Genomic DNA, 142408 nt, shown 5'->3' with positions numbered 1-142408 from the left:
CATGTAAAGGCTCTTATTTCTCTAGGATATATTCCAAGGAGTGTGATTGCTAGGTCATATGGTAGTTCTATTTCTAGTGTTTTAAGGAAGCACCAAGTCAATTTCCAAACTGGTTGTATCATTTTATATTCCCATCAGCAGTGTATAAGTGTTCCAGTTTCTCCACAACCTAACATTTATTAATTTGTGTTTTTTGCATTAATGCCAGCCTTGTTGGAGATGGAATTTCCTTGTAGTTTTTATTTGCATTTCTTCATGTATCTGTTAGCTACCTAAATGTCTTCTTTAGTGAAGTGCCTGTTCATATACTTTGCCCATTTTTTAATTGGGTAATTTGTCTTTTTGTTGTTGAGTTTTTGCAGTAACATGTAGATTTTAGAGATGAGGCACTGACTAGAAATGTCATAGCTAAAAATTTTTCCCCATCTGTAGGTAATCTTTTTACTCTTTTGGTGAAGTCTTTGGATGAGCATAGGTGTTTGACTTTTAGGAGCTTCCAGTTATCTAATTTCTTTTCTAGTATTTGTACATTCCTAGTAATGTTTCATGTACTGTTTGTGCCATGCATTAGGGCTCCTAGCATTGTCCCTATTTTTTCTTCATGATCTTTATCATTTTAGATTTTATGTTTAGGCCTTTGATACATTTTGAGTTGTTTTTTGTGCATGGTGTGAGGAATGGGTCTTGTTTCATTTTTTTTTTTGCAGATGGAGATACAGTTATCCAGCACCATTTGTTAAAGAGACTGTCTTTTCCCCATTTAACAGATTTTGGGCCTTTGTCAAATATCAGCTGCTCACATGTGGATGGATTTATGTCTGGATTCTCAGTTCTGTTCCATTGGTCTATGTGTCTGTTCTTGTACCAGTACCAGGCTGTTTTGACCACTGTGGTGGTATAATACATTCTAAAATCAGGTAGCATGAGGCCTCCCACGTTGTTCTTCTTTTTCAGTAATGCTTCACTTATCTGGGGCCTTTTTCCCTTCCATATGAAGTTGGTGATTTCTTCCTCCATTTCATTAAAAAATGTCACTGGGGCGGGGCCAAGATGGCTGACTAGGTAGAAGCTACCTCGGCTCCCTCTTGCAATAAAGACTCAGAAAAACAAGTGAATCGATCCCATACATGACAATCTACGAACCCTGACCATCAAACACAGATCTAAAGAGTTGACCTGAGTGACAGAGACTGAGAATGAACAACCACGGGGAAGCAACGACTGCTTTCGGGGCCTGGAGCCAGCGTCCCAGTCAGAAAACCTTGGCACTGGGCGATGGACTGGGCGCAGGGGAGCTGAGCATGCACCCTGAGATGGCGCAAACACGGGACGCAGCCCTAGCCCCCAGAAGTGACCTCGGGGGAAGTCCGGCCAGTGCACACAGGCAGCACAGCAACACAGCTGATGGGAGGAGAAGTCACCGGGAGGCAGTGACTGATTCTGGAGCCTGGAGTGCGGCGTCCCAGCCGGGGAGCCTTGGCACTGGGCTTTGGGCTGGGAGCGGAGGAACTGACCAAGGCTTCTGAGACAGCACAAGCACAGGACGTGGGCCTGACCCTCGGGGGCAAACTCGACCCAGCCAATGCACACACGCTACACACCCCTCGGGAATCTCAGATAAAACAGTCATCACCAAACAAGATAAGTAACTTTGTCTATATTCCGGGGTGCTACTCTCTTCTATTGATCTGATCCCTTCCCTCCCCTTTCCAGGCGGCTTCATTAACATTGGAATTTCCTGAGCCAGAGAGTGAAGTGCTCCACGGTTTTTCTTTCTTTTTTTTTTTTTTCTTTTCCTAACCCATTCTCCTGGCCTGAGAGAAGCAGCTACAAAAAACCCAGGGACCAAGAATCCTTCCCTAATTGAACTAAAAATACAGAACCAGCTCCAGCCAAGCATATGAGATCTACTGTCTTCAGCTTTCATCCCTACAGGGAACAAGGTGGCTATTATAATGCAAAGGCAATTCTGATAGGGATCTGACTGTAATTGTTTTAGCTGAATACTGGAAAGAAATGTTTCCCAGGTCTGATATCTCTGCATATTCAACAGAGCCCTCGCTGACCCACAATGGGGAACTGAGAGCTGAAGCTCCACCCAGACCACCTAGCTTCCTGCCTTAGGGGTCTAAGGATGGTGACACCTACCAATCCATAGAGGTACATGCATTGGGGGCCTAAGGTACAGCTGCAGAGCCCACCCATCAAAGTGCTTTAGGAAAAGAGACACACCTACCCCACTGGCATTTGGAGGAAGCCTGTCAGTATCCTGCCCCCCTGGAGTGTGACCCCCTGCTGCTACTAGAATCTGGTGCACACAACTATCACCACTACTCCTCTAGGTGGCAGTCTGCACCACACACTTGATGACCCAAAATCAGATTCGATTCAAGACTAGTGAACAGACTCTTAGGCTTATATATCTGGTAACAGCCCAAACCAGCTGGTAATAGGACATAAGTGAGTCAAGGGCTAAAACAATCAAGACAGTGCAATCTAGTAGCCCATCTACGTATATGGAAAGAAAACAAAACAAGATAAGATTCAGTGAGCAAATACAAAATAAATCATTACAATATCTTATAGGTGGCTCTGAGACAGCAGTCGATATCAAACCACATAAAGAAGCAGACCATGATTGCTTCTACAACTCCCCAAACTAAAGAATCAAAATCTTTCCCAAATGAAGATACAATCCTGGAATTGCCAGATGCAGAATATAAAAAACTAATTTACAGAATGCTTCAAGACATCAGGGATGACCTCAGAAATGAAATAAGGCAATCTACAGAAAAAGCCAAGGAACACACTGATAAAGCAGTGGAAGAAATAAAAAAGATTATTCAAGAACATAGTGGAAAAATTAATAAGCTGCAAGAACCCATAGAGAGACAGCATTCAGAAATCCAAAAGATTAACAGCAAAATTACAGAATTAGACAACTCAATAGGAAGTCAGAGGAGCAGATGTGAGCAATTGGAATGCAGAGTGGGGGACCTGGAGGACAAGGGATTTGACATGAATACAGCTGGAAAAAAATCAGATAAAAGAATTAAAAAAAAAAAAATGAAGAAACCCTAAGAATCATGTGGAACTCTATCAAGAAGAATAACTTGCGTGTGATTGGAGTCCCAGAACAGGGAGGGAGAATAGAAAATACAGAGACAATAGTTGAAGATCTCTTGGCAGAAAACTTCCCTGACATCATGAAAGATGAAAGGATATCTATCCAAGATGCTCATCGAACCCCATATAAGATTGATCCAAAAAGAAAATCACCAAGACAGATTATCATCAAACTTGCCAAAACCAAAGATAAAGAGAAAATTTTAAAAGCAGCCAGGGATAAAAGAAAGGTCTCCTACAAAGGAGAATCAATAAGAAAAAGTTCAGACTACACACCAGAAACCATGCAGTCAAGAAGGCAATGGGATGACATATATAGAGCACTGAAGGAAAAGAACTGCCAGCCAAGGATCATATATCCAGCAAAACTCTCTCTCAAATATGAAGGTGAAATTAAAAACATTTACAGATAAACACAAGCTTAGAGAATTTGCAAAAACCAAACCAAAGCTACAAGAAATACTAAAGGAAATTATTTGGTCAGAAAATCAATAATATCAGATACCAGCATAACACAAGGTCACAGAACAGAACATCCTGATATCAACTCAAATAAGGAAATCATAAAAACAAATTAAGATTAATTTTAAAAAGAAAAAAATGCTCAAAACAGGGAATCATTGAAGTCAATATGTAAAAGATCACAATAATCAAAAAGAGGGACTAAATACAGGAGGCATACAACTGCCATATGGAGAGGGAAACAAGGCGATATAGGACAATACAAGTTAGGTTTTTACTTAGAAAAATAGAGGTAAATATTAAGGTAACCACAAAGAGCTATAACAACTCCATAACTCAAAATAAAAACCAAGAAAAACGTAACGACTCAGCAAACATAAAGTCAAATACTATGAAAATGAGGAACACACAATTTATAAAGAAAAACGTCTCAGCACAAAAAAGTAAGTGGAAAAATGAAATTGTCAACAACACACATCAAAATGACATCAAAATGACAGCACTAAACACACACTTATCTGTAATTACGCTGAATGTAAACGGACTAAATGCACCAATAAAGCGACAGAGAGTCACGGACTGGATAAAGAAACACGATCCGTCTATATGCTGCCTACAAGAGACACACCTTAGACTTAGAGACACAAACAAACTAAAACTCAAAGGATGGAAAAAAACATATCAAGCAAACAACAATCAAAAAAGAGCAGGAGTAGCAATATTAATTTCTGACAAAATAGACTTTAAAGTCAAATCCACCACAAAGGATAAAGAAGGACACTACATAATGATTAAAGGAACAATAGACCAGGAAGATATAACCATATTAAATATTTATACACCCAATGACAGGGCTGCAAGATACATAAAACAAACTTTAACAGAACTGAAAAGTGAGATAGACACCTCCACAATTATAGTAGGAGACTTCAACACACCACTTTCGGAGAAGGTCAGGACTTCCAGTAAGAAGCTCAATAGAGACATGGAAGACCTAAATGCTACAATCAACCAACTTGATCTCATAGACTTATACAGAACACTCCACCCAACAGCTGCAAAGTATACTTTTTTTTTCTAGTGCACATGGAACGTTCTCTAGAATAGACCACATATTAGGTCATAAAAGAAACCTTTGCAGAACCCAAAACATCGAAATATTACAAAGCATCTTCTCAGACCACAAGGCCATAAAAGTGGAAATCAATAACAGAAAAATTAGGAAAAAGAAATCAAATACTTGGAAACTGAACAATACCCTGCTCAAAAAAGACTGGGTTATAGAAGACATTAAGGAGGCAGCAAAGCAATTCATAGAATGCAATGAGAATGAAAACACTTCCTATCAACACTTCTGGGACACAACAAAAGCAGTGCTCAGAGGTCAATTTATGTTGATAAATGCACAGATACATAAAGAAGACAGAGCCAAAATCAGAGAACTGTCCCTACAACTTGAACAAATAGAAAGTGAGCAACAAAAGAATCCATCAGGCACCAGAAGACAACAAATAATAAAAATTAGAGCTGAACTAAATGAATTAGAGAACAGAAAAACAATTGAAAGAATTAACAAAGCCAAAAGCTGGTTCTTTGAAAAAATTAAGAAAATTGATAAACCATTGGCCAGACTGACTAAAGAAATACAGGAAAGGAAACAAATAACCCAAATACGAGAGGAGATGGGCCATATCACAACAGACCCAACTGAAATTAAAAGAATCATATCAGATTATAAAGAAAAATTGTACTCTAACAAATTTGCAAACCTAGAAGAAATGGATGAATTCCTAGAAAAACACTACCTATCTAAACTAACAGAATCAGAAGTAGAACTAAATAGACCCATAACAAAAAAAGAGATTGAAAAGGTAATCAAAAAAACTCCCAACAAAAAAAAAGCCCTGGCCCGGATGGCTTCACTGCAGAGTTCTACCAAACTTTCAGAGAAGAGTTAACACCACTACTACTAAAGGTATTTCAAAGCATAGACAATGATGGAATACTACCTAACTCATTCTATGAAGCCACCATATCCCTGATACCAAAACCAGGTAAAGACACCACAAAAAAAAGAAAATTACAGACCTATATCCCTCATAAACATAGATGCAAAAATCGTCAACAAAATTCTAGCCAATAGAATTCAACAACATATCAAAAAAATAATCCACCACGACCAAGTGGGATTTATACCAGATATGCAAGGCTGGTTTAATATTAGAAAAACCATTAATGTAATCCACCATATAAATAAAACAAAAGACAAAAACCACATGATCTTACCAATTGATGCAGAAAAGGCATTTGACAAAGTCCAACACCCATTCATGATAAAAACTCTCAGCAAAATAGGAATTGAAGGAAAATTCCTCAACATAATAAAGGGCATCTATACAAAGCCAACAGCCAACATCACTCTAAAAGGAGAGAGCCTGAAAGCATTTCCCTTGAGAACAGGAACCAGGCAAGGATGCCCTTTATCACCACTCTTATTCAACATTGTGCTAGAGGTCCTAGCCAGAGCAATTAGGTTAGACAAAGAAATAAAGGGAATCCGGATTGGCAAGGAGGAAGTAAAGTTTTCTGTATTTGCAGATGACATGATCTTCTATACAGAAAACCCTAAGGAACCCTCCAGAAAACTACTGAAACTAATAGAAGAGTTTGGCAGAGTCTCAGGTTATAAGATAAACATACAAAAATCACTTGGATTCCTCTACATCAACAAAAAGAACATCGAAGAGGAAATCACCAACTCTATACCATTCACAGTAGCCCCCAAGAAGATGAAATACTTAGGAATAAATCTTACCAAAGATGTAAAAGACCTATACAAAGAAAACTACAAAGTACTAGTGCAAGAAACTAAAAAGGACCTACAGAAGTGGAAAAACATACCTTGCTCATGCATAGGAAGACTTCACATAGTAAAAATGTCTATTCTACCAAAAGCCATCTATACACACAATGCACTTCCGATCCAAATTCCAATGACATTTTTTAATGTGATGGAGAAACAAATCACCAACTTCATATGGAAGGGAAAGAAGCCTCGGATAAGTAAAGCACTACTGAAAAAGAAGAAGAAAGTGGGAGGCCTCACTCTACCTGATTTTAGAACCTATTATACAGCCACAGTAGTCAAAACAGCCTGGTACTGGTACAACAACAGGCACATAGACCAATGGAACAGAATTGAGAGCCCAGATATAAATCCATCCACGTATGAGCAGCTGATATTTGACAAAGGCCCAGTATCAGTTAATTGGGGAAAAGAGTCTTTAACAAATGGTACTGGCATAACTGGATATCCATTTACAAAAAAACGAAACCGGACCCATACTTCATGCCATGCACAAAAACTAACTCCAAGTGGATCAAAGACCTAAACATAAAGACTAAAATGATAAAGACCATGGAAGAAAAAATAGGGACAACATTAGGAGCCCTAATTCAAGGCATAAACAGAATACAAAATATTACCAAAAATGATGAAGAGAAACCAGATAACTGGGAGCTCCTAAAAATCAAACACCTATGCTCATCTAAAGACTTCACCAAAAGAGTAAAAAGACCATCTACAGTTTCGGAAAGAATTTTCAGCTATGACATCTCCAACCAGCGCCTGATCTCTAAAATCTATAGGATTCTGTTAAAACTCAACCACAAAAACACAAACAACCCAATCAAAAAGTGGGCAAAGGATATGAACACGCACTTCACTAAAGAAGATATTCAGGCAGCTAACAGATACATGAGAAAATGCTCTTGATCATTAGCCATTAGAGAAATGCAAATTAAAACTACGATGAGATTCTATCTCGCTCCAAGAAGGCTGGCATTAATCCAAATAACACAAAATAATAAATGTCGGAGAGGCGCGGAGAGATTGGAACTCTTATACACTGCTGGTGGGAATGTCAAATGGTAAAACCACTTTGGAAATCTATCTGGCGTTTTCTTAAAAAGTTAGAAATAGAACTACCATACAACCCAGAAATCCCACTCCTTGGAATATACCCTAGAGAAATAAGAGCCTTTACATGAACAGATATATGCACACCCATGTTTATTGCAGCTCTGTTTACAATAGCAAAAAGCTGGAAGCAACCAAGGTGTCCATCGATGGATGAATGGTTAAATAAATTATGGTATATTCACACAATGGAATACTATGCATCGATAAAGAACAGTGACGAATCTGTGAAACATTTCATAACATGGAGGAACCTGGAAGGCATTATGCTGAGCGAAATCAGTCAGAGGCAAAAGGACAAATATTGTATAAGACCACTATTATAAGATCTTGAGAAATAGTATAAACTGAGAAGAACACATACTTCTGTGGTTACGATGGGGGGAGGGAGGGAGGGTGGGGGAGGGTTATTTACTGATTAGTTAGTAGATAAGAACTACTTTAGGTGAAGGGAAGAACAGCACTCAATACAGGGAAGGTCAGCTCAACTGGACTGGACCAAAAGCAAAGAAGTTTCCAGGATAAACTGAATGCTTCAAAGGTCAGCGGAGCAAGGGCAGGGGTTTGGGGGCTATGGCTTAAGTGGACTTCTAAGTCAATTGGGAAAATAATTCTATTATGAAAACATTCTGCATCCCACTCTGAAGTGTGGTGTCTGGGGTCTTAAATGCTGACAAGCGGCCATCTAAGATGCATCAATTGGTCTCAACCCACGTGGATCAAAGGAGAATGAAGAATACCAAGGTCACAGGATAACTATGAGCCCAAGAGACAGAAAGGGCCACATGAACCAGAGACCTACATCATCCTGAGACCAGAACTAGATGGTGCCCGGCCACAACCGTTGTCTGCCCTGACAGGGAGCACAGCAGAGAACCCCTGAGGGAGCAGGAGAACAGTGGGATGCAGATCCCAAATTCTCATAAAAAGACCAGACTTAACGGCCTGACTGAGACTAGAAGAATCCAGGCGGTCACGGTCCCGAAACCTTCTGTTGGCCCAGGACAGGAACCATTCCCGAAGATAACTCATCAGACATGGAAGGGACTGGACAATGGGTTGGAGAGAGATGCTGATGAAGAGTGAGCTACTTGTATCAGGTGGACACTTGAGACTGTGATGGCATCTCCTGTCTGGAGGGGAGATAGGAGGGTAAAGATGGTTAGAAACTGGCAAAACCATCAGGAAAGGAGAGACTGGGAGGAGGGAGCGGGCTGACTCATTATGGGGAGAGTAAGTGGGAGTATGTAGTAAGGTATATATAAGCTTATATGTGACAGACTGACTTGATTTGTAAACTTTCACTTAAAGGACAATAAAAATTATTTTAAAAAATTGATGCAGGATATTTAAAAAAATGTCACTGGTATTTGGATCGGGATTGCATTGTATCTATAGAGTGCTCTGGGCAGAGTAGACATTTTTACAATATCAAGTCTTCCTATCCACGGGCAAGGTATGTTTTTCCACTTATGTAAGTCTCTTTTGGTTTCTTGTAGTAGTGTCTTATAGTTTTCTTTGTACAGGTGTTTTACATCTCTAGTTAGATTTATTCCTAAGTATTTTGTCTTCTTAGGCGCTATTTTAAATGGTATTGATTTGGTGACTTCTTCTTCGACGCTCTCTTTGTTGGTATAGAGGAATCCGACTGATTTATGTATGTTTATCTTGTATCCTGATACTCTGCTAAACTCTTCTAGTCATTTCAGTAGTTTTCTTGAGGATTCTTTAGGTTTTTCTGTGTATAAGATCATGGCATGTGCAAACAGAGATACTTTTACTTCTTCTTTGCCAATTTGGATGCCTTTTATTTCTTTACCTAGCCTAATAGCTCTGGCTAGGATCTCTAGCACAATGTTGAGTAAGAGTGGTGATAAAGGGCATCCTTGTCTGGTTCCTGTTCTCAAGGGGAATACTTTCAGTCTCTCTCTGATTAGGATGATGTTGGCTGTTGACTTTGTATAAATGCCCTTTATAATGTTTAGGGGTTTTCCTTCTATTCCTATTTTGCTGAGAGTCTTTATCATGAATGGGTGTTGGACTTTGTTGAATGCCTTTTCTGCAGCAATTAATAAGATCACGTGATTCTTGTCTTTTGTTTTATTTATGTGATGGACTACATTGATTGTTTTTCTAATGTTGAACCATCCCTGCATAAAAAAAAATTTTTTTTTGTATGAATCCCACTTGGTAATGTTGAATTATATTTTTGATATGTTGTTGAATTCTACTAGCTAGAATTTTGTTGAGATTTTTGTGTTCATGAGGGATACCGGTCTGTAATTTTCTTTTTTGTGTGTGTAGTCTTTACCTGGTTTGGTATCAGGGTTATGCTGGCTTCATAGAACGAGTTTGGGAGTATTCCATCCTTTTCTATGCTCTGAAATACTATGTTCTTCTCTGAAAATTTGGTAGAATTCTCCAGTGAAGCCATCAGGGCCAGGGCTCTTCTTTGTTTTTTAATTACTTTTTCAATCTCTTCTTTCATTATGGGTTATTTAGTTGTTCTGCCTCAGTTTGTGTTAGTTTAGGTAGGCAGTGTTTCTAGAAATTTCCTCTAGGTTTTCAAATTTGTTAGAGTACAACTTTTCATAGTACTCTGTTATGATTCTTTTAATTTCAGTTGCGTCTGTTGTGATACCGCCCATCTCATGTCTTATTCACGTTATTTGCGTCCTCTCCTGTTTTTCTTTGGTCAGTCTGCCCAAAGGTTTACCGATTTTGTTAATCTTTTCAAAGAACCAGCTTTTGGTCTTGTTAACTCTTTCAATTGTTTTCCTGTTTTTTATTTCATTTAATTCTGCTCTAATTTTTACTATTTGCTTTCTTCTGGTGCCTGGAGGGTTCTTTTGTTGATCTGTTTCTGTTTGTTCAAGTTGTAGGGATAGTTCTTTTATTTTGGCCCTTTTTCTTTTTATATGTGTGCATATATTGATATAAATTGACCTCTGAGCACTGATTTAGCTATGTCCCAAAGGTTCTGATAGGAAGTGTTTTCATTCTTGTTGGCTTCTACGAATTTCTTTATTCCGTCCTTAATTTGTTCTATAATCGATCGTTTTTGAGCAAGGTATTGTTCAGTTTCCAAGTGTTTGATTTCTTTTCCCTGATTTTTCTTTTATTGACTTCTAGTTTTATGGCTTTCTGGTCAGAGAAGATGCTTTGTAATATTTTGATGTTTTGGATTCTGTTAAGGCTTGCTTTATGGTCTAATATGTGGTCTATTCCAGAGAATGTTCCATGTACGTTGGAAAAGAAATTTTACTTGGACGCTGTTGGGTGGAGTATCCTGTGTATGTCTGTGAGGTCCAGTGGGTTAATTGTGGCACTTAGCTCTTCCATGTCTTTACTGAACTTCTTTCTGGATGTTCTGTCTGTCACTGAAAGTGGTGTGGTGAAGTCTCCCACTATTATTGTGGAGCTATCTATTTCACTTTTCAATGCTGTTATAGTTTGTTTTATGTATCTTGAAGCCCTGTCGTTGGGTGCATAAATATTTAATATGGTAATGTCCTCCTGGTATATTGTCCCTTTGATTGTTATGTAGTGTCCTTCCTTACCCTTTGTGGTAGATTCAAGCTGAATTCTGTTTTGTCAGAAATCAGTATAGCCACTCCTGCTCTTTTTTGGTTGTTGTCTCCTTGATATATTTTTTTCCATCCTTTGAGTTTTAGTTTGTTTGTGTCTTTAAGTCTAAGGTGTGTCTCTTATAGGCAGTATAAAGACAGATCATTTTTTTTTAATCCATTCTGCAACTCTCTGTCTCTTTATTGGTGCATTTAATCCATTTACATTCACCGTGATTATGGATAGGTATGAGTTTAGTGCTGTCATTTTGATGCCTTTTTGTGTGTGTTGTTGACAGTTTCATTTTTCCACTTATTTATTTGTGCTGAGTAGTTTTTCTTTGTACGTCGTATGTTCCTCTTTTTCACTGTAGTTTTGTTTTTGCTGAGTCTTTATGTCTTTCTTGTTTTTTATTTTGATGTGCAGGATTGTTAGTCTTCTTTTTGGTTACCTTAATATTTACCCTTATTTTTCTAAGTTTAAACGTGACTTGTATCTCCTTATATCACCTTGATTTCCTCTCCATATGGATTATCTATGACTACTTAATTTTGTCCCTCTTTATTGATTTAATGTTGTCATCTTTTACATCATGACATCACTGATTTCCTGTTTTGAGTGTTTTTTTATTTGATTTATTTCTGTGATTTCCCTATCTGGGTTGATATCTGGTTGCTCTGTTTTGTGTTCTAGTGTTGGGTTAATATCTGATATTATTGATTTTCTAACCAGAGAATTCCCTTTAATATTTCTTGTAGTTTTGGTTTGGTTTTTGCAAATTCCCTAAGCTTCTGTTTATCTGGAAATGTCTTAATTTCACCTTCATATTTGAGAGACAGTTTTGCTGGATACATGATTTTGGCTTGCGATTTTCCTCCTTTAATGCTTTATATGTGTCATCCCATTGCCTTCTTGCCTGCATGGTTTCTGCCGAGTAGTCTGAACTTATTCTTATTGATTCTCCTTTGTAGGTGACTTTTTGCTTATCCCTGGCCACTCTTAAATTTTTCTGTTTATCTTTGGTTTTGGCAAGTTTGAGTATAATACATCTTGGTGACTTTCTTTTGAAGTCTACCTTGTATGGGGTTCGATGAGCATCGTGGATAAATATCCTTTCATCTTTCATGATGTCAGGGAAGTTTTCTGCCAACAGATCTTCAACAATTCTCTCTGTATTTTCTGTTATCCCTCCCTGTTCTGGTAGTCCAATCACTCACAAGTTATTCTTTTTGATAGAGTTCCACATGATTCTTAAGGTTTCATTTTTTATCTGAGTTTTCTTCTAATACCAAGTGTTTTATCTTTAATCTCGCTAATTCTGCCTTCCGCTTCCTCAATTCTGCTTGTCTGACTTTCTATTGAGTTGTCTAATTCTGTAATTTTATTGTTAATCTTCTGAATTTCTGATTGTATGGATTCTTGCAGCTTATTCAATTTTTCATTATGTTCTTGAATAACCTTTCTAATTTCTTCAACTGCTTTATCTGTGTGTTCCTTGGCTTGTTCTGCGTTTTGCCTGATCTCATTCTTGATGTCATTCCTGATGTCTTGAAGAGTGCTGCATACTAATCTCTTGTATTTTACATCTAGTAATTCCAGGAATACTTCTGCATCCGGGAGAGTCCTTGATTCTTTGTTTTGGGCATTTGTTGAAGCAATCATAGTCTTCTTCTTTATGTGATTTCATATCAAGTGTTGTCTCTGAGCCATCTCTAAGTTATTGTATTAATTTATTTTATGTTTCCTCTCTTGCTTTGTTTTGTTTTGATATACCCAAAAAGGCTACTAGAGTGAGCTAACTTGATTATTGGTGCCTTTAAAGCACTAATGTCCTGTTACCAGATGGCTAGCATTGTTACCAGGTATATGAGCCTACGAGTCCATTCACTATTCTTGTATAGATTCAGCTCAGGTGTCCTGATAGTTGGTGACCTAGTGTGTGGTGTAGGCTCTCACCTACTATCTGGCTTCAGGAATTTTTAAGCATAATTCTCAGAGCTCTGAGCTGATTACAGTAAGCTGCAAGTAGAGTGCTTACAGCTAGCAATGCAGTTCCACTTTTGCATCTCTCAGGGTTCCTACATTACCCAGAAGAAAAGAATGGAGTGGGTAGGTATTTCCTGGCAGAGTGGACAGTACAAAAGTCCTGTGGTCAGAGTTGAGACTGCCCCCCAAAGTTGACTGGGTCATGAAGTTTGGGATTATGAGGCTGAAAGAGATTGATCCATCCCCTCAACGTGCCCTGGTCTGCTCTTCAGACACGATTCTTGGTCAATCGTCTTTGAATTAGTGTCAATTCCTTCATACACAGTCGAAATTTCATACTAAAACTAATTATCTGATTACCAAATATTTTAGGGATAATAATTTACAAAAGTGAAAAAGGGCATCTACTGAGACCGATGCCTTAAACAGAGTAGATTAAAAGAACACAGATTGTAAAAGAACAAAGAGCTTCTTCAATGTAAGAGCGAGCATAGAGATAGGAAGAGGGAGGGCTGAGAAAAGTGGAACCTCATGGAGAAGATATTTTCAAGAAGGATAAGATGCCAATAGAAATATAAGAAGAAATGAACTCATAACATATGATTATGAGGCCACCGGAGACCCCTGAGAGTTAAGTTTCAATGAACAGCTGAGTTCCGAAGCCAGAGTCTGGAGACACAAGAAAGGACTAGGTGCTGAAGAAACAAAGGCCATGGGTAAAAGCTACTTATGGAATCCTGGGTGGTGTGCATGGTTAAGCGCTCGACTCCTAACTGAAAGTTTGGCAGCAAACTCACCCAGAGGCGTCTTGGAAGACAAGCATGGTGATCTGCTTCCAAAAGGTCACCAGAATTGACTTGAAGGTAGCAACAACAACAGCTACTTACTAGTCATGAATAGGTGAGGGAGCAATGTCTAGCATAGATATTTTTAAGACAGAATAGACTTGTCCACGTTTGGAAACTAGAGAAACAAGACTGTCAATAAGAAAAATATGTTCATTTCTATAATTCCTGGTGTGTTTAGTTTTGGAAATACAATTTTCAAAAATTTAGTTCCTTTAGTCTTGGCCGTGTAATCAGACTATGCTGCCCCCATGTGGTGATAAGCTGTCTAGGCACTTCCTTCTTAACAGTTATTGCTGTAGAGTTGTTCTGACTTATGTATGCAGGGTAGAACAGCTCCATAGGCTTTTCAAGGCTGTCAAATTAATGTTTTATGGTTTGAGCGTTATAAGGTCTCTGTCAATGGCTCTTGTAGCATGAAAATAGCCAAAGATGATATGTAAACAAATAGGCATGGCTGTGTTCCAATAAAATGTGACTTGCATGCAACCCATAGGTTGCTAACCCCTGATCTAAACCTGTGGTTCTCGATATTTGAGCTGCACATTAAAAAGCAGCTTTTAAAAGTATATGGATGTCCGGGCTCCACCTCAAAAAAAAAAAAAAAAAAAAACCCAGGAGGTGGGGCCAAGTGGCAGCTTAATCACATGCACCATAATGTCCCCCTGCATCAAAGACCAAAAAAAAAAAAAGTGAAACAGAAGCAGATAACAATCTGGGAACCCTGAACATCAAAAAAGAAAGTCTAAGGACTGAACTGAACACCGAGTGGAAGGAATAAGGAAAGCAGTGAAACAAGGGTAACACAGAATGGAGGAGCTCAGCCTGTTGTCCTGACCCACCATGGCTAGCTTTGGACAAAGCCAACAGTGGCCTTGGTGAAGAAAACAGGAAGGCAACTTCACGACTTTCCCAAAAGAGAGAGAGGACCTCTAGCGACACACACAGAAAGAAGCAGAGACAGGGAGTTTGCCAGATCCAGAACTGGAGGTACTCAGGAGAGACCCTTGACCTCAGGGGTGAGTGAGTCCATGAGGCAGTGGACTCACAGAGTATAGGCAGGAGCTCTCCCACCCAAACGGTCTCTGGGCTGCCCCCACCTCTTGCACTGGAGAGAGGACAGGTCCCGCTCACTGGTTTCAGCAGACCCTGGCACCCACATATCCTAGCCAAAGGATCACACTCCCCTACAACCCATCCTCCTGATCAGAGGTGGCAGAGACTCCCATACCTTGACTGCCTTGCCTGACTGGGGGACCATAACATGAGCCTGTCCTCTTCCTCCCACCCCACCCAACCTTATCCACTACTCCCCCTTGCCCACATGAAGAGTGAGACTAGGCACAACCCTGTGCATGTGCTACTCCGCCCACCAAAGGCATGGTGGAGGGCAGAGGCAGTGGGACAGGGAGAGAGCTCACCTACTTTTTCCTCCTCCTTACCCCAATTTAGTGCAAGGTGGCACCTCTGTGCTTGCATCTGCCAGGTGTGACTCCACCCCTTAATCTGCCCAGCGAGGGGTTGAAGAGCCTTGACTATGTGTGCTCCCCCCATAACCCCTTCCTTGCTCCCCCTGACTGACGTGAGGGTGCACCACTGTGCTTGCGTCTACCGGGCGCAACTCTCTTCCTTAACTCGCCCAGCCAGGGGCAGGGGAACAATGACTGTGCACACATCCCACCCAAAGTCCTTTCCTCCCTTCTTGTATGGATGAGAAGATAATCATACAATGAGCACAATGAACTCTATACAGGATAGATGCAATAGAAAAACAACAAGACATATCAAACTTTCCAAAACCAAAGACAAAGAAAAAATCCTGAAAGCAGCTTGGGAAAAACAAAAGATCATCTACAAATGGGCATTGATAAGACTAAATTCTGATTACTTGGCAGAAACCATGCAGGCAAGAAGGCAATAGGATAATATATAAAACCTTGAAAGAAAAAAAAAAAAAACTGCCAACCAAGAATTATATATCCAACAAAATTATCCCTCAAATATGATGGTGAAATTAGGACATTTCCCAACAAAGTAAAAGATCTTGTAAAATCCAAACCAACTTTTCAAGAAATATTATACAGAATCCTTCAGATAGAAAACTAACAACACACCAGACAACAACCTGAGATTAAAACACATGACAACATCTGTCTCAGTTGTCTAGTGTTGCTATAACAGAATTACCACAAGTGGATGGCTTTGACAAAAAGAAGTTTATTCTCTCACAGTCTAGGAGGCTGGAAGTCTGAATTCAGGGTGTTAGCTCCAGGGGAAAGCTCGCTGTCTCTGTTGGCTCTGGGGCAAGGCCCTTGTCATCAATCTTCCCCTGGTCTAGGAGCTTCTCAGTGCTGGGACCCCAGGTCCAAAGGATGTATTCTGCTCCCACCTCTGTTTTCTTGGTGGTAGGAGGCCCCCTCCCATCTCTGTACTGGCTTCTCTCTTTTATATCTCAAAAGAGATTGACTCAAGAAACAACCTAATCTTTTGGATTGAGTCCTGCCTCGTTAACATAACTGCCTCTAATTCTGCCTCATTAACATTATAAAGGTAGGATATACAACACGAAGAAAAACCACATCAGATGACAAAATGGTGGACAATCACACAATACAGGGAATCAGGGCCTAATCAAGTTGACACACACTTCTGGGGGGACACAGTTCAATCCATAACAATGTCAGACAGATATCTACCCAGATAAAGAATACTCAAAAATAAAGCTAAAAGACGGAAAATAGGGAACGAGAGACATTAATCTGTAAGTGATGACCGCTTCAAAACATAAAGGGGGAATAAAATGTGTAGGTTTAGTAATTCCATATGGAGAGGAAGTCAAGGCAATATCAAGAAATAAATTACTACATTAAACGTAGGAAGATAAAGGTAAATTTCAGGGTAGCCGCAAAGAAAGTCAACAAACCTACTCGTCAAAATATAAAAAAAGAAAATCATAAAGATTCTGTATGCACAAAACCAAAAATGACAAAGGAAATGAAAAGACAAGCCACAATTAAAAAAAAAAAAAAACTCAACATGGAAAATTAAGCAAAACGAAGAAACTGTCAACACCACAAAGAAAATTTAAAAAGCATAAGAAAATGACAGCTATAAATTCATATCTATTAATAATCACACTGAATATAAATGGCCTAAACGCACCAGTAAAGCGACAGAGAGTGGTAGAATGCATTTAAAAAATGACCCATTAATATGCTGTCTGCAAAAGACACACCTTAGACACAAAGATATAAATAAACTAAAACTGAAAGGATGGAAAAAGATATATCAAGCAAATAATCAAAAGAGCAGGAGTGGCAATATTAATCTCTGTGTATAAAGTTTTGAATGTGGGGATGGTGCAGGACTGGGCAGTATTTCATTCTATCATTCATAGGGTCGCTATGAGTCAGACCCGACCAGATAGCACCTAACAACACAACATAAAATGAACAATAACACACGTAGGGAATGTGCTTCTTAGAGCAATCAAGTACTTGAGATCAAATGGGCAATACCTGCCCCAAAACAAAGCTGAGGAGGTAGAGAGGGACAAAAAAACTGGACAAATGGACCCGGGGAACCCAGGGTGGGACGGGAAACGGGGAGAGTGCTGACATAGTGTGGGATTGCAACCAATGCCAAGAAACAATTTGTGTATAAATTTTTGAATGAGAAATTATTTTGTTCTGTAAACTTTTGCCTAAATCACAATTTTAAAAAAGTAATAAAAAACCTAAACCCATTGTCATGGAGTTGATTCTGATTCACAGTCATGACCCTATAGGGCAGAGTAGAAGTGCCCCATAGGGTTTCCAAGAAGCTGCCAGAGGATTCGAATTGCTGACCTTTTGGTTAGCAGCTGAGCTCCTAACCACTGTACCACCAGGGTTCCAGACCCCACCTTAGGCCTATTAAATAAAAACATTTGGGTGTGGGGCCAGGTCTTTGGTACTTTATAAAATTCCACCTGGGAGTCTATTTTGTAGCCAATGTTGAAAACTACTAATTCAAACCAATACACTTGTAAGTATTGCAAATAATAATTGTTAATATTTATTGAGTGCTTATTATGTACCAGGTGCTGAGCTAAGAGCTTTGCATATATTATCTATTTTAAGTCTCAGAACAACTTTATGTATTGGGTACCATTATTATGCCCATTTTATACATAAAGAAACTGAATTTTGGTGAGATTAAGCAATTTGCTTGACATCATGTAGCTACTATGTGGAGGAACAGGAATTCAAGCCCAGGCATCTGCCTCTAGAGCCTGAGCTCCCCGTCACGAAACCAAACCAAACCCACCGCCATCCAGTCGATGCCAACTCAGACCCTGTAGGACAGAGTAGAACTGCCCCACAGGGTTTCCAAGGCTGTAATTCGTACAGAAGCAGACCGCCACATATTTCTCACACAGAGCGGCCGTTGGGTTCCAACTGCTGACATTTTGGTTAGCAGCCGAGTGCTTAGCCACCATGCCACTAGTGCTCCTTCCCCATCACTTGTTGTTGTTGTTGTTGTTAGGTGCCATCGACTCGGTTCCGACTCATAGTGACCCTATAAGACAGAGTAGAACTGCCCTGTAGGATTTCCAAACAGCGGCTGGTGGATTCGAACTGCTGGCCTTTTGGTTAGCAGCTGAGCTCTTAACGACTAAGCCCACTCTTTTTTATTATTATTATTTTAAACTGAATAATACTCAGCTTCCATCTGAACTTAAGTTAACGAGATAAACTACTTTTGCAATACACTACATATTTTTAAAAAGGTATATAACAAGTTAGTACGATCAGTTTTCCCCACGTTTATTTAATGTAGTTTTCTCTAGTACCATTGAATCAGATTCTGCCCACAGCTTTGGAACATCATAGGAATTTATTGTTGAAGTAACCTTTCAGTTTGTTTTCTGCCTCACAGATTTTCCCCATCTTAACCACTGTTTGATTCTATATCTGCTTAGGCTATTAATTTTTTATTTTTTGTACTTTAGATGAAGGTTTACAGAACAAACTTGTTTCTCATCAAACAATTAGTACACACATTGTTCTGTGACACTGGTTAACAACCCCACGACATGTCAACACTCTCCCTTCTCAGTCCTGGGTTCCCTATTACCAGCTCTCCTGTTCCCTCCTGCTTTCCAGTCACTGCCCCAGGGCTAGTGTGCCCCTTTAGTCTTGTTTTGTTCCATGGGCCTGTTCAATCTTTGGCTGGAGGGTGAACCTCAGGAGTAACTTCATTACTGAGCTGAAAGGGTGTCTGGGGGCCATACTCTTAGGGTTTCTCCAGTCACTATCAGGCCAGCAAGCCTGGCCTTTCTTTTTGAGTTAGAAGTTTGTCCTACATTTTCTCCAGCTCTGTCTGGGACCCTCTATTGTGATCCCTGTCATAGCAGTCAGTGGTGGTAGCCAGGCACCATTTAGTTGTACCGGACTCAGTCTGGTGGAGGCCGTGGTAGATGTGGTCTATTAATTCTCTGGACTAATCTTTCCCTTGTATCTTTAGTTTTCTTCATTATTCCTTGCTCCCAAAGGGGTGAGACCAGTGGTGTATCCTAGATGGCCGTTCACAGGCTTTTAAGACTGCAGACACTACTCACCAAAGTAAAATGTAGAACACTTTCTTTATAAACTGTGTTTTGCCAATTGAGTTAGATGTTCACTGAGACCATGGTCCCCACAGTCCTTAGCCCAGCATTTGGTCCCTCAGGGAGTTGGGATGTGTCTGTGGAGCTACCATGACCTTGCCTGATACAGGTTGTGCTGGCTTCCCCAGTACTGTGTACTGTCTTACCCTTCACCAAAGTTACCACTTATCTATTTTTTTTTTTTTTTATTGTCTACTGTCTATTTAGTGTTTTTCCATCGCCATCCCTCTCCTCCCTCATAACCATTGTTTCTTTTTGTGTGTAAACCCTTTCAGTACAGTAGTGGTCTCAGACAATATTTGTCCTTTTGTTATTGATTTATTTCACCAACAGTGCATAAGAGTTCCCGATCTCCCTGCAGCCTCTCCAACATTTCTTATTTCCTGTTTTGTTGATTCGTGCCAGTAATGCCAGGGTGAGATGCTATCTTACTGTGGTTTTGACTTGCATTTTTTTTTAATGGCTAGCGATCGTGAGCATTTCCTCATGTGTTCATTGGCTGCTTGAATGTCTTCTTTGGTGAAATGTCTGTTCATTTCCTTTTCCCATTTTTTAATTGGATTATTTGTCTTTTTGTTGTAGAGGTGTTGGATTTTCTTGCAGATTTTAGAGATCAGACTTTCGTCTGATTTATAATAGCCTCAAATTTTTTCCCAGTCTGTAGGATCTCTTTTTACCCTTTTGGTGAAGTCTTTTGATGAGCATAAGTGTTTAATTTTTAGATCTCAGTTATCTAGCTTATCCTCTGGAGCCTGTGTGTTTTTGGTTGTGGTTTGTATCTTGTTAATCCATGTATTAAGACCTCTAGTTTTGATCCTACTTTTTTCTTCTATGAACTTCATAGTTTTTGGCTTTATATTTAGGTCTTTGAACCATTTTTAGTTTTTGTATATGGTGTGAGGTATGGGTCCTGTTTCATTTTTTCGCAGATGGACATCCAGTTCTGCCAGCACCATATGTTAAAAAGACTATCCTTTCCCCTTTGATGGGCTTTGGGCCCTTTTTGAAGATCAGGTGACCATAGGTGGATGGATTTACATCTGGGTTTTCAATTCTGTGCCACTGGTCAATGTATCTGTCATTGTACTAGTACCAGGCTGTTTTGACTGTCTCAGCTGTATAGTAGGTTCTGAAGTCAGGTAGTGCGAGTCCTCCTACTTTATTCTTCTTCTTCAGTAGTGCTTTACTTATCCAGGGCTTCTTCCCTTTCCATTAAAGTTAATGATAAGTTTTTCCATCTCTTTAAAGAATATTGTTGGTATTTGGATTGGTATTGCATTGTATTTATAAATCACTTTGGGTAGAATTGTCATTTTCACAATGTTGAGTCTACCTATCCTTGAGCATGGTATGTTTTTCCATTTATGTAGATCTCTTTTGGTTTCTTGCAGTAGTGTTTAGTAGTTTTCTTTGTACAGGTCTTTTACATTCCTGGTTAGATTTATTCCAAAGTATTTTTTTGGGGGGGCGGTGCTATTATAAATAGTATTGTTTTCCTGATTTCCTTTTCATTGTTCTCTTCATTGGTGTATAGGAATTCAACTGATTTTTGTATGTTTATCTTGTATTCCGCCATTCTGCTGAATCTATTAGTTCCAGTAGTTTTCTTGTGGAGTCTTTTGGGTTCTCTATGTATAGTATCATATCACCTGAAAATAGTGAAAGTTTTACTTATTCCTTACCAATTTGGATGCCCTTTTTTTCTTTTTCTTGCATTATTGCTCTAGTTAAGACTTCCAGCATAATGTTAAATAGGAGTGGTGATAAAGGGCATCTTTGTTTTCTTCCAGTTCTCAGGGGGAATATTTTTAGCTTCTCTTCATTGAGAATGATGAGGGCTGTTGGTTCTGTGTAGATGCCCTTTATGATGAAAAATTTCCCTTCTATTCCTATTTTATTGAGAGTTTTTTATCAGGAATGAAAATTCCTATTTTATTGAGAGTTTTTATCAGGAATGGGCATTGGACTTTATTGAATGTCTTTTGAGTCAATTGAGATAATCACGTGATTCTTTTTATTTATGTGGTGTATTACATTGATTTTCTAATGTTGAACCACCCTTGCATACCTGGTATGAATCCCACTTGGTCGTGGTGTTTTTTTTTTTTTTTTAAATATAGTGTGGAATTCTATTAGCTACAAGTTTTTTGAGAATTTTTGCATCTATATTCATGAGAGATACTGGTCTGTAACTTTCTTTTTTTGCGGTGTCTTTGCTTTTGGTGTCAGGGGTATGCTGGCTTCACAGAATGAATTTGGAAGTATCGCCTCCTTTTCTATGTTCTGAAATAGTTTGAGTAGTACTGGTGTAAGCTCTTCTCTGAATGTTTGGTGGAATTCTCCAGTGAAGCTATTTGGGCCAGGGTTTTTTTTGTTGGGAGTTTTTTTTTTTTTTTTTTAGTTACCTTTTCAACCTCTTTTTATGCGTCTGTTCAGAGTTTTAACATCATTAGTTTGGGTAGGTAGTGTGTCTCTAGAAATTTGTCCATTTCCTCTAGGTTTTCAAATTTGTTGGAGCATAATTTTTCATAATACTGTTATGATCCTTTTTATTTCAGTTGGGTCTGTTGTAATGTCCCCCATTTCATTTCTTATTTGGGTTATTTGTGTGTCTCTTCTGTTTTTCTTTTGTCAATTTGGTCAGTGCTTTGTCGATTTTATCCTTTCAAAAAATCAACTTTTGGTTTTGTTCATCCTTTCTATACTCTATTTCATTTATTTCTGCTCTGATCTTTATTATTTCCTTTCTTCTCGTGGCTGTTGGCTTATTTTGCTGTTCTGGTTGTGTAGCTGATGTTTTGATTTTGTCCCTTTCTTCTTTTTTGATGTGTGCATCTATTGCTATAAATTGACCTCTGAACACTGCCTTTGCTGTGTCCCAAAGGTTTTGGTATGATTTGTTTGCATTCTTATTTGAGTCTATGAATTTTTTTTCATTCTGTCTCTGATTTCTTCTATTACCCAGTGGTTTTTAAGCAAGGTGTTATTCAGTTTCCATGTAATCGATTTTTTTTCTTTATTCTTCACTGTTCTTAATTTCTACTTTGATGGTGCTGTGGTCAGAGAGGACACTTAGTATTATCTCAATGTTTTGGATTTTTTTGAGGGTTGCTCTGTGGCCTAAGATGTGGTCTATTCTGGAGGATGTTTCATGTGCATTGGAAAAGAATGTGTAGCTTGCAGCTATTAGGTGGAATGTTCTATATGCATCTATGAGGTCAAATTGGTTGATTGTGCTTTAGCTCTTCTGTATCTTTGCTGAGTTTCTTTCTAGATGTTCTGTCCTTTACTGAGAGTGGTGTGTTGAAGTTTCCTACTATTATTGTGGAACTGTCGATTTCTCTTATTGGTGCGGTTAGAGTTTATGTGTGTTGGAGCCCTGTCATTGGGTCCGTAGATGTTTATTACGGCTAAGTCTTCACGATGGATCATCCCTTTAATCATTATATAGTGCCCTTCTTTGTGTTTTATGGTGGATTTTGTTTTAACCTCTATTTTATCTGAGATTAGTATTGCCACTCCTACTCTTTTTTGGTAGTTATTTGCTTGATATATTTTTTTCATCCTTTGACTTTTAATAAATTTATGTCTGTTTCTAAAGTGTCTCTTGTAGACAGCATATTAATGGATCTTGTTTTTTATCCACTCTGTCGCTCCATGTCTCTTTATGGGTGTGTTTAGGTCATTTACACTGAGTGTAATTATTGATAGGTGTGAGTTTATTGCTGTCATTTTGTGATGCTAATGTTTTCTTTGGTCCTCTTACCCTCCTTTGTTTGTGGATTTCTTTCTCGTTTCTTTTGTTTTTGTATATTTTGTCTTTTTTGAGACTTTACGTTTTTCTTCTTTATTTCAATGAGTAGGTTTGTTAACTTTTTTTGTGGCTACGTTGAAATTTATCCTTATCTTCCCAGGTTTGAATCAGTCTATTATTACGTTTATTGCCTTGTCTTCCTCTCCATTACAAAGTTCTATACCTACACCATTTATTCCCTCTTCTATTGTTCTGACTTGTCATTGTTTACAGATTAACCTCTCTGGTTCCCTGTTGTAACCCTTTTGGTTTTGGATAGTCCTTGAGAGTTCATTTCCTATACTGGTTATCTGGCTGGTACAATCTTGCAACCTAGATTCAGGCTGTGGTCTGATGTTGTTTGTTCTCAAATCAAAGGACTCCCTTTAATAATTCCTGTAAGTTTGGCTTGGTTTTTACACATTCCCTTAATTTCTGTTTTTCTGGAAATATCCTAATTTCACCCTCATATTTGAACAAAAGTTTTGCAGGACATATTATTCTTGGTTGGTGATTTTTTTCTTTCAAGGTTTTATATATGTCATCCCATTGTCTTTTTGCTTGCATGGGTTCTGCCAAATAATCAGAGCTTAGTCTTATTATTTCTCCTCTGTATGTAACTTTTTGTTTTTCTCAAGCTGCTCACAGGATTTTTTCGTCTTTGGTTTTAGTCAGTGTGATTATGATATGCCTTGGTGTTTTTCTTTTGGATTCTATCCTATATGGGTTTTGTTGAGCTTCTTGGATGGTCAGCTGTTCCACATTCATGGTATCAGGAAAGTTTTTGTCAGCAAGTCTTCAATGATCCTCTGTGTTTTCCATTTTCTCCCCCTGTTCTGGAACTCTGATCAGTCACAAATTTTTGCTTCTGATTGTATCCCACATAATTCTCAGGGTTTCTTCATTTTTCTTCACTCTTTTTTTCTGATTTTTCCTGAAACAGAGTTGTATCCAAGTGTTTGTCTTCAAGTTCACTGATCCTGTCTTCCATCATTTCAAACCTGCTCCTCAGCCCTTCTATGACACTGTCCATTTCTGAAATCTTGTTGTTTATCTTTTGGGTTTTTAATTGTTGTGTCTGTATGATTTCTAGTTGTGAATTTGACATTTTGTTCCTGTATTATTTTCCCAAATTCTTCCATTTTTTGTCTGTATTTTCCATGAATTTGCCTGCCTTTTCCATAAATTTGTTGACTTTTTCCTCATTTTTGTCTGCTTTTTGCTTTAACTCTTCAGCAGCTCTGAATATTAGAGATTTGAATTCTCTGTCAGGTAGTACCAGTGCCTTTTCTTCTACTGGAAAGGCATCTGGTGTTTTATCTTGGACTCCTATTTTTACTGGAACCATCCTGTCTTGTTTTTTTATATGTTTTGATATTGTCTGCTGTCTTCGGGACATTCAGTAGTTATTTTCTTTGTTTCCTGATTGTAGATTTGTTTCACCCTGCTTTTTTGTTTTATTTGGTTATGTCTGAGCAGGTGGGCTGTGCATTCTTTGTTGTTTGCTCATCTGTACTCACGATACTTCTCACCTCCTTGTCCAATGGGCAGGGCCAGTCACTTAGCTGTGGTGCAGAAGGGCATGTCCAACTGAGGGGGAGGGGCTGGAATGGCTTGTTTATGGCACATACTAGGACTGACAGGGCGGGCCAGGAATCAATATCGGGCAGGTTCTTGTATGCTGTGCCTGTGCTGCTCAGGGGTGTGATGTTCAGCGCACAGTACAGGTAGGCAGGAAAGAGGAGGAAGGTTGTGATGTGTGAAGCTAATACAGGTATGGAAAAGAGGAGAAAGGGGAAAGAGAAACAGGAGCTAAAAACAAACAAAGGAAAAAAAATGCTAAGGGAGCTTGCCATTGGAGTGGAGAGATGAAAGCAAGAAATGGGGAAAAGCAAAAAAAAAGACAAAAAGGGGGAAAAAAACTAGAAAAAATTTGGAAAGGAAAAGTCCCCAGGGGTCCCATTGGTGTGGCTTCAAAGACCAGGGAAGTGGCTCCCAGGCTGTGCAGTATAGCCTGGCTAGAGGGGGTACAGATGTCACACAGCACCAGGTATTCAGGAGACAGGAAAAGAAGGTAAGTATAGAGAGATGAGAATTGAGAAACAAAGAAAAACAGAAAGGGAAAAAGAGAAAGAGAAAAAAGAAAGACATAACGAAAAAAAGAAATGCCCCCAGGGATTCCACCTATGTGGCTGCGCAGATTGGGGGACTGGCTCCTAAGCTGAGCAGTGCAGCCCAGCTCGAAGGGGCTCCTAAGCCCCGAAAAGAAAAAGAAAACAAAACTGAACAAAGCAAAACAAAACAAGCAAAAAAAAAAAAAAAAGCCTCAGGGATCCCACCAGCGTGGCATCATGGGCCAGGGGAGTGGCTTCCCAGTTGAGCTGGGCTTCATTCATAGCATTTCAAGAAGAAGCAAAGATGATACACGGGGCCAGGTGATCGAGAGAAAAGAGGAGGAGGTGGTGGAAGGCAGAGAAGAAACCAAAAGAAACGGAAAGAATAAACATCAGCTCAGGGAGCTGGCCAGTGTGGGTGGGGCGAATCCAAGCAGCCCGGGGCCAAAGCAGTTGTCTCCCAGCCAAGAGGCTGAGGCCGGCGGGAAGCAACGAGGCCAAGGTGGAGGGGAGAAGGGTAGAGGTTAGGAAAGCATATATTGCTCGTTACTGGGTGCCTCTATCTCCTGCTGGGAACTTCGTGAAGCTGCTTTCCCGTACATCCTGACCCCCAATCTCCTATGTGGGTGGGTCAAATCCAAGCAGCATGGATGCTGTACTTCCTGGCCGGCTGAGACTATTAATATTAATCAAAGGCAATACCATGCAACCATAAAGAACAATGATGAGTCCATGAAACATAACATGGATGGATGTGGAGGACATAATGCTGAGTGAAATAAATCAGTCACATAAGGACAAATATTGTACGATCCCACTTTTATAAAAAGACAAGAACAGATATACATATAGAGACCAATGTTCATTGGTGGTTACCAGGGATGAGTGGGAGGGAAGAGGGAATCAATCTCTAGATTGTAGATACTTGCTATTTTTGATATGGTTAAAAGTAACACAGAATGTGGGTCTAACAAGCATGGTTTGACCAAAGTAAGTGATGCCACTAAGAAGCCCACAAGAGAAAAGGATGTTTGTGCTAAAGAATATGGTATATATAATTTGGAAACAAAACCAACAATAACCAAAAAACGAGCATATGGTCACATATGTAGGTGTATAGGCATATATGTGCATGGGGACGTACATGTGAGTACATATGTATGCACAGATAGAAGCATCTATATGTACGTGTACATACATACATATGTGTATACATGCATATATAGAGAGAACCCAGTTGTAAATACTTCTCAGACATAACCAAACACCTTGCAAGAACAGTTTTCTGGGTTTGAAGGCTTAGGACCTTAGTCTCATGGGACAACTCAGTCAACTGGCATCACAAAGTTCATGTTCTCATTTCTAGTGAGGTGGGTAGCATTTAGAGTCTTAAAAGCCTGTGAGCAGCTATCTAAGATATAACTATTGGTCTCTACTCAACAGGAGCAAAACAGAAACAAGGAAACCAAAATCTTAGACAAGAAACTATTCTACAGGGCTAAAAGCCTACAGGAACCATGGCCTCATCTACCCTGAGACCAGAAAACTAGATGGTTCCTGGCTACCACTACCAACAAGTTCTGATCAGGGCCACAGTAGATGGATCCTGACAAAATGGGAGAAAAATGTAGGACAGAACTCAGGTTCTTAAAAAGTCCAGACTTACTGGACCAGTTGCGACTAGAGGACTCCCTGAGACACATTACCACCCTAAGATACTTTAAACCTGAAACCGAAAGTATCCTGAGGTCACCTTTTAGTGAAATAACAGATTGGCATACAAAATTAAAGGTTATTAAATGTGAGCAAGGTACTCCATTAAAAAATCCTCTATATTAGAGCAAAAGGTCAATAATCACTCCAAAGCAAAGATGCGAAGATATGGGGACAAGAAAATAGAGTGCTGAAAAAGGAATAACCAGAATGCAATTAAAGAGAGTGTCGACACGCTGTGAAAGATAACTAACGTTACTGAACAATCTGCGTAGAAATTGTCAAATGGGAATCTAATTTGCTGTGTAAACTTTCACTGAAAACACAATATTATTTAAAAATTAAAAAAAAAAACTAATCAAAGACAAAGCTTTAGCATGATTTCCTTCAGTTTAGGGCCAGTGTGTACAGTGGTTTTATACAGCGGTTTGAAGCCACGTACATAAAGTATGAGTTCTGGATCTGCTGTTTGGATTCTAAATACTCAATAAAGATCATATACTTGCTTAGCATTTTAATAAAGTAGAATGGGCCATCTTCCTTCTGACTCCCTCATGTCTTCTCTCTTCCTGCAGTAGAAGCAAACAGGAATTAGTCACTTAGGATGTCTTTAAATAACAGCAATAGTAACCACAACGTTAACTATCACCACCACCACAATAATAATGGTTGATGTTTATCGAGTGTCGTTATGGATTGAACTGTGTCCCCCCAAAATATGTCAACTTGGCTAGGTCATGATTTCCAGTATTGTATGATTGTCCACCATTCTGTCATCTGATGTGATTTCCCTATGTGTTGTAAATCCTCTCTCTATAATGTTGATGACAATGGATTAGCAGTAGTTATGTAAACTCGATCTGTAATATTAGATTGTGTTTTAAACCAATCTCTTTTGTGATATAAAAAAGAAAAGCGAGCAGAGAGACTGGGGATCTCATGCCCCCAAGAAAGTCGCATCAGGAGCAGAGCATGTCCTTTGGACCCGAGGTTCCAGCGCTGAGGAGTTCCTAGACTAGAGGAAGATTGATGACAAGGACCTTCCTCCGGAGCTGACAGGGACAGAAAGCCTTCCCCTGGAGCTGGTGCCCTGAATTTGGACTTGTAACCTACTTAAAAAAAAAAAAAAAAAACCTACTAGATTGTGAGAAAATAAATTTCTATTTGTTAAAGCCATTCACTCGTGTTACTTCTGTTATGGCAGCACTAGATAACTAAGACAAGTGCTTACTATGTCCAGATGCTATTTTAAATACTTTTAATGATTAATTAATTACGTCAACAACCATATTATCTTTAACTTATGACAAGGAAACTGAGGCCCAGAGAGGTTATATAACTTACCTAAGGTCACACAGATAGTAAGTGGCAGAGCCAGGTTTTGAACCCAGGCAAGTCTGGCTTCAGAACCCATTCTTCACTACTTTTCTACACTGCTTTATTCTACTATACTGCCTCCGGTAGGCAACTCCACTGTCATGTATTTCCTCGAATCAGAAGGAATAATTTTCCACTGACTCCAAAGCTATGGTTCCCAGGCTTTATGATTTAACAAGCTATGGAAATTTAAGAGCCAGTGGGTGGCATAAATGGATAAGTGCTCAACTGTTAACCAAAAGGTTGATGGTTCAAATGCACCTTGGAATCCATCCAGAGGCATCTCGGAAGAAAGGCTTCACAATCTGCTTCTGAAAGGTCACAGCCTTGAAAACCCTATGAAGCACAGTTCTACTCTGAAACACATGGGGTTGCCATGAGTCAGAATTGAGTTGATGGCAACTGAAGGAAAAAAGAAAAGAAAAATTTGGTAACCAATCTAGATTTGCCACATCTAGGTTTTGCCATGAAAGGGCCTTAAAAGGCAATCATGACCACTACCATTTACCATTAGCAGTTCTGTAGCACAGGGTCACTGTGAATCGGAATTGACTGGATGGCACCTAACAATAACATGTCCTTGTACCTTAGATTTCCCTCAGAGCCTCACAGCCTATGTGTTTCAATAGGGTGTCACATGAGCAGAAATCTACATGCATGCAGTCCTCATGAATTTTTAATTGAGAGCATTGTGCAATGAGAAGACCCAGGGCTTACCATCTGCATTTTGGACTTTGCTACAAATATGAATTATGTACACATGGAAAATATATTTGAAGCAATTTTCTTTTGGTTAGCAGTCCATTATATCCTTGTTTCAAGTTGTAATTTTAGATAAATTTGAATAGTTCACTATTATAATCAATTACATTCAGCTTCATTTATAATTCCAAATTGATTAAAGTCTATTAGTATGACCCCTGGTGGTAATCTGTTACATAATATTAATAAGTTGAAAGTGGTTTGTTCCCAATAACCTTCTATGTGCTAGCTAATTAGATTATAAACAGGAGCTCCCTTCTAACTATCTTAGGAAAGCACTCTCTGATGGATCAAGCAGATTGGATGCCTGGGTTTAAGTACTTCTTTCTCAAGCCAGCAGTTATTACTGCTTGGGAGCTGCAAGGAAGCTGGAAGGATTAAGGAGAACATAACTCAGGGCACCAGATAACTTTTCTCATACTGCTGGTACTAGCCCAGGGTCCTGCTCCTCACAGTTCTGTAACCCTCTCTCAGTGACTTTTCCCTCTCAATCCAAACCAAAGAAAGATGGTATTTGGATACACTGATCCCTCTAATATTTTGTTTGGGGGATGGTAGTAGGTTGAAAACTTTGAAGAACCCCTCCCCTCATTTTGAGAATTCAGGAATTTATAGCTCTTGTATAAGAATGAAGGCTCATAGATTCATGGTGGAATAAAAAGGCTAAATACTAGATCCTTGTGGAAGTGTTCTGATGTTACGTTGGAAAGGAATTTCTCTACAATGTTTTTTTCTTTTCCTCACCTCCTCTATGTACTCCTAAATCCACTGTAATATGGTTTCTACCCCACCTCCCTATTAAACCTTCACCAGTAACCCTTCCTAGTTTCTTTGACCAGTATAATGACTGAGCCACTTAACCAGCTCATCCATGAATCTCTCCTCTGGTTTTGGTGGCATGTTTGACACCCCCGCCCACACACACACACACACACACACACACACAACTTTTTAGGCAATGTGGTAGGCAGCCTGTAAGATGGCCATCAATGATCTCACCTCCTGCTACTCACACATTTACCTCTTGTGTAATCTCCTTTCATTCGGTGTAGGCTGGACTTCATGTCTTGCTTCTAATAAGTAGATAACAGCAGAAGTAATGGGATGTTACTTTTGAGATTAGATTATAAAATGACTGTGGCTTCTGTCTTGGGTGTCGCTTCCTCATTCTCTTGATAGCTTGTTCTGGGGAAAACCAGCCGCCATCTCCTGAGAACACTCAGGCAGCCTATGGAGGGACCGACATAGTCACGGTCTGATGTCTCTGGCCAAAAGTCACTGAAGAATTGCAGTCTGCTCACAGCTACTCGAATTTGGAAGTAGGTCCTTCTCCAGCCAAGCCTTGAGAAGACTAAACCCTCAGCCAACTATGATTTCAGCCTTATGAGGGATCTTGAGCCAAAACCTTTCAGAGAAGCCTCTCCTGAATTCTTGACCCACAGAAACTATGCAATAACAAGCTATTTGCAGCTGCTAAATTTTGGGGCAATTTTGTTATACAGCAAGAGATAACCTATACAGTCTGTTGCTTCTTTGGCTCTTCCATAGATTTGCCTTTCTTTTCCACTTTTCCCTCTCCAAATGTGGGTGGGAAAGCTTGTCTAGCAGCTTAATCCTTTGTATTCAATAAGGTGCTCAGTAAAAAATCACTAAATATGTGTAATTGACTTGGAGATCTCATTTACTCTCACAGTTTAAGCAACACCCAGACCAAGTAACTTTCCTAACCTTCAATCAGTCATCTCTAACTTTTCAAACATTTCCAAGTTGACTATGTATCTACCCTACCTGACTTTCCTGGCTGGGAACTTCAGAATCTTCTTGACTCTTTCCTGTCCTTTGTCTCTCCTTTCCGATTACCAAATTTTGATGATTATTCTTCATGTTTTTAGTATATTTGTTCCATCTTTTTTGTAGTCACTCCCACCACCTGTATCAGCCAATCCCCGGACTATTGCTCAACAGCTTCCTAGTTGCTTCATCTCCTGTCTACAATTTTTTCCTTCCTTATTGCTCTCTCAAAAAATGGTGTCTCTATGCCTCAAGAAGATTCAGTGGCTCCCCAGTGCTTATGGGGCAAGGTCCAAACTGTGTAGTTTGTCATTTTTGGCCTTTTACAACTTGGCTCCTTTTTTCCCCCCCCAACTTTATCTGATCCACGATACCTACAACATCCCTCACCATAGCTCCTCTTCCTTTACCCTCCAGTTTAAGGTCCAACATAAAAGTCACTTTACGGTCCTAAACTAACTTTCCACTTTCCAAGCTAGCACATTTTTTCTCATCACCGATTGAAATGCCATCTCCTTTGCAAAACCTTTTTATTCTCCCAATCAAGACAGAGGTAGCTTTTCCCGTTTCTAAAACAGTTATCAAACTATATTGAATATGTGCGTTTACTAGTCTGCCTCTCCCATTAAACTGTGAGACCCTCAAGGCAGGAATGTCAGGATCAGCGCTGCATCCTTAGCGCCCTGCACGGGGCCTAGGACACAGTGGGCAGGCACGAAGATGACAATGCATGTGCCTCTGGGTGCTTACGTGGACCGGAGTGTGGACAGAGACGGTAGCAGGAAGAGTGGGGGAGACGTGGATGAAAACTCTCATTTCTAATCAACGCAGGTGTGGGTTCTGGGTCTGAACAAGAGATATCACCAAAAGCGACACCACTCAGTAGAACATCTCTCCACACTCCTGGAACCCAGACCCAGTTTGGCCTCGGGTGCCATATGATGACGTCATCGCCAATTCAGGCGGTGATTGGTTTCCGGAGAGAGGGGTCGACCGGCAACGGGATTCTTAGCCCGGGCCTGAGTCCTCGCGAGAGCAGCTGGCCCGGTGTGTGATGGCCGCGGAGCGGGGCGGGGCTGGCCTGCGGTTCCCGGGGCCGGCTCTCCGGCCTGAGACATGGCCCGGGGTCTCGGCCCGTTAGGCCGGCCTCGCTCTGACACGGTCGCCATGCCTAAGAGAGGGAAGCGACTCAAGTTTCGGGCTCACGACGCCTGCTCCGGTCGAGGTGGGAGAGGGGGCGGGGGCGCTGAAAGACGAGGGGCCCCGGCAGGGAGGGCGCTGGACCGCGCCGGGGTGCCCAGGATGGGAGGGCGTCCCGGGCCGGGACCTGAAGCGAGGCGGGGGTCGTGGCGGGGAGGCACTGAAGAGAAAGGGCCTCCTCTTTGAGGGCTGCTGCTCTGTTTCAGTGACCGTGGCGGATTTTGCCAACTCGGATCCGGCCGTCGTGAAGTCTGGACGGGTCAAGAAAGCCGTCGCCAATGCTGTTCAGCAGGAAGGTAGGCGCTCGGCAAGGGTCTCAGAGTCAGGCCCTGAACACAGAACTAGGTGTTTTATTTTCCCGGGATTCTGACTCTTTGCTTTTCTTGCAGTCCTTTGGGCGTCTTTCCGTAAACGCGTTTGCTCTCAGTGTTTACGCACGTATTCAGTCGAGGGATTAGCCAAGGGTGGCACTTCCTGTAGCAAGAATTTATTTCTGCCCCCGTTTTCCTCTTTTTCCAGGTTATTAATCTCTTTCCAGTAGTTAACATGTTCTCCACTTACTCTGGAGTTTGCTTCCTGTGTAACAACCTTAGGATTTTCTTTTCCGGTGCTTCTCTTGCTTTCAAGCTTTTTACTCATGTGCCCCTGAGACTTGTGTTTTTGTGAACCTTTCACCTCTAGCCCAGGGCCAGGGTAGATCGGATTCAGTTCCTGTGTTTCAAACACTGCTCCTCAGAATTGATGTAAGTGAGAATAGAATTCACCTTTTCTTTTCAATCCTGCTGGGGTTATAATGGAAGAACGATGGATTTTCTTCAGGTTTGAAGTAGGCACTTTTAAGGAGTCAGTTTCTGCAACTTTGGAGGCAATTTGCCCATTCGATTTCAGTTTTCTGTATTTAAAATGCTGAATTTTTTTTTTCCTGTCTTTATCCTTGGTGATAGGTCTCCGCTTTCTCCACCAGACTTGATCACACCTCCCCCGCCTCCCACCTCATTGCTTTCCCTGATGGATGCTGATATCTTAGCTAAGCTGTGTGTATTTCTGGGTAATGCCATCTCATTCTCCCTTATTTTCTTCTAGTAAAATCTCTTTGTGGCTTGGAAGCCTCCCAGGTTCCTGCAGAGGAAGCTCTCTCTGGGGTTGGTGAGCCCTGTGACATCATCGATAGCAGTGATGAGATGGATGCCCAAGAGGAGAGCATTTATGAGAGAACCGTCTCTAGAAAAAAGAAAAGCAAGCGGCACAGAGGTATAGGGCTGTTCTCTTTCAGCTTCTCAGCCATGTCTGTGGTGATAAACTGAGCAGCTGTCACTTCTCAGTAGCACAAGGGGAAGTACAAAAGGTAACACCAGTAGAGAACCTAAGTTTGGGGAAAAACCTTACTGTCAGATAGGATCTTGGTAGTGAGACAGGTATAATTCATCAGTGTTTTTTATTTTTGTCTGAATTTTAGAAGGAAGGAGATTGGTAAGAGTCAGTAGATTTCTGGAGCTGTGAACTTGGTTGTGGTAGCCATTCGTTTAGGAGAAAACCCATAAGGCAGCATGAAAACAGAAAATCATTAGATTTCTGGATTCTGAATGTGTAAGGGAGCAGAAATGTGAGAATAAATGTTTTCCCAAACATGTGGGTTGTATGATAACCAGATAAAGTTAGCTATTATGAGATTTTAAGTTCTTTGCAGTTATTTACTTTACGTCTGCTTTATGCCCTTATGTGGGAAATAGAAAAGTGTGTGATGTTTCGATCTTAGTGAAGGTAAAACTTACGTAATTGAAACAAAGAAAAACTAACCATATATCATGTGCTAAGTTGTCATTCAGATTCCAGGTTATACCCCAGGCAGTGATGAGGAGCTTTTGGGGTGAAGCCCAGAATAGCTGTTCCTGAAGCACTGCTGACAGTTCTGATGATCAGCTAGGCTTAGGGAGAGGCTGATAAGTAATGACTGATAGTTGTATTTTTGGTCTCAGATCTGCCAACACTTTCTACTTGAGAAAAAGATAACAGATATTTGTATTTGTTAAAATATATCAAGATAACAAATTAATGAACTGGCATTCCTTTGTAATTATACCTGTTATTGTCAGTGATATCACTCTTCAGGACTCCAAAATTAATATTGACATTCTCTACTTCTTTGTTGCTTAGTCATCTAGTCACCACAGCCATTCTGTTAGGGATTTATCCTTTTTTTTTTTTTAACACATTCCACAAGACTTACAAACTTTTTAGAAGCAGAGTCTTTATTGAGATAAAATTCACTCCATTGAAGTGTACAGTTTAGTGGCTTTAGTATGTTCACAGAGTTGTACAGCCATCAATATGATCTAAGCTTAGAACATTTTTATCACCCCATAAAGAAACTCCATAGTGTTAGCATCACACCTTATTCCCTTCCTCCACCACCCCCAGCCCTAGGCAGCCTCAGATCTATGTTCTGTCTCTGTAGATTTGCCTCTTCTGGGTATTTCATGTAAATGAGATAAAATATGTGTCCTTTTGTGTCTGGCTTCTTTTACTTAGTGTATTTTTGAGGTTCATTCATATTGTAGCCTGTGTCATTACTTCATTCATTTTTATTGCTAAATAATATTCAGTTGTATGGATAATACCACATTTTATTTATCTATTCATTAACCGATTAACATTTTTTGGCTATTAAGAATAATGGTGCTTTGAATATTTGTATACTGTTTTCCTAAGTGCCCATTTTACATTCCCATCAGTAACATATGGAGGTTCCAATTTCCCAATATCTGCACCAACACTTGTTGTCTGACTTTCTTTATTATAACCATGATCATGGATGTAAAGTTGTATCTCATTGTGATTTTGATTTGCGTTTCCCTCATGGCTAGTGATGTTGAGCATCGTTTCATGTGCTTATCGGCCATTCGTATATCTTCTTTGGAGAAAAGTCTGTTCAAATTCTTTGCCCATTTTTACATTGGATTGCTTGTCTTTTTATTATTGAGTTGTAAAAATTCTTTATACCTTCAAGATACCCTTTCCTTATCAGATATATGATTTATGACTTACAGAGTCTTAACCATGATTCATCTTTTATTTCCTCGCACCACTTTCTCCCCATTAGACTAGCTCATTCTAATAAGATTGGTCTCTTTTTTTTCCTCTTCTTTTAGTTTCTTTTTAATGAGACATATACAAAAGAAGTAAGAATAATATAACGAAGTCCTGTGTACCTATTACCCAGATTCCACAGTCACCAACTCGCGGTCATTTTGTTTCAACTATTCGCTGCCCCTCCCCCCCACACATAGTAGATTGTTTTGAAACAATTTCTAGATAACCTGTTCTATTATCTCTAAATATTTTAGTAGTTATTGCCAAAAAGTAAATATTCTTAAAAACAAAAACGATTATCGCTTGTAACTAAGCTAACAATAATTTCTTAGTTTCAAAATCATGTCAGACTTGTCCCTTTGTTGCTTTTACGTGTGTTTTATTTTTCTAAGCACTTTGGCTTCATGTTAGCCATTACTTCCCTTGGAATGCTTTTCCTCTTAACCTGTGCCCATCAAAATCATTTCTGTCCTTCAAGGCTTATCTCCATGAAGGTTTCCTTTACTGATTCCATTTCCCTTGTTTTGAAACACCTTACTAATTATGTCTCTGTTAAACACTGACAGCTCTTCACTAGTTACTGAATTTTGCCCCCAAAGACAGAAAAATATTAATAGCGCTCTGCTTTGTCTCAGTGGAGGAAATTCTGATAGCCATTTGCCTTCTCTTCCATAGAAGACCTAATATGGGAGAAAATGGGCCCAAACATGGTAGACTGAGCCTTTGATGGTTACTGGAGATTACAAGGATAGGAACCAGAAAAGAGGATGTTGTTTTAGATATATGGCTTCTATTACGAAGAACCTAACGCAAGAGCCTGATCGAGTCATAGAGCTAAAGGAAGCAGGTAGCTAGAAAAGCAAGGGAAGCTTTAGGAAGGTGGTTTAGGGGCTCTTTTGCTGAGGAAAGAAGAAAACTGGTTTTAGGATATTTCTGTTACTAGCTCCGAGGTAAGGGAATCAGCAAAGCCCAGGTTCTGGTATCACAGAGTGTGAGTTTTTATGTATCCTGTGATGGATAGTAGACCTCAGGGTCAAGATATATAGTTAATTAACACTAATGAAGTCTGAAGGAAGAGGAAGTAGAGATACATTGTCAAGGAGTGACTAAATGTCTGTGGTCAGGGTCCTAGGTCAAACTGGCAGAACTGAGGAACTAAAAGAAAAGAAACACATTAATAACAACAACAACAAAAAAAACCCAGTGCCATCCAGTAGATACCAACTAATAGCTACCCTATAGGACAGAGAAGAACTGCCCCGTAAGGTTTCCAAGGAGCAGCTGGTGGATTCAAACTGCCAGCCTTTTGGTTAGCAGCCGTAGCTCTTAACCACTGCGCCGTCAGGGCAGTTATTGAGTAATGAGAATACACCGTAACTTATTTATTTAGTTTGTACTTAGAGGTTTCTTTACCATCCTAAAATCGATTTTGTTTTTAAATGACTGAATTGAAAATGTTTGGGGAATGGGGACTGCAAGGGTAATCAAGGACAGGATTTATAGCGCAGGGCTGGAATTTGGAGTCAGAAAACTCAGGTTCTATTTACATTGACATGGTTCTGTTTTTTTTTTTTTTTTCCCAGTAAAGTGGGAACAATAATATTTTCCTTATTCTCCTTGCAAAATTATTGATGTTAAACAATATAACGTGTGCAAAAATACTTTGAAAACTTTTAAATAGTATGTAAATAGATATTAAATAAAGGCCTTAAATTTAAGAACAAGACCTATCCACTTGGGCAATGGAGGCAAAGTTTCTAGTAACTTGAATAAGCAGGAAATAATGAGTTTGAGGGGCTTCCTTGGATCTGTATGAAACCCTTTTCTTTATTGTGCAACACCTAGAAGAACTGAAATTATTAGAGATCTTTAGATCTGTGTATAGTAGAAAGTCAAAGGTTGTGGTTCTTTTTCTGTTTCAGAAGACCTGGACAGGGCTGGAGGAGAAGAGTATCCCATGGATATTTGGCTCTTACTGGCCTCCTACATCCGTCCTGAGGACATTGTGAATTTTTCCCTGATTTGTAAGAATGCCTGGACTGTGACTTGCACTGCTGCCTTTTGGACCAGGTTGTACCGAAGGTGCGACCACAGAGAGCTCGCTGTGTTGTCTGTGTAGCTGTATTTCATTGCTGTTTGTGATTTGGAGCTACTCCCTGGATGGTGACCTTTCCACATTCTCTGCTCCTTGCCTGGGCATGAGCCTAGCATTGGATTCCTTGAGTCCCTCTCTAATTCAAATTTGGTATTATTAATTTATCCAGGTAATTGTCTTCCCTACGGTTGTGGCCCTACTCCACCCCTACTCCCCGTATACACTTTCAGTAAAAAGTAGTGGGCTTCAGGTCCCAAAAAGAACTTTCTTTGACTTTTCTTCAGAGGTTTACCTTAGCCAGAATTTTTAGAAGCTACAGATGCCTATCTGCTTCTTTTTCCAACAGAATTAGTTGTTTCTCAGATTTTCTAGTCATCTTGGAAGTATCATAGAGATTTTATACTTATGCTGCCATATGTATACTTGTGGGAGTGAGGAGAGAGTGAGTTGTATGATTAGTAAGGGGCTAGCTTTTGATGCTGGCTGTGAAAGCCTAGTGAAGGCTGTAAACTGTCAGTAAGGATGTGGGAAGGGATGTTCAGATAGCAGAGAGTAGCAGGCTTGCTGAGACAGCTGACAGGAGAACTTTGTGGCTCTTCCACAGTACAGGTTCTTTTTGAGCAGCTAAAGTATGTTGTACTGTTACCAATTTAGTGACTTGCTCTTTTGTCAAGTGAAATAGTGAGGGTTTAAAGTTTTGAAATGGATGGAAAAATACAAGATTATGAGGTAGATGTGAGTTTTGCTTTACATAGTGAAGATGCAGGAGAAGTCGCTGAGACGTTAAGCAGGTGGGGATTTGTGTGTGTGTAAGCACTGGGGACAAGCTAAGTACTGGGCAATGGGCTAGTGCAAAGAAGTTCATACAGGGACCAGGAGCCCCAGGAGACTGAGAAGGAGCAGGAGGGACAGGTCACATATCGGTAGAAGTAATGTGTCATGTTTTAGGCACTACACGCTGGATGCCTCTCTGCCTTTTCGCCTGCGACCAGAGTCAATGGAGAAGCTGCGCTGTCTCCGGGCGTGTGTGATCCGATCTCTGTACCACATGTATGAGCCATTTGCTGCTCGAATCTCCAAGAATCCAGCCATTCCAGAAAGTACTCCTAGCACACTAAAGAATTCCAAAGTAAGTGAGAATTAGTGTTGGGGTTTGACTAACGGACTCTTGTATGGTGGGTCTGTTTTCATGGCTTGTTCCCCAGCTTCCTTGATGCTGAGGGCTGTAGGTCACAGGCTGCTAGAGGACTAATCAAACTTCTGAGGGTTCAGAGGCCGCACTTCTCCGAGACATTCTCGCTGTCTTTTCTTTATTTTCATGCATTGTACATTGGACCACTTTAGAGATGATGGTTTTGATGGTTTGGGCTAGGAAAAGCACAACTCAAATGGTAGATGTAAACTATAATTTTTAAAAGGTGCTTGAAATCATGATACAAATATGATGCAAACATGAACAACTCACTTATTTTCTTTATCTAATGTGACCTTGATGTCTGGGAGCCCTTTTCTTGTTGACCTCCTTAAGAGTGTCCTGGTCTAGACTTTGCTCCTTTAGTATTTGCTGAGCACCCACTGTTGGTAGGCTGTGTAGGTCTTCTCAGACTAAAAGTTACTCTTACTCACAGATCTTAGAGCTCTAAAATCCTTCCTGTGTTTTAGGCTATTTTTTATATCTCAGGATTTCCCCATATTTTATATTCATACGTTGTATTCATTTCTGGCATTCTTCTGATTTGTAAATAGGCCTATTAGCCTTTGGTCCGTCCCCATGAGCTCTCGAGTGATTACCTTTGCCAGGCTAGTAGTATATAGTAGATATTATTAATGTGAGTTGATGGCTTGGCCTTTTTTTCATTCAGCTAATGCTATTGTCTAAGTTTTTTATCTTTTGAGTTTGGAGGTAATTTTTATTACTCTATTCCTCTCCAAAATCTGATGTTCTATAAAAAATAGCATGTCCTATTTTTTTTATGCTAATGGAAGTTGTATAATGATTATTCTCCCCTAGTTTAGCTGTAGGTCCCTGAGTGGTTTAAATGGTTTAAGCTCAGCTACTAACTTGAAGGTTGGCAGTTCGAACCCACTGAGTGGCACCGCGGAAGAAACTCTTAGCGATCTGCTTCCATAAAGATTGCAGCCAAGAAAGCCCTATGGAGCAGTTCTATTCTGTAACGTGGGGTCGCCATGCACCAGAATCAGCGCAGCGATAATGGGTATAGTTTAGCTGTGTTGTTGTTGTTGGGTGCTGTTGAGTTGGTTGACTCATAGTGACCCCATGTACAACAGAAGGAAACACTGCCTGGTCCTGTGCCATCCTTACAATCATTGCTATGCTTCAGCCCATCAGTCCAGCCACTGCATCATTCCATCTCGTTGAGAGTCTTCCTCTCTTTCGCTGACCCTCTACCAGGCATGAAGTCCTTCTCCAGGGACTGGTCCCTCCAGATAGCATGTCAGAAGTACATGAGATATGAAGTGTTACCATCTTCGCTTCTAAGGAGCATTCTGGCTGTACTTCTTCCAAGACAGATTTGTTCTTCTGGCAGTCCATGGTATATTCAGTATTCTTGTGGAAGACAGCTGCATGGCCAAACGACTGGAACAGATCTGTATTTGTGCCCATATCAAAGAAAGGTGATCCAACTGAATGTGAAAATTACCGAACAATATCTCTAATACCACTCGCAAGTACAATTTTGCTGAAGATAATTCAAAAGCAGTTGCAGCAGTACATCGATAGGGAAGTGCTGGAAATTCAAGCCGGATTCAGAAGAGGACATGGAGCGAGGGATATCATTGCTGATGTCAGGTGGATCTTGGCTGAAAGCAGAAAATACCAGAAAGGTGTTTACTTGTATCTTATTGACTGTGCAAAGGCATTTGACTGTGTGGATCATGACAAATTATGGATAACGTTGCAAAGAATGGGAATTCCAGGACACTTAATTGTGCTCATGAGGAACCTGTACATAGATCAAGAGGCAGGCATTCTAACAGAACACGGGGACACTGCTTGCTTGAAAATCATGAAAAGGGTGGATCAGAGTTTATCCTTTCACCACGTTTATTCAGTCTGTATGCTGAGCAAATAATCTGAGAACTGGACTATATGGAGAAGAATGAGACATCAGGACAGAAGGAAGATGCATTAACACCTTGCAATATGCAGTTGACACAACCTTGCTTGCTGAAAGAGGACTTGAAGCACTTACTGATGAAGATCAAACACCCCAGCCTTCAGTATGGATTATACCTTAACATAAAGAAAACAGAAATCCTCACAAAAGGACCGATAAGCAGTATCGTGATAAATGGAGAAAAGATTGAAGTTGTCAAGGACTTCATTTCACTTGGATTCATAATCAGTGCCCATGGAAGCTGCAGTCAAGAGGTCAAACAATGTATTGCATTGGGCAAATCTGCTGCAAAAGACCTTTTTCAAGTGCTTAAAAGCAAAGCTGTCACTTTGTGGACTAAGGTGTGCCTGATCCAAACCACGGTACTTGCTGTCGCCTCATATGCATGCGACAGCTGGACGATGGATAAGGAAGACTGAAGAAGAATTGGTGCCTTTGAATTACAGTGTTGGCGAAGAACATTGGATATACCATGCACTGCCAGAAGAATGAGCAAGTCTGTCTTGGAAGAAGTAAAAGTTTAGCTTGAGGGTAATAGTATTTTACCTGATTAAAAAATATATGTATGTATGAATATAAAAGCTGTTACATATTGATTATGGTACTGTGGATTTCAAGATGAATCAGCATAACTCAAGTGTAGGAGTTTATCAAGCCCCACTCTCCCTCCCCCAGGGTTGCAGACTTAGGAGATCAGGGCGAGTGGCTGAGCTCAATTTAATATCATGCTAGCCGATGGATTTAGTAGAATGCTGGGTGAGTAGAATTTCATCCAGCAGCTGCTTCTGCTTGTAATATGAGTGGACAGTGGATCATTTCACACTTACTGTCCCTCTACCCCCAAAACATTTGACATATCAAACTATGGTGAGGATGGGGTCATCCATGAATTAGCCATAAACCCAAACCAAGCCCGTTGCTGTCAAGTCAATTCCAGCTCATAAGTGAACCATACCAGGTGTGAATCAGTTGCTGGGAGCAGAGCAGCATTGAGCAAACTCCTCATGCTTGACACATCCTAGCGGCTCCAGTGCACAATGCAAGTGTTACTGCCTAAATTCTAAAATACCCCCGTCTTCATATCCTTATCACTGTATATCCATTTTTAAAAGTAGACTATGAAAAGCCAAGGTGGAATGAAAACTAAGATCTTAACCCAAGTAGTCAACCCAGGCCACCTGGCTGCTGCTTTTTGTACCTTTTATTAGAGATCTTCTGAAGAGGGTGTGGGACCTGCAGTGGCAGGTGCCCCATGCATGGCCTTGCCACCTGTATACCCACAATCGCATGGCATTCAGGGAGTTGCTGGCATGCCTAAAGGAAGTTACCCCACGTTCCTGGACTCCAGCTTTTCGTATTTGATTCCCCCTCTTTCTCTTTTCAGTAGCATAGCTTGTGTGGGACACTGGAGCCGTTGTGATGGCAGCGGAAGTGTTTGCCCCTTAAAGCCAAGCCCATTATTTTTGATGGAACAGCAGGACGTACAGGGCATGTCTGAAGGGCAGGACAGCTGGCACGGCGGACGACCCACCCCTTGTCCCCTGGGAGGTATTTCACTTCTTGTGCTTAACCCTAGCTATAGCCTGATTGTAATCGAGGGGCTTTCTTTAGACTGAATTCATTCCAGGTCTGTAGTTTGCACATCGCTGTCTGCTCCCAGAAAGTCCTGAGCAACTTGCTTCTCTTCAGGGGGCAGCCAACTCTGCCTGGCTTATAGCCTCGTTAGCATCTTGGAATGTAGGGGAGTGACCTGCTAAATCAGAGAGAATGCCCCAGTCTCCAAAGACCACATTTCCGTCTTTAAAGATGAGAACAGTAGGGGTTGACCTCCACAGTCTCCGAGGGGCTTACACTGGTCCTTTCTCTCTCGGTTGAACAGCCCTGGGATTGTCTGTTTTCATGTTGCACAGTGTGCAGTTGGGGTCCTATCTGTGCCAGGGTATAATCTCAGCACTGGGGCTATGGCTGGCTGTAGTTCTGTCCAGCAGAGAGGGTTTTGCTGATTATTTTTTGCTCTTTATAGTGTATTTTTATTTTTCTTCCCCCCCCCCTTTTATTTTTTATTTTTTTGTTTTCTTACAGTGCTTACTTTTCTGGTGCAGAAAGATTGTTGGGAATAGACAGGAACCAATGTGGGAATTCAACTTCAAGTTCAAAAAACAGGTATGTGGTCTAATTGTGCTGTGTTTCAGTGTGCACTGATATGGCAGCATCTACTTCAGGTATGAGAAAAAGAAGGGAGGTTAGTGAAGTTCAGTTTCTAAGGATTTCTAAGGATTCTAGTAGACTGCGTACCAACCTGTGGGTGGCAGTTTCCTTTCATTTATCTTGGCTCTTAACGCTAATGAAAATCATCTCCGATGTAGTTGGTTCGTTTTGACAGCAGCTACTTAGAATCAGGGCCTTAAGACGTTTCTTTACGATCTTGTCATTGGCCTGGTTTGATACTCCTTATAGATTTGAGGGCTAAGTCCCTCAGCGTTATTGATGTGATATTTAGACAGGCCATATATTCTTGAACGTAATGTCACTGAGAAATAATACTAGGAAGAATACTGAATAATAGGGGGAATTGTACTGGGACAGAACAGTGGATGTTCGTAGCCATTCCACAGTTGCCCCACAACATGAGATGAAGCTAATGCCTAAAAGGAGCTCATGTATTGATGAGAAAAAACCCATGAAATGATCCTTCTCCAAAAGATAGGTGGTGAGGCTGTTTTAACGGTTTCAGGCTGGAGTCTGAGCCCTTTGAATACATGACTTACGGGGTCCCAGAATTTAATTGTGCCTCCTTGCTAGGTAGGCATCACTGTTTACAAACAAACATCTTCCCTTTGTCTTTCAGGTAGTGTCTTGTTCTGATTTCACTAGACATCAAAATTGCCTTATTAAAATCAAACAATGCACATCAGAACTCCAATAATGCTGTGAAAGGAAAAGGAGGAACTGTTTTATACTGACAGAGACTGCAGAGACATAACAACCTAATGCAAAGACTGGGTCCTGGATCGGGAAACAAAGCATTTTTGGGACAATTAGGGAAATTTGAATATGCTGTGGATATTAGATGATAGGAAATTATTAATTTTCTTAAGTGTGATAATGATTTTTTTATATTGATATGCCTCTATTCATACTGAATTAATTAAGGGTGGAGTGTCAGTGTTACTTTTGAACGGCTTACTAGCCGCCAAAGTGTGTATAGGAAAGTGAGGAAAATGGAAAAAAGATAACAGTGTACTGAGGTTATTGGCTTAAATTTTTTTTTATTGTTCAGAGTAAATATATAAACAATAGCAATTTCAATGGTTTCACATCTGAGGGGATTTGGGGAAGCCATGAGGAGAGGCACGCCAAGAGCTTTCTTATCGGAAGGTAAATACTGTTCCATGCCTGTCTCTGCCTTTGGCTGGGACTGTCCCTGAGATCTCGGCCACACTGAGAAACTGTTTTGCCTGTCGTTACTGCTTATTCTCAGCAGCCTTGTTTCTTCCCCCTCGACTTAATATTTCACTGATGAGACACATCACAGATACAGTTAGTTATCCCTCACTTCATGGCAGGTGAGTTACAGATAGGTTTGTAATTAAAGTATATCATACTTTTCTATTGATTTATTTCAAAAACATGGTCCTGGGGAAGAATTTTGTGTCTGATAATTGGCTTTTAATAAGATGCACACACTCTGTGACACCCATCAGATGTTGGTAGAAAATTCATGATAGGACCTTTCTGGGAACGGGCTGAGGAGCAGCCTTAAGCGGTGAAGTATGGCTCTAAGGAGGAACCAGGATTTCTGCATGAAAGTGAATGCTGAGTGGAGCCTGTGACTTTGTTTTATGGCGCCTGGAATTAAGGTGACCAGTTCTGCAGCAGGTGTTCTTTGGAGTCTGACAAGTAGCAAGGAATTTGTAATCTTTCAAACATTGGAGAGCCTCTGATAGAGGCTTTAAGTTTCCACTTCTTGTCAGATGGCAGGGAATGCCATATAAATGAAGCATAAGTCCACTGCCATAGGTTTGTAAGGTCTAATCTTAGTATAATGGAGGTTGTTTTTAAAGTTTACCCTATTTGATGGAAGTAAAAAAATGGCAATGGGCCAGGATGTGGAAATAGCTTGCAGTTTATTAACCAGACTCTGCACTAAAGTAGTATTTATTAAAATGAAATTTTACTTGCTTTTAGTTCTGGTTGGAGAAAAGATTGCATCTTTAAAATCCATGGTTTTCAATTAAGCATGCAGTTCCTATCCCTCATTACAGATGTCACAATAATTGAAAGTTGGCTATAGCTTCCTTTTAAAACAAAATTCATGAACCTTTCTGTTTGTGAATCTTGTAACAACTACTCTTCTGAATGTGTTTCCCCTTCTTGCAAATGGCAGCTTTTCTTTGATCTCTGTATAAAAACTGATAATATATATAGAGAGAGGAAATGATAACAAAAAAGTGAAAGTCACTAGCTTTAGTTGAGCCATAGAATTTTCATTAGTGGAGCTTTTGAGCCGTAAAAATTTCCTTTAAGCCATTAGATTAATTCCCAGTTCTCTTCAGCCCCCTAGGTTAAAGAGCAAGTGTATGGGAAGGTTGCAGCCACCCATTCAATACGAAGATGTTCACACCAACCCAGACCAGGACTGCTGCCTACTGCAGGTCACCACCCTCAATTTCATCTTTATTCCAATTGTCATGGGAATGATATTTACCCTGGTAAGTGGGGACTCAGGGTGTCAGCCTCAACTCTTACATCAATAAAAAAAAAAAAGAAACCCATTGCCATTGAGTCAATTTCAACTCATACCAACTCTATAGTACGGAGTAGAACTGCCCCATAGGGTTTTCACGGCTGTAATTTTTACGGAAGCAGACTGTCCCATTGTTCTCTCTCAGAGCGGCTGGTGGGTTCGAACTGCAGACCTTGTGGTTAGCAGCTGATTGCTTAACTGCTGCACCACCAGGGTTCCTAGCTTTGTGCAGTGAAGAAATCTTTGAAGAATCATAAAAAAAGTCTGATATCAGATTTGTATATTATGAACAGATAGATTTATGGAGAAGTTAATGATACCTGAGAAAATTTTACCCTTCTTTCCTTCTCTATAGCAGTGTTTTTTCTGAAGGAGAATGTTTTTGCATTTTCACGTTAGTGATTGTTAATGAATGAGAAACATTGTCCCTTTCGGGGTGATGACAAGGCTTATACTGAGCAGTGTATGACAGGACCGTGGGGCATGCACATAGTGTCATAAATGGAATATTCAGATATAGGGTGGCCACCTTTGGCCCTTATGTGATGCTCTAACTATTCAAGGCTTACCTAAGAATTAGATTAGTAAACAACATGTATGTCTCTGGCATATTTTCCAGATTCTTAAACATTTTAACGGATTGGCAATTGAAGAGTTCATGTAATATGTCTTCTCTATTTTAGGCGTATGTTCAGTGATATACAGGGTTCCCTCTCCACAATGAAAAACTTTATTCCTGGTAAAATAAATAATGCATACTTCTTACAAAGGATTTAAATAATATATAAAGATACTAAAGGTAACTTAAACCTCCCTACCCTGTAAGTGCAGTTAACCTTTTGGGTACTGTTCTCTAATGTATCTGTTATATATGTATATACCCTCTTAAATAATTATGCATAACTGGGATGGTGTCATACATGCAGTTTTTATTGTAGATCCCTGTCCCCTTCTTCTAGGTTAAGCCACATTAACAACCTAGTTATATATGTACATATTCCTTGCACTCCATACTCAATCCTAGACAGACCTGTATATTGACCTGCATATTTAGGGATTTCGTGGTTTAGTTTCCCAAAAAAATGAAATCAGGTTGTACATACTTACATGCATCTTGTTCGACTTGCTCAATAATAATCAAAATCCATTCAAGTCATCTCTTAAAGCTCTAACTCCATTTTTAAAAATTGCCTTTAACGATAGTCTATGTGGATATATCTCAGTTTATCCAACCTTTTATGGGACTTTCTTTAAATACGTGACGCTGAGAAGAATTTATAAAAACCACATTAAATTTTTATATATTTTCAAAGGTGTTGGTATTATAATCCAGAGATTAATTTTGTCTAGTGTAAATGATGTCTAGAATGTCTTGTTTCAGAGTGAGCCATAGGAGACCAAGGTTGTTTAATTTGCTTTTCCCTCTCAGTTTACTATCAACGTGAGCACGGACATGCGGCACCATCGCGTGAGATTGGTGTTCCAGGATTCTCCTGTCCACGGTGGTCGGAAACTGCGCAGTGAACAGGGTGTGCAAGTCATCCTTGACCCAGTGCACAGCGTTCGGCTCTTTGACTGGTGGCACCCTCAGTATCCGTTCTCCCTGAGAGCCTAGTTACAGCTCCCTGGGGCCTGCCCTGGGCTAGGCCAGACCATTAGAAAGCAGATTCCACTTTGGCAGCTGGATTGTATATCTGGTTAGTGGCACGCTCTGTTAGGGGAGGGAGAGGGGTTGAGTCAAGAGGAAAATGATTTATAAACATACCTTCATGTAAAATTTGCATTTGAGAGGAGAAACCTGGCCCTATTTTTTGCGTTAAAATCCCATTTGGTGCTATTGAGTTTGTTGTTCTTTATTCTTTTATCCCAGTGAAAATGGATGGTCTTGCTTTAGGGGAAAATTAAATTCTTGACTCTCTAAACAGGGAAGTGGCAGCATTCCCTTACGGATCAGAGGAACCTGAGAGGCCTAAAATTGTTGCTGCTGTTGCTTCCAGTTTAGCTGCCCCTCAAATCCAATTGAATACTTTCTCTTCTCCCTGTACCCTTCTCCAGAAATAAAGTAGGTGACAGGGTTTTCAGAATCTTATAAGATTGACTTCTGTGTGTGTGTGTGTGTGTGTGTGTGTGTGTTTTAATAATAATTTTTGGATATTTATGTGTAAATGTCCTTTTGCCTGTTTTGGATTTTAGATATTTTTTGCATGAGGTTGATAGTAGTGATGATAGTGACTTTGTGCCCTCGGTATTGTGCTAGGAACTTTACATAATAGCTCTGTAATAATTCTTACCACCCTGCAAGGTAGGTGATACTGGTCTATTTTACGGGTGAGGAAACTGAATCAGTGAACTTACCCGAGGCCATACAGCAGGTAAATGGCAGGGCCAGGATCCTGACCCAGGTCTGTATATGTTCCTTTTGCTCCACCACAATGAAAAAGATCAGTCTCATTTTTCTTGTGACAGATGGTGGTAAAAGGGAGGCGGCAATGTAGATTTAAAAAAAGTAAAAGGGTATGTAAAACTGGGATTGTGGTATACCTTATCCCTAATCAGCTTGAGAGGTATATATAAGATTGATGAAGGAGACTTGTAAATATGTGTTTCTTTTTAATTAAAATGTAGAACAAACCAGGAAAGTTACTGCAGGAAGGAACCGAATTGTTAGAAAGGCATTTATTAGGCTGAAGGGCATTTGAAAAAACACATCCCATGTAGACTCCAGCCTCCTGAACCATAAGCAGTTAGTGACTGTCCTTCACTCCGCACTGCACTGTGCTGCCTCTGCTGCCGTCCTGTGTGCCCACAGCGGCCTGGCCTCTTGTCCCTGCAGAAATGCTGATGTCCTCCCGGTGATCGAAGGACTTACTGTAGGTGGTGCACTCTGAGAAGCTGGTCATGGGAGGCTTTTTTAAGAAGATAACCTGGCTGTTTGCTCTCCCTGCGCCGCACCCCCCCCCCCCCCCGCCGCCCCCGCCAGTTAACCAGTGAGCTGGGCATTAAGATGGTGTTCTTCTTCTGGGGGTAGTTGTTAGTATGAGCCAGACTACCAAATCTGGATGTTGTTTTTTCCTTACCAGTCTCTCTACCCCTAGCTATTTAAAGAGTATTCTTAGGAAGCATCTGCTTAATACTGCTGCTGGTCACCAGCTACAACTCAGCTTACCCCTCACTGAGGGTGGTACTAAAGCTGTTCACACAGAAAGTGAGTCTGGGTCGGTGAAAAACAGCATTTGGGCATTTAAATGCTAAAAAGGAACCAAAAAACCTAAGGGGGCAGCAAGCACCTTGCAAGTCTACAATCCAAAGTTGCCTCTTTGAGACAGGAGGAGAGAAGCACAGAGCCCCTAGCTCCTGAACTGAAGATCCATGAAACGGGAGGGAGTTGTCCCAGTGGATTGTATGTCCCCCATTTAGGAGTTACCTTTAAAAAGGAAGTGAAATAAATCTGACTTAATAATTGTGTTCTGACTCAACTTCTGGGTTTTTGTGTCAAACTCCATGGTAAGATGATAGATAAGATATTAGCTACTGCCTTCGCCGTCCTCTGAGCACAATATCGACAGTGCTTGGTGAAGTGTCTTACCAATGATGGCTATTGTGGCTTCAGTCTTCCCTCTGCATTGGCTGACTTACCTTTTCTAGACTGAGGATGATTCACATTTATTAGTAAAAAGGATGTGAAATGTCTCAGGGATTTCCTTTTGGTGAGAACCACAGACCACCTGGAGAAGAGTTGGAACTTCTGGATTACAGGTTAAAAATGGCTTTATAATTTTCACTTCCTTATATATATACATTGAGATTTTGCTCTGCGGGTCAGACAAGTCAAATAACACAAATTTAGCCTCACTTTTCATCCCCCAAATAAATCAGAATTATGCAGACTTACCTGCCTCCTTCCAAAGATGCAAGGAAACTAAGCCAAAAGGTGAATATTTTGGGGGAAAGGAAAATAAATAAATGAAAGCAAGGCTCAGTGTGTCACTGATTGCAATTACAGTGTCTGCTGCTGATACAAAAATGTGTGTACATCTGCAAATACATAGCTACTCATTGCACACACATAAATCTTCACACTTCTAGCAGTGCTTACCGGATAGTCTTAAAGGATTTGAGTAGGCACTGTGATGAATTTTCACAAACCAGACGCAAAAGATGCATTAATAGCTCCAGGGGACAGGGTAAGGAATAATTCAGGAAGATGGAGAGGTTTAGCTAAAATATGTCAGCCAGGAATTTCGGCATTTGAGACTCTTCATACTATGTATGTATGATAGACAAACACTTCGTTTTATAGTAACAGTGTTAGAAGAGCCAGGTTCCTGAAGGCAAGCAGCACAATTCACGGAAGTGCCTACTACAGAAATTTATCAGAATTTCAAGCTTCTCCACTGAAAAAATGGGCGGGCAAGAGAGCAGATTTGAAAGGTGACAAACCACTGGCAACAATTACAAGGCCAGGGTCAAACCAGTGGTTGATTAGGGACGGGTGACTTCCACAGGAGGGATGAGATGTGTGTCGCCCCCGGGGCCGCAGCTTCACGGGGAAGGATACTGGGTCCGGGTTCCTATTCCTGCTGGGTCAGACGCTGGCTCGCCCCCACCTTATAGGGACGCCCAAGGCCTCACCAACATGGCGAGCGTCGTCCAAGGCGCGCTCTGGTCACGTGCCGGGCCGGGTAGCGCCCGGGGCAGGAGGCGTGGCCTCGGGGGTGCGGCCTTGGCCTATGGCGTGGGAGGGGCGGGGCCTCGGGGCCGAGCGCTCCGGCGGCGGAGGCTGCGGATAGCTGGGCGCCAGCTCTGCTCTCCAGGACGTGTCCGGCTCCCCCGGTCGGGGGCGGCTCCCCGCTGCCGCCGTGCCGCGCTGCCCGGCCTTCGGTGATTACAGGCAGGTGAGCACCCAGAGCCTGGGTTTGGGGAAAGGCTGCCTCATTTTCCCACCTCCAGCCCTCTCCCCCGATAGTTGGGGTAGGGGTCCCTGTCTTGAGCGCCTTGGGGAACAGCCCCTTTGACTTCGATGTGTCATCTTTGGAGGTATCGCTACTGCTCCCTCCGCGGTCCCTCCTCGGCCTTTGCAGTGCCCTGTGCCCTTGGGTGTGAGAATGGGGGCGATGCCCGATTTGCGGGGAGGGCGTGGAGTTTGCCCGTAGCTCCATCAGCTTCGGGGAAGGGGGCTGAGTTGGCGAGTCTCCCTATGGGAACTGGGTGGACTGCGCCTCCTTTTCCTCTCCAGGAGAGCCAGAGAAAAGCGCCTCTGAGCTCCTAAACCGGTTCCGCTCCTTTGGGTACGCTGGGGGCTGAGGTCTTCGCGCCTCCCGGGGGTCTTAATCATTACCTCGTTTCTCATAACACCCCCTGTTTACTGTCTCTAGCTCTCCGTTCCTGGAACTGCCGATTTCGGACGCTGCCAGAGATGCCCCATCTCCGCAGTGCCAGAGCGGTGGGGTGAAAGGAGTGGCCAACCTGAGGCCTGGTGGGAGTGGGGGTGGGCGCAACAGGAAAAAGGGGCTGGCAGAGAGATTCCTGAACGGGAAGAGTGGGAGTGGGCAGCTTACTTTAAGCCACGCAGCAGGGATGTTTTCCGGTCCGGATCCTGCCGGTTTTGATGGTGGGTGGGAAGAGAGAGGCCGGGTTGGAGGACTTGGAGATGTGGTGTGGGTGGTTTTCTTTGGGAGGGAGGAGGGATCCAGGACAAGGTGCCACTAGGTGCTGATGTCATCTTTGAGGAGCGGTGTGCTGGTAGTGTCCATTAGAGCGGTAGAGGAGTTGGGCTGCAGTTTTGCTGCTCTGTGTGGGGAGCAGGTGGTTAAGGAGGAGGCCCTGCTTAGCATGGAGATCCCCAACTGGTGTGGGCTTAAAGGGGCCCCTCCAGGAGCCAGGTTGCAGGGACTGCCTTCAGTCCTTTGTAGAGTTGTTGGAACTGGCACTTAGAACTTTGCTTAGCATCTAGCAAACTTTTAATGGGCACCTGCTATATGCCAGACAGTATTAGGTGCTGGGTCTTCTGAAGGCAATTTAGGGGCATGGGGCAACTGAAAGGTACCCCGTATTAGGTACCCCTGTGTGTAACATCCCCCGCAGCACACAATTTTTTACATCACTGCTGGATTGGAAAAAGAAAGACAGAGCCTGTCTGCATGCTGTCAAACAGTTGTCTGAACTGGATTCCAGCTCACCTTTCACACCACTCTTAACTGGCCAGGTAGTCCCAGGGGAGGTGCTTTGGCAAAAAGGACAGTTGGAGTGATTTTCCCTTGGTTATTTTCAAGGGTTTTGTCCTGAGGCCTGAGGAGGCTGGATAAATGGTATCTCAAAGGAATGCGATGTTGAATAAGCTCCAGGGTTATTGGGGGCCAAGAATGCGCTGGAACCCCGCATGGAGGAGTTGCCATCTCCGGGAGATGGCAGAGCGTGGGGGAGAGGGCGTGGACAGGAAAGCTCATCCAGTGGTGTCTGAGTGCGTGCTGCTGAGCAGTCTCATGATGTCAGAGTGTGGCGTGTCTGCTCTCGGGCAGCTGGGTTGTCAGGAGGGCTTGGAGGGGCAGGGCCAGGCAGGGCAGGTGGCCAGGTTCCTGGGTCACCCTCTAAGTTGACTGCTGAAATCTTAGAAAGAGTTGTCAGGGATTGTTTGTGGGTCCTCCAAGGAAGAGAGCAGGGCTGGAGCTTGGGGAGAGGATGAGGAGTCAGGCTGTGGTGATGATGAGGCAGGGGTGAAAGTTCAGTGGGGCCAGGGAACTGGGTGCTGTGCTGAGGGGCCTTTAAGATATGGGGGAGCTAGCCGAGACATTTTTATGCCAGGGATACTCTCCCTGGGGCTTTAGGCCAAATGTGTTGGGTCTGGTGGATAGGTTGCCATAGAAACAAGGTGTGGTGACTGGCATGGATGTTTGTGTGTGTTGTGTGTGGTGTGTGCGTGTGCATGTGCTCCGAGTACTGGAGAGGGGGAGTTGGTGGGGAGTGGCAGGCCTGAGGGAATGAAAGCTGCCTCAGAGTCTGGGTCCCAGGTACAGAGCTGGGAGAATAGGAGAGAAGGGAGTGCGATCAGAGGAGGGAGGGGCAAGTGTGTATTGCAGCCACATGAAGTCACCATCTGTCCCCCACTCTGGCCTGCTATCTCGTTGACCTATAATTAGCTCTGGAGGGCATGTGGTGCTGGCTTGCACAAGTGTGGCACTTTAGGTGGCTGGCGGAGCAAAGAATACTCTGAGGTGCTGTGGTACTCAGCATACTCCGAGCAGGGCTGCTTTTAGGGGACCTCCAGCACTTCCTGTCCTGGGAGGGGCCTGAGGGAACTCAGAGTACACAGAGTACACAGAGCTGGTGGGGGGAAGAAGCTATGGGGGAAGACGCTGTGATCCGCGATGGTCCAGAACTCCAGGGCCGGGCAGGGCCTAAGGAGCTCCTGCTCGCCAAGCCCCTCGTTCACCAGCCGTGCGTGAAGCAGGACTCCTGCCTAGCTCACTGCTCTGCTTTCTGAGAGGCTTGGCTCCTGCAGCCCCTGCACCTCCCTCAAGTGTCTTCTAGTCTCCCAGATGAAGTCACTTCTAGCACAGTGCAGCTTCCTGCCTTCAGGAGTCAGGGGCTGAAAGGCCTTGGCTGGGCCACTCCATTCTGAGAGAGCTGGAGGAGAAACTGTCACCGGTTCATTCAGTTGGTCCTACTCCAAGTTAGGCTCAGCACTGACCCCAGGCTGTGCCAGGGGTGAGTGTCTGGTCACAAGCCACTCTGTATTGCTCTTAAAGGATTTGGTGTGTATCTGTGTTTCCTCAAGTAGACAGTGAACTTCTTGAGGGTTGAGATTGTATATTACATGCCTTTTGTATGCATAAGGATTCGTAGCTCAGTGTTGGATTCATGGAAATCATTTGGTCAGTGCTCGTTGGATTGAATTGAATTGAAGAGGCCTGTCTTCTGGTCCCCTGGGTTCAACGAAGCAGGGCCTCTTTGCAACTAGAGATATTTAGCCTACAGCAGGGAAGTCTCTGGGAACCCAGTACAGTGGTGTCACACCTCGGTGGAGGAATTAGGTTCTATAAAGGCAGTACCTAAAGTGGAAACCCCTTAAGTCTCCCATAAAGCATAGCATGCAGGTTTAGGTTTATAACCCTGAATAATAGTTTTAATGAATGAATATAATATACATTACATATTAATTGTCTTTGTATGTACGGTATGCATTATTGTACGGTGATTGAAAAAGAGTACACATGCAAAGTATATTTAAAACATAACTAATCATATTATGTGATTATCACATTATAATATAATTATAGTTACATATCAGATAAAATAGCTGGTTTGCATCTAGAGGCCTTTATGGTTTATTTTGCTCAGACAGCACAGTTGAATTCTCATAAATCAAATGCATTTCTGAGTGACTTTGGGACTATTCTGATAGTTAACTGTCATTTCAAATGGGAGATAGATTTTGGTTCAGTTTAAGAAACAGCTTCCTTAAGAACACTGGAAAGGGCTTCCTTGTTTAGTAGGGAGCTCCTTGTTCCTAAGGATAATCAAGACTGAACTGTGCAGCTAAAGATACCAGGGAAAGATTAGTCCAAAGGACTAATGGACCACATCTATCACGGCCTCCACCAGACTGAGTTCAGTACAACTAGATGGTGCCCGGCTACTGGCACTGACCGCTCTGACAGGGATCACAATAGAGCGTGCTGGACAGAGCTGGAGAAAAATGTAGAACAAAATTCTAACTCACAAAAAAAGACCAGACTCACTGGCCTGACACAGACTAGAGAAACCCCAAGAGTCTGGCCCCTGGATACCTTTCTAGCTCAGTGATTAAGTCACTCCCGAGGTTCACCCTTCAGCCAAAGATTAGACAGGCCCATAAAATAAAACAAGACTAAAGGGGCGCACCAGCCCAGGGGCGAGGATTAGAAGGAGGCAGGGACGGGAAAGCTGGTAATAGGGAACCCAAGGTCGAGAAGGGAGAGTGTTGACCTGTCATGAGGTTGTTAACCAATGTCATAAAACAATATGTGTACTAACTGTTTAATGAGAAACTAGTTTGTCCTGTAAACCTTTTTCTAAGGAACAATTGAAAAAAAAAAAAATACTGTCAGAGTTGTTATGCAAAGAACTCCCACACAGGACAGGGCTTCAAATGCTGAGAACTTGCATTTCCATCCCAGATAGACTGAATCAGAATCTGAATTTTAGCAAGATGCCTGGGTGATTCTTATGTACGGTAAATCTTGAGAACCACTTCTCTACTAGTGGTTCTTAGAATTGGTCCCTAACCAGCAGTGTTATCATCACCTGAGAACTTGTTAGACATGCGAATTCTCAGCAGGGGTTTGAACCAAACAAGTTCAAAGCTGTGCTCCCACACAGGTTGCAGAGTTAGTCTGCATGACCTCAGAGAGCCCTTTGAACTAGGCATATGCAGTCAGGTGGGAGGTAGGGGGGGTAGGGTTGGGCCCCTGTAGAGGTGGACTCTCGCTTGGGTTAGAGGAGAGCTGCTGAGAGCTTTGGGTGGAGGGCCAGGCCAGTGGGCATTCTGGGAGACCCAGGGGGTGGCCCCAGCCATCTCTTATGGACATGAAACCCTGGGCCCTGGAGACCCTGCAGTGCAGCCCTGGTGGGTAGGGCCAAGTTCCTTGACCTTAGCTCACATTAGTCCAGTTGTAGAAAAAAACCCAGTACCCCAAAATTTTGACCCTTGTTCAGAGTAGAGCACCTGGAACAAGAAGAGTTTTCACTCTTTCATTATCCCTGTCCCTCGCCCGTCTCCCTCCTACACAGGTTCAAGATCGCACAGGCACTTAAGCTCTCTCTGACCAGTGATTACGCCGTCATAGTCGTACATACATGCACAAGCTTGCATGATGCTCATGTGTTTTTATGACCCATGTGCTCTCATGATACCCAAATGCATGCGCTTATATGACTACACACATTCACTCTTATGATTGTGCACACGTGTGCACACACAGTCTCATGACCCACATACATTCACTTTTATGACTGCGCACACATGTGCACACACACGCAGTCTCTTGACACACACACACAGTTCTCATCCTGGCATACACTCATGACCACACACACACACACACACACACACACACACTCGTGACTCACTCACTCACTCTCACTCATACACATGCTCTCACAACCCCATTCTCATGACTATATTCTCTTTCTCTCCTTCTCTCTGACCACCACCCATGTACACCACACAGCCTCATGGCTGCACACTTAGATATTCTACTGCACGAATACATCAGATCCCCCCTCCACACACACACATTCTCCCATTTGTAACTACACACTAACACACACAAAACACTTTTGTGACCACTTACGCATGCACGCCTTTTATGACACCTGCGTTTCTCTGGGAAGTTCCGAGTACTCTGGACCTTTCCTGCCCTGGCGCGCAACAGCACTTCCCTCTGGTGTTCTGATTCCCCCGGGCAGTCCTGTTCTCTGGTAGGTGCTGGCTGCCTAATGGGATGGGCTGATCTGCTGAAGCAACAACTTCTGAGCCTTTGTTTTTAGTAAACACCAGAGGACCCGGTTTACTATTTGTCATACATGGAGCTTTAGTTTTGAAAGCATTTTTTCTTCTTTTTTTTTAATTGTACTTTAGATGAAGGTATATAGAGCAAACTAGCTTCTCATTAAACAATTAGTACACATTTAGTTTTGTGACATTGGTTGCCAACCCCACGACATGTCAGCACTCTCCCCTTCTCAACCTTAGGTTGTCGTTACCAGTCTTCCTGTCCACCCCCCGCTTCTAATCCTTGCCCCAGGGCTGGTGCGCCCCTTTAGTCTCGTTTTGTTTTATGGGCCTGTCTAATCTTTGCCTGAAGGGTGAACCTCAGGAGTGACTTCATTACTGAGCTAAAAGAGTGTCCAGGAGGCCATACTCTAGGGGTTTCTCCAGTCTGTGTCAGGCCAGTGAGTCTGGTCTTTTTTTGTGAGTTAGAATTTCGTTCTACATTTTTCTCCAGCTCTGCCCAGGATCCTCTATCGTGATCCTTGTCAGAGCAGTTGGCAGTGGTAGCCAGGCACCATCTAGTTGTGCTGGACTCAGTCTGGTTAATTTTGAAAGATTTCTGTTCTTCAGATACACCACACTTACTACTTTGTTTTTCCTTTTGCAAACGTTATTTGAAGACATAAATAAATGTTAACCAGTGGCTCTGATTAGCAGGAGATGGGTAGGGTCATTGTACTTAATGATGTAATTTCAGCAAAAGCTGTGTGCTATGTTCAAAATGTACAGCCTTATATCTTGGTTTGGGTTAATATATGCTGTCTAGGGTGCACAAGGTTACTGTGCTTGTCTGCTAACCAAAAAGGTTGGAGGTTCGAGTCCACCCAGAGGAGCCTCAGAAGAAAGACCTGGTGATTTGCTTCCGAAAAACCAGCCATTGAAAACCCTATGGAGCACAGTTCTGCTGTGACACACATGGGGTCACCATGAGTCAAAACTGACTTGATGGCAACTGGGTTATTAGACATTTAGAATATGGAAATAGTTGGTGAGCCGTGCATGGTACCTGTGTAGCCCTCCCAAATGTATTGCTCTGTTGTGTGGATTTGCTGCCTCTCTGAAAGGTGTGTTTATTTTAGCAGGGATCTTCTGTGGACAATACTTTAAACCAGGGATTTTCCAGCCTCTTCTTCGACTTGAACCCTTTTGTACAAATACAATCTTAATCAGATGTCTGGTAAAACTGACAGATTTGGACTTGATGGGATTATAGTAAGAAAAGAGAGATAGAACCCTTTTGTATCTGACTCATCTCTTCCCACTTTTTGTCCCCAGACCAAAAAAAAAAAAAAAACCAGTTGCTGTTGAGTCGATTTTGACTCGTGGCAAGCCTGTGTATGTAGTGTAGAACTGCTCCATAGGATTTTCAAGGTCGTGACCTTTCATAAGCAGATCGTCAGGCCTTTCTTCCGAGGTGCCTCTGGGTGGGTTCATAGTACCAACTTGTCAGCTAAAAGTTAATCATTGAACTGTTTGCACCACCCAGGGACTCCCCAGGCCACCCCTAAAGGTACACTATCGTAAAGCCCAGCTTACAAATCCCTGCCTTCACTGAAAGAAGCAGTAATTTTGGCTATTTTGGAAGAGGAGTTATTTTGGGGTACACAGAGGCTTGTAGTTCTCCTTTTCCCACTAGGCGTTGACATCTGTGCTAGTGAAGGTGACCACATGGTCAGGTGAGTCCAGAACAGCCCCAGACTACACCTGTGTCCACATGTAATTGTTAGCAGTGTCACCATTCACTCTCAAAAAGGTCCTGGTTTAGACAGTAAATTTTATGATAGGCCACGTTTTGGGAAGAGATGGCCCATATCTGTCTCCTGGGCATAGCTGGAGAGATGGGCTCTGTAGGCTCAGGCCCAGGGAAGCCTGTCAGACCAACAGATGCCTCCTCCTGGGTCCGCCTGAACGTAATGGGCAGTAGAAGGTTGAGTGGCCAGGCTGGCAGCTGTGATCACCTGTGCTTATTTAGCATTTCTACTTCCTAAGACAGGTCCATGTCCGTTATCTCCCTTGACACTCATGACAAAGGACATGAATAGAGTGGGTTATGTGTCGTGGGCTTCATTTTACAGATTTGGGAACCCGAAGGCCAGAGAGATGAAGTTTCACCGCTGATCTCTTAGGGGAACCCAGAGAGCTGGATGCTGTTGAGGAGACTTGTGGCCAGCAGTGAGAAACTGCAAGAAGAGCCTTTTCAAGAGTCTTTTCTCTGGGAAGGGCCTCCTGTAGCCATAATGGATTTTTAATATTCTTATTGTACCTAGAATGGGCTTAGCCTTGAAGTGCTTAGGGAACCTAGGATGCCAAGAGTCAACCTTACTGACTGTTTGCCAGGCACTGACCTAAACACTTTACATAGGTTAACTCTGTTAATCTTCACATTGGCTCTCTAAGGTGGGTAGTGTTGTCATCCCCATTTCACAGACAGGGGAACAGACTCAGGTTAAGAGTGGCATGAGTAGTCAGTAAAGGAGCCAGCACTCAGACCCATCAGCCTGCCTCAGAGTCTGCCTTTCCAGATAGGAGTGGCCCCGACTTGCTCTCAAGAAGCTTGCATTTTCAGAGGGTACAATATTTCCAGGCCTCTTCCTAGGCCTTGAGCCCATTTTTCCTATTTTGGAGTTCCCCTTCTTTAAAGTTGACTAGGGATGGACTTTGTAGAAGTGGCACCAACCACATATGCGTTCAGTTCCATGTATGTAGGACCTTGTGTTAGAGGGTTGGGGCTTCCAAAGAGGAGTAGGTTATAGTTCTTACCCTGGAATCTACAGAGGGGTCAACCTGGTGGAACATAGTACCATAAACCAAACCAAAAAAACAGTTGCTGTTGAGTTGATTCTGACTCATGGTGATCCCATGTGTGTCAGAGTAGAACTGTGCTCCGTAGGATTCTCAATGGCTGATTTTTCAGAAGTAGATCACCAGGCCTTTCTTTCAAGGTGAATTTGAACTGCCAACCTTTTGGTTAGCAGCTGAGCGCTCAAACATTTGCACCAACTAGGCACCCCAAGTACCGTAACCCATTGCCGTCAAGTCGATTCTGACTCATGGTGACCCTATGAGTCAGAACTATACTAGAACTGCTCCGTACGGTTTCCAGGGAGTGTCTGGTGGAATTGAACTGCTGACCTTTTGGTTAGCAGCCATAGCTCTTAACCACTGTGCCACCAGGATTTCTAAGTACTGTAAAGAGAGGTATACATAAACAGCCATGCTGGTTCAATGGAAGGACAAATCTTACCTATTAGGGGACTCAGAAAGGTTTCGTGGAGGAAGTGGTCTTTGAGATGAACTTAGGCTGATGATGAAAAGTTCATTAGACTGACATGGAAAGGGAGATGAGAGGCTGGCCAGGTGAGGAACATGCTAGAAGAACATGAGTGATCAAGGTGGCCCCTGGAGCACGGCAATGAGGAGGGCTAGGGAGTGGCTGTGGCGGAGGCTGGACTGGGCTTTTGGAAGAGAGGGTTAGTGAGGGCAGGTCTTCTTAGGGTGATCAGCTGGACAGGGAGGGGGACAGGAGAGGAGGAGACGCTTCTGGGTCAGAGGGCAGGAGAGGTGGGCAGCCTGAGAGGGTATGGGCTGCTGGACGACTTCAGCTCCACTGGGGGGGATAGTATCTGAGGGGAGCTGGGAGTGTGTTCTGCTTCTGTACTGGGATGTAGGGTGGGGTGGGGTAGGAACTCGGTGGGTGGGGGACTGCTTAGACCTTGGTAAGGAGCCAGCTATGAGTTGGGGGGTGGATTTGGGTGAGTGGTGAATGGAGCCTTGGAGATAGGTCACTTCCTGTGGGGACATGGCCAGTTCATGGCCATGATGGCTGCTCTGCAGAGGCTTTCCCCCAGGCTAGAGGAGGAGAGGTAGAGGGTGAAGGTGAGCTGTCCTTGGGCCACCATTACCCTGGATGACAGGCACGAAGGGCCCAGCCTCCTAGGTTCCCTGGAGGAGGCATGACGCCTGAAGGAATCGTAGTCACTCTTCCTTCTCCTTCCTCCCCTACCCTTCTTTGGGGTCAGACAGACTGGAATTGACTCTTAGTTTTTCTTCTTACTAGCTATGTAGACTTGGGTACATGACTTTGAGTCCCAGTTCTTACGTCTGTAAAATGGGAACAATTACAAGGAGTTGTGAGGATTCAAATACGTTAATATATGTCAACTGACAGTACAGCGCCCAGCACGTGTTGAATATTGGATAAACCATAGCTGCTATCATATTCATTACACTTTCCAGGATGGCCACCCCTCTCCCCATTTCCTCAGGCCTTCACCCTTCCTCCAACTAAGCCTGTGTATGACCCTCCTCCTTTTCTACCTCTGAGCTCTGAAGGGGCTCCCTCTGTGTGGCTCCCCCTTGGCCTGGCTCATGGCCCACTCAGACATGAGCACAGCGCCCAGCAGCTTTGGCCTGGCCCTCCGGCTTCTGTGGAGCTGGCAGCTTTGCCCTTGCAGATCTTTCTGGTGGGGGCTGCCATCTGGTAGGGCAGTAGGGAGCCTGGCATGTGTGTGTGCAGCCAGCCAGGGCATCAGACCCATCCCTCCTGTCTGTTAGAAGATGGGGGTGACTTTTAGGAAGCCAAAGATGCCTCTGACTTTGCCTCTTCCCGTGTTTATGAAGCCCAGAGACCTACTTTCCGCCGGAGCCCCTCCTCATCGCACACACACTCACACCACTCCCTCTCGAGCCTCTTCCTCCCTTTCACAGCCTGCCCACACTGCTCACTGCTGTAGGGCCCCTGGAAGTGCTTGCTTTGGGGGCCGACAGCTTTCGCCTCTGAATCAGGACCTGTGAGTGTTACTTAGAAGTTGTGCAGGAGTTGAGGAGGCTTCTGCTAGGCTGAGATGATAATTGTGCTATTTAAAGACAGCCCTGGAGCGAGCAGGAGCCAGGTGTCCTGACGTGGCTGCCCTGGAGCTCCCTTCTGCCCACTGTGCATGGGGCGGGGGTAGGAGGTCCTGGCCAGTTATCTCTAGGGCATCTGCCTGGCACCCCTCTCCAGGCTGATCTTCAACCTGCTCATCGTGATGCCATTTGGCCAGAGGAAGTGGAATTGCTACCTGGCACTTGGCTTGGAGGGAGTCTGGGGAAGGGCTGGTGGCACTGAAGGCAGCTTCCCAGCTGCCGGAATCACCAGGTGACTCAGAGGTGAAAGCTGCCAGCCCAAAGCAAGCACTTGCAGGGGCCCCAGTGAGGAGCGTGGGCAGGCTGTGAAAGGGAAGAACCTCCCAATGGGCGGCCTGAGGTCCTATTTTCCCTCCTGAAACTTCCCAGCTCTTCTCTTGTAGGGAGCTTTAAGAACTCCACACACAGGCCCACCTTTGTTCAACACTGAGGTGATCCATAGAATATCAGTTGCCGGTCAAGTCCACCCCAACTCATGGCAAGCCCGTGTGCGTCCGAGTGGAACTGGGCTTCACCGGGTTTTCAATTATTTTTTGGAAGTAGACCACAGGGCCTTTCTTCTGAAGTGCTTCTGGGTGACCTTGAACCTCCAGCCTTTCGGTTAGCAGCAGTGCGCATTAACTGTTGGCGCCACCCAGGGACTCCAAGGTAATCCATATTCCCCTGCAATTGTAGGATGCTTTCTGTTTTTCAAAGCTTTGCTCATCCATGGGCTTGGCCCTCTAAGATGGCAAAGCAGGGGTCATAGGTTTCATCTTACAGCAGAGGCCTTAGTAGGGTGGCCAGCCCACGGTCACCCAGCTGACCCGTGGCAGAACTGCAACCCAGGCCCCCTAAATCCCAGCTCTGGGTGTCTTTCTGTACACTACACCACGAGCTGCCTGGGGATTTGACTGACAGAGGTCCTTCCCAGGGTAGCTGAGCTCTGGTGCACCCTCTTGTCCAAAGCTCAGCCTCTACCACCTGGGGCCTCTTCCCCAGCCTCCAGCCTGGCCTCCTTGCTGGTCTCTCATTTCTTCATGGCATGTGTGTGTGTGTGAGTGTGGTAGTGGTGGTGGGGGATGAGGGATGTGGGCCTGGGAATTGGTTAGCTTGGAGAAATATTGTGGGGCCATGTGGCCTTTCCGCTACAGTGGGAGGTGGAAACCTCCAGGCCTGGAACATTCAGGGTGAAGGGGCCTGGGCACAGTGTGTGGTAGAACCAGAGAAATTGCTATTAGCATCAGCGAGGTGGTAGCCCTGGCAAGCTTCGGGTAGCAGTCCCCCCCCCCCCCACTCTGTTCCAGCTGCTCTGCAGGGCAGCGTGGTGCGTGTGGGCTGCCCTGGCAGCAGTGGTGTGTGGGTGGGTGGGGTGCAGACCAGGCATTGTAGCGTCTTGGGACCCTGCCCTCCATGTGGCTATTCAGCTTGGGGAAAGGACCCTCTTGACCAAGCTTCATGTCTGGTTTCTGTCTGGGAGCATGTGCGTGGTCACATATGTATATGTCCTTAGTTTCCATGTTCCTGGGTCTGCCTGTGTGTGTGTGCGCGCGCGCGTGCGCATGCGCGTGCATGCCTGCTTGAACTACTGGGTAATGGCTGACAGTGTGAGGTCCTGGAATTCTCAAGCTAACACTAACTTTCATGCTATCCAGGCCCCACATTCCATCTCAGCCCCCTCTTAATGCCACCATTTCAGCGCCATGGGGTGGGGTGACAGGGGGATGCAGCAGTGGGGAGAGGCTTGGCCCTTTTCTGGTTCCCCTGTTGGGTTCAGCCCTGCCACATGCGGGGGTGGGGTTCCAGTGTCTGACCTCTCACTCACACTGGGCCCCTGCCTCATGCCCCCCGATCCTCCCAGTATGCCTGGTATTCCAGGCCCCTGAGGGGCAGCAACCCTACATCTCGCATGGGGGAGGGGGAGGGTAAGGGGGAGGAAGGAAGGTCCCATCATGGAGCATGTCCACATGCCCATCACTGCGCTGGACCTTTATATTCCTTCTGTCACGGAGTGAGAGACAGCTCCCTCCGAAAACTGACTAAAGTTGTGGCCTTCCATCACGGCCGGGGAAATTGGAAGCTGGCAGTAGGCACAAAATTCTCCACTGTGCGGTGCCTTCCTCCATGCACCTTCTTTTGCCCTAACCTGTGCCAGGCTCTAGGCATCACTGGGTCCAGGCTGTGCACATGCTACCCCCTCCATGGTGACTCTGGCAGAGCCAGCAGGGAGTAATAACACAGAGGGATCAGATTCCCCACTGGCTCAGCCCTGGGTTCCTTCCCATCATTTGGTCCCTGCTCCAGTCCAGAGGAGGCAGGCTATGCACTCAGCGTGGAAGGCTGCTGCCTGCCAGGCCTGAGCACGCTGCTCCTTGGCAGGCTTCAGAAATGGGGACTGACTCAGCCAGCGCCTCCTCCCTGAGTGATGGGCCTTGTGGCAGGCAGGGTTCTCTGCCTGTCCCTGTGTCCAGCCGGTGCCTCTCTAAGGAGCTATGTTGTGCCAACGTTCAGGGCAGAGGCTACTCTGTTTTCTGTGACCCCAGGAGTCCAACCAGTGTGGATTCCTAAGAGCCTCTTAACCCCTAGGAATCTGTTAACCCCTTCTGTACTTGCCTTGGCCTGAGTGTGGGGGAGGGGCTAGAGATCCCTATTTCCTCCTCTCCCACCCTCCCACCGCCAGGTCTCTGGAGGACTCTGGGCAGCCTGCTGGCTGCTCCCCTACCACTGACTGAATCATTTCTATATTTGGCCAGCGAGCCACGTGGGTGCGGGAACCACTGCGGCTGTACTTCTGACAGCTGGGGGCGGGGGGACGGAGGCGGGCAGGGGCTGCAGGCAGCAGAGGCTTCAGAGCTAAGGAAGGCACCCTCTGAGTGAGTAAGCCTGGAGTAGGGGCCTGTGCCAACCTCTCCCTCTCCCCCCACATTCCAGTCCAGGTCCCCATCTTCCCCTCCCCCCCCCGGACACCCTTTTTCTGCTGCTCCTCACATCGGTCTTTTTTCCCACAGACCAGGTCAGGCTGGACTCACTGCCCTCCAGAAATGACGGGTGTTGCTAGACCCAGCTGGAACCCTGCCAGGCTCCAGCACTCAGTTTAAGAGTACTCTTTAAGCCCTGGCATCCCTGCCTGTCATGGCCACGCTTGGCTGCTGCCCGCTTGTCTGGGGACACAGGGCACCCAGCCCCAGTCCTGAGAGGTTAAGCCAGGCCTTTTGGCTCCATTCCACGGGGGCCTTTGGGGCACCAGGCCCCTTCCAGAGCAAGAGCAACTGATGCCATGGGAGAAGCTCCTGTCCACCCATCCACCCACCTGGCACTGCCCGCTCTGAGACCCACAGGCTGGGTCCCACTGGAGGTACTAACCCTGTGAACCCCTCCCTGCCCCCCGACACTGAGAAGGCCCTGCCTACCCCCAACCATGTGTGAGGTGATGCCCACAATCAACGAGGGAGACCCTCTGGGGCCCCCCCATGGCGCCGATGCTGACGCCAACTTTGAGCAGCTGATGGTGAACATGCTGGATGAGCGGGAGAAGTTACTGGAGTCCCTGCGGGAGAGTCAGGAGACCTTGGCAGCCACACAGAGCCGGCTCCAGGACACCCTGCATGAGCGGGACCAGCTCCAGCGCCACCTTAACTCTGCCCTCCCCCAGGTAAGGCCTCCCCTCCCCTTCCCCAGCCCAGCCTCCTCTGGGCCCTCAGCTCACTTACACAATTTGCATGTCAACGATTGGCATTCACAGAACCTTTACTCTCCTTTATCTTCCTACAAGTATCCTTCCCCTGTCACTCCCAAGCACCTTAGCCTGGAATTGGCTTCAGCTGGATGACATTTCATGCAGGAAGAAAACCCAGGCCTTGTGGTCAACTGCAGTGAGCCCAGGTGACCACCAGGTGGCACCCTAGACTGGAAAAGAAAGCTCAACCTGGCTGCTCCTATTCTTCCAGATGGGCGGGGGTGGGGGGGTGGGGGGGTGGGGGTGAGGAATGATAGGAAGTGGAGATAGGACAAGCCTTGCAGATCATCTAGTCTGGCTTCCTTATTGCACAGATGAAAAACCAAGAGATGTCACAGCAAATTACAGGCAGAAGTGAACGTAGAAACCAGGTATCTTGACACCTTGTCTCAAGCTCTTCAACGACACTATTACTAAAAAAAAAAAAAAAACTAGCAATCATATATCCATTGCCATAGAGTCGATTCTGACTCATAGCAACCCTGGAGGACAGAGCAGAGTTGCCCCATAGGGCTTCCAAGGCTGTAATCTTTATGAAAGGAGCCTTGGTGGCGTAGTGGTTGAATCGCTCAGGTGCTAACTGACATGTCTTCGTTCAGAACCCACCAGCTGCTCCTTGGGAGAAAGACGTGGCAATCTGCTTCCATAAAGATTACAGCCTTGGAAACCCTATGGGGCAGTTCTACTCTGTCCTATAAGGTTGCTATGAGTTGGAATCAACTCGATGGCAGTGGGTTGGGTTTTTAATCTTTACGGAAGCAGACTGCACATCTTTCTCCCACAGAGCAGCTGGTGGGTTCAAACCACAGACCTTACGGTTAACAGCCAATCTCTTAACCATTGAGCCACCACCATTGAGCCACCAGGGCTCCTTAGCAGTCGTATAACTAAAACCAAACCCATTGCTGTCGAGTTGATTCTGATTCATAGTGACTCTATGGGACAGAGTAGAACTGCCCCATAGGGTTTCCAAGGAGCACCTGGTGGATTTGAACTACCGACCTTTTGGTTAGCAGCCGAACTCTTAACCACTACGCCACCAGGGTTTCCAACAATCATATAAAAAAAAAAAAGCTACCGTTTATTGGTACTTCCTATGTGACAGGCGACTGTACTAAGCACTTTGCGTGGATCGCCTCACTAAATTCTCACAATGGCTATGAACTGCCATCTGCATTTTATAAGTAGTGAAATGAGAATTTGTAGAGATTAGTAAATGCTCATATCCACCCAGTTATCAGGTGGTGAAGGGAGGAATTGAACCCAGGCCTCCAGGGGCTGTGTCTCACCTCCCCACCACACTTTGTACTTCACCATGTTGGCTGGGAGCTCTCTGTTGCTTCCAACCTACCACTCATTTTGTAGACACCCCAGGGCAAAATACGTGCTAGAAGGAAGCAAAAAACCCAAAAAGCTTAAGGAAGCAGGAACCTGGGTTATCAGGTCCTTGGACCCTCTGCCTGTTGGTTGTCAAAGAAGGTATGTACTCAGCCTGGTAGTCAGGCCCAGAGAGGAGCAGAGTCTGTCTGTCTGTGACCACAGTGTGCACCCTGACTGCATGAATGGCTCTGCCCTCTCCACCTCCTTCTTACCAGGCACTGCACAGACTGCGGAGCCTACCCTGAATCTGTGTGCTGCTGGCATTGGGGAGGCGGCCCCGAGGAGCCAAACGGCTCAAGACTCAGCTCCTTTCCCAGTGTTGGGGGGAGAAGAGTTGGGGCTGGGCCTGGTTGGGTGAGTTTCCTTCCCAGAGCTCAGAAGTGATGGGAACAGAGTCTTGTGATGCTTTGTAGATAAGGATGGGGGCCCTAGTGAGGAATTGGGGTACATGAGGCTCTGAACAAGCCCGAGAGTGAATGGGTCAGTCCCTGTCCCCAGAGAGCTCACAGACTGGAAGGCAATAAACCAATGAAGAGAATACAGAGGAAGATGAGAGGCCTAAAAGGGTTGTTAAACCCGATGTGAGTGATAAAAATAGCTGCCTTTGATGGGCTTGTGCTAAGTGCTTTCTGAATCTTGGCTCATTTACACCTCATAGGGGCACTTGAGGTAGGACTCTGACTCTGTTTTGCACATTAGAGAACTGAGGTTCAAAGAGGTTAAGTAGCTTGTCCAAGGTCACACAGCTAAGGGGGAAGGCAGAACTGACCTTTGACCCCACACTTGCCTGTCTGCCCACACTGGAGGCTTCAAGAGGGCAGGGGCTATGTCTTCTTGCTGCTGTGTCCCAGTGCTTGGCACATGGTAAAAAAAACAAAAACCAAACCCATTACCTTCCAGTCGATTCCAACTCATAGCAACCCTATAAAACCGAAAAACCAAACCCAGTGCCGTCGAGTCGATTCCGACTCGTATCAACCCTATAGAACAGAGTAGAACTGCCACATAGAGTTTCCGAGGAGCACCTGGTGGACTTGAACTGCTGACATTTTGGTTAGTAGCTGTAGCACTTAACCATTACGCCACCAGGGTTTCCTGGCATGTGGTAGGTGCTCACAAATTTTGGGGGTTGAATGATGGGCTCCCAATTTAGTGCTCTTTGCCACTCTACAAAACAGTGTTCAGAGGAGGGAGAGAGCCCTCCAGCTGGGGTCTCTATCTGGGAAAGCCACATGAGGCTGTATCCTTTGAGATGGACTTCGAAAGATGGGTGTGATTTTATCAGGAGGTGACGCAGGGTTGGGGCTCTTCCGGGGAGGGAGCCCATTGAACAGAGATGTGGTATTAGGAGCTTGCTAGTGTTTGGAATCAGCAAGTGACCCAGATTGACTGGGCCTTAGGGTGTGTGGGAAGGAACTACGAGAGAGGTTTGGAAAGACAGGTCTGGGGCCTTGAAAACCAGGGTAAGAGGTTTTTGTTGAACTTTGAGGACAGTGTTGTACTTTGAGAGATGCTTTGGCAGCGGTGTGTCAGATGGGTTAGAGCTGGGCAGTGGGAAGGTGTCCTGGGGCGGGGAGACCAGGCAGGCCGCTGAGCTTGAGGGCCGAGGAGGAGAGAAGAGCAGTCCTTTGGTGGTGGTGTCATGGCTTGGGGCTGGGGTGTGCCTTTGAGTCCTGTCTCTGGGTACAAGTGTGTGCATGTGTGTGCATGTGTGTGCGCGCACGTGTCTGTGCATGTGTGTAAGCTGAAGGTGAAGCAGCATTGAGCCCAGGCCTAAACTTCCAAGGGTGAGATGCTTGACAACCTTTGGCTGTGGCCTTGGCAGAAAGGCAGTAATCAAGGAACAGGGTCAGAGGTCAGCCACTTCCCAGGCCCTGGCGTCTCTGGGACCCTTGTCCCCTTCCCACACCCCTCCTTACCTCCCTTAGCCTGATCTGAAGTGATAGGAGGGGATTGCGTTGGGAGTTCTTAGGTCATGAGTTGTTGGTATGTGAGAGAGGCTCCAGGTTAGGAGCTGTCAGACCTTGGCTGTCCACAGAGAAAGAGCCACTCATCTGAACACCTTTCTGGAATGAGGTGATGTCTAGTTAGATAAGTTGAATGTGGTGGGCCTGAGTCTTTGGGCATCAGCCTCTCACCCCTTGCCTGCTTGTCCTGACAGAGGATGGGCTGCAAAGGTCTCTGAGGGTGTCAGGCCTGGAAGTGTGGGATGGGGCCCCTTCCAAGGGAGTATTCTGTAAAGCCAGGGCAAGAGCTATGGCCTCAGGTGCCAGGATGCAGCACTGGTCTGCTGGGTGGGGCTTGCAGGAAGCCAGGGCTGACCCATGTGGCTGGCTGGGCAGGCCTGCACATGCGCTCTTGCTCCCAAGGAGATGGCCTCTCAGTCCAACTAGCTCTTATGTCTCTGGCCACTTGCAGCTTGCAAAGCTCTGGTAGGTGGTAGGAGAGAACTCCCTGAGGCACCCACTCAGAGTTTACCTTCAAAGCCTCTTCCTCTTCCCCTTCCAGCCCCCATCGGTTTCAGCTTGGACCTTGCTACCCCACACTAGAAGCAGGACTCCCTCAGCTTCCAATGGGAGATTTCACTGAATTGCTACGGAAACCAAAATGCAAAGTGGGAGGAAGGAAATCATCAGGACACATGGGTGGCTGGAGGGGAGGGGCTACAGAGCAGACTCTCCTTGACTTTCTTACTCTTGTATCCAACCCTAGCCCCTGTATTCCTAACACATCCCATGCAATACGGATGGATAGGGATTTTTATGGGATGGGTAGGAGGATCCCACCCCTGCCCTTGGGGTGCAGGACACTCCTTAGGGGGTGAATCCTCAAGCACTGAGGGGCCTTGGGATTTTTCAGGAATTTGCCACCTTAACTCGGGAGCTGAGCATGTGTCGGGAGCAGCTTCTAGAGCGGGAGGAAGAGATCTCAGAGCTGAAGGCAGAACGAAATAACACAAGGGTAGGTGGAGATGACCTGGGGTGTGAGAGAGAGAGAGTGTGTGTGTGTGTGTGTGTGTGTGTGTGTGTGAGAGAGGGAGAGACAGGCGGGGACACCTTGACTGAGGGAGCAGGCGTGAATGGGGTCAGGCACGTCCAGCCCCATCCTTATACTTTCTTGCCTTATGTTTAAATCATTTAACTACCAGCACTAGACTTTTCACCCAGTTGCTGGATTGTGGAAAGGTTGGGGACTTGGGCAGAGGCCGGGGCAACCAGTTTGAGGCGGGCATTCATTTGGGACAGTAATTAACCGAGTCCTGTAGACAACATCCGATCCTGTTGTGCATGGAGTCGCCATGAGTCAGCTAACAATAGCATGGACGTATTTCAGCATTTTAACGATGGTGTGGCTGTAGTGCTGCCTACTAGGTGACCATGTGGGCCCTGCTTATGTCCCCTGGGGCACATGCTCACAACCCGTCCTCCCTCGCCTGTTCCCTTCCAGCTGCTTCTGGAACATCTGGAGTGCCTGGTGTCCCGCCATGAGCGGTCACTGCGGATGACAGTGGTGAAGCGCCAGGCCCAGTCACCTTCAGGGGTCTCCAGTGAGGTGGAGGTGCTAAAGGCTCTCAAGTCGCTGTTTGAGCACCATAAGGCCTTGGATGAGAAGGTACCCGGCTGCCAGCCTGGCCCATGCCCAGCCTACCCCGCATGCAGCCAGGCTTCCCTGAGCCTCCATGTGACCCTTCTCTGAGATTCCTCTGTCCCGTGTCTAGGGAAAACTGCCCTCTAGCTTTGGAACTGGCTGTCGCCCACTGCCAGTTTGTGGTCCTCCTTCCAGTTCCCTCCCTTTTGGAATGCCCTTCTCTTTGCTATATGCCCAAAGGTGGTAGACCAAGCCCAGGCCCCTCCAGCCTGAGCCCAGTGGGATCTCCCTTTCTTACTCCATCTCCCCTTATCTGGGCAGGTGCGAGAGCGGCTCCGGGCAGCACTGGAGCGAGTTACCACCTTGGAGGAGCAGTTGGCAGGTGCCCACCAGCAGGTAAGCTGCCTGCCTGTCCTCTGTCTGTAGACACCAGCTCCTGGAGACCCAGGCTGGTTTACTCCTTTGCTTCACTCTGTTCCTCATCCACTTTTTCCCCATGGTCTTGGTAGGAGACTGCTAGCCAAGGCTAGGCTAGACGCCTCTGTCTGGGAGGCGGGGGGCTCAGAAGGGTCTAGAACGTATAGGAGTTTCTCTTTTCTTTGATTCATTGGCCTGGGGGTGTGCTCTATAGGTGTCTGCCCTGCAGCAGGGGGCAGGGGTTCAGGATGGAGTGCCAGAAGAGGAGGGGACCGTGGAGGTGGCACCAAAATGCCTGTGGAAGGTGGGTAACGGGGCAGCTGCATAGCAGGGGGCACATATTCCCCAAGACAGGAGGTGGGGGCCCTGCCTTGCCTTGGTTCAGTAGAGTAACTGAGATAAGTATGGCTTCTTCTGCAGTATTCCATCTTCTCTCTCCTTTCCCCCATCCTATCTGCAAAGAAATCTATAGGTTTTTGTTTTTGTGCCCAGTACGCTGCTAGGCACATAACGTGCTTGTCTAGCTTGAATTGTTAAGTGCCATCTACCTTGTGGATCAGCTTCAGGCGAGATTCTCTCTCTCTCTCTGAGCGTTCACTCCCCTTAATTATGCCTCTGTTTGGGCTATGCAAGGCTGAGATAGCAGGTAAAGCTAGACATGGTTGTTTTTCAAAAGATAGATAGGGAAGCGAGGGTGTTTGCCCAGTGTCTGGAGTGAGCCCCTGGCCCAAGGGAAAGAAGGTGAACGTGGAGGTGTGCTCTGGCATGGGGACAGGGCTGTGACCTGCTCTGGGAGTGCTGTCCCTTCTCCCATCTTCCTGGGTTAAGGCAGGGGAGTGGGGCGCCTTGGGTCCAATGGCTGACTGGTGGCTCACTGTCCCTGGAGGATGAGGCGGGCCGGGTGGAAGAGCTGCAGGAGCTCCTGGAGAAGCAGAACTTTGAGTTGAGCCAGGCCCGAGAGAGACTGGTCACCCTGACAGCAACTGTGACTGAACTGGAGGAGGACCTGGGCACGGCCCGCCGGGACCTCATCAAGTCCGAGGAGCTGAGCAGCAAGCATCAGCGGGACCTCCGTGAGGTGAGTGAAGGCCTGGCCTGCTCTCGGTGCAGGGCGTTTAGCACTCAGGAGGGCAGTGGCTTGGTCTTGGCCGGAGGGTCCAGCAGGGGGCTGGGAGTGCTGAATACTAGGTGGGGTCCAGCCTAGGGAGGGGAGTCCCTGGGTGCTTAAAACAGTTAAGCGCTTGACTGCTAGCCAAAGGTTGGCTGTTCAAACCCATCCAGAGACTCCATAGAAGACAGACCTGGCAATCTGCTTCCAAAAGATAACAGCCTTGAAAACCTTATGGAGCAGTTCTACTGTGCGCATGTGAGGTAGCCATGAGTCAGAATTGCCTCAGTGGCAACTAACAACAGCAACAACAATGTAGGAAGGGACGAGGAGGGTGGGCAAGGTCAGAAACTGACAGAAGAGCATGGAGAAGGTACGGGTGTTGGTGGGAAGTGCGGGCAAAGTGGGGCAAATGAGGCTCATGACCTCACTCTTGTCCTCTCCCCTGCTACCCAGGCTCTGGCCCAGAAGGAGGACATGGAGGAGCGAATCACTACACTGGAGAAGCGCTACCTGGCTGCTCAGCGCGAGGCCACATCCATCCATGACCTCAATGACAAACTGGAGAACGAGCTGGCCAACAAGGAGTCCCTACACCGTCAGGTAACTCCTCCAGGTGGGGAGGGGGGATGTATTGTGCTTTACCCTGGAGATCCTGACAATTGTGCTGGAACCTTCCTTGGTGGCCCAGGAGTCCCTGGGTTCCTGAAGGTCACCTTGGGAAAGGAGAAGCATCATCTAGGGTGAGTCAGGCATCCTGGGCAGCCCGGAACCAAGGTTGTCCCTTGCTGCTCCTGACCTGTGACCTGCTCTCTGCAGGCTGAGGTTGAGGCAAGGTGGGGGAGGAGGGAGGAGTTTCCACACACCTTCTGGAACCACTTCCCTGCCCCCACTCTCCTAGTGTGAGGAGAAGGCCAGACACCTACAGGAGCTGCTGGAGGTGGCTGAGCAGAAGCTGCAGCAGACAATGCGCAAGGCAGAGACACTGCCGGAGGTGGAGGCAGAGCTGGCCCAGAGAATCGCAGCCCTCACCAAGGCAAGTGGGCCAGGGCTTGGGTCTGCTCTGTCCTCTCTCCTGAGCTCTTACAGGGCCAGGCAGTGAGTGGAGAGGGTGGAAGGCACATTGAGCTGAGAGCCAGAAAACCCCTTCTCACAGTGTGACTCCAGGACACACGTTGCCTTGGGTCTGTTAGTTAGGAAGAGTGATCCCTGCCCTCATCACCCCACGGAGCTGGGGCGATCACAGAAGAAGGTGTATAAAAGCACTTCAATGAATAGAAGACACTACTGCTAAGACAAAGTATTTTTATTATCATTTACACCATTGTAGTTAATACTGTCTTTTCTTTGGGGCTGGAGTGGAAAGATTAGGACTTTCATCTCTGGAAAGATGAGCTCTGAGAGGAGATATGATCAAGGTCTGTCCGTCCCTGAAGGCGGTGGGCTGGGAGCTTAGGCTGAGCACACCCTTCCTCATTGAATGGGCGCGTTGTAGATCTCGCGAGCACCCCTGGGTGACTGAAGGATGCAGCTTTAGGATAAATAAAGTACTGGCTGCTGTGGGGTTGCTTCTGACTCACGGCAACCCCACGTGTGTCGGAGCAGAACCGTGCTCCCCAGCGTTTTCAGTGGCTGATATTTCAGAAGTTGGTCGCCAGGCCTTTCCTCTAAGGTGCCTCTGGGTGGAATTGAAGCTTCAGTGTTTCTGTTCGCAACAATCATTTTACCACAGGGTAGATAAAAGAGTGCATCATGTTACCATTATGGATAGTAAACTTTATGGAGTAATAACTCCTAAGAGGTATGCAGGCTGAAAAACAATAGGTTCTGGTTTTAGATTTTTTCTGGAAGAGTTAGGTAACAGTGTGAACATAAGTATGTAGTGGGTTAATCAGGAGAATTTAGGAGTGTTTGCAGTGGGTTGGAAGTTTTCAGGAGGGTCTTATGTGGGATCACTATAACTACCCTCAGCTCATGGATAGAAGGAACCCAGATTTAGTAAGCAGCAGTACCCTGGGCCTCTGGAGGAGAGGGGCTGGTCAGTGTGGCCACTTGGATGCTTCACGGATGGAACCCATGGCCTGGCTGTCCCCCAGTAGGACCATGACCAGGTCTGATTTCGCCACCGACTGGCTCTGTGACCTTGGAAAAGCTGCCCCTCCCTCATTTGCCTTCAGTGTCCTTACCTCTGTCATGATGGGGTTGGACTTGGTGGTCTCTAAGGTCTTCCCAAAGGGCCCTGGTGGTGCAGTGGTTAAGCATTCAGTGGTTCAAACCCACTAGCTGCTCTGTGGGAGAAAAGACCTGGTGGTCTGCTTCTATAAAGATTTCAGCCTAGGAAACCCTATGCGGCAGCTATTCTCTGTCCTACAGGGTCGCTATGAGTAGGAATCGACTCACAGCACGCAACAACAGTCTTTCTAGTCCCTAGGAGTGAAGGGCAAGGTTTAAATTGCAGCAGAGGATGTTATGTGTGGGATGCTGAGCAGTCAGCCCTGGTGTCTCCCAAAAACCGACAGGAGGGGATGGGCTGAAGTGATCAACGTGTTCAAGTGAGTCACAGCAGGGGCGTTTTTAAAGAAGGATTTTCTAACTTTACGAGGTGTGATATTCTGGAATCCCTTCTCAGTGGAGACAGTGGGGTCTCCTCTCTGGAGATACGTGAAAGAAAAAGGAGACCACTCTACCTGGACTGGTTTTACAACAGCAACATAACCATGGCTAACGTGGATTGGGAGCAGCCCTGGTGGTGCAGTCATTGAATGCTCGGCTGCTAACCAAAAGGTTGGAAGTTCGAGCTCACCCGTGGCTCTGTGAGAATAAAAACCTGGTGTTCTGCGCCCATAAAGATTTACAGGCTTAGAAACTCTATAGGACAGTCTTGCTCTGTCTTATAGGATCACTGTGAGTCAGAATCAACTTGACAGCCCACAATAACAACAGTAAGCATGGGTTGTGTGTTTGTTGTGCTCTAAGTGCTTCCCACGGACTAGCTCCTTCAGTCCTCTCAGTGATCCAGTAGGCATGGGTGATTTTACTGCCCACATTTACAGCTGAGGAAACTAAGGTTCAGTAACTTGCCCAAGGTCACACACTTGGTAAGAGAGGGAGCTATGGTTAGAACCCAGGCAGTCTGGCTTGGGTCCATGTACTTAAGTGCAGTTCCATTATCTGGAGGCATAGAGGAGATTTATGGTAGTTCATGCTTTCGAGGGGCATTTTTTCTGGAGACACAGGGAGGATTTATGGCCTCTTGAGCTGCCAGCTTCAGGATGTTTTAAGAACAACCCTGACCAGGAAGGAGGTGGGACAACCTGACAGGAGTAATGGGTGCTTGGGAAACAAAGCCACATTGATGGCTGTTCTGCTCCAGGATGCCAGGTAGAAGCCTGGGCTTCTTTGGTCCCTGAGGCCCTGATCTCCAAGACACCCGGCACCAGGGTGTGTGGGACAGGGGGCCAGAGCAGGAGGAACAGAGAGATCAATGGGCTTCCCTGGCCCATCCCTGCCCCTAGGCTGAAGAACGCCATGGGAACATTGAGGAGCACCTGAGGCAGCTGGAGGGGCAGCTGGAGGAGAAGAACCAGGAGCTGGCAAGGGTGAGGGCACCGGGTTGGGCCCTCAGCCTTCACTCCCCCAGACTCCTAGGATGGTCTATGGACAGAGGAAGGGTTGGGGCTGGGGAAGGACTGTAGCAGTGATGGAAGGGGCCTGGCCAGGTACAGAGTCACAGAGCGAGTCACAGACGCCTGCAGGTAGGGAGGAGGTGGTCAGGAGCGCCGGAGAGAGGCACTCCCAAAGGTGAACGAGTAGAAGAACCCTGACGGGGGGGGGCTGGCTCCAGGTGAGGGCTGGGAGAAGGCCCTGGGGTGGCCTGGTGCGAGGCAGGCTGGCTGTGCAGGTGCGCCAGCGGGAGAAGATGAACGAGGATCACAACAAGCGACTGTCAGACACCGTGGACCGCTTGCTTAGCGAGTCGAACGAGCGCCTGCAGCTCCACCTGAAGGAGCGCATGGCAGCCCTGGAGGAAAAGGTGCTGAGCGCCCAGGGCCTGGATGAGCTGGGCGGGGGCGGGGCTTTCGGGAGGGGCGGGGCCGGCTGAGAGGGGCGGGGGGAGAGGAGGGTGTGGGTGGAGCCGACCGGCCTGAAGGGCAGGGATTGGGATGACAGAGGTTAGACAAGGGGGGAGGCTGGGGTTGGAGGTATGGTCAGGGCGGGGCTGGGGCTGCAGGTCAGTGTGGAGTCGGCCTGGAGAGCTGGGGTTGGGGGATGGAGACTGGGCAAGGGAGGGGACCAGGCAGAGCCGCAGAGCCGGGGGTAGGGACGTGGGAGTGGGCCGGGAGGTTTGGGCCTGAGCCGTAGAGCGGCCGGGGTCCCTGGCTCACTGCTGTTCCCCCCAGAACACGCTGATCCAGGAGTTGGAGAGCTCCCAGCGGCAGATCGAGGAGCAGCACCACCACAAGGTAGCCAGCTGCTGGCCAGCCCCGCCCAGACTGGGAGGGTCTGGTGGTCAGGATTCTAGCGGCTGCTGTGATACCCTCCGCGGCACTGGTAGCCCATACGGTAGCCCGCGTGCATACATGATTTCACCAGTTCACACTGCAGCCCTTCACAGCAGATACACCCCTCCCTGCATGTAAAGAAGCAGCCAAGGCCATAGGCTCAGGCCGTAGGGTGGTGATGGTGGCAGCAGAGAGGTAGGACCCAGTGGAGGGCTCAACAAAAGGATTTGTTGGGACCTCGACTCCTAGTGAGACAGAAGTCTAGTGATTCCTGGAGAATTAGCCACTGTCCTTGCCTCAGCAACGTCTGTGAGGGCACCAGGGCTTCTCTGCTGCCCAGCCTCTTTGCCATGCCAACGTGTGGTGGTGAGGAATCAGCAGGACTCTTCCAGCAGCAGCCTGCCCCAGACTGACCTCTCCTGGCTCTGATACTCTGCCTGCCCCTTTGCTGACCCTTCTGCTCACTCTCCAGTTGGACCTCTTCTCTTTGGTGTCATCTGTGGGCCTGGCCTGGGGCCCCTGGCTTTGGACTTCACAGTGTATGCTTCTGCGTCTCTTCAATTCTGCTGTCTTCTTTGTCCCTCCCTGATGCCCACTCTTCCCTCTCTGCCCCTTCCTGGCCCCCACCCTCTTCCTGGATCTGCCTGGCACAGGGCCGCCTGTCTGAAGAGATTGAGAAGCTGCGCCAAGAGGTGGACCAGCTGAAGGGTCGAGGGGGGCCCTTTGTGGATGGCATCCACTCCAGGTACTGGAGCGCGGGAGGCTGGGCGAGCTGGGATGGGGTCCTGGATGCACCCTGAGGAAAGAGACTTCCCTCTACCAAGACTGCCCAGGAACCCCAGGGTCCTCCTCCTATTCAGGGTGGGACACTGAGGCTCAGAGAACTTGTTCAAAGTACCCAGCTCATACAGGCAGCTTAGAGGGGAGCACCTGTCCTCAGAGGGTTGCTGAGAGGTCAGTAAAGCAGATAGTGTTCCTGCCTAGTGCCATGGGACACAGGCTTGCTTCCTGCTTCTTTGATAGAGGGGCCTGCTGTTGGAGAGGGCCTGCTGAATTACATGCTCACCCATGTCCCCAGGACCCTCTGAGGGAGAGTGCCACTCAATCTAGTTCTTTTGAGATACTATCTTTAGGGCTCTAGAGGATTGCTGTTTGAGAGTTGAGAGTTGAGGACCACCTAAAGTCACATAGCAGGTAGTGGGTAGAAAGGCAGCAGGACAGACTGAAATAAGGCATCAAGAACTGCCTTAGTGCTGGGAGCTGAGATGCCTGATCACTAATAAGTCATGGCATCCCTTTTCCCAAAAACTTGTTAAGAGATGGTGAGTGGGGCTTCCACCTAATGCTTGCATTAGGCTCATGTTTTAGGCAACTTCTGGATTTCTCTCCCCATTTTGTGAAACTTCTGGCATTGAATTCAAACCTCAAGTCTGCCTTCAGGTAGAGGAGACCGAAGTAGATGTTGCCATTTAAAGTCAGTGATTCAGTAGTCTCTTAGATCAGAGTCCCTGTGATTCTCCTTAGTCTTGTGCTTATTACATCAGGTAGTAGGGATCAGCTTCCATAAAGAGAGCTTAAAGGATATTTGTGTATTTCTGTGTGGGCCTGGGAGGTATAGTGCTTGAATTAGGTAAAGGGACATTGAACTTGGAGAAGCTCATGAGCGTCTAGGGCGGTACCCTAGACTTAAATACTATCTTCAAGTTCATCAGAAGTTGTTGTATGGAGAGAAGCAGGCAATTGAGACAGGAAATGGTAGTTGGGATTTTTTCTACTTCTCCCTTCCTGTAGGTTGCTCAGAAGGGACCAAGCACACAATTTAATAAGACATAGCTCAGAGTACACCAAGCCATTTGTCTACGACTAGCTTTCTTTAAGACCCATTGCTGCCAAGTTAATTCCAACTTGTAGTGACTCTGTAGGACCGAGTAGAACTGCCCCATAGGGCTTACAAGGAGCAGCTGGTGGATTCGAACTGCTGACCTTTTGGTTAGCAGCCGAGCTCTTAACCACTGTGCCACCAGGGCTCCTACTTGCTTTCTTTAATGTTTGGGAATTCCTGGCTTTGACCATCTTGGACCTGGGACTGAGGTGCAGGGGATAAGCAGGGAATAAGAAGAGGGGATAAGCAGGAACTCCCCTCTCTCCAGCTACCTGTTGTAGGCTCACCCTGCCCCTTTACTCTTCCCTCAAGGGTTCCTAGCAAGGAAGGGATAGGGAAAAAGTATCACTAGGGGAAGCTTCAGATATCCCAGAGGATCATTGCTGGGATCCTAAAATCTCAGGATTGGAATAGGCCCTTGGGGAAATCAAAATGGTTTCTCCAGACCACATCTGTGATACAGTGTCAGAGCCTCTGGAAGCTTCCTGAGGATGGATTTCAGCCAGGGATTCAGTCCAGACAGTAGGGAGACCCAAGGAAAGTTGCTGAAGAGACAACCAAGAAACAAGGCCTCTCTGAGCTAAAAGGACCTGTAGAGATCACCCCTTCCAGCCTCTCTCAGTGCTGGGAGCCCTCCTGTACAGTCCTAGGCAGATGGCCAAAGAGCCTCCACTTGAACACCTTGGATGGGGGTGGGACTCAGTTTTTTCAAAGCAGCCAGTGGCATTGTAAGTCAACTCTTGCTATTAGAAGGTCCTCTTATGTTAAAAAGAAAGCTACTTCCCTAGAATTTTCTCCCCTGGGTCATTCTGATCCCTAGAGCAACAGAGAATACTTTTTTTTTTTTTTATTGCGTAAGTGGCAGCCTTTCAGACATTTATGGTAGTTCTGTCCTGCTAAGCCTTCTCTTCTCCAAGCTGAAGCTCCCTTAACTCTCCGGGCCCAGTGGATGTGAGCTGGGGCTCTCAGTCCTCAGGGGCTGGCTTTTCTCTTGCCCACACCACTCAAGGTCGCACATGGGCAGTGCAGCAGACATGCGGTTCTCCTTGACCACAACCACCCACGTACCGCCTGGGCTGCATCGCCGCTTCTCAGCACTTCGGGAAGAGCCTGCCAAGGTAAGGGGGTGGAGGTGTGAGTGTGAGGGGTTCTCCCTGGGGAGTTTGGGGTCAGTTCGGCCGCGTGCCTGGCTCCACTTACATAGACGGCTGGCTGGCGTGCAGAGCAGATCCTCCCCCCGTCCTTCCCCATGTGGACAACAGCTGCAGCCCTGGGGTTGGGGCCATCATCAGCTGCAACAGCTGTGCCCCACTCACCCCAGCCTCCTGGTGGGCAAGAGGTAGGGGCTGGCGGGTGGCCAGCGAGTCTTTGAGGCCCCACAGAAGTGTGTGTGCGTGTGCCTGGGTGTGCAGGCGTGTGTTTCTGGTGGTCGGGGGAGGTGGGGTGGGGGAGGCAGAGGCAAGATGGAATTGGTAAGCTTTCTGGAACAAAAGCTGTGGCTTATGGGGGAGATGAGGGAGGGATGACAGGTTAACTGGGCCCTTGGGATGGCACCTGGAGTTTTCTGAGAAGCAGTTGAGCGCTCATGTTTTGTGACTCTGCCTTGGGAGGTTCTGGGGAACCAGGAAAGATAAGGGGCAGAAAAGGGCTGGCCGCAGTCTTTCTGGGCGGTCTGATTCCTGCCTGGCCCCAGAACTGCTCACCATGTTCTGCCCTGAGTCCAGGCCCTCTCCATGCTCTAGGGCACTAGAAGGTATAGATAGAGGAGGGAACTCCTACTCTGATGGAGAAAGATTCATCTCTGCCCTTAGGAAACCCCTAGTCTGATGGGGGAGCCACAGTCTGAAGGCATCTCTTTTTTCCCTCTCCCTTCTGCCTTTTCTCTGTTCATAAGAATGCAGCAGCTGTCAAAGAGCTCAAACTCCAGGCTGGAGGAGCTGGAAAAGAGCCCTAAGGGGAATTTAGGGATTAGGGCCATAGAGGGATAGGAGTTAGAGCACCTCTCTGTCCCCGGCCTTCTTCCTTTTTCTTTCCCTGTTCTGGCTTTCCAAGCCCAGTTACATGCCTTTGCCTTTTCTTGGCCTTTGTCCACTGAAGGAGGTTGTAGGATGATTTCTGAGAAGCCACCGACTGTCAGGGCTGACATGATGTGCTGAGACTGGGAAACACGACACAGACCTGCTTGGCTTTTCTTGTTCCCTGGATCTAGTCACCCTTTTTGTGTTTATGTTAATAGAAGTTAACAGCCTTTATGTAGCACTTACTTTGTGCCAGATACTGTGTTAAGCAGTTTACATGCATTTTCACAGTTAATCCTCACTATTACCCCTGAGGCGTGTACTATTATTATCCCCGTTTTACAAATGAAGAAACTGAGGCACAGCGAGATTAAACAACTTTCCCATGGTTGCACAATTAGTATTTGGTGGAGCGAAGACTCAAATCAAAGCAGCCTTTTTTCCTGAATCTGTCTTCAGAACCACTGTGCTCTCTGGCTTCTTGAGTTAGTTAGAGTACTATTTCTTAGACCTCAAGGTGCAAGCAAATCACCTGAGGACTTTGTTAAAATGCAAATTCTGAATTGGTAGGTCTGGCGGTGAAGCCTGAGATTCCGAATTTCTAACAAGTTCCCAGGAGATATGAATGTGCCAGGCCCTGGGACCGCACGTCGAGTGGCACAGAGTTAAGAGTTCTTTTAGAGGGTGGAGATGGGGGTGGCCCTGCTCCTCATCTATCTGGTGTGTCTTATTACTTTGCCTGTGCCCTCCTTCTTTGCTAAGGACTGGGAGCCATCTCCAGTGCCTGGGGTGCTGGCTCCCAAGGCCGCCGCTGCCTTTGATAGTGACCTGGAGATCTCCGATGTGGATGAAGATGAGCCAGGGAGGCTGGTGGGCTCCGTGGATGTTGTCTCTCCAAGTGGCCACTCTGATGCCCAGACCCTGGCCATGATGCTGCAGGAGCAGCTGGATGCCATCAACGAGGAGATCAGGTGAGGGAAGGTGTGGGGGCCCCAGGCGGTGCCTTGAAGGATGAGGCCCCTTCATGTCTGGGCAAACCCATCTTAGAACTAGGACTGAGTTGCATGACAGAAGGAACCTTTTACAAGCATTTGCTTGTGTCCTGTGTGGGGCATCAAGCAAATTTCGGGCTCAGTGCTGGACCGAGAGGGGCTGGGACCTCGAACTGACCCCTCAGGCTTTGTTGCTTCCCCTACGGCTGCAGATGTGCCTGTGTGGGGGAGACTGGAGGATGTATTCCTGCAACTCCTGTAGAGAGCCATAATCACTGCAAGTGTAGGCCCCACTCAGGGGGAGAGCTTTGTAAATGTCACGGTCAGTCTTACCATGGTCCCTGGTGTAGGCAGATACAGAAAAGGGAACAGAAAGTCAGAGACATTAAGTGACTTGCCCAAGGCCACACACCAAGAAAGTAGCAGAGCCAGGATTCAAACTCAGTCCACTGCACCATGTTTTCTGTCCCTAATAAGGCATCAAACAGAAGCCAGTGCCAGGGAAGGTTGTGAAAACCTCCACCTTATCCTGCCTCTTTAGAGTTTGTTAACGGTAATGGCAGATGACAAGGAGAAGTCGGAGCCAGGGTATATCAGAGCTTTACAGGGCGGTGGTCATCTGTCTGGTTCAGTGATGTCTGAACTTTTGGATTTCACAGATCAGCAGGGAAAAAAGAAGAGCACTAATGTAGGACCACCAACTCTTTATTTTGCAAAGTAAAACATTTACGATAACAACCACTTAATATTATAACTGTTCTGTAAAGGAAAGGCCCTCATGGAGCAGTGCTAAACACTCAGCTGCTAACCAGAAGGTCGACGGTTCGAATCCACCAGCGGCCCCTCAGGAGAAAAGACCTGGTGATCTGCTCCTGTAAAAATTATAGCCTAGGAAACCCTATGGGGCAGTTGTACTCTGTCCTGTAAGGTTGCTAGGAGTCAAAATTAACTTGACAGCACACAGAACAACAACAGAGTAGGAAAGACGGACTCTCAGAATGAAGACGAGTCCTTCTCCATGAAGGGCAGTTGGCGTCTTTCCATCACATATGTGTATGTGTGCACGTGTGTATGTGTATAAATGCCACACACACTCCTTCTCTCTGAGTATACATGCACACGTACACACCCATATAACCTTATCATTATTTTTCTCATGGAACAGGAAACACTCCATTGGGTGTCAGCATCGGTTAGAGGTCTTATGTTTGGGTACTATTGATTTAAAGCACTCTTGGCATTGTATGCAGCCCCTAGGTGGTGCAAACAGTAACCCACTTGGCTGCTAACCAAAAGGTTGGAGGTTCGAGTCTACCCAGAGGTGCCTCAGAAGAAAGGCCTGGCAATCTACTTTGGAAAAATCAACCGTTGAAAAGCCTATGGACCCCAATTCTACTCTGACACACATGGGGTTGCCATGAGTCAGAATTGACTCAATGGCAACTGTTTTTTTTTGACATTGTATGTGTTGGGAGACTGAGGCCCAGAGAGCAAAGTGCCCGACTTCAAGGTCGCCCTGTAGGTCAGGAATTCCGACTTGCAGGATGGTTGTGTTCCACTGGCTAAAATGCCTGTTTCTCAGCAACTGTTTTTGTTGAACCATGTGGTAGGCCAGCTAGTGAGAGAGAAAGAAATGTTTCTAAGCTACAGCAGGATAGAACCAACTGTGCCCATCAGGCCTTGTGTATCCGTGCAATGCCGGGCAAATGGGGGCATTGCCTGGACTAACAGTGAGATCTCATGTGCCTGCTCCCAGGATGATCCAGGAGGAGAAGGAGTCCACTGAGCTCCGCGCTGAGGAGATTGAGACACAAGTGACCAGTGGCAGCATGGAGGCCTTGAACCTGACACAGCTGCGCAAGCGTGCTTCCATCCCCACCTCTCTGACAGCCCTGTCCCTGGCCAGCGCGTCCCCCCCGCTCAGCGGCCGCTCTACCCCGAAGCTTACCTCCCGCAGTGCTGCCCAGGACCTGGACCGAATGGGGGTCATGACCCTGGTGAGATATCATTGGGCTCTGCCTTGAGGACTGGCCAAGGGGAGTTTATAGGGTGGGAGAGCTCATGCTCTCTTAATTGGGCCTGGCACCTTCTTCCCAGGACTGGTGCAGGTCCCAGGATGTCAGGCCCCTGAAATGAACTTCTGGGCTTGGAAGGGGCCTGTGTAGTATCTCCCTTCCCTCTGCCTTGGATGGGCATAGAGCGCCTGAGAAACTCACTCACTGCCCATGCCTCTTCCTCTCTTCCAGAGGTAGCTCCGACTTATCATTCCAGGCCAGCGTGTTTCTGCTTTGGTGTTCTCTCCAGGCCCTTGTGAGGCCCCAAGGGCCTCAACAGTGCCAGGGAGAGCCTGGGCAGGGCACTCGACCCTGTCTCCCCATCCTAAGGCCACCAGGTTCCCCTTGGGTTGATGAGGGCACCCAGAAGGTGAGTCAGTGCTCACCCTTTGCTCTCTCTTCCAGCCCAGTGACTTAAGAAAGCATAGGAGGAAGCTGCTGGTGAGTGCTGCCTGATGCCCAGGTACTAACGGGTTAATTGCCCCCAGCCCCTTCCTGTTGGCCTCCCCCCCGGGCTCTTGAGTGTGAACTTAGAGAGGCCCCTGGGCCTCCCCAGTGTACTTCTCCATGCCCCTCTGCCTCGTCCGGGCTGGGTAGGCAGGCCCCAGGTCGCTCCCTCTATCCCCTGACGGCTCTACTGTCTGTTCAGTCGCCAGTGTCTCGGGAAGAGAACCGAGAGGATAAAGCCACCATAAAATGTGAGACTTCTCCTCCTTCCTCACCCAGGACGCTGCGGCTAGAGAAGCTTGGCCACCCAGCCCTGAGCCAGGAGGAAGGCAAGAGGTAAGTAGAGCAGGCCCCCACCTCTAGTCTCTTCATCCCCAAGGTCATCTCATTCCTCTCCCTGCCTCTGAACACTCTGCATCTCACCTACCCCAGGCACCTGAATGGCTCACTTCTCTTTGACACACCATCAGGGAAGGATATTTTTTTTTACCCCTGGTCATGGGCTTTGAGCATCCCCCTTTACCTCTACCCTGAGTTCTTCCTGAGGTCTAACTTCTGTCTTTCCTGCTGTAATTGAAGTATATTTCTTCTCATTCCACCCCCTCCTGGCTGTCATCTTTAGTTCCTTGGAGGATCAGGGCAGCAACCCCAGCAGCAGCAACAGCAGCCAAGACTCCTTACACAAGGGCGCCAAGCGCAAGGGCATCAAGTCATCCATCGGCCGTCTGTTCGGGAAGAAGGAGAAGGGCAGGCTGATCCAGCTGAGTCGAGATGGACCCACGGGCCATGGTCTCTGTCCCCTTCCTAGCCAGGGGTGGGGATAGAGGGCTCAGAGGCAGGAGGGTATACCTGGGTCAGGCCTTCTCTGGCTGTCTCCCAGGGATTAGTGTGAGTGGAAGCCACACGCAGACAGATTTCAGCACCAGAGAAGCAGGAGTTTTCTGTTAGAGCTATCTCATGGCAAGAGGGGCTGCCTTATGAGACGGGAGGCTTCTGCCAATAGAAGTGCCAAGCAGTACTGGATGGCGACTGGCTTTGCGGCTGTAGAAGAGATTCCTGTATTGGACACTGAGGTTTCTTCCAGTTTGGAGGTTTTCTGATGTTACCGTGCTCAGGACATTCAGGAAGTAAACCAGCAAAATGAGGCTAGAGAAACTTCTTGGTTCTTTGTTTAGAAGAATCAGTTCTTGATTGGAACTCATTCCTAGTCCATCTGGCCTCCAGGACTCAACAATATTGTAATGCCTAATATGGCTTTGTAGACATTCACTCCAGTAAGTGCCTGGGCAGGGGTAGCATTATTACACCTCTGATAGTAGAAAGTTCTAGCACACACTTAGCACGTGGTAGGTACATGATAAATGTTAGCTCTCTTCCTTCTCTGTCCCTATGCCTTCTGTTCTTCCTTCCTCTTCCTCCCTCCTTTGCAGTCATTTGTTCAGCAAAGATTTATTGAGTAATTACTGTATACAGGCATAGTATTAGGTGTTGGCATGGTAGTCTGTTCCCTGAAGGAGCTCAGTGTCTTAAAAAAAAAGGAAAATCAGTAGACAACTCCAAAGCAGTGTAATGCTAGAGATATGCCCAGGGTGCTTCTGAAGCTCAGAGGGAGGGATATGGGGTGTGGGGGAGCAGGAATGGCTTCCTCTGCTAGCCAACACCTGAGCTGAAGCTTGAAGGATAAATAGGAGTTAGCCAAGCCAAGATGAGGGGTGCGTGGGGCAGGGGCAAGGGTTGAGAAAGGGAGAGGCTGGTGGATGGGAGAGTTCTGTAAGCTGTTGAATATGTTCAGAGTAGGGGAGAAGGGGGTGGGGGGAGGTGGTTGAACCTTGTCAAGTCGGTTGACGAGGTTTGGAAGTGAGCCCTTGTCAGTGGGAGCATTGATGCATTTCATGTAGAGGAGAGATGTGATCAGCTAGAAGAAAAGAAGCTTTGAGCCTAAATGCTTAATTATATCTTCCTATACCTCAGGAGGAAACCCTAGTGGCACAGTGGTTAAGAGTTTGGCTGCTAACCAAGAGATTGGCAGTTGGAATCCACCAGGTGCTCCTTGGGAACCCTATGGGGCAGTGCTACCCTGTCCTATAGGGTCACAGTGAGTTGAAATCGACTCGACACCGATGAGTTTGGCTTTTTTGGTTTATACCTCAGGAAAGGGAGCCCTGGTGGCGCAATGGTTAAGTGCTTAGCTGCTAACCAAAAGGTCAGTTGTTCAAACCCATCAGTGGCTCTGTGGGTGAAAAGACCTAGAGATCTGCTCCTATAAAGATTACAGCCTAGAAAACCCTATAGGGCAATTCTACTCTGTTATATAGGGTCATTAGGAGTTGGAATCAACTTGATGGCACACACCAACAACATACCTCAGGCAGATGTGAATCAAACATAGGTAGCTGAATGTAGCAAAAAGGTGGACACCTCTACTCAGGATGTGGGAGCCTAAGCCTGGAGATGAGGTGGTACACACCCCCGAGCCTGCAGGGGCCGTGAGAGTTGTGGAGCTGACCACAAGGTGGGGGAAACTGAAAGATTTGATGGGGAAGAGGCATTTTGTGTGCAGTGTTATGACTTCCTGTGTTACCACATCACTTTGGCACCTGAACGTAAAGCAGCATCTCGGATTGGTTTCTGGATACACACATCCTCTACCCCCTGTGCACGGGGGAAGCAACCAGGACTTCTTACAGCAAAATGAACTCTAAGATACCGCCCCCTGCCATGAATTGTATAGGGTTCTAGCATCGATTCTAGATCCTTAGTAGGAGAAGACAGGGCTGTGCTCCCCTTGGCAGTTTTGTGCTAGTGAGCACACTGAAAGAGGCGGAGAGACGCAGCTCTCAGCATACCCTTTTTCCCTACCTGGGCCAAGTTAGGAGCCCTGGTGGTACAGTGGTTTAGAGCTTGGCAGCTAACAAAAAGGTTGGCAGTTTTAATCTACCAGCCACTTCTTAGAAACCCTACAGGGCAGTCTACGCTGTTCTGTAGGGTCACTATGAGTCGGAATTGACTCAATGGCAACGGGTTTTTTGTTGTTGTTGTTGTTGTTGTTGTTTGTTTCTGGTCCAAATTAAGATAATTCTTCTCTTGGCGCCTCATAGCCCATGTGTCTGGATCTCTGGGTTTCCTTTGCACCTTGGCTGGGAGGAAGGGCAATTCTGTTTAAGATTCTGCTGCCATCACGGTGGGACAACTTTGGTCTGTCCAGCTAGAAAACACCTCCAGGGCTGAAGCTTGCAGGGGGAGCGTGGGTTGGGGATGGCCCACTGGATGCCACTCTGGGACTGACTGAATGCAGGGGTGTTGAGTGGAGGCTCCAGGAACAATGGTCACATGCCCCAGGTACCCTCCTGCTGCTTCCGCTCCCTGGCCCTGGCCCAAGCCAAGGGAGGAAAAGCAGAGGGCCTAGCTGATACGCCCATCTCTTTCATTCTAGTTTTCCTAACAGACTCTGAGCCCAGTCTGCAGGAGCCCATGGTGCCTGCCAAGCTGGGGCCTCAGGCAGAGAAGGACCGGCGATTGAAGAAAAAGTAAGAACTGTAGGCCAGGGTCTGTCAGGGTGGGCCCCAGCCCGTTTCCCCCACCACCTCCTGAGGAGACTGAGCTCAGGGAGCCAGAGCCCTGCAAGGCCCTTTCTGAACTGAGTTGACCTGGTCCCTGTGGGAACACGGGTTTGGTAGGTGTTTCTCAGGGTGACCCTCAGTTGAAGGAGGCAAAAGGGCTGTGGGAGAGTGGCTGGGACTTGTGAGTGCCTTTTGGAGCCAGCTGAAATTGCCGAGGCAGTTATGTGTCAGGTCGTACGCAAACCAAGAGCCCCTCACCCTCTGGGGGACAGAGAGTCTTGCTGCCCCATTTCTTGCTGTCACTGCATCAGGCATAGAGCAGAGCTGGCAACTCCAGGGTGAGAGAGCAGGGGCAGTGGGAGTCCAACTCTTGGCACACCCAGTGGTCCCCTGGAATGAGCATGGCTGGGAGAGAAGGAAGGACCAGTGACTCTTTTTCCTCCTCCTATAAGACACCAGCTTCTTGAAGATGCCCGCAGAAAGGGAATGCCCTTTGCCCAGTGGGATGGCCCTACTGTAGTCTCCTGGCTGGAGGTAAGCCTGGCCAAAGGGAGCCCTCTTAGGGGAACAGTGGGAGGGTTGTGAGGGAAGGAATAGGGACTCCTCAGGCCAAGGGAGGAGTCCCTAGAACATTGTCAGCGTGCCTGTCCCTGGCCAAGAGCACATGTACCACATCTAGCATTGACCCCACCTCCCCTAAGTTACTTTGGAAGACAGAATTGATGCTGCTCAACTGATGCCTCATGGGTAGCTAAGTTTGGATAAAACTGGTTGCCCTCAAGTTGATTTTGACTCATGGCGACCCCATGTATGTCAGAGTAGAACTGTCCTCTATAGGGCTTTTAATGCCTGAATGATCAGAAGTTGATCACCAGGCCTTTTTTCCGAGTGCCTCTGGGTGGATTTGAACAGCCGAGCACGTTAACTGTTTGCACTACCCAGGGACTCTAAGTTTGGATAAGGGGATCTCATTATCACTGAGGCATTAGACTCACAGGCGGTTCGAATCTTAACGTATGCTATCCCCCAGGAGCTAATCACCCATGTGAAGGTGGTAAGATCCTTTTACCTTCCCAGGCCTCAGAGTTTTCATCTGTAAAATGGGAGAGGGGGACTTGATGATGGTCATGTCCACATTTCTGAGTTCCTGTGTGCTGCATTTGCTGTCCTGAGACCATGGGTGAGGCCTGGCCCTTGCCCCCTGGAACTGCCAAGCTCTTGGTAATGGGGCCCAGATCTTGGGGAAGGTCCTGAACTATCCCCCTGCACCCTGTGTCTGCAGCTCTGGGTGGGGATGCCTGCCTGGTACGTAGCAGCCTGCCGGGCCAATGTCAAGAGTGGCGCCATCATGTCTGCCCTGTCGGACACAGAGATCCAGCGGGAGATCGGCATCAGCAATGCCCTGCACCGGCTCAAGCTCCGGCTGGCCATCCAGGAGATGGTGTCGCTGACCAGCCCTTCAGCCCCACCCACCTCCAGGACGGTGAGTGGCCTCTTTCTCGCCCACGACATTTTTAGAGGCCCTGGAATAGTGTTTGCAAAGCCTTCCATTGGTCTTTGGGAAGGTGGTAGCACTGAGCCTCCCCCCAGCCTTGCCACTTCCCAGACCCCCAAAGGGCTCTTCCTGGTCTCTAGGAGGATCCCAGCAGGCCTGGTTCCCTGCCTCCCGTATACCACTCGGGCTCCATTTCTCCTTCCCTACCCTGCCAGCAATTCCAGATCCCTGGGCAGAGTTTCCAGGAGGGGACCTTTTGGGGTTCTGTCTGTGGTGTTGCTAGGTTGGGGGACGCAGAAGGGGTAGGACAGGGGACTTCTGCCCTGGACTTCCAACTCTCCATGAGAATGTAGATGCCCCATGGGCCCCTGGGGCAAAATCTTTCCTGATGGTCCATCTCCAGATCAGCACCATTCATTCATATCCATTCAGGGAACACTTACTGAGCACCTTGTGTGTGCCAGGAGCTGTGCTAAGCCGCGTGCATGTTATGATAAAAGAAATGAGCCCCCTGCTGTCAAGCCTGCAGAGCTTCGGTCGGGGGCCCGTGGGAGGATTCAGAGGAAGGGAGCTTTGTCCCTGTTCTTGGGGTTTCAGCCTGATGGGGATCCCAGGACTAGCTAGGTTTCCTCTCTGCTTACAGTCTTCTGGGAATGTCTGGGTCACCCACGAAGAGATGGAAACTCTGGCAACATCCACTAAAACAGTGAGTCTGCCCTTGGGCTGATGGCTCCCTTGACTGCTTTGAGAAGCAGGGGAAAGTTGTGGGAAGTTGGGGGGATTGCAGATGATCTTGTATGATATTGGCGTCCTTGGTGTATGACTGGGCTCTGTTCTTGGGGTGGAACATTGGTAGAGGGAAGTGAGATTCGGGAACAGCTTGTGTGGAAGGGGCTCATCCTAGGCTACTGGTGCCCTGTAGTGGAGAAGAGCTGGGCTTGGGAGGGCTTTGTCCTGGCTGCTACGGCCCTGAAGCCACAGAGTCCCTGCCCCTGTGCTTGATCCTTGGTGGAGGATCAGGGAGAGTTGAGAGAGCCTGGCGTCCTGCCGGGCTCCCACCCAAGCCTGAGAGGTGTGTGAGTGTCTTTGCCGTGTACACATTTGCTTACTACTCACCACAAACTCAGGCACATGCACCAGCCTTCTGGTCTCTCTCTCTCTTGCCTTCTTTTTTTTTTTTTTTGACATTGTTAGAAATAATTTATTGGAATAGTCTGTGTCAACGGGCATGAACATTTTTAAGGATTGTGATATATATTACTAAATATGACAATTTATATTTCCTCTAGCAGGGTGTGACAATGTCCATTTTATTTTATACTTTCAAGAATAAAAAAAACTATTCATTTATTAAGTGGAAAATTGTTACCACTTTGTTAATTGAATTTGCATCTTCTTGGAATGACAAGTTAATCTGAATATTTTTCCTTGTTGGCATGCTCATTGTAATTCCTTTAAATTCCTGGTCTCTCTTAACTGTCCCGACAAGCTTTCCCTGGTCACCCACTCAGTTACTGGGCTTCTGCCTCTTATTGATGGGGTCTCGGGTAGAGGCTGCTAGGTTTCTTGACTTTGCCTGTTTCCCCTGACACGCTGCACTCGTTCCTGCTAGGACAGTGAGGAGGGGAGCTGGGCTCAGGTAAGACCCTTCCCTTCTCCAGAACCAAGTCTCAGCAGTTCAGGGCACTGTTCTCCCAATACGTCCTCTCCCCAGCACCACTCTCAGTCCTGGTGTAGTCCCAATGTATTTATGTGCTTCTTGGAAACCCTGGTAGCATAGTAGTTAAGAGCTACGGCTGCTAACCCAAAGGTCAGCAGTTCAAATCCCCCAGGCGCTCCTTGGAAACCATATGGGGCAGTTCTACTCTGGCCTGTAGAGTTGCTATCAGTTGGAATCAACTTGACGGCAGTGGGTTTTTGGTCACGCTAAGAGCCCTGGATACACATTCTCTCCTTACTCCCCTTTAGCTGCTTATTCTGTTTTCTCAGAATGACAGGTGAGGAACCCTGGAGGGCTGGGCCCCCAGCATGCCTGGCTCCTTCCCTCAGTTTGACTCTCCTCCCAGGAACAGTGAGACTTAGATTGGTATGAATCCTCTTTCTCCCCCTGGCCTCTCAGGGGCCACTCCTGGTGAACTGAGCAAAGGCCTTCATTTACTTAGTGGGCAAATACTTACTGAGCATCTACTAGGGATTAGGCCTTTCTAGGTTCTCTGGATACAGAAGTAAACAAACAAAGCCCACAGGGAGCTTGTATTCTAGGGGTGAGGCAGACAATAAAATACAAATAATTGTACAATACACAAATAGTGATAAGTGCTGTGAAGAAAATCACAGGAAAAACCCCATCGCCAGGAGACTGGCCAAATCAGTGACAGTATAGTCACACAGTAAAAAAACTAATCAGCAGAGGAAATGGACGGATCTTAGGAACATAATGTTAAGTGAAAAACGTAAGTCCCAAAAGATTAATAGAAATTGTTGATAAAACTTAAACAAGCAAAATTAATAACAAATTGCTTAGCGAAATACATACCAGTGGTTGTAAAAAAAAAAAAACTATATGTATACACATACTTTTTTTTTTTTTAAATCAAGGGACTAATAAACAGAAAACTCAGGATAGTGGCTAGAGGAGTAGCAGGGGATGGGCTGGGGGAGAAAGAGCAGAGAGGTGGATGGGACAGTGTGGATTGTATTCCAATTCCTCACATGAATGGTGGGTCCAACCATGCTCATTTCATTTGTATTTGACTTTTTAAATTTTATTTATTTTTGTTGTTATTGTTGAGAATATACACAGCAAAACACACCAATCCCACAGTTTCTACATGTACAATTCAGTGACATTTATTATATTCTTTGAGGTTTTTTTTTTGAGTTGTGCAGCCGTTCTTACCCTCCTTTTCTGAGTTGTTCTCTCCATTAACGTAAACTCACTGTCCCTTAAGATTTCTCTCTAATCTTTCAAGTTGCTGTTGTCAGTTTGATCCCATATTAAAAAAAAAAAAAGGAGGCGGGGCCAAGATGGCTGACTAGGTAGAAGCTACCTTGGATCCCTCTTGCAACAAAGACTCAGAAAAACAAGTGGATCGATCACATACATGACAATCCATGAACCCTGACCATCAAACACAGATCTAAAGAGTTGACCTGAGTGACAGAGACTGAGAACGAACAAACATGGGGAAGCAGTGACTGTTTTCGGAGCCTGGAGCCAGTGTCCCAGTCAGGAAACCTTGGTGCCGGGCTTTGGACTGGGCTCAGGGGAGCTGAGCACGGCATCCTGAGAGGGTGCAAACACAGGACGCAGCCCTAGCCCCCAGAAGTGACCTTGCGGGAAGCCCAGCCAGTGCACGTAGGCAGCACAGCAACGCGGCTGACAGGAGGAGAAGTCACCGGGAGGCAGCGACTGATTTTGGAGCCTAGAGTGCGGCGTCCCAGCCGGGGAACCTTGGCACTGGGCTTTGGACTGGGAGTGGAGGAACTAACCACAGCTTCTGAGACAGCGCAAGCATGGGATGTTGGCCTGACCCTCAGGGGCAATCTTTACCCAGCCAGCACACACAGTCAAAACGCCCCTCAGGAATCTCAGATAAAACAGTCATCCCAAGCAGGATAAGTAACTTTGTCTATATTCTGGGGTGCTACTCTCTCATGTTTATCTGAACCCTCCCCTCCCCTTCCCAGGCGGCTTCATTAACATTGGCATTTCCTGAGCCAGAGAGTAAACTGCGCTGCGGTTTTTCTTTCTTTCTTTTTTTCTGGTCTTTTCCTAACCCATTCTCCTGGCCTGAGAGAAGCAGCTACAAAAATACCCAGGGACCAAAAATCCTTCCCTAATTGGACTGAAAACACAGAACTAGCTCCAGCCAAACATATGTGATCCACAGTCTTGGGCTTTCATCCCTACAGGGAACAAGGTGGCTATTATAATGCAAAGGCAATTCTGATAGGGATCTGACTGTAATTGTTTTACTGGAAAGACAAGTTTCCCAGGTCTGATATCTCTGCATATTCAACAGAGCCCTCACTGACCCACGTCAGGGAACTGAGGGATGAAGCTCCCCCCAGACCACCTAGCCTCCGGCCTTAGGGGCCTAAGGAGGGTGACACCTACCAATCTGTAGAGGTACTTGCATTGGGGGCCTAAGGTACAGCTGCAGAGCCCACCCACCAAAGTACTTTAGGAATAGAGACACACCTACCTCACTGGCACTTGGGGGAAGCCTGTCAGCATCCTGCGCCCCCTGGAGTGTAAAATCCTGCTGCTACTAGAATCTGGTGCACACAACTATCACCACTACTTGTCTAGGTGGGTAGGCGACAGTCTGCACCACACATTTGATGATCCAACATCAGATTCTACTCAAGAATAGTGAATGGACTCTTAGGCTTATATATCTGGTAACAGCCCAAACCAGCTGGTAATAGAACATAAGTGATTCAAGGGCTACAACAATCAAGACAGTGCAGTCTAGTAGCCCATCTACGTATATTGAAAGAAAACAAAACAAGATAAGACTCAGTGAGCAAATATAGAATAAATCACTACAATATCTTAGAGATGGCTTGGAGACAGCAGTCGATATCAAACCACATAAAGAAGCAGACCATGATTGCTTCTACAACTCCCCAAACTAAAGAATCAAAATCTTTCCCAAATGAAGACACAATCCTGGAATTGCCAGATGCAGAATATAAAAAACTAATTTACAGAATGCTTCAAGACATCGGGGATGACCTCAGAAATGAAATAAGGCAATCTACAGAAAAAGCCAAGGAACACACTGATAAAGCAATGGAAGAACTCACTTGCGTGTGATTGGAGTCCCAGAACAGGGAGGGATAACAGAAAATACAGAGAGAATAGTTGAAGCTCTGTTGGCAGAAAACTTCCCTGACATCATGAAAGACGAAAGGATATCTATCCAAGATGCTCATCAAACCCCATTTAAGATTGATCCAAAAAGAAAATCACCAAGACATAGTATCATCAACCTTGCCAAAACCAAAGATAAAGAGAAAATTTTAAAAGCAGCCAGGGTGAAAGAAAGGTCTCCTACAAAGAAGAATCAATAAGAAAAAGTTCAGACTACTCAGCAGAAACCATGCAGTCAAGAAGGCAATGGGATGACATATATAGAGCACTGAAGGAGAAGAACTGCCAGCCAACGATCATATATCCAGCAAAACTCTCTCTCAAATATGAAGGCGAAATTAAAACATTTACAGATAAACACAAGCTTAGAGAATTTGCAAAAACCAAACCAAAGCTACAAGAAATACTAAAGGAAATTGTTTGGTCAGAAAACCAATAATATCAGATACCAGCACAACACAAGGTCACAGAGCAGAACATCCTGATATCAACTCAAATAGGGAAATCACAAAAACAAATTAAGATTAATTTTAAAAAGAAAAAAAAATGTTCAAAACAGGGAATCATTGAAGTCAATATGTAAAAGATCACAATAATCAAACAGAGGGACTAAATACAGGTGGCATAGAACTGCCATATGGAGAGGGAACCAGGTAATATAGGAGAATACAAGTTAGGTTTTTACTTAGAAAAATAGGGGTAAATATTAAGGTAACCACAAAGAGGTATAACAACTCCATAACTCAAAATAAAAACCAAGAAAAACGTAACGACTCAGCAAACATAAAGTCAAATACTATGAAAATGAGGAACACACAATTTACAAAGAAAAACGTCTCAGCACAAAAAAGTAAGTGAAAAAATGAAATTGTCAACAACGCACATAAAAAGGCATCAAAATGACAGCACTGAACACATACTTACCTATAATTACGCTGAATGTAAATGGGCTAAATGCACCAATAAAGAGACAGAGAGTCTCGGACTGGATAAAGAAACACGATCCGTCTATATGCAGCCTACAAGAGACGCAACTTAGAGACACAAACAAACTAAAACTCAAAGGATGGAAAAAAATATATCAAGCAAACAACAATCAAAACAGAGCAGGAGTGGCAATATAAATTTCTGACAAAATAGACTTTAAAGTTAAATCCACCACAAAGGATAAAGAAGGACACTATGTAATGATCAAAGGGGCAATTGACCAGGAAGATATAACCATATTAAATATTTATGCACCCAATGACAGGGCTGCAAGATACATAAAACAAACTTTAACAGAACTGAAAAATGAGATAGACACCTCCACAATTATAGTAGGAGACTTCAACACACCACTTTTGGAGAAGGACAGGACTTCCAGTAAGAAGCTCAATAGAGACACGGAGGACCTAATTGCTCCAATCAACCAACTTGACCTCATAGACATATAGAACACTCCACCCAACTGCTGCAAAGTATGCTTTTTTTTCTAGCTCACGTGGAACATTCTCTAGAATAGACCACATAGTAGGTCATAAAACAAACCTTTGCAGAATCCAAAACATCGAAATATTACAAAGCATCTTCTCAGACCACAAGGCCATAAAAGTGGAAATCAATAACAGAAAAGTTAGGGGAAAGAAATCAAATACTTGGAAACTGAACAATACCCTGCTCAAAAAACACTGGGTTATAGAAGACATTAAGGAGGGAATAAAGAAATTCATAGAATGCAACGAGAATGAAAATACTTCCTATCAAAACCTCTGGGACACAGCAAAAGCAGTGCTCAGAGGTCAATTTATATCGATAAATGCACACAAACATAAAGAAGAAAGAGCCAAAATCAGAGAACTTAAACAAATAGAAAGTGAGCAACGAAAGAATCCATCAGGCACCAGAAGAAAACAAATAATAAAAATTAGAGCTGAACTAAATGAATTAGAGAACAGAAAAACAATTGAAAGAATTAACAAAGCCAAAAGCTGGTTCTTTGAAAAAATTAAGAAAATTGATAAACCATTGGCCAGACTGACTAAAGAAATACAGGAAAAGAAACAAATACCCGAATAAGAAACGAGATGGGCCACATCACAACAGACCCAACTGAAATTAAAAGAATCATATCAGATTATTACGAAAAATTGTACTCTAACAAATTTGCAAACCTAGAAGAAATGGATGAATTCCTAGAAAAACACTACCTACCTAAACTAACACAATCAGAAGTAGAACAACTAAATAGACCCATAACAAAAAAAGAGATTGAAACGGTAATCAAAAAACTCCCAAAAAAAAAAAAGCCCTGGCCTGGACGGCTTTACTGCAGAGTTCTACCAAACTTTCAGAGAAGAGTTAACACCACTACTACTAAAGGTATTTCAAAGCATAGAAAATGACGGAATACTACCTAACTCATTCTCTGAAGCCACCATATCCCTGATACCAAAACCTGGTAAAGACACCACAAAAAACGAAAATTACAGACCTATATCCCTCATGAACATAGATGCAAAAATCCTCAACAAAATTCTAGCCAATAGAATTCAACAACATATCAAAAAAATAATCCACCATGACCAAGTGGAATTTATACCAGGTATGCAAGGTTGGTTTAATATTAGAAAAACCATTAATGTAATCCACCATATAAATAAAACAAAAGACAAAAACCACATGATCTCATGAATTGATGCAGAAAAGGCATTTGACAAAGTCCAACACCCATTCATGATAAAAACTCTCAGCAAAATAGGAATTGAAGGAAAATTTCTCAGCATAATAAAGGACATCTATACAAAGCGAAGCCAACAGCCAACATCACTCTAAATGGAGAGAGCCTGAAAGCATTTCCCTTAAGAACGGGAACCAGGCAAGGATGCCCTTTAACACCGCTCTTATTCAACATTGTGCTAGAGGTCCTAGCCAGAGCAATTAGGCTAGACAAAGAAATAAAGGGCATCCGGATTGGCAAGGAGGAAGTAAAATTACCTCTATTTGCAGATGACATGATCTTATACACAGAAAACCCTAAGGAATCCTCCAGAAAACTACTGAAAGTAATAGAAGAGTTTGGCAGAGTCTCAGTTTATAGGATAAACATACAAAAATCACTTGGATTCCTCTACATCAACAAAAAGAACATCAAAGAGGAAATGACCAAATCAATACCATTCACAGTAGCCCCCAAGAAGATAAAATACTTAGGAATAAATCTTACCAAAGATGTAAAAGACCTATACAAAGAAAACTACAAAGTACTACTGCAAGAAACTAAAAAGGACTTACTTAAGTGGAAAAACATACCTTGCTCATGGATAGGAAGACTTCACATAGTAAAAATGTCTATTCTACCAGAAGCCATCTATACATACAATGCACTTCCAATCCAAATTCCAACGACATTTTTTCATGTGATGGAGAAACAAATCACCAACTTCGTATGGAAGGGAAAGAAGCCCCGGATAAGTAAAGCATTACTGAAAAAGAAGAAGAAAGTGGGAGGCCTCACTCTACCTGATTTTAGAACCTATTATACAGTCACAGTAGTCAAAACAGCCTGGTACTGGTACAACAACAGGCACATAGACCAATGGAACAGAATTGAGAACCCAGGTATACATCCATCCACATATGAGCAGCTGATATTTGACAAAGGCCCAGCGTCAGTTAATTGGGGAAAAGATAGTCTTTTTAACAAATGGTGCTGGCATAACTGGCTATCCTTTTGCAAAAAAATGAAACAGGACCCATACCTCACACCATGCACAAAAACTAACTCCAAGTGGATCAAAGACCTAAACATAAAGACTAAAACAGTAAAGATCATGGAAGAAAAAATAGGGACAACGTTAGGAGCCCTAATACAAGGCATAAACAAAATACAAAACATTACCAAAAATGACGAAGAGAAACCAGATAACTGGGAGCTCCTAAAAATCAAACACCTATGCTCATCTAAAGACTTCACCAAAAGAGTAAAAGGACCACGTACAGATTGGGAAAGAATTTTCAGCTATGACATCTCCGACCAGTGCCAGATCTCTAAAATCTACATGATTCTGTTAAAACTCAACCACAAAAAGACAAAGACAAACAACCCAATCAAAAAGTGGGCAAAGGATATGAATACGTACTTCACTGAAGAAGATATTCAGGCAGCTAACAGATACATGAGAAAATGCTCTCGATCATTAGCCATTAGAGAAATGCAAATTAAAACTACCATGAGATTCCATCTCACTCCAACAAGGCTGGCATTAATCCAAAAAACACAAAATAATAAATGTTGGAGAGGCTGCGGAGAGATTGGAACTCTTAGACACTGCTGGTGGGAATGTCAAATGGTACAACCACTTTGGTAATCTATCTGGCGTTTCTTTAAAAAGTTATAAATAGAACTACCATACAACCCAGAAATCCCACTCCTCGGAATATACCCTAGAGAAATAAGAGCCTTTACACGAACAGATATATGCACACCCATGTTTATTGCAGCTCTGTTTACAATAGCAAAAAGCTGGAAGCAACCAAGGTGTCCGTCAACGGATGAATGGTTAAATAAATTGTGGTATATTCACACAATGGAATACTAGGCATCAATAAAGAACAGTGAGGAATCTGTGAAACATTTCATAACATGGAGGAACTTGGAAGGCATTATGCTGAGTGAAATTAGTCAGAGGCAAAAGGACAAATATTGTATAAGACCACTTTTGTAAGTTCTTGAGAAATAGTGTAAACTGAGAAGAACACATACTTTTGTCGTTATGAGGATGGGAGGGAGGGAGGGTGGGAGAGGGTTATTTACTGATTAGTTAGTAGATAAGAACTACTTTAGGTGAAGGGAAGGACAATACTCGATACAGGGAAGGTCAGCTCAACTGGACTGGACCAAAAGCAAAGAAGTTTCCGGGATAAACTGAATCCTTCAAAGGTCAGCAGAGCAAGGGCGGGGGTTTGGGGACCATGGCTTAAGGGGACTTCTAAGTGAATTGGCAAAATAATTCTATTATGAAAACATTCTGCATCCCACTTTGAAATGTGGCGTCTGGGGTCTTAAATGCTAACAAGCGGCCATCTAAGATGCATCAATTGGTCTCAACCCACCTGGATCAAAGGAGAATGAAGAACACGAAGGTCACAGGATAACTATGAGCCCAAGAGACAGAAAGGGCCACATGAACCAGAGACTTACATCATCCTGAGACCAAAAGAACTAGATGATGCCCGGCCACAACCGATGACTACCCTGACAGGGAGCACAACAGAGAACCCCTGAGGGAGCAGGAGAACAGTGGGATGGAGACCCCAAATTCTCATAAAAAGACCAGACTTAATGGTCTGACTGAGACTAGAGGAATCCCGGCGGTCATCGTCCCCAAACCTTCTGTTGGCCCAGGACAGGAACCATTCTCAAAGACAACTCATCAGACATGGAAGGGACTGGACAATGGGTTGGAGAGAAATGCTGACGAAGAGTGAGCTACTTGTATCAGGTGGACATTTGAGACTGTGTTGGCATCTCCTGTTTGGAGGGGAGATAGGAGGGTAGAGAGGGTTAGAAACTGGCAAAATTGTCACGAAAGGAGAGACTGAAAGGAGGGAGTGGGCTGGCTCATTAGGGGGAGAGTAAGTGGGAGTATGGAGTAAGGTGTATATAAGCTTATATGTGACAGACTGACTTTATTTGTAAACTTTCACTTAAAGCACAATAAAAATTATTAAAAAAAAAAAAACAAGCACATTGCCATCGAGTTGTTTCAGACTCATAGCGACTTTATAGGGCAGAGTAGAACTGCCCCATACAGTTTCCAAGGAGTGCCTGGAGGATTCCAACTGCCAACCTTTTGGTTAGCAGCTGTAGCTCTTAACCAGGGTTTCCTTGATCCCATATAGATAGTTCTTAAAAGAGCATAATGCTCAAGGCAGACTTTTTTACTAGTTAAGCTAAATTATTCTTTGGTTTTAAGAGACTTCAGGGGACATTTTTGATTTAAGGTTTTAAGATTATCTCAGGGCAATAGTTTCAGGGATTCATCCACCCTCCATGGCTCCAGAAAGTCTAGAGTCCATGAGAATTTGAAATTCTGTTCTGCATTTCCCCCTTATTTTTATTCTAAATAACTAACATACGTTAGATGGATTTTTATGTGTACCAACAACTTCATTTTAAAAAGTAACAAAAGAAAAATTTTCAGTCTAAAATAAGTAGGGTAAGGAAGGAGAGTGATGGGGAGGGGGGGTGCTGTTAAACTAAAGCTTTCTATTCCGTCATCTTGGGCCCTAGAGCTAAACTAAAGCTTTCTAAAGATGGGGTGGTCAGGGAAGACCCTGCTGCAGAGATGACACCTGAGCAGAGCAGGCCTCTGAGAGCCAGGGAAAAGGAGTGTGGGTGTGGAAAGTAACAAGAAACCTGGAGAATTCCTGGAGTAGATGACCAGGAATAGAGAACTGAGTGCTGGCTACTTTGGTACAGGCCACCGTTTTTACGTCCTTAACCAACATTTAGCTTTCTTGTGGGCTGTATGGGCCCAGCTGTTTCCCAGAGCCACACTGGCTTTCCTCTGCCTCTCCATGTCCCCTGTAACATAGCCTGTCCCTTGGGCTCAGTGGGACCCCTAGAACCAGGAAGGAAGTCTGCTGTAGCACAGGACAAATGCATTTCAGAGCCCACAGGAAGGTTCCCTATTATCTGCTGCCCAGAAAGAATTTCATTACTTGTCTTTGGGTTTTCTGAATTCTCCATGTTTACCCTAAGAGGATACACACTGAACTCAACATCTAATTTAGGTGTCGAATTCCCTTTGAGGGGAAAGGTCTTCCGGGGCTGTAATTGCTTCTGTTCATTAGACAATAGATAAGTGCATGGGATTTGATCATTTTAAGATCTTAAAAAGTTCCATTTAAACTCCCCATCTCCCACCGCTACCAGGCTATTAGTGGAAATAAGCTGAAATTTTATTGAACTGCCCTTCTTCCCTTATGTATGGAGTATGGATTAACATTTCTCCCAACCAGATATGCCCGCTGCGAGCTGCTGGAACTGCCATTCTCCCCCATCGCCCTCCCTATCTTGTTCCCTCAGACTCTGGCCTATGGGGACATGAACCATGAATGGATTGGAAACGAATGGCTGCCCAGCCTGGGGCTCCCCCAGTACCGCAGCTACTTCATGGAGTGCCTGGTAGATGCCCGCATGCTGGACCACCTCACCAAGAAGGACCTGCGGGTCCACCTGAAGATGGTAGACAGCTTCCATCGGTGAGCGCAGAAGGAGCCCAGGGCCACCTCGCCCACATGGGTCTCCTCCAGCTTTGACTCCCAGGCCTGCAGATCTCTCTCCAGAAATAGAAGTGCCTCCATCTCTTTCCATGGCCTGTTCTGGGTGGTAACAGCTCTTCTTGTTGGTAAAGACTCCCTTGTCTCATCCTGTAATTTGAGGATTTGACCTGCTGATCTCTAACCCTTAAGATACAAAAAAATCATTTCTCTTTAGCTTCACCTTCTTTGAGGTTTTCCCTCTGGGTCCAAATTTCATTACTTGTCTTTGGGCTTCGGGGCCCAGCATTTGTGCTTGCCTGCCTTTACCCTAAGAAGACTCAAGCTGACCCCAGCATCTAATTTAGGTGTCTAAAACCCTGATGGCATAGTGGTTAAGAGCTACAGCTGTTAACCAAAAAGGTTGGCAGTTCGAATCCACCAGGAACTCCTTGAAAACCCTATGGAGCAGTCCTACTCTGTCCTGTAGGGTCGCTATGAGTCAGAATTGACTCAATGGCAATGGGTTAATTGGTGTAGTGGTTAAGTGCTACAGCTGCTAACCAAAAGGTCAGCAGTTCGAATCCACCAGGTACTCCTTGGAAACTCTATGGGGCAGTTCTACTCTGTCCTGTAGGGTGGCTATGAGTCAGAATCGACTCGACGACAATGGGGTCATTCCCTTTGGAGTCCCTCGGTGGCGTATGGATGATAACCAAAAGGTTGGAGGTTCGAGTCCATCCAGAGATACCTTGGAAGAAAGGCTAGGCAGCCTACTTCTGAAAAATCAGCCATTGAAAGCCCTATGAAGCAGTTCTACTCTGACACACATGAGGTCACCATGAGTTAGCATCAACTCTGTGGCAACTAAAACCAAACCAAACCGATTGCCATCGAGTCAATTTGGACTCATAGCAACCCTGTAGGACAGATTAGAACTTCCTCATAGAGTTTCCAAGGAGCAGCTGGTGGATTCAAACTGCCAGCCTTTTGGTTAGCAGCTGAGCACTTAGCTATCGTGTCACCAGGGCTCCCTGTGGCAACTGGAGGTGGTAATTCCCTCTAAGTTGAGAGGAAAGGTCTTTCTGGCCCTTATCTTGCCAGCATCCCAGATCTGAGCCTTTCCATTTTGAACCCGTATCTTTTTTTTTTTTTTTTTTATTTGTGCTTTTGGTGAAAGTTTATAGAGCAAATTAGTTTCTCATTCAACAATTTATACACAAATTGTTTTGTGACATTGGCTACACTCCCCGCAATGTGTCAACATTCTCCCATTCGCCACTCGGGTTCCCCGTTTCCATTCATCCAGTTTTCTTGTCCCTTCCTGCCTTCTCATCAGATGTTGAAGCACGTTCCTCACCTGTGTTATTGTTTGTTTTATAGGACTGTCTAGTTTTTGGTTGAAGGGTGGACTTCAGGAATGGCTTCAGTTTGAGTTAGCAGGGTGTCTGGGAGCCATAGTCTTGGGGTTTCCTCCAGTCTCTGTCAGATCAGTAAGTCTGGTCTTTTTTTGTGAAATTGAAATTTTGTACTATATTTTTCTTCTGCTCTGCCTAGGACCCTCTGTTGTGATCCCTGTCAGAGCAGTAGGTGGTGGTAGCTGGGCACCATCTAGTTCTTCTGTACTCAGGCTGGTGGAGGCTGTGGTTCATGTAGTCCGTTAGTTCTTTGGACTGATATTTTCCTTGTGCCTGTGTGAACCCATATCCTTCTGTACAGGGTATCATCCAATTCTCTCCTTCTTTGAGAAAGATCTCCTGTTTAAAAGAGTCTGTGGCAGAGTTCCCAAACTGGCACCATGGACAGAATTTGGCCCATAGAATGTGTTTTATTTGGCTCTCACAGTATTTTAAGAATTATTTAGTTACCAGTATTTAAACACTGGGAAATTTTACACAAAATTCTGGATTTCTGGCTTCTGTTGAAAAATGGAAGCAACCAGCTGAGCTGGGTAATGCACCCTCTTAATGGGATAGGCATTCTCAGGTCCTCCTGTACAGCCCCCCAAGCCTGGTTCATTCATTTACGTTACCTGCTTGACTCTAGTTGGCCTTTAAGGTGGAGAGCAAGCTGGAGTGGTAATGGTTCCAAGAGCTAACACATTTTAGGAAGTCCTTCTTAACATCCAGTTTCAAATCCATAGGTTGCTATTTGACCCAAATCTTTTGCTTTGAGTGAAAAGTGAGACAAAAGGTGGGGTTGGGGGTGTGTGGCTTGTCAGGGTTCCCTAAGGGCTCTGTGGATGCCCTTGGTCTCTCCAACTCAAGCCACAGAAAGTTAAGTCAGGATGGAATTAGTTGTTGTTGTTAGCTGCCAGTAAGTCAACCCAGTCTCATGACAACCCAATGCACGATGGAATGAAACACTGCCCAGTCTTGCGCCATCCCCATGATTGGTTGTAGATCAGACCGTTGTCATCCATAGGGTTTTCATTGGCTGATTTTTCAGGAATAGATCCCCAGGCTTTCCTTCCTAGTCTGTTTTAGTCTGGAAGCTCCACTGAAACCTGTTCAGCATCGTAGCCACTCATAAGCCACCACTGACAGATGCATGGTGGCTATGCATGACGTGTGTTGGCCAAGACTCAAACCTGGGTCTCCCACGTGGAAAGCAAGAATTCAATCACTGAACCACCAAGGCCCCACACAGGATCTTGCTAGTCTTCCCATTTTATGGATAAAGAAACTGAGGTATAAGAAGGAATAACAGCCCAAGGTCATGCAGGGATGGTAGCAGAATGAGACTGGGACCCAAGTTTCCTGACTCCAAGTCCAGTGCTCCTGCCATCACACTGCAGAGGCTCCTGTCCTGGAACTCTCAGCCTGTCTGGTCCTGGGCACGAGGGCTGGCTTGTGAGGGAAGCCTGTGTTCTACCCTCCACACCGTCCCTCTGTTACCACAGAGGGAATCTTTTGTCTCTGTCCAGTGGCCTGCCAGGCCACTGCACCTGTCCCTCCCCTGTGATTGACAGGACTGGGCGACAAGGGCAGTTCCCCCTCACAGCCAGGATGCGCCTGGGCTCCTGATCCCACCCAGCATTATGAGACTAGTCCCCAGGGGAGAATTCTGGGCTCCAGACTCAGCGATCATCATCAGCTCTAAACCTTGCGTACTTCAGAGTTTCTAAAGTGTTTTCACATTCCTTACCTCAACTATGTATGTACCAGCTTTTTATTCTACTCAATGTATTACAGGCATCTTCTTATATCTTTTGAAATTCTCTTCAAACCTTTTTTTTTTTGACAGGAAAGGGATTTTTTTTTTTCTTTATTCTCCTTTTACAGATGAGGAAAATAAGTCCAGTAGAGGTTAATTGAGTTCCCGAAGCCACTCAGCCAGGTGGTTGCAGAATGAGGCTAGAACCCTTGTCTCTGGACCCACAGTTGAGAGCTCTTTTCCATAGGGCATAATTCGCTGTTGAGCAGGTTTCCTGGAGGAGCTTCTGTTTGGATAAGAGAGAGCGAGCACATGAGTAATCAGAAACATCATCCAAGTAGTGGTGCTGTTTACTGAGTGCCTGTGCTGTTCCAGGGCCTGGATTAAGCTCTTCCATTTATTATCCAACTGAATCCTCACAACAACCCTGCAAGCGAGGGATGCCCCTATCTTGCCTATGGGAAAACTTAGGCTGAGAGAGGCTAAGTGCCACACAGCTAGCCAGAGGCATGGCTGGCATTCAAACCCAGGCTAATCTGACTTTAAGACCTTCATATTTTTCTGTGCTATGTGTCTTAGGTTCCTAGTGCAGCCGTCACAGAAATACCACAAGTTGGCGGCTTTAAAGAACAGAAATTTATTTTTTCACAGTTCAAGACGCTAGCAGTCCAAATTCAGGGCACTGGCTACAGGGGACAGCTTTCTGTCTCGGCTTTAGGGGAAGATCTTTGTCTCTTTCAGCTTCAGTAGCCCTGGCATTCCTCAGTTCCTTGGTGATCTTCACGTGTCATTGACCTTCCCCGTTTTTGCTCACTTCAATGTCTTTGCTGCTCTGTTTATAACTCAGAAGGGATTAGGTTTAGGACATACCCTACACTGGTGACCTCATTACCATAACAGAGAAAACCCTATTTTTAAACAGCATGACATCCACAGGTATAAACCAAAAACCAAACTCATTGCCACTGAATATATTCTGATTTTCATAGAGACCCTATAGGACAGAGTAGATCTGCCCATAGGTTTCCAAGGAGCAGCTGGTGGGTTTGAACTACTGACATTTTGGTTAGCAGGTGAGTTTTTAGCCACTGCGCCACCAGGGCTTCTCCATAGGTTTAGAGGTTAGGATTCCCACACATATTTTGGGGGTTTAAAAAACCAAACCGAACCCATTGCTGTTGAGTCAATCCCAACTCATAGCGACGCTGTACGACAGAGTAGAACGGCCCCGTAGGGTTTCCAAGGAGTGGCTGGTGAATTCGAACTGCCAACCTTTTGGTTAGCAGCTGAGCTCTTAACCACTACACCAGCAGGGCTCCATATTTTGGGGGTATGAGGAATGCAATTCAATCCGTAACACTTTGTGACAACTTTAAAGGTCATGGGAACCAGACTGGAAATTCCAATGAGATAGAAATGAGACAGAAGGCACGTCTAGGCATGAGGAATATGTATTCCTGCCCCCTCAGCGTGGACCAAGGCTTAAACTAGTGAATTGAACAGTGAGTAGGTGGCTTGAGCCAGAAAAGGGTTCCTAGAAGCGGTGGCTCTGAGCTGCCAGAGAGAGATGGTTCTGGGCAGGAGGGCTGTCTGGGTAGAGCTGAGATGAGAGAAGTCCTGCAATCTGCATAATTTAATCTCAGAAAGCAATGGCTTCAATACTAGAGTCAAAAACAGTTGGAGTTGGGGAGACCTTCTATTCTGTTTCTCCACTTTATAAATGACAAAACCCGGAGAGGCTGAATGACAAGGTAGTTTCAATTTAAGGAAGAATGCTAAAGTGAAAGCTGTCCCAAGATGGAATGAGCCACCTTGAGGGGTAGTGAGTTCCCTGTCCCTAGAGGCACTAAAGCATAGCTCAGGGACTACTCAGAAGGATGCTACAGAGGTGGCTTCTGCATTAGGTGGGATTTTGGACTGCATAACTGGCGAGATCCCTTCAAGCCCCATAGTCTGTTGTTGTCAGCCTGGCTTAGTTACTATTTACTGAGTACCTACTATGTGCCTGGAGCCCTGGTGGCACAGTGTTTAAGAGTTTGGCTGCTAATCAAAAGGTCGGCAGTTTGAATCTACCAGCTACTCCTTGGAAACCCTACGGGCAGTTCCACTCTGTCCTAAAAGGTTGCTATGAGTTGGAATCGACTCCATAGCATTTTTTTTTTTTTTTTTTTTTTACTCTGTGCCTGGTCCTGTTTAAGTACTTTCAGTACTTTACATAGATTACTTCATTTAATTCATTAAAACATTTATGGAGTGCCTACTATAGGCTAGGCACTGTTCTAGGGGCTTGAGATACATCAGTAAACAAAAAAATTCCCCGTCTTCATGGAGCTTACATTCTAACTGCGAGAGACAAAGATAAGTACAAATATAATATGTATACATACACGTGTGTATATGTACATGTGGAGTCCCTGGGTGGTGCAAACGGTAAATGTGCTTGGTTGCTAACCTAAAAGTTGGAGGTTCGAGCCCACTTAGGGGCACCTTGGAAGAAAAGCCAGGTGACCTACTTTGGTACAATCAGCCATTGAAAACCCTGTGGAGCACAGTTCTACTCTGACACACATGGGGTCGCCATGAGTCGGAGTCAACTTGATGGCAACTGCTAGTGCTGGGGGGACAGTTAGGCCTGGGTAAGGGGGATTGGGAATGTGGGGCTGGCGGGGGTGACGGAGATATTGCAGTTTTAAATCAGATGGACTAGGTGACATTTGAGTGGATTGAGACAGTAACATTTGAGCAAAGAGGGGTCGAGGGGGTGAGCTGCGCAGCTAACTGTGGGAAAGGTGTTCCGGGCAGAGAGAACAGACAGTGCAAAGGCCTCAAGCATGCGTGCTGAGTGTGCCTGCCTGTGGGAGGAACAGCAGGGGTGTCAGCGTGGTTGGAGCAGAGAGACAGAGACGGAGGGTGGTTGCCAGGGAGGTCAGACAGGTAAGGAGGCAGATCGTGGACCACTTTGTGGACCTTTGTGAGGGCTCTAGTGAAGTGAAGATACAAAGGAGTATCTTGTTTTGCTTTTCCCTTGATTTGCAGGAGGTTGGGGTCTTTGTTTTAGTGCCTGGCACAGTACCTGGAGAGGGAGGGACATGTTGATTTCATTCAAAGAATGTTCCCTCCACCACTTAGGCCCACTTCCTGGCTAAGAGGGAGGACGTGGGTAGGCACAGTGGGAAGTAGCCTTGGGATGGATCCAGCAGAAGCCCTGGGGAAAGAGGTGCCTGAATGCCTGTGGGAGCTCTTTGTACTGGAAGAACAGCCTCAAAGTGCTGTGGCCAGTGCTGGGCGTGGGGCAGATGTGGTGGGGACGTGGCCCACCGAGGCTCGGGCTCAGGGGTGCTGTGTGCCTGCAGAGCCAGTCTTCAGTATGGCATCATGTGTCTGAAGAGGCTGAACTATGACCGCAAGGAGCTGGAGAAGAGGCGGGAGGAGAGCCAGCATGAGATCAAGGGTGAGCTGCTCAGGCTCAGCGGGGCCTCCTTGGAAAGGGTGTGGGAGCAGCCTTGGGGAGCAGGGCCTGCCCACTGAGCCCTGTCTTGGGCCGAGCAGAGAGAAGGCATTCTGTGCCTCAGAAAAGCTCTAAACCTGGGAGGGAAAATGCAGCCCCAGCCTTAGGGAGCTCCAGTCTAATGAGGGAGGCATTGTCCATGTCCAGAGGATGCTGCCATTTGATGGAGCCCAGTTGGCTGTAATACCCCTCCCCTCCTCCACATACCAGACAATGGCTGCCAACTGGACAAATGCAGCAAATCCCGCCAGGACAGTGAAACATGCTCACAGAACTTGGGTTGGACTGGAAAGAGAGGCAAGTCTTAGTAAGAGAGTGGGAAGGCAGAAAGAACAAGAAGAAGACCATTCCAGCCTGGGGGCAGCAGGATGCCACATGCACGGGAGGCCACAGACTGGTAGGGATGGAGAGAGGTGGGGATGGTTCTCCAGGAGCCCAGGGGCCACAGAGGACAGAAAGAAGGTGTGGGAACCAAACAGCAGGGTGGACCGGGGCCCTGGGTCTAGGTAGCACTATTTTTCTGACCCTAGAGGGATCTTGGCCAATCTCTTGTCTTGTTTTGCCTTTTTTTCCCTCATCTTCCAGATGTGCTGGTCTGGACCAATGACCAGGTTGTTCACTGGGTGCAGTCTATTGGGCTTCGGGACTATGCAGGAAACCTGCACGAGAGCGGTGTGCACGGTGCCCTGTTGGCCCTGGATGAGAACTTTGACCACAATACTCTGGCCCTGGTCCTCCAGATCCCCACGCAGAACACCCAGGTGGGCCGCCTTGTCATCAGTCAATCTGTCTTTCCCTCTACCTTTCTCACTGCCTCCCCACTCCACAGGGGCTTAGGGATTTGTGGGGGCTTTCGGGGCCTTTGCCAGAGGAGATCACGGTGGCCTCAAACCTCCAAGTAGTCCCTGTGAATAGCCAAGCCCCCTAAGGAGCATGGGCCCTACCATAAAAGCACTTCTAGCGCAGGCCTGGACATAGAACACCCGGACAGTGTCAGTCCCCATGCTGCGTGGTTCCCTGTCTCCTCTGCAGCCCATCTTCCTGGCTCCCTGCCTGCCTTTATCTCACCCTACTTTCTATTTTTTTGTGTGTGTGTGTGCTTTAAGTGAATGTTTACAGCTCGTTAGTTTCTCATACAAAATTTTATATACACATTGTTATGTGACCCTCGTTGCCTTCTCTATAATGTGACAGCACACTCTTTCTTTCCACTCCAGATTTCCAGTGTCCATTCAACCAGCTCCTGTCCCTTTCTGCCTTCTCATCTCACCTCTGAACAGGAGCTGCCCATTTAGTCTTATGTATCTGCTTGAACTAAGAAGCACACTCCTCATGAGTATCATTTTATGCCACTCTAATTGTTTGAAGAGTTGACTTCGGGAATGGTTTTAGTTCTGGGTTAACAGAGAGTCTGGGAGCCATGTCTTCTGGGGTTTCTCCAGTCTCGGTCAGACCATTAAGTCTGATCTTTTTACTAGAATTTGAGTTCTGCACCCCACTTTTCTCCTGCTCCTTCTGAAACTCTCTGTTGTGTTCCCCTGTCAGGGTTGTCATTGGTGGTAGCCTGGCACCATCTAGTTCTTCTGGTCTCAGGCTGATGGAGTCTCTGGCTTATGTGGCCCTTCCTGTCTCTTGGGCTCATGTTTTCCTTGCATCTTTGGTGTTCTTCATTCTCCTTTGCTCCAGGTGGGTTGGGACCAATTGATGCATCTTAGGTGGCTGCTTGCTAGCTTTTAAGACTCCAGACACCACTCACCAAAGTGGGATGCAGAACGTTTTCTTAATAAATTTTGTTATGCCAGTTGACCTAGATGTCCCCTGAAACCATGGTCCCCAGACCTCTGCCCCTGCTACTCTGTCCCTCGAAGTGTTTGGTTGTATTCGGGAAACTTTTTAGCTTTTGGTTTAGTTGTGTTGACCTCCCCTGTATTGTGTATTGTCCTTCCCCTCACCTAAGATAATTCTTGTCTACTATCTAGTTAGTGAACACCCCTCTACCTCCCTCCATACCCTCTGCTTTCTTTCCTGACCTGATTTTTTTCTATAATTTTTATTGTGCTTTAAGTGAAAGTTTATAAATCAAGTAAGTCTCTCACACAAAAACCCATATACACCTTGCTACACACTCCCGATTACTCTCCCCCTGATGAGACAGCCCTCTCTCTCCCTCCACTCTCTCTTTTCGTGTCCATTTCACCAGCTCCCAACCCCCTGCACCCTCTCATCTCCCCTCCAGGCAGGAAATGCCAACATAGTCTCAAGCGTCCACCTGATCCAAGAAGCTCCTTCCTCACCAGCATCCCTCTCCAACCCACTGTCCAGTCCAATCCATGTCCGAAGAGTTGGCTTCGGGAATGGTTCCTGTCCTGGGCCAACAGAAGGTCTGGGAGCCATGACCACCGGGGTCCTTCTAGTCTCAGTCAGACCATTAAGACTGGTCTTATGAGAATTTGGGATCTGCATCCCACTGCTCTCCTGCTCCCCCAGGTGTTCTCTGTTGTGTTCCCTGTCGGGCAGCCATCGGTTGTAGCCAGGCACCATCTAATTCTTCTGGTCTCAGGATGATGTAGTCTCTGGTTTGTGTGGCCCTTTCTGTGTCTTGGGCTGGTAATCGCCTTGTGTCTTCGGCGTTCTTCATTCTCCTTTGATCCAGGTGGGTTGAGACCAATTGATGCATCTTAAGAAAAAAAAATTTTTTTTTTAGATGGCTGCTTGCTAGCGTTTAAGACCCCAGACGCCACTCTTCAAAGCAGGATGCAGAATGTTTTCTTAATAGATTATATTATGCCAATTGACTTAGATGTCCCCTGAAACCATGGTCCCCAGGCCCCTGCCCCTGCTATGCTGGCCTTTGAAGCATTCAGTTTATTCAGGAGACTTCTTTGCTTTTGGTTTAGTCCAATTGTGCTGACCTCCCCTGTATTGTGTGCTGTCTTTCCCTTCACCTAAAGTAGTTCTTATCCTGACCTGATTTTTCTTGAAGGAGAACTAGCCCTGGAACCCGAGGGGATCAGAGAGCCCATATCTCCTTTGTCACCCATCCTGGGGATCTGCTTCTGGGCCCTCAGGCTTAAGAAAGCTAAATATACCAAATAACAGCCCAGGGCCTCTCCACACCAGGGCTTTGTCTCCCTGTCAGCAGCTCAGAAGATTAGACATCTCCTTAAATTACATTCATAATTATTATGGAGTTGTCATCTGAGAATATATCTGAATTCTCTTGAACCTATTTATATTTTTGGCCTTTGTAACTTCCTGTGGGTAATGGATTCCAGAAGTGTACTACCTGTTGTGTAAAGTACTTCCTGATTTTATTTGTCCTGGCTCCCTCTGGGGAACTGCCTAATCCTCCTATTCTGGGTTCTGTAGGGGATGTTTGTACTTGACCAGCTCTCACCTTTTGTGATTCCATAAACTCGTTGCGTTGCCCCTGCACCCCAGCCGTGGTCTCTCCAGACACAGTGGTCTTAATTTCTTTAGCCTTTCCTCATATAGATTCACTTCTGTCCCTGATCGTTTTAGCTGCCCTTGTCTCAACTGTTTGCAGCTGTCAGGTCTTTTGAAATTCAGCCACCAGTACTGCACGGGCTATTCTGGGAACAATGTGTTTTGGCTTGTGTGAGGGCAGAGTCGTATTGTCTGTAATGCTGGGTACTGTGTCAGCCTTTTGGAGGTGATGGCAGCACACAGGGTAATGTGTTCCCTCGACCCTCCCCCTCCCCCGCCGATAGCACAGATCCCCTCGTTCTCTACGAAGGCTTTAGGTGTTCCCCCAAATGCAGTTTCTCTTCACTTGCCCACATGGAGCCTCTTCTGTCGCCTTCCTGCCTCCTCACAGCTTTGTGAGATGTTTCTGAAGTTCATACCTGTCATCTTCATCTTCCACTGCCCAGGGGAGCAGTGCCCTCCGGATACTGGAAAACTCACTGTGCTTCCCTTCTCAGATCGCTTATAAAAATGTGGTAACATGTTCCTCATACTGACAAAAACCACCTTTATGGAGCCCTGTGGTTCATATCTTCCACCCAGAAATGGGCTTGGGCTTGTTTTTCTCGTTTCCCATCTCTACATGCGTTCAATTTTGTGGATAACAGTAAATCTGTCAACACTAGGAGGGATGCCTCTCTGTTGCTTTCTTCCCTTTCTTATTTTCCTGGCCCATTCGTTTACTTGAGGAGCCCTGGTGGCACAGTGGTTAAAGCACTCAGCTGCTAACAGAAAGGTTGGTGGTTTGAATCCACCAGCCACTCTGTGGGAGAAATATATGGCAGTCTGTTTCCATAAAGATTAAAGCCTTGGAAACCCTACGGGGCAGCTCTACTCTGTCCTATAGGGTCCGTAGGAGTTGGAATTGAATTGACAGTAACAGGTTTGGTTTTTGTTTATTCATTTACTTAGCTATTGTGGGAAGTGGTATCTGACCCAATATGAAAGGCTTTATTAACCAAAAAAAAAACAAACTCATTGTCGTCGAGTTGATTCCGACTCATAGCGCCCCTGTAGGACAGAGTAGAACTGCCCCTAGAGTTGCCGAGGAGCGTCTGATAGATTCGAACTGCCGACCTTTTGGTTAGCAGCCGTAGCACTTAAGCACTACACCACCAGGGTTTCCAAAAGATGGTTAAAAATATCTGTTGGCAGTTTTGAAAGCTTCCTTGTTTCTAGCATTTCCCAGAACTCCAAATGAGTTAAATCTTGGGAGGCTTAGAGGTCTCAATGTCCCACCCAGCCCAGGAGCTACCAGTATCCCTGACTACACAGTCTTCCAAATTTAAGCTTTTGATGTGGAACCTTATCAAATCTGTTTATTTCATCCAAATAAGTTCTGGCTTTCCATGGTCTACATTGCTTATTTACCCCACCAGAAAGGTGGGAATGCATGATTTTCCCTTAGGGACAAAATGTGTTTTTTTCCCAGTAGTTAAAGCCTCCTCACTTATGTTCTGTGATCCTACTTTTTTAAAAATTATATTGTGCTAGTTTGTTCCATATGAAAGAATTCCAAGATTTACAGTTTCACTTCTAAGAGGACACTGAGGTTTGAAAGAGCAGTGTTAGAAAGCTGTGTAAAGTTTCCAGATACTTCTCCCTGATGGGCTAAATGCACCAAAACCTCCATCCCTGCCTTGGGAGCCTAAGGAAACAGGTGAAAGATGGCGTAGAGGTCATAAATTACAGCCCCTTCCACCTTTCCCTCTCTCATCCTGTGGCCACAGGCACGCCAGGTGATGGAGAGAGAGTTCAACAACCTGCTGGCCTTGGGCACAGACCGGAAGCTGGACGACGTGAGTACCTTGCCCCCAAATTAGGGGCCTTCGGGATATAGCACTGGTTGGATTGACGTTCCTGAGTTCTGTTTGCCCTGGGCTGATGACTCATGGGGTGGCCTAAGAAAGCAGAGCCAGAGGGCATGGAAGCAATGTTAGGTAGTTGGTCTTTGAGCAGCAATGGGCTGTGGATAAGTCTCTGTGAAACTCTTTCCTTGTACAAAGTCTGAAGGCTCCTGTCTTGGTTATCTAGTGCTGCTATAACAAAAATACTGCAAGTATGTGGCTTTAATGAACAGAAATTTATTTTCTCATGGTTTAGGAGGCTAGAAGTCTGAATTCAGGGTCCTGTCTCAAGAGGAAGGCTCTGTCTCTCTCTCTGTGTCCACTCTGGGGGAAGGTTCTTATCTCTTCAGCTTCTATTCCTTGGCTCCTTGGGAATCTTCATGTGGCATGGTATCTGTCTTCCCCCATCTCTGCTTGCTTAATCTGCTCGTTTTATATCTCAAAAGAGACTGACTCAAGACATACCCTACACTAATACTGGCTCATTAACATAACAAAGAAAACCCATTTTCAAATGAGATTATAACCACAGGTATAGGGTTTTTTTTTTGTTGTTGTTAGGATTTACAACACATATTTTTGGGGGATACAATTCAATTCAATGTTATACTTCTGGTACCTCCTACCTCTGTGGCCCACCCTCCTGACCATATAGCATCAGAAGTTTCCCCCAAAGGCCATATCCGTGGGATCATAGCCTTTTATTTGTCTCTCAGACCCCATCTCTTCAGTGCTATCAGCTATCTCCAGCCTGCACTTAGGACTCCAACCCATCCCACAGTGTGTGGTTGTTTGAGGGAGAAGCCGTGCTGTGGCAGTTAGAGCACATTGCTCCTCGGTGCAGTTAGACCCAGCAGAACACACGGCTCGAGATATTATGATCATACAGATTCTTCTCTTTCAGCCTTTTTTAAAAAAAATTTTTATTGTGCTTTAAACGAAAGTTTACAAATCAAGTCAGTCTCTCATACACAAATTTATATACACTTTGCTATATACTCCTAATTGCTCTCACCCTAATGAGACAGCACACTCCTTCCCTCCACTCTCTTTCCTCGTGTCCATTCAGCTAGCTTCTGACCCCCTCTGCCCTCTCATCTCCCCTCCAGATAGGAGATGCCAACATAGTCTCAAGTGTCTACCTGATCCAAGAAGCTCATTCTTGACCAGCCATCTTTTTCTATCCCATTGTCTAGTCCAATCCCTGTCTGAAAAGTTGACTTTGGGGATGGTTCCTGTCCTGGGCTAACAGAAGGTCTGAGGGCCATGACCACTGGGGCCCTTCCAGTCTCAGTCAGACCATTAAGTCTGGTCTTTTTATGAGAATTTGGGATCTGCATCCCACTGCTCTCGTGCTCCCTCAGGGGTTCTCTGTTGTGTTCCCCGTCAGGGCAGTCATCGGTTGTAGCCAGGCACCATCTAGCTCTCCTGGTCTCAGGCTGATGTAGCCTCTGGTTCATGTGGCCCTTTCTGTCTCTTGGTCTCCTAATTACCTTGTGTCCTTGGTGTTCTTCATTCTCCTTTGATCCAGGTGGGTTGAGACCAATGGATGCATCTTAGATGGCTGCTTGCTAGCGTTTAAGACCCCAGACACTGCTCTCCGAAGTGGGATGCAGAATGTTTTCTTAATAGATTATATTATGCCAATTGACTTAGATGTCCCCTGAAACCATGGTCCCCAAACCCCTGCCCTTGCTACGCTGGCCTTCGAAGCATTCAGTTTATTCAGGAAACTGCTTTTGGTTTAGTCCAGTTGTGCTGACCTCCCCTGTATTGTGTGTTGTCTTTCCCTTCACCTAAAGTAGTTCTTAAACCAAAAAAAAAAACCCAAACCCAGTGCCGTCGAGTCGATTCCAACTCATAGTGAGCCTATACGACAGAGTAGAACTGCCCCATAGAGTTCCCAAGGAGCGCCCGGCGGATTTGAACTGTCAACCTTTTGGTTAGCAGCTGTAGCACTTAACCACTACACCACCAGGGCTTCCTACTATCTAGTTAGTGAATACCCCTCTCCCTCCCTCCTCTAGTAACCATCAAAGAATATTTTCTTCTCTGTTTAAACTATTTCTCGAGCTCTTATAATAGTGGTCTTATACAATATTTGTCCTTTTGCAACTGACTAATTTCACTCAGCATAATGCCTTCCACATTCCTCCATGTTATGAAATGTTTAACAGATTCATCACTGTTCTTTATCTATGCGTAATGGTCCATTGTGTGAATATATCATTATTTATCCACTCATCCATTGATGGGCACCTTGGTTGCTTCCATCTTTTTGCTATTGTAAACAGTGCTGCAGTGAACATGGGTATGCGTATATCTGTTTGTGTAAAGGCTCTTATTTCTCTAGGATATGTTCCAAGGAGTAGGATTGCTGGACAATATGGTAGTTCTATTTCTAGCTTTTTAAGGAAGCGCCAAATCGATTTCCAATGTGTTTCTACCATTTTACATTCCCACCAGCAGTGTATAAGTGTTCCAATCTCTCCACAACCTCTCTAACATTTATTATTTTGTATTTTTTGGATTAATGCCAGCCTCATTGGAGTGAGATGGAATCTCATTGTAGTTTTGATTTGCATTTCTCTTTAGTCGGAATCGACTTGACGGCACTGAGTTTCTGGGAATGGCCAATGATCGTGAGCATTTACTCATGTATCTGTTACCTACCTGAATGTCTTCTTTGGTGAAGTGCCTGTTCATATCCTTTGCCCATTTTTTATTTGGGTTATTTGTCCTTTTGTAGTTGAGTTTTTGCAGTATCATCTAGATTTTAGAGATCAGATGCTGATCGGAAATGTCATAGCTAAAAACTTTTTCCCAGTCTATAGGTAGTCTTTTTACTGTTTTGGTGAAGTCTTTGGATGAGCATAGGTGTTTGATTTTTAGGAGCTCCCAGTTATCTAGCTTTTCTTCTGCATTGTTAGTAATGTTTTGCATATGGTTTATGCCATGTATTAGGGCCCCTAACATTGTCCCTATTTTTTTTTTCATGATTTTTACCATTTTAGATTTTATATTTAGGTCTTTGATCCATTTGGAGTTAGTTTTTGTGCATGGTGTGAGGTATGGGTCTTGTTTCATTGTTTTGCAGATGGATATCCAGTTATGCCAGTACCATTTGTTAAAAAGACTGTCTTTTCCCCATTTAACTGTTTTGGGGCCTTTGTCAAATATCAGCTGCTCACATGTAGATGGATTTATGTCTGGATTCTCAATTCTGTTCCATTGGTCCATGTATCTGTTGTTGTACCAGTACCAGGCAGTTTTGACTACTGTGGTGGTGCAATAGCTTCTAAAATCAGTTAGTGTGAGGCCTCCCACTTTGTTCTTCTTTTTCAGTAATGCTTTACTTATCTGGGCCTCTTTCCCTTCCATATGACGTTGGTGATTTGTTTCTCATCTCATTGAAAGATGCCATTGGAATTTGGATCGGAATTGCATTGTATCTATAGATGGCTTTTGGTGGAATAGACATTTTTACAATGTTAAGTCTTCCTATCCATGAGCAAGGTTATGTTTTTCCACTTATGTCGGTCTCTTTTGGTTTCTTGCAGAAGTGTTTTGTAGGTTTTTTTGTATAACTCCTTTACATCTCTGGTAAGATTTATTCCTAAGTATTTTATCTTCTTGGGGGCTACTGTAAATGGTATTTATTTGGTGGTCTTCTCTTCAGTGTTCTTTTTGTTGGTGTAGAGGAATCCAACTGATTTTTGTTTGTTTATCTTGTATCCTGATACTCTGCTGAACTATTAGTTTCAGTAGTTTTCTTGAGAATTCCTTAGGGTTTTTTGTGTATAAGGTCATGTCATCTGCAAATAGAGATACTTTTACTTCTTCCTTGCCAATCTGGATGCCCTTTATTTCTTTATCCAGCCTAATGGCTCTGGCTAGGACCTCCAGCACAATATTCAGTAAGAGTGGTGATAAAAAAAATATATATATATATATATATATATATATATATATATATATTTTTTTTTTTTAAAGGGCATCCTTGTCTGGTTCCCTATCTTAAGGGGAATGCTTTCAGGCTCTCTCCATTTAGGATGATGTTGGCTGTTGCCTTTGTATAAATGCCCTTTATTATGTTGAGGAATTTTCCTTCTATTTCTATTTTGCTGAGAGTTTTTATCATGAATGGGTGTTGAACTTTGTCAAATGTCTTTTCTGCATCAATTGATAAAATCATGTGATTCTTGTCTTTTGTTTTATTTATGTGATTGATTACATTGGTTGTTTTCCTAATGTTGAGCCATCCCTGCATACCTGGTATGAATCCCACTTGGTCGTGGTGAATTATTTTTTTGGTATGTTGTTGAAGTCTATTGGCTAGAATTTTGTTGAGGATTTTTGCATCTAAGTTCATGAGGGATATAGTTCTGTAATTTTTTTTTTGTGGTGTCTTTACCTGGTTTTGGTATCAGGGGTATGCTGGCTTCATAGAATGAGATTGGGAGTATTCAGTCTTTTTCTGTGCTCTGAAATACCTTTAGTAGTAGTGGTGTTAACTCTTCTTTGAAAGTTTGGTAGAACTCTGCAGTGAAGCTGTCTGGGCCAGGGCTTTTTTTTTGTTGGGAGCTTCTGATTACCTTTTCAATCTCTTCTTTTGTTATGGGTCTATTTAGTTGTTCTACCTCGTTTCTGTTAGTTTAGGTAGGTAGTGTGTTTCTAGGAATTCATCCATTTCTTCTAGATTTTCAAATTTGTTAGAGTACAGTTTTTCATAGTAACCTGATATGATTCTTTTAATTTCAGTTGGGTCTGTTGTAATAGTGCCCATCTCATTTCTTATTCGGGATATTTGCTTCCTGTCCTGTTTTTCTTTTGTCTGTTTGGCCAGTGGTTTATCAATTTTGTTGATTTTTTTCAATGAACCAGCTTTTGGTCTTGTTAATTCTTTCAATTGTTTTTCCGCCTTCTATTTCATTTAGTTCTGCTCTCATTTTTATTACTTGTTGTCTTCTGGTACCTGAGGGTTTCTTTTGTTGCTCTCTTTCTACTTGTTCAAGTTGTAGGGATAATTCTTTGATTTTAGCCCTTTCTTCTTTTTGTGTGTGTGCATTTATTGATATAAATTGACCTGTGAGCACTGCTTTCGCTGTGTCCCAAAGGTTCTGATGGAAAGTGTTTTCATCCTCATTGGATTCTATGAATTTCTTAATTCCATCCTTTGTGTCTTTTATAATCCAGTCTTTTTTGAGCAGGGTATTGTTCAGTTTCCAAGTGTTTGATTTCTTTTCCCTGCTTTTTCTGTTATTGATTTCTACTTTTATGGTCTTATGGTCAGAGACGACGCTTTGTAATATTTCAATGTTTTGGATTCTGCTAAGGCTTGCTTTGTGACCTAATATGTGGTCTAGACTAGAGAATGTTCCATGTGCACTAGAAAATAAATTATACTTGGCTGCTGTTGGGTGGAGTATTCTGTATATGTCTATGAGGTCAAGTTGGTTGATTGTGGCATTTAGATCTTCACTGTCTTTACTGAGCTTCTTTGTGAATGTCCTGTCCTTCACCAAAAGTGGTATGTTGAAGTCTCCTACTAGTATTGTGGAGCTGCTGTCCATCTCACTTTTCAATAGAGTTTGTTTTATGTATCTTGCAGCCCTGTCATTGGATACATAAATATTTAATATGGCTATATCCTCCTGGTGTACTGTCCCTTTGATCATTATATAGTGTCCTTCCTTATCCTTTCTGATGGATTTAACTTTAAAGTCTATTTTGTCAGAAATTAATATTGCCACTCCTGCTCTTGTTTGATTGTTGTTTGCTTGATATATATTTTTCCATCCTTTGAGTTTTAGTTTGTGTCTCTAAGTCTAAGGTGTGCCTCTTGTAGGCAGCATATAGATGGATCATGTTTTTTAATCCATCCTGCCACTCTCTGTCTCTTTATTGGTGCATTTAGTCCATTTATATTCAGCGTAATTATGGATAGGTATGAATTCAATGCTATTATTTTGATGTCTTTTTTTGTGTGTTGTTGACAGTTGCTTTTTCTCATTTAATTTTTTGTGCTGAGTAGATTAGCTTTAATTATTGTCTTTTCCTCATATTCATTGATGTTGGTATTGTTTCTGCTGAGTCTCTATTTTTTTCTTGTATTTTATTTTGATGTGTAGGATAGTTTGTCTCCTTTGTGGTTACCTTATTATTTACTCTATTTTTCTAAATTTAAACCTAACTTTTATTTCTGTATATCACCTTGTCTTCCTCTCCATATGAAGGATCTATGACTACATTTCTTTGTCCCTCTTTATTGTTTTAATGTTTTCTTCTTTTACATAACAACATCGCCGTTTCCATGTTTTGAGCATTTTTTTAATCTTGTTTTATTTTTGTGATTTCCCTGTCTGGGTTGACTTCTGGTTGCTCTACCAAGTGTTCTAGTCTTGGGTTGATACCTGATATTATTGATTTTCTAACCAAAGAACCCCCTTTAGTATTTCTTGTAGATTTGGTTTGGTTTTTACGAATTCTCTAAACTTCTGTTTATCTGGAAATGTCCTAATTTCACCTTCATATTTGAGAGACAGTTTTGCTGGATATATGATTCTTGGCTGGCAATTTTTTTCCTTCAGTTTTTTATGTAAGTCACCCCATTGCCTTCTTGCCTGCATGGTTTCTGCGGAGTAGTCCAAGCTTTTTCTTATTGACTCTCCTTTGTAGTTGACTTTTCGTTTATCCCTAGCTGCTCTTTATCTTTGGTTTTGGCAAGTTTGATTATAATATGTCTTGGTGACTTTCTTTTAACATCTACCTTATGTGGAGTTTGATGAGCATCTTGAATAGCTATCTTTTTATCTTTCACGGTGTCAGGGAAGTTTTCTGCCAATAAATCTTCAGCAGTTCTCTCCGTATTTTCCGTTATCCCTCGCTGTTCTGGAAATCCAATCACTTGAAGGTTATTTCTCTTGATAAAGTCTCATTTAATTCTTACGTTTTCTTCATTTTTTTAAATTCTTTAATCTGATTTTTCTTCAAATATGTTGGTGCCAAGTGCTTTATCTTCAAGTTCACAAATTCTGCCTTCCACTTGCTCAGTTCTGCTCCACTTTCTACTGAGTTGTCTAATTCTGTAATTTTATTGTTAATGTTGTGAATTTCTGATTGCGATCTATGGATTTTTCCAGCTTATTAAATTTTTCATTATGTACCTGAATAACCTTTTTAATTTCTTCAACTGCTTTATCTGTGTGTTCCTTGGCTTGTTCTGTGTATTGCCTCATTTCATTCCTGATGTCTTGAAGGGTCCTGTATATTAATTTTTTGTATACTGCCTCTGGTGATTCCAGGAAGGCACTTTCATCTAGAAGATCCCTTGGTTCTTTGTTTTGAGAGCTTGTTGAGGCAATCATGGTCTGTTTCTTTATGTGACTTGATATTGACTGTTTCTCCGAGCCATCTATAGGTTATTGTATCATTTTATTTTATGTTTGCTTACTGTATCATAGCTTCTAGCTTTGTTTTGTTTTGAGAAGCCCAAATGGGTTGCTTGAGTGAGCTAGCTTGATTATTTTTGCCTTTAGAGCTCTCATGTCCTGTCCCCAGATGGCTACAGTTGTTATCAGGTATATCAGTCTAGGATTCCATTCACTTTTCTTGTATGAATTCAGCTCAGGTGTCCCAGTAGCTGATCATCAAGTGTGTGGTACAGGCTCTGTCCTACGGTCTTAGAGGGGCAGGGGTGATTGGTGTACATACCGGTATCTGGTTGCAGCAGGGGGTCACGCTCTGAACAAGGCAGGGGGCTGAGAATCATCCCCCAAGTGTCTCTGAGGAAAGCGTGTCCCTGTTCCCTAGAGCGTACAGGTGGGTGGGTTCTGCAGTTGGACCACGGGCATGCAAAGTTTTTGGTTGTAAGGACTGGGAGGTACCAGTTATACTTGGACACCTGTCATGGGTAGCTGGGTGACCTGAGTGGAGCCACCAGTCCTTAGGGCCCTGATCTGGGTAGGTGAGGGCCCTGTTCAATAGGCAAAGCAATAACAAACATCAAACACCCACCTCTCCACCACACAGCTGAAATAGTTGTAGTCTGCCAACAAGGGCCTATTCTCCTGAAACAGGCCCACACAGGTCCATGCAGAGGGGAAAGGTACTCAAAGTCCACGTACCATTTATGCCTGGACAGGAGCCGCTTCTGCCCTGAGCTCCCCTGAGTTAGTGGAGCTGGCAAATTATCTTTTCCCCCAATTGCGAATTTTTTCCTTCTCCAGGGCCTGGAGGATGGCTCTAGGCACTCAACGCAGTCCATCTCAGGCCCAGGGAAATCAACAGCCGCTGAAGCTGGCTTGGCGGCAGGGGGCACAGGAAAACATACGCAAGTACTTAGCTTTTGCTGAGAGTGCGGTTCTCTGGTTCCGGAGGCGTGAGTAGGCTGTGTGGCTGGCTGCTTCTCTCTGAGGAAACTGCAGCCAAATGCTAGTACCAGCCTGCCACAGCTGCTCCGGGAATGATGCCTGAGGGCTCCTGGTGATTCAGGTCCGGTAACTTCTCTTCTCTTCTGAACCATCTCTTCTTCCCCCTGACCCTCAGTTGGTTTTCTAACCTTGCCTTTGATGTTCAGGGTCCTAGTTTGTCATAAATACACTCGTTTCACTTGTTTTTTTCGGGTCTTTGTTGTAAGAGGGCTTGCTGGAAGCATCTATCTGTTCTGCCATCTTGGCCCCGCCTCTCTGTAGTTCCACTCTCGCTTCTACCTTCATATCAAGTTAAAGCTTTTTCTCTCTCAGCCCTTCGATCAGTTACAAAAGAAATTTCCTGCCATTTGACCTTAGAGTTTAGGCTGGGCTATGTCTGGGCACAGCATGACCTCCTGAGCCACGATGCTCCCCTTACAGATGTCTGCCTAAACTCACTGCTGTTTCCTGTAGATGAACTCCATCCACACCCCGCCTCCTCCTCTTCCCTTCATTCTCCCTACTTGCTTTCCTGTCATCAACATTGTCTGTCCTTTGTTGTCAGGTCTGCCTTTGCTGACTTGGCTCCAAGCAAGTTAAAAAAGACTGTTTATTGTTAGCTTCTCCATGTTAAATCTGACCATTGTTTCTGATCCCCATTTTCTGTGCAGCTTCACTTTCTCCACACCCCTGCCCCCACCATAGCCTCTGTGTAGACTTCTGGGCCTCCCTTCGTGGCACTATTAGTGTTATTTACTTTTCCTTAATTGGTTTGAACATGGCAGAAACCCACCTTTGTAGAATGATTGCTCTGCCTCAGTAGACAGGGCACACTCAGGAATACACAGAGTTTGTGGAGTGGTGCTTTCTTCATGGAAGTACCCTGAAGGTCAGAGTGTGTTATGTATCAACATCTGTTATTCCAGCCAAGGAGATGAACTGCCAGTCCTAGCTTCCCCACTCTCAGAGACCTGGCTTTCATTTTCCTGTGCCTTCAGCGATGGTGACCCCCCCACTTACTCCCCACACTTCTGGGATTTTAGATTTCATGGTTGCTGTCTAAGAATTGCAGCCCCCATATGTATTAGTGTGGTACTTTCTAATTTAGAAAGCTATTTATTCTTTCAATCATTAAAAAAATTCTTTGTATGCCTACCCTGTGCCAGGCATTGGGTCAGGCTTGGTGGCACAGTGGACAGGCATCTCACTTTATGCTAACAGTCATCACATGAGACAGGTGAGGAAACCGAAGCACGAAGAGGTAGAGTAACTCACCTGCTGGCACAGAGCTGACGCATGGCACAGCAGGGCTGGGGCAACATGTGTCTGGTTCCAGTGCTCCTCCCCTGTATCTGGCTATGCCTGGGAGCAGGGGAGCTAGCGGGCCTGTCAGACTTTGGGTATTGGGGTGGAGTTATTGAGAAGGTGATGTCATCTGGCAGTACGATGGATTTCTGGGATGCAGCTAGGTGTGGGGCTGGAGAGGACTGGTCTTGCAAGAAGTTTTAAGAAGCAGAAGGCCAGGTCCTGGGAATGAGGTGTGACTGGAAGGGAAGGGGGTGTCTGAGAGCCAAGGGGATGGCTTTCTGCCCAGCCATCTGGTACATCATCAGCAACGTTGAGCTCTCTCTCGGTACTATTCCCACTGCCAATTCTGGCTCTCAGTTTTCCCTCTCACACTTCAAGGCTCTGAAGGGCCACATCCATTTCTGCCCCTGTGAGGAGGGCAGGCCTCAGGGAAGATGAGGAGGAGGAGGGGAGCAAGAACATTTGAATATTAGAGGGCAGGGGAGGAATACAAAAAACACATCCTTAGGGTTGGTTCAAGGTAGAAATGGAGAGAGAGAAAGGGAAAGGGGAGGCAGGCCTTTGTTCTGGGCTGGGTGAAAGGTGGGATCATGGGGAGGACAGAGCTGAGCAGGAAAGTTCCTGATGAACTCAGGATGGGACGCCTGCATAGGGAGCTAGCTGCCATCCATTCATTTCACACATACTTGATGAGGGCCTGCAGATGTGCCCAGGCATACTTAGGTCCTACGGATACACTGAATGGAACAAAAAAGATCTGCCCCATGAAGCACAGAATTTGAGAGAGGAAGTGGGATTATGACATAATCACATGTGTACATGTAAAAATTCTACTAGGACAAGTACTGTGACAAAGAGGTGTGCAGGGCAAGGACTGATGGAAGCATTTGGCATACTCAGGGCACTAGCAACAAACCTTAAGAGATTAGGTCTGGAAGAGGGAAGTGAGCCTACAACAGGTGGATCAGTGCTCCTCATTCTTGCTGGTACCACTCTGCCAGCACCAGTTCCGAGAACACAGGGGTGGAAGAAGGTGAGACACCAGCTGGAGGGCTACAAAACAGGGTGGATGTGAACTCCAAAGGGTGGGGTCCTGTGGGGTTGTGGCCCTGTGTGTCCTTTGGCAGAGATGGTTATTTTGGAGGACTGGTTGACATTGGTGAGGGGGCAGATGGCAGAGGGCTGCTTGCAATGTCCCTGGGAGGAGCCTGCCTCTGATGGGTCATCTGCCAGACCCATCACTGTCACGGGGTGCTCTTTACTTGATCCCATTAGGGAGAGGCAGGTAGAGAAATAGGTAGAACTGTTGTTGTTAGGTGCCGTCGAGTCGATTCTGACTCATAGCAAACCTATGTACAACAGAACAAAACACTGCCCAATCCTGCGGCATCCTCACAATTGTTATGCTTAAGCCCATTGTTGCAGCCACTGTGTCAGTCCATCTCATTGAACGTCTTCCTCTTTTCTGCTGATCCTGTACTTTACCAAGCATGATGTCCTTCTCCAGGGACCGGTCCCTCTTGACAACATGTCCAAAGTATGTAAGATGCAGTCTCGCCATCCTTGCTTCTAAGGAGCGTTCTGGTTGTACTTCTCCCGAGACAGATTTGTTCGTTCTTTTGGCAGTCCATGGTATAGTCAATATTTTTCGCCAACACAATTCAAAGGTGTCAATTCTTCGGTCTTCCTTATTCATTGGCCAGTTTTCACATGCATATGATACAATTGAAAATACCATGGCTTGGGTCAGGCGCACCTTAGTCTTCAAGGTGACATCTTTGCTTTTTGACACGTTAAAGAGGTCCTTTGCAGCAGATTTGCCCAATGCAATGCGTCTTTTGATTCCTTGACTACCACTTCCATGGGTCTTGATTGTGGATCCACGTAAAATGAAATCCTTGAAAACTTCAATTTTTTCTCCATTTATCATGATGTGGCTCATTGGTCCAGTGGTGAGGATTTTTGTTTTCTTTATGTTGAGTTGTAATCCATACTGAAGAATGTGGTCTTTGATCTTCATCAGTAATGCTTCAAGTCCTCTTCACTTTCAGCAAGCAAGGTTGTGTCATCTGCATAATGCAGGTTTTTAATGAGTCTTCCTCCAGTCCTGATGCCCCGTTCTTCTTCATACAGTCCAGCTTCTCAGATTAGTTGCTCAGCATACAGATTGAATAGGTATGGTGAAAGTATACAACCCTGACACACGCCTTTCCTGACTTTAAACCAATCAGTATCCCCTTGTTCTGTCTCAACAACTGCCTCTTGATGTATGTACAGGTTCCTCATGAGCACAATTAAGTGTTCTGGAATTCCCATTCTTTGCAATGTTATCCATAATTTGTTATGATTTACACAGTCAAATGCCTTTGCATAGTCAATAAAACCCAGGTAAACATCCTTCTAGTATTCTCTGCTTTCAGCCAGGATCCATCTGACATCAGCAACGATATCCCTGATTCCACGTCCTCTTCTGAAACTGGCCTGAATTTCTGGCAGTACCCTGTCGATATACTGCTGCAGCCGCTTTTGAATGATCTTCAGCAAAATTTTGCTTGCGTGTGGTATTAATGATATTGTTCTATAATTTCCACATTTGGTTGGATCACCTTTCTTGGGAATAGGCATAAATATGGATCTCTTCCAGTCAGTTGGCCAGGAAGCTGTCTTCTATATTTCTTGGCATAGACGAGTGAGCACCTCCAGTGCTGCATCTGTTTGTTGAAACATCTCAATTGATATTCCATCAATTCCTGGAGCCTTGTTTTTCGCCAATGCCTTCAGAGCAGCTTGGACTTCTTCCTTCAGTACCATTGGTTCCTGATCATATGCCACCTCTTGAAATGATTGAATATCAACTAATTCTTTTTGGTATAATGACTCTGTGTATTCCTTCCATCTTCTTTTGATGCCTTCTGCGTCGTTTAGTATTTTCCCCATGGAATCCTTCACTATTGCAACTCAAGGTCTGAATTTTTTCTTCAGTTCTTTCAGCTTGAGAAATGCCGAGTGTGTTCTTCCCTTTTGGTTTTCCATCTCCAGCTCTTTGCACATGTCATTATAATACTTTGTCTTCTCGAGCTGCCCTTTGAAATCTTCCGTTCAGTTCTTTTACTTCATCAATTCTTCCTTTTGCTTTAGTTGCTCGACGTTAGAGAGCAAGTTTCAGAGTCACCTCTGACATCCATCTTGGTCTTTTCTTTCCAGTCTTTTTAGTGACCTCTTACTTTCTTCATGTATGATGTCCTTGATGTCATCCCACAACTCGTCTGGTCTTCGGTCATTAGTGTTGAACATGTCAAATCTATTCCTGAGATGGTCTCTGAATTCAGGTGGGATATACTCAAGGTCATACTTTGGCTCTTGTGAACTTGTTCTAATTTTCTTCAGTTTCAACTTGAACTTGCATATGAGCAATTGATGGTCTGTTCTGCAGTCGGCCCCTGGCCTTGTTCTGACTGATATTGAGTTGATTTGATTCCTGTGTGTTCCATCTGGCGAGGTCCATCTGTATAGTTACCGTTTATGTTGGTGAAAAAGGGTATCTGCAATGAAGAAGTCGTTGGTCTTGCAAAATTCTGTCATTCGATCTCCAGCATTGTTTCTGTCACTAAGGCCATATTTTTCAACTACCGATCCTTCTTCTTTGTTTTGCAACTTTCGCATTCCAATCACCAGTAATTATCAATGCATCCTGATTGCATGTTTGATCAATTTCAGACTGCAGAAGCTGATAAAAATCTTCAGTTTCTTCATTTTTGGCCTTAGTGGTTGGTGCATAAAGTTGAAATAGTCATATTAACTGGTCTTCCTTATAGGCGTATGGATATTATCCTATCACTGACAGCGTTGTACTTCAAGATAGATCTTGAAATGTTCTTTTTGACAGTGAATGCAACACCATTCCTCTTCAAGTTGTCATTCCCGGCATAGTAGACTATATGATTGTCTGATTCAAAATGGCCAATACCAGTCCATTTCAGCTCACTAATGCTTAGGATATCAATGTTTATGTGTTCATTTCATTTTTGATGATTTCCGATTTTCCTAGATTCGCAGTTCTTACATTCCAGGTTCCGATTATTAAACGATGTTTGCAGCTGTTTCTTCTTATTTTGAGTCATGCCACATTAGCCAATGAAGGTCCCGAAAGCTTTACTCCATCCACGTCATTAAGATCAACTCTATTTTGAGGAGGTAGCTCTTCCCCAGATGTCTTTTCAGTACATTCCAACCTGGGGGGCTCATCTTCCAGCACTATATCAATGTTCTGCTGCTATTCATAAGATTTTCACTGTTTAACTCTTTCAGAAGTAGACTGCCAGGTCCTTCTTCCTAGTCTGTCTTAGTCTGGAAGCTCAGCTGAAACCTGTCCTCCATGGGTGACCCTGCTGGTATCTGAATACCGGTGGCATAGCTTCCAGCATCACAGCAACACGCAAGCCCCCACAGTATGACAAACTGACAGACACGGGGGGGATAGGTAGAGCAGTTGTTACTATTTTACGGATAAGGAAACTGAAGTTCGGAGAGGTCTCTTAACTTGCCCAAGGTCAGATAGCAAGTAAAATGGCAAAACCTGTGTTGGAAATCAGGTCTCCCGATTCCTGACCGCTCTTTAGCATATGGAGGCTGCTGCCATACTGAGGCACCAGACAGGCAGGAGAGGGTGTATGGAGACCTGGCTGGGGACCATTTCCCATGGGGTGAGGCTGAGAGGAGGAGTACCCTAGGTTGAAGAGAGAGGTCAAGGGGTATCCCAAGCCAGGTTTGAGAAGGCTATGAGGTGACAGATCTGCCCAGAGGGTATCCCCACCTAGAAACAGGGAATTTCGGAGCCTCAAGAGCCCTTCAGAATCATCCACGCAGCCCCTTCACTCTACAGGTGGAAAAACCGAGGGCCAGAAAGGCGACGTGACCTTGCTCCTCTTTCCAAAGGGATGGGAGCAATGTCCCTACAATCAGCCATGACTGCTTTCCCCCAAGACAAGGAGTGAGGGTGGCCATTCCAACATGCCTCTGCGTGTCCCTTTGGTGCAGGGGGACGACAAGGTGTTCCGCCGCGCTCCCTCCTGGAGGAAACGCTTCCGGCCGCGGGACCACCACGGCGGCATGCTCAGCGCCTCCGGGGAGACCCTCCCCGCCGCCTTCCGCGTGTCCACTCTGGGGCCCCTGCAGCCGTCACAAGCCCCGCCAAAGAAGATCATGCCTGAAGGTGAGTGGCAGGCTGGCTGGGCATTGCCGAGGGCACCAGGGCGCGCGGTGCTGCCCTGGCATCCCTGGACCCAGCTGGAGAGGGCAGGGCACGGCCGGGCCGGCGCTGGCGCAGAGGCGAGGCCGGAGGCTGGTTGCGCCCACCCCCGCGCCCGGCTGACGCTCCACTAACGGCGGCCTGGGCGGCGCGGCGGGGCCGCTGGGCCGGGCCTCCCGCGAGCGTGTGCGCGCACTAACCCGCTGCTCTGTGTTCTCCCGCGCTGCTGACTGCTCCCAGCCGGGACGGCGGGGGCGCAGAGACTGGAGACCTCCACGGTTCGGACCTACTCTTGCTGAACCCCCACCCTCCCGCCCCGGGTCTGACGGGGTGTGCCCGTGGCTCGGGGTAAGTGGGCCCGGCCCGGGGACGCGGGGCGCTCCTGCTGCCGGCCCTCTGCCCGCACACGGCCTCCCGTTCCGCCGGCCCGCTTGCGGCTTCCCCGCGCCCGCCTCTGGCTGCCGGCTTTGCTGCTCGCGCGCACGGCCCTGCTTGCCGTTCCTTGCTTCCTCAGGCCTTGGGCGCTTCACGCTTTGAAGCACGCCATTGCTTGCACTTTTGCCTCCCAAGGACTAACTCCCAACTCACCGCGCTCTGCCTGTCTCTCTCTTTCCTAGCTCACTCCCACTATCTCTACGGACACATGCTCTCCGCCTTCCGGGACTAGCCACGGCCCCCAGGGCCGGCTCCCTCCTCCTGGGCTTCCTGGCTCTGCAGGCCCTGACCCCTCCTGCTCGTTCCCCTTCCTCCCAGGGCTCCTAGTCTCGTCTGTGACTTTCCACTTGCCCTGGATCTCAGAATATTCTCGTTCACCCCCTCGACATCCTACTACCCCCAGGCCCACCCTGTGTCCTCTGTAAGTCTCTGGTGGACATGGCTGGGGTGTGTCTAGTGTTGTGGAGGCACCCAGTTGTCCATGCTTGGGGTTCAAGGGGAGGGAGAGGATGGCAGCCCAGGGTCAGTGTGACTCCACCCTTTCTCTTCTGGACCTAGCCTGGTCTGGACCTCCACTGCCGCCAGGGACCAGGACCAAGTGCCAAGGGAAGGGAGTGGCCTTTCCAAGAAAAGGGTACTTCAGATTCTGCTACTCTTGGGCTATTCTGCCTTCTGGGTCCCTGACCACATCCTGGATGTGCCAGATGGTCAGACATCTGGTTTTGGCACCCCCAGTACTATCCCTCCCCCAGCCCATCTCCACAACTGCAGCTCTAGAAGGCAGAAGGTCACATTCTCCCTCAGGGTGATGAGGCTGGGGAGGAGAGAGACTGAAGTAGAGATTCTAGGCCCTGGCTTAAGCTGAATATCAAGTGTGAGTTTGGGAAGATTCAGAAGAAATGGACCCCTGAGCTTTGGGCCATGGGTGAGGATGGGAAACTCTCAGCCCTCCCCACCCTCACCCAATGAGATGTGTAGGCAGGCCAGCCAGAGGGAGAGCCAAAGGGCTCAGGCAGCATTAAGCCCTGAGGGTAGTGGGAATGCCCTCTGCCCAATCCTAGCATGGAGCTGCTGCTGGGCTGAGGGGAGAGGAGACCAGGTCTAAGCAGATACTGTTGACTGTGCTCCCAGCACCCATTCCTTGCTGTCCTCCTCTGCCCCACTTCTTTAGTAGTCCCAGCCCCTTAAGAATGAACCTGATGGATGTTTCAAATATACATTAACCCTAAACTCAGATCTGGGGAAAAGGTAGCCCAAGGCTTCCTTCCCTTGACCTCCCAGGAAGAAAATAAAACTTCAGTGAGTCATGTCCCAGTCCAGTAAAACCAGTATTGCTGAGGGCAGTCACTCTTCCTGCTTGTCCCCAAGTCCTCCACCCCTTGTTCAGGGCTTTTTTGGTGTTCAGGGACTGGCTTTTCCAGGAAATTTTGAGACCCTTCCGGCTTTTGTCATTCTAATTGCTTTCCCCAGCAGCGTGGTGGGAGCCGGGACAGGTAATCAAGTCCTGGGTTGGTAAGAATGATCATTCCCAAGAAATCCCTCCTCCTTACCCACTCCCTCACCCTCTCAAGGTGCTTGGAGGTGTTTGGGACCCACGTGCAGTGTAGGTTGATGGAACCCAGGGCTTCATCCAAGTGAGAGGAGAAAACAAGCTTCTGGGCATGTTTCTTGGAGAGGGGCCAGGGCAGTGCCATCCTACAGGTGGCTGGAGCAGCTGGTTTGCAACCCGATCGACTTCAGTTCTAAGTGTGGGGGTGAGGGAGCTAGGCTAGCAGGTGGAATAAAGAGTCAGAGCACCCTGTCTGGAAGGAGTGCTGCAGCCTGGGGCTTAGGTCTTCTGATGCTTCCGGTAGAGAGGGGCTCAACTCTGGTATGGCTGGGTGGGCTTGTCCCTAGGCTCAGGTAGGGCCTTGGTCTCTCTCATTGTACCGAACCTTCCCTGGCCATCAAGCCTGTGGGAGTGGAGCTGGAGAAGTTAGCAGAAAACGAGTTGGATAGAAAGACTTCTATGGGTAATGGATGTTAAGATTATTGAGAGACCCCAAATTCCTAAGATTGGTGGATTTGGGGACCACAAAACCATCTGAATTCTTCAGAGGACGCTTGGTGGGCTAGCTGTTTGGGAGATCCAGCCCGAACCTCTCCTCTGCAGCTTACCCCTATCATGGTTGGTCATGGCATAAGGTAGATGCTGGGGGGAACCGGGTCCACTCAAGGCATCTTGGGAAATATTCCCAGGAGGTGATGGAGAAGAGGAATCTGTGCACACAGTGCTGGAAGGCTGTTGTCTTGGTGTATCCCTTGCCTCATAGTCAATATATTTTTTGTTTGGAGAGTCACCAGTGACCCAAGCCCTCCTCACCAGCCTCCTGTATCTCGTCAGGTCCCTTCTCAGTACTGTACTGGCTCAGTGCATCAGGAATGGGTGTGTGTGTGGGTGTGAGTGTGGGTGTGGGTGTACCAATAAACAACCTGGTTTTAAGACAATGTACAGTGGCCTCCCGTCTTTTTGTTCTTCTTGTTGTTAACTTTGAGCTCCCCTGATGTGTTTAGCTTCTCTGATAGTCCTGAGAGCTGTTGTACGCTGGGAAGTAAATATCAGAGCTTTAAAAAACATATAGTTAATAACTTCTTTGTTTACTTAGACAACTGTGGGATCGATAGAGAGGTTCATGTTTGGGTTGCTGGTGCTAAGGGAGTAGAGGAAGAGATGAAGGAGCCAGGAGCCCTGACTGCTGGGCTTGATGTGTTTCCTCCTCTTCATCTCTGCTTACCTGTCATTCTTTCCTCTTACCCTTTCGTTCTGCTCTTGGAGTGACAGCTCCTAGGCATGTCACTGCACTGTTCAAACTTTTTATTTTTTTGACATTGGTTACATTACTCACGATGTGCAACCATCAAGTTCACACTCTTTCAGCAGCTCCTCACCAGCTCTAGATCAGAGGTCCAACTCCTTGGTGGGGTGTAAGAAGCCATTCATGACTTGGCTCCTGGGCCCTCTCTGGGCTCCTTCCGCTCTCACATCTGCCAAACTCAGAAACATTATGTCTAGACAGCCCCATCACCAGGAGGCAGCAGGATTTCTTCTTTCCTTGCCTTTGCAGCTGTAAACCTTTGAGACCCACTTCAAGCATCTCCTGGGAGTCATTCCCCGCCCTCCCCAGCAGAATTCAAAAACAGCAGCCCTTTGCTCCCCTAAGGGTGCTCTATGCACACTGTAAATATTGTGTGGTAATTGTCTCATTGTCTGTTTTCCACACTGGGCTGTGAGGAAGCTCCTTTAGGTCAGTGTCCATAGACGTATGTTCTCAAATGAGTAAACAAACAAACCTATCTCAGAAGGTTGTTATAAGGATTATTATTAATAAAAGCTAAAAATTAGTGAATACTACTATATGGATACAAACTACAGTATACTAATTCGTTTAATCTTCACAACAACCCTGTGATGTAAGTATTATAATCACTGTTTCACAGGACAGGAAATTATAAAGCTACAAGCACACAGCTGGTAAGACACAAAATCCAAAAACCAAACCCATTGCCGTGGAGTCGATTCTGACTTATGGTGACCCTGTAGGACGGTAGAACTGACCCATAGGGTTTCCAAGGAGCAGCTGGTAGATTTGAACTGCTAACCTTTTGGCTAGCACCTGAGCTGTTAACCACTGTGCTTCCAGGGCTCTGGCAAGACACATGGGGGTCTCAAACCTAGGTCTTCCTGACTCTAGTGCCATGTTCTTAATTACCATACCAGTTACCATCAAGTTGATTCTCAACTCATGGCAAATCTTATATGTCAGAGCAAAATTCTGCTGCATAGGTTTTTCAGTGCCTGTTTTTTGGGGAAGTAGATTGCCAGGCCTTTTTCTAAGGCAGTCCTGTGTAGACTTGAGCCACCAACCTGTTAGTTAGCAGCCAAGCACTTAACCATTTGGGCAACCCAGGAACCCAGTTGTACTTAATTACTATATGTATTAAAACTCTTGGCCCATTGCCTGGCACGGAGTGCTCCATAAGTGTTACTTCTCTTTTGAGTTCAGGCCCCCACCATTCAGCTAAGCTTTCCCCAGCCACCCCAGCTCCCATTCTCTTGGCTCCTATGACTCTTCATGGGGCCATGTGCCTTTTACTCACCTGAATGATGAACTTACTGAGGGCAACACAATGCATTATATGCCCTTGTATCCTATCCAAGGCTTCTCAGTGCGCCATACACTGATGGCCCAGTCCATAGGCACAGATTACAGGATGGAAGCTAGACGAGGCAACACGGATGTAGCCAAGGGAGAGCAAACAGAGGTGAGGGAAGGTGCTGATCAAATTCCTATAACCCTCTCCACTGCCTCCCTCATCTCCCATGACCAAAGGTGGAATTGAAAAGCCTTGGTGACCAGCTGGCTCCAGGAATGAAATCTGAAGGAATCCAGGAAAACGAAGATTTCTCAGTGCTGCCATCCTCTGGCACTGCTGTGGATCAGAATCAACTTGATGGCAGTGGGTTTGGTTTGGCCATCCTCTGGAATGGGGAACAGAAGGAGCAGACTTTTGTGGGAAATGGAAGTTTGGTTTTGGACGTGCTGAACTTGACATTGGACTGTCTTAGTTATCTAGTGCTGATATAATAGAAATACTACAAGTGGGTGGCATTAACAAACAAAATTTTATTTTCTCACAGTTTAGGAGGCTAGGAGTCCTAATTCAGAGTGCTGGCCTTAGGGGAAGGCTTGCTTTCTCTGCTGGCTCTGGAGGAAGATCCTTGTCTCTTCTGAGCTTCTGCTTCTGGGGGATTTTCATGTGGCTTGACATCTCTCCCCATCTCTGCTTGCCTAATCTACTCATCTTATTCCTTGTAAGAGTTTAACTCAAGACACAGCCTACACTAATCCTGCCTCATTAACAAAACAGAAAACTCATTCTCAAATGGGATTATAACCACAGGCCTAAAAAAAAAACCCACTGCCATCGAGTTTATTCCAACTCATAGTGACCGTATTGGACAGAGTAGAATTGCCCCATAGGGTTTCCAAGGCTGTAATCTTTATGGAAGTAGACTGCCACATCTTTCTCCCAAGGAGTGGCTGGTGGGTTCCAACTGCCGACCCTTTGGTTAGCAACCAAGTGCTCTAACCACTGCGCCGCAGGCATGTTATTGTTGCTAGGTGCCATTGAGTCAGTTCCAACTCATAGCAACCCCCCGTACAACAGAACAAAACACTACCTGGTCCTTTGCCATCCTCACAGTCATTATGCTTGAGGCCATTACTGCAGCCACTGTGTCATTCCATCTTGTCGAGGGTTTTCCTCTTTTTCAATGACTCTGTACTTTACCGAGCATGATGCCCTTCTCCAGGAACTGGTCCCTCCTGACAACGTGTCCAAAACACGGGAGGTGAAGTCTTGCCATCCTTGCTTCTAAGGAGCATTCTGGCTGTACTTTTTCCAAGGCAGATCTGTTTGTTCTTCTGGAAGTCCATGGTGTATTCATACCCATTGCTGTTGAGTCTGTTCTGACTCATAGCAACCCTATAGGACAGAGCAGAACTGCCCCATAGAGTTTCCAAGGAGCGTCTGGTAGATTTGTACTGTCAGTCTTTTGGTTAGCAGCCATAGCTCTCTGTAGTTCTTAACCACTGTGCCACAGGGCTCCTGGTATATTCATAGAATTTAGGATTTACAGCACATATTTTGAGGGGACACATTCAAGCCATAACAGACCTAACAGTATTTCTGTTAGCATTTGTAGAAAAGAAGAATCTAGGTTTATTTTCTGGAGCCCTCTCCTTTAGGAATGGTCCAAACAGAATGAAAAGCAGGGAACCTGGGCTCTGAGTGGCTGCCTGTGGCTAAAGGAGGACAGGGATGAATAAGGCACAGCCAGAATGGCAGCGGGGTGGTGATTTGGGGTTCTCACCCTGGCCTGGGCTGGCCTGTGCTTCCTGAGCTGAGACCCCAGCTCAGCCCGGAGCCTTGCAGTCTTCCGCCTGAGCTCTAGCTCACCTCCAGGCTGCTCTTTCCCAGCCTGGAGCCCAGAAAACCGGAGAAGTCCAAGGCACTTGACGTGCTGTGAAGCAGATACCTGAGCTTAGGGACGTCTCTCCTCACACCCTCCTCTGCCCTCTCTCTTCCTCTATCTCCAGCTGATCCAGCTGCCTACTACACCTGCAGCACCTCAAAAGGTTTTCCAGTCTGCCAAATAAATTGAGAAGCTAGGTACCTCAGGATCTTAATTGGAGTGCAACAAATAGCATTTTAAACATCCTGCAACTCATATTAATTATCTAGACATCTAGGAAATTCCCATTTACATATGAACAATTGTTGTGCAAGTTTCAAGTAATTCTTTTCATTCACGTGGATTCCATAAGGTCCATTTTTAGGCAACATTTGATTAACCCAATTTGATTTATCGCAGGTGCTTTCTTCACTAAAGACTGAATTTAAGCTGATTTCCCTAAAGAACTACAACTTATTATTCGTTAATTGGAGCCTTATCTGGTATTCAGTGTGAAGGGTGAGCATTTGTTAATTTAAGCAAGTCCCTGGGCTTTGATGACAATTCTTTATTCAGTGAAAATAATGAGTGAGGCTGGGCTCTTGGTTGGCAAAGTTTGCTGTTTACACCTGTGAAGTTCCAACAAGTAGTTTCCCTGTTAAGGACTGTGAAAAAGGAAGTAGACAGTGCCTACGCCTGACAATGGTAGGGAACTCTTGACTAGTAGCCATTGCCGAGACCTGTTCACTCTTTAAGAACTTTATATTCTATGTGAACCTTTGTATTCTATAACTCTATATTCTATATGAACCTCAGTTTCCAATTGACATGGTAACGTAAGAGAAATGAACTTAAAAGATTTAAGTTTAAATTTTTGAGGATCCCAGAGGCTCCTTAGTAGAGCTGAATGCCCTTCTCAACCAGCCCATCTCCCAGTAAAAAGGAAGGTAAGGGACAGGATAGGCAGGTCATAACTGAAGACGATAGGACTATATCCACTCTTGGTGCTTGGAGGTGCCAGGGGCAGAGGAAATGAGCTAAGGGAAGAGATCTCTCTTGAATGTGTGTTTTTGGTGGGTAACAGGGGAGTGAATGTGGATTCAAGAGCCAAGGCATTGCGACCAACCGGGCCAGTTGCCCTCCCCATCCCCAAGGGCAGTGAGTCAGGGAGAGCTAAGAGTCATGGAAATGACCAGGGACTTCTCTGCAGCCCTTCCTAGAGGGCAAGACTGTAAACAGAGAAACAAACTCAAAAAGAAGGAAATCCCACAAACACAGGCAGACTAGGCCAATTTGTGGTTAGGGGTGGGGAGGGGGGTCCCAATAGTCCCAGCCCTGACTGGCCGTTTGGGAGGCCCTGGGGGGAGCCTCCCTTCTGCACCCTTACCTGGCTTCTGTGAGCCTTATTCTTTTCCTTAGGAAGAGTTTCTGGAGAAGCTCTAGGGGCAGGGTGCTGACCCTGTTCTTCAGGATCAAGGTCAGGAGGTCAGGTACGGGGGAGATGGCCCAGCAGAGCCCAGCGCAAGTCACCAGAGTCTGGTGGGTAAAACTGGGTCATGTCAGTTGTCAAAGAACCACAAAGAACTGGATGGGGGCTGGAGTGTTCCACACTCTGAATCCCCAGACTTCTGTAATGATTCTGAATCTTATAATTTGTCATAAATTAGACAAACTTAGCCCAAAGCAGTTGGAATTAATAAAACTTTTAGTAGATATTCATGGGGCGTTCAAATTTTAGCTCCTGTTCACTCTTCAGTTAATCCTTATATAATCTCTCTCCAAAATCTTTGTTCGCTATTCCCTACCCACCTTCTTCCCCTGGAAGCCAGGCCTTGACAAATATCACCTCCATATGAAGAGAACCCCAGCTTCTTTTCCCTTGATTATTCTTTGTCAACATTCTCTGCCTTCATTCTTTGCCTTGCTAAATGCAGGGGCCAGGATGGCCTTCAGCCTGGATGGAAGTGGATGCGTGTCGTGAGGGAGATGTGCTAGTTGGCCTCCAAGGACGTGATCTAGTGTCTGAGCCAGTGCTCCTAATTTAATCACCTCCTACTTTGCTATAGGGCTTCTGGTCATGTACCACCAGAGGAGAGGTAAGGATCCCAGCTCTACACCCCTTAGGAGTCCTACTGGCTGTGGGCTGAGCACTAGACATGGGAGCTTGCTCAATTAATTGGAATTGAATGGACCTATTGGGATACAAGATGGTGGGCAGTAGACTGTGAACAGTGTCTGTGAATCAGAGTGTAACGGAATGCTCAGCAGGTTTTCCTCTGTGTCCCACAAGGATTTCTGTGATCTAGTCTTCACCCGGCCTGTGGACCAGACATGGCTTCTGTTGTAATGGTAAAAAGAGCAGGGGTCTCCACCCCTAGTGATCACCCACAAGATGGTTCCTCCAATGCTTTTGGAGTGTTGGTTCTTCCCCAAAGCTCCATTCTCTCCCATCCTTGGAAGCCCAGCCCCGGGAGCGTATCTGGATCGCTGAGTGGAAGGGCCAAGCGTGTCATGTCCGGTCTCCCTCCCCAATCTACATCATCATTGACACTCTTCTAGCAACTAGTCTTTATTCATTTTTTAAAAAAGGAAATCCAAATAAGTTAGCAAAAAATTACAAAACAATGGCAAAACCACACAATGCTTAGTTAACAAAAGAAATCACCCCAAGAGTCCCCCTCCCCCCTCCCTGCCTGTCCCTGGCAACTTCAGCACAGGAGACCTTGGTCAGATGGCTGTTTTACAAACAACACACAAAACAAAACAAAACATAAACCTCTGGAAGGTTCCCAATAGTCACTGCAAAAGCTTGGCCCCCCATGGACTTAGGAACAAGATTGTTCCCCCCCCCGCCCCACTTTCTCCTCCCTCAATTCAGGGCAGGCCCAGCCCAGCCCCTGGCTTCAGAAGAGACAAAAGCAGGAGTGCACAGCTTGTCCAGGTCAGGACACTGACTTTGTCTCTTGACATGTTTCTTTAGGTAAGTGGGAGTTGGAGGCTGCATTATGATAAAAGGGAAGCTCCTGAGTTTGCCCCTTTACCCAGGGGGCATACACAAGGGGGTGCTCTGGTCCCCTGCTTTGTCTCCCGTGAAACAGGATGCCCTCTGCTCTAAGGAGTCAGCTGAATGAGGGAGTCCATTCCCCCACTGGGTGGTAGGTTAACCTTACGTAGAGGAGGAGAGGATAGTCTGGCATTTGGCAGCCCTGGGGCTGCCTTCCTGGCATCAGGACAGCCTGGTTTAGGAGGCCCCTGCTGCAGAAGTGGTGGTGGCTCTGGCCAGTTTGGGGGCATCCATATGCCTGGCCTGGCAGACCATCTCAGTTGGGCATGGTTTCGTCTGCGAAGGCCACAGAAACATCCTCCACTGTGATGCTGTCCACGATAGAGGTGAGGGAGTGCAGGTTGTGGGCATCCGCAGGGTCGGGTGTGAGCAGATGATCTGCAAGGAGAAGGTGGGGAGGGTGTGACCTGGGGGGGGTGAAGGGGGTCTTGAGGCCCAGAATAGGGAATGAACCCCTTGGGGTGTCATAGGTTTTTCAGGACAGATGGGCAAGCAAAACTCAGGAATCCTACTCCCCAGCCCATGCCTTTCCAAATGCCCGGTGTGTGTGTGTGTGTGCGCGCGCGCGCGTGTGTGTGTGCCTCCTCCCTGAGCTCCCCTAGTGGGGCTAGGATTTGGGAGCAGCTATTCCGAGGTGCAGCCAGGGCAGTGTATCCTTGGAGACTGGAACTGCCCTTTGCTGGGCCCAGTTTTGCAGCACTGACTCAGCAGTTCCCAGGGACCCCTGGGGCAGGAGCATTCTCCTCTCTGTGGAGAAGGTCAGCTCCCGGGCACCAGCTGGGGCACTGTAGGAGGCCTCCTTCGCTGGTCAAGGTCTCAGGGAGGCATGCTTGGGAACCTGGGTTCAACAGTTCCAAGGAGAGGCCAAGGAAAGAGAGCTGGAGCAGGAAATAAGGTAAGAGGGGAGAACTGGGCCTAGGGGGCTGAAAAGGGGATGGGAACTGAGGGATCTGAGCCAAGGTTACCAGGATCCAGGCCTCACTTACCTCCTGGGTTGGGTCCGAACTCTAGTGCGCTGCCCCACTCTGGACTGCAGGAGGCGCTGTGGGAGCTGCAGTCACTGGGCACCTGCAAGATAGCAGGGTGGGGGGCGGGGGAAGCCCAAGGTTGGGACACAGCCATTCTCAGATGTCTCTGACCAATCCCCTTGGGCAGAAGCATCTGTGGTGGGGTTGGAGGGTGGGTCCTGGATGGCACCCCTTCAGCCCAGGCCACCCCCCACTCAAGAATCTTCACAGCTGGCTCCTTTCACACCCCCAACCTGACCCAGAGCCTCTGCTTCCAGGCCTTCCGTGGCCTTGACCCTGGGAGGTGATTCTGCCCTCACAAGACACCCAGCTTAAAGGGCCCCTTGGTTTCCTGCCTCTGGGGTAAGGCTGAAGGAGGCAGAGTGTCTGGCCTGAGCAGGGCCACTTCTGCTCAGGCCTTCTGGGTTCCAGTGGGGCTGAGGGGGATTGGTTTTTGCTCTGCTCAGCCACACCCAGGGTGAGGGTGGGGTGGGGGCAAAGCGATCTTCTCCGATGAGCTTGGCCTTGCTCTTTGGACCTATCTCCAGGCCCCGGGATTAATCCTCCCCCAGCGGGCTGACATGGACGTGTTCCTGTGTCCCTCCTACAGTTCAGAGCACACATACCCCAATTGCACCTCCTCCCATCGCCTTTATCGTGTCGGGAAAGGACATGGGGACATATGTGGTCAGCTGGACAGACGCAGCTCTGACAAAGGCAGGAGTCCTGCAGCCCCTCAAGACCCCTCTGCCTGGCACTGGCTTTAACCCTCTAAGCCCCTTTGTGCTGTCCTGAGGCTGTCCAAGTGCCTCCCTCTGGCCCACTCCCCCTGGGCCAGGTGGATGGGATGGCCACTTACCCCTGGCTGGGGCCCGCCCCCGCCTCGGTAGCGGAGGTCACGCTCCTCCTGGTTGAGGGTGCTGAGCAGGGCTTGCAGGCGCTCAATATACTGGATGGCGCTGCGCAGGATCTCCACCTTGGGCAGCCGCTGGTTGGGGTTGAGCAGGGTGCTCCTTTTCAGGGCCTCGAAGGCCTCATTCACCTTCTTGAGCCTGCGTTTCTCCCTCAGCGTGGCTGCCCGCCGCCGGTCCACGGACACCGACTTCCTCTTACACACCTTACACGCCCACGGGAGGCACTGGCCTGGGCAGTGTTCTGGGGTCCCCAGCCCCTTGTCTTCTAGGGGCCCTCGGGCCTCAGGGCTCAGGCCGAGCTCAGTCCGCTCATAGCCCGGAGGCTCAAAGCCCTGGAGGTGAACGGGCAGATAGTTTTCCCCATCATAAAAGCGGGGTTCCTGGTAGAAGTAGGGGGATGTCTCATACAGCTCCATGGGGTCGGGAAAGACTTGTTCCTGCCACCAGCCCCCAAGCTCCTGCAGCCCCTCACGCCAACTGCTGGGTGCCATTTAAACCTTCCCTGCTGGCATGGAACCAGAGATAAATATAGCTAACGCCACAGAAACCTGAGCCCCCCTCTAAGCTGTTGCTGCACATCAAGACGTTTACAGTGGATTAGATGTGATTCCCCTTCCCTCTCCCCCACGGCCCCCACCCCACCCATCCAGCCTGCCCCTGGCCCAGGCCGGCTCCTGTGCACGGGCAGGGAGGCCGTCGGGTGTAATTTGATTAGTTTTCATTTCTCCCGTGGGACAGGGGAGGTGGGGGAGGACAGGCATTCTCCTCTCATCTGCTCCCTTCAATTACTCCTAGCTGGGCGCCTGCCTGCTCTCTTCTTGCTAGTCCCAAAGAAGCTGAAGGGGCGGGGGGTGGGGGGCAAGGAAGAGGTGGGTTCAGGCTGGAAGGGACCTTAAGAAGCCAATTTATCCATCCCCCTGCTTCCTGACCAGCACCTTAACCAGACTATGTCAGTCAGATAAAACTCTTGAAGAACCCCCTTCCCAAAGAACAACACTGCTTCAAATTTTGAGGACATGTGGGGTACTCGCTGACCAGGGATAAGAAGGAGTGAAACTCAAAAGACAAATAGATTCAGCTTCGGGTTTCCAAAGTAGCTTTGACATCATGTATTCTCTCAGGTCTTGTGTGATTGCAGGGAAATTGAGGCAAAAGGATTTTTGGTTTTGTTTTTGTTTTTGGCAGAGTCAGGGGAAATTTTTCTTTTAATACAGCTGGTCAGAGTAAGAGTGGGTATTAGAATTTGCAGCTACACCTTGCCTCCTCCTCACAGTGTTATCCACTATTAAACCCTCCATCTCTTCCCTCCTTCACTCTGGATCACTTATTGTCCTTCTGTGTCCTCCTCAACTCTGTTTCTAGCCCCATTAAAAAAAAAAAAACCCAAACCCGTTGCTGTCGAGTCAATTCCAACTCATAGTGACCCTATAGAACGGAGTAGAGCTGCCCCATAGAGTTTCCAAGGAGCTCCTGGCGGATTTGAACTGCTGACCTTTAGGTTAGCAGCCATAGCATTTAGCCCCATTAGGACACCAGAATTTTCCTGATTCCTTATGGTGGATGAAATGAGAAGGAGAGAAAGTAGGGCCCTTCAGACTCAGTTTAAATCTCTGTTCTTCTTGATCATCTGGCTTGGTTGGTCTGCCTCTTCCTGTCTGTGCCACCAATTTACACATATTGTACAGGTCTCAAGTGTCAAGTGAAGGAGTGACTATTTAACCTTTCGGGTTCTCAGCCCATGATCACCTTTCAGTAGAGGCCTCGGGGTCTGAGAGGACTCATTCCTCCCAGTGCACTGGGCAGGCCTCAGATACCAACAGTGGACAAGACTCAGTCTCAGCACTGAGGGATTACCGGGAAGCCAAAGGCAGGGTCTCTACCTTTGAGGACCTTACCATCTAGTAGACCACAGTGGCCACCTAGTTTACACCACACCTAATGCCTGAACCCCCTCTCCAGGTAGCCATTGTCCAGCTTGTGCTGACCTTACAAGCCCACCCATTCCACTGCTGTGCAGCTGTGGCCACAGGGAGTCCTGGGTTTTGACCTGAAATCTGCCCCCTCTATCCTTCACCCTTTGGTCCCAGTTCTTCCCTCTAGGACCCTACAGATTAAGTCTGACTCCCCAACATATGACAGATGATATTGATCTTATAATTCAAGCCAGTGGCGAGGACAGTAAGAGGAAGAGAAACCATGCTTGGGGCTCAGGGAAGACTCTGCAGGGTAGGTGAGATCTGAACGGCGGTTGAAGACATCTGCCTTACCTCCTCTTGTTATCCATGACATGGAGCCAGGAACATCCTGGTGTCCTTTTGGGGCAGGACACAGAGATGAGGAGGGGACATAGATGGACAACAAAGGAGCCCTGAGCATGTTAGGGGGGCAGTGAAGTCCTAATGTGATTCTTGTCCTAACCAGCACCACAGAAGATGGCCGCATGGGGGCTGGGAGTTCTAAACCTTCTTTGGCCCCAACCAATTGGGCTGAAAAAGAAAGAATCTCTACTCCCAAGACACACTCCCCTCACCACCAACAAAGAAAGGAAAAAACAAACGCTTTGCCTCAGTTTACACACTAATCCTGTGAGCCCTGAGAAAAGACATGATGTTGGAGCTATTATGGAAATCCAGAAGCTGCATTTTTTATCCTTTTGGGATCGAATCTGACTTACCCTTAAACAATGTCTCTACTTCCTCAAAAACTGAAAGAGAAATGGGTTTGTTGTATGATGGTTTCCAGGATCTTACTATCTAGTTCTGGTGAGCATGGACACTGAAATGTGGATGCTAAATGACAATGCAAGACAGAGCTATTTTAATTCAAGGGCAAACATGGGGGCCATGATCAACTGCAAATGAGTGGATTCATCAAAGAAGTATTTCAGTTGTTTATAGAAAGGCAAAACCATGGAAGGCCAGGGTCTCTGAGGAAGGCCGGACGAGGAGGAGAACACAGGCTGGGCCATGGAGAACAAGCAGGATTTGGATGGGAAATGGAGATCTCTCTGGAGAGCAAAGGGGGCATTGGGTAGATCAGTCTGTATGGAGCTCAGGTTCACGTAAGGTGGTGACTGGGGACAAGTCTGCAAAAACGGGTGGAAGCTCAACTGGGCATGGAAGAACTTGATTGAATACTGAGGTGAGGAGACCAAATAGAACATGACAGTAATCCAGGAATAAGGTGATGAAGGTCTGATCAACCCAGTCAGAGGCATGAGGATGGATCATCCACCCAGACAGGATCCACTGTTCAGGCTGGCAAAAAAGAATGGTGTGTATGTGTGTTTCTCATAGGGGGTGATTTGTTGTATTAATTGGAATGGCACCCGGAACATGGAAACACGGAATAAATGTTAGTCCTTTTCCTTGTGTTGTCCTTTTCTCTACTCCTGATCATTACCACTCCCCCCTTAGACTCATTGTTCTCCTTCACAGGCTGTTTCCCTGGCTGTGCTCATTGCCTCCAGGAAACCAGAGTAGCACAAATGGGGGAGGGAAAACCTGACTCCACCATGCATGTGCAGATTTATTCATTTAGTCCTTCAATCAAGACACATGTATTGAGCACCTTGTGCGAGATGATAAGGTCACTAACCTGAATAAGACATGGTCTTTTGGCCTTTGAAGTACTCACAGTTGAGTAAGGAAAATAAGTACCCAAAGTTGTTTACTCAAGGTAGAAAGTGGTCGTTTTTGTTGTTGTGTGCCATCGAGTTGATTCTGACTCATAGCAACCCTATATGACAGAGTAGAACTGCCCCATAGGGTTTTCTAGGCTTTAATCTTTAGAGGAGACTCAGGTATTTCTACCACCACCACCAGTTGTCTTTGAGTCAACTCCAACTCATGGCGATCCCATGTGTGTCAGA

The 142408-nt window shown here is 45.8% G+C and overlaps 3 protein-coding genes across 10 annotated transcripts; 2 read left to right on the top strand and 1 right to left on the bottom strand.

Annotated features, from left to right (window-relative positions):
* The first annotated feature begins 32202 nt into the window (after window positions 1-32202).
* TMEM183A (transmembrane protein 183A) lies at window positions 32203-47529 on the top strand. 5 transcript variants are annotated; one of them, XM_064273376.1, is made up of 8 exons: window positions 32203-32390; window positions 32572-32661; window positions 33449-33616; window positions 37381-37537; window positions 38499-38679; window positions 42773-42853; window positions 45255-45402; window positions 46867-47529. In XM_064273376.1, the coding sequence occupies exons 1-8, from the start codon at window positions 32282-32284 to the stop codon at window positions 46959-46961; spliced, it is 1029 nt and encodes a 342-aa protein (XP_064129446.1). In that variant the 5' UTR covers window positions 32203-32281; the 3' UTR covers window positions 46962-47529. The 5 variants fall into 5 exon arrangements, with proteins under 5 accessions (XP_064129446.1, XP_064129445.1, XP_064129444.1 ...); XM_064273375.1 differs by having other exon boundaries at window positions 32204-32390; window positions 37378-37537; XM_064273373.1 differs by having other exon boundaries at window positions 32205-32390; window positions 45247-45402.
* A 123-nt stretch (window positions 47530-47652) lies between these two features.
* On the top strand, window positions 47653-131281 carry PPFIA4 (PTPRF interacting protein alpha 4). Of its 4 annotated transcripts, XM_064273370.1 has the most exons (29): window positions 47653-64207; window positions 64355-64504; window positions 68828-68929; window positions 69416-69580; window positions 69878-69952; window positions 70188-70277; window positions 70860-71051; window positions 71538-71684; window positions 71983-72117; window positions 74597-74680; window positions 74983-75114; window positions 75482-75544; window positions 76237-76328; window positions 78475-78583; window positions 80246-80454; window positions 82232-82472; window positions 82935-82970; window positions 83179-83312; window positions 83599-83765; window positions 86410-86503; window positions 86989-87070; window positions 87819-88019; window positions 88675-88737; window positions 99986-100161; window positions 106668-106765; window positions 107408-107583; window positions 112039-112107; window positions 126912-127086; window positions 127740-131281. In XM_064273370.1, the coding sequence occupies exons 1-29, from the start codon at window positions 64130-64132 to the stop codon at window positions 127787-127789; spliced, it is 3585 nt and encodes a 1194-aa protein (XP_064129440.1). In that variant the 5' UTR covers window positions 47653-64129; the 3' UTR covers window positions 127790-131281. The 4 variants fall into 4 exon arrangements, with proteins under 4 accessions (XP_064129440.1, XP_064129439.1, XP_064129442.1 ...); XM_064273369.1 differs by having other exon boundaries at window positions 47653-64504; window positions 127740-131280; XM_064273372.1 differs by lacking the exon at window positions 70188-70277 and having other exon boundaries at window positions 47653-64504; window positions 127740-131280.
* A 5591-nt stretch (window positions 131282-136872) lies between these two features.
* On the bottom strand, window positions 136873-139155 carry MYOG (myogenin). The gene is made up of 3 exons (XM_003410237.4): window positions 138483-139155; window positions 137603-137684; window positions 136873-136994 (listed from the first exon to the last, which is right to left on the bottom strand). The coding sequence occupies exons 1-3, from the start codon at window positions 139026-139028 to the stop codon at window positions 136873-136875; spliced, it is 750 nt and encodes a 249-aa protein (XP_003410285.2). The 5' UTR covers window positions 139029-139155.
* Between the last annotated feature and the right edge of the window lie 3253 nt (window positions 139156-142408).

The sequence above is a fragment of the Loxodonta africana genome, chromosome 20 (genome assembly GCF_030014295.1).
Source record: "Loxodonta africana isolate mLoxAfr1 chromosome 20, mLoxAfr1.hap2, whole genome shotgun sequence".
Taxonomy (NCBI): domain Eukaryota; kingdom Metazoa; phylum Chordata; class Mammalia; order Proboscidea; family Elephantidae; genus Loxodonta; species Loxodonta africana.
Note: the sequence above shows the minus strand (reverse complement) of the source record. Positions and strands in the feature narration are given on the sequence as shown.

Excerpts from the sequence above, each read along its gene's own strand:
- TMEM183A (XM_010590220.3), top strand. The coding sequence starts at position 32,282 with ATGGCCCGGGGTCTCGGCCCGTTAGGCCGGCCTCGCTCTGACACGGTC. Across the intron at positions 33,617-37,377 it reads GAAAAGCAAGCGGCACAGAG|AAGACCTGGACAGGGCTGGA; the intron begins GTATAGGGCTGT and ends TTTCTGTTTCAG. Across the intron at positions 45,403-46,866 it reads TGGGAATGATATTTACCCTG|TTTACTATCAACGTGAGCAC; the intron begins GTAAGTGGGGAC and ends TTTCCCTCTCAG.
- MYOG (XM_003410237.4), bottom strand. The coding sequence starts at position 139,028 with ATGGCACCCAGCAGTTGGCGTGAGGGGCTGCAGGAGCTTGGGGGCTGG. Across the intron at positions 137,685-138,482 it reads GGGGCGGGCCCCAGCCAGGG|GTGCCCAGTGACTGCAGCTC; the intron begins GTAAGTGGCCAT and ends GCTATCTTGCAG. Across the intron at positions 136,995-137,602 it reads GTTCGGACCCAACCCAGGAG|ATCATCTGCTCACACCCGAC; the intron begins GTAAGTGAGGCC and ends TTCTCCTTGCAG.
- PPFIA4 (XM_064273369.1), top strand. The coding sequence starts at position 64,271 with ATGTGTGAGGTGATGCCCACAATCAACGAGGGAGACCCTCTGGGGCCC. Across the intron at positions 69,953-70,187 it reads TGGCAGGTGCCCACCAGCAG|GTGTCTGCCCTGCAGCAGGG; the intron begins GTAAGCTGCCTG and ends TGTGCTCTATAG. Across the intron at positions 100,162-106,667 it reads ATGGTAGACAGCTTCCATCG|AGCCAGTCTTCAGTATGGCA; the intron begins GTGAGCGCAGAA and ends GTGTGCCTGCAG.